Source organism: Lytechinus variegatus, chromosome 13 (genome assembly GCF_018143015.1).
Source record: "Lytechinus variegatus isolate NC3 chromosome 13, Lvar_3.0, whole genome shotgun sequence".
NCBI classification, from domain to species: domain Eukaryota; kingdom Metazoa; phylum Echinodermata; class Echinoidea; order Temnopleuroida; family Toxopneustidae; genus Lytechinus; species Lytechinus variegatus.
This window is the reverse complement of record NC_054752.1, coordinates 8,351,453-8,461,971: the sequence shown is the minus strand read 5'-3', so window position 1 is coordinate 8,461,971 and position 110,519 is coordinate 8,351,453. Positions and strand designations below refer to the sequence as shown.

Here is a 110,519-nt window from a genome sequence, read left to right as displayed (position 1 = left end):
TACTTCACCTGGGTCGAGTGCAGCACACTGGATGAATTTCTTGCTGAAGAGCATTACGCCATGGCTGGGATGTGAACCCATGACTCTCTGTTTTAATGTCCGGAGACTAATCCACTGGGTCACGATGCTCCACAATACTGGTCAAATAATGAAAATATAACAAGGAAGAGAAAGAATTAAAAGGATAAATAAAATATACTGACAATTAAGCCTGGTTTTACAGACTTTCTCATAAAATCAGTGCTTATTGCAACTACTGGCATTTCTCTTTGATATTAGATGGATAATGCACATAACCCACCTAAAACCATCTGTTTTCTAAAGAAAAAGCAGACAATTGAATTTGCATCATTGATAATGTTTGAATGATGGAATGATTTAAGATTTACTAGAAAATACAGATACTGACAATAGTAACAAAAAAGCAGAATGTCAACAACATCTACTGTATACTTCAGAATTGGAATTTTGACAATTTTTTTTTACAGAGCACCTTTCCTGGCAGCTCATTGTTAGTTTGGAGTGACTGGTCACCTTATATTATTGATTTGAATTACATTTGTTCATATCATCTCTGACCAGATTACCTTATCGAGCATCTTGTCTGGACACACTGGTTCCGTAACGGCCGTAGATGCCCTCACTATTCCAAGCTCCTCTGAATCGGGCATCACACAGAGAACGTTGATCATCAGTGCATCCACCGATTCCACTGTGAGGATATGGGAGAGGATAGGAAGGACAGAACGAGGAGGAGTAGATGGAGGAGCAGGAGAAGGAGACCCAGTGTTTGTGGAGAAGCAGTGTATCTCGTTCGGATCTGGGTTTGCGGTGGATGTCGCATTAACGGTCATCAGTTCAAACAATGGTGGGTTTGGATTACTGGTGGTTGACAGCTAAACGGAAGATGTGGAAAAGATGGAAATAATCAGTGTGACCTATCAAATTATTTACATCATGTTTAGAAAGAAAATCATATAAAATGAGCAGTTGCAAGGAATTGCTCTTAAAACCCTGTCGTATTCAAAACATAACATCAGAATTTATAGGGTCAAAAAGATCACCTCAAGATGTAAAAGATTTATGAAAGACCCCCCCCCCCCCTGATTGGTTTGTTAATTTGTAAAAGTCTAGTTTAACTATAGACCATGGTCTAAATGCAACTCTTCTACATTTATGGAAAGCCAAAAAATGTCCACATTTTGTTTACATTGTATGTTTCTTATGTTTGCTGTGGTCTTTCCTCATTGTTTAATGATAAAACAACTATCTTATTTATCGTTCCCAGGTAGGTATTTGATGGTGAAATGATCTGATAAAAAAATATTTCTACAGTAAGAGATTTGTGTCACAATTAGCTATCCATAGTCAAACTGCAACTTTAGACCAGTGGAGCGTTCCATCAATATTTTCTCTGACAGTTTTTCGGATCTGACATCTTTCCTTGATTTTGATTGGCTGAAAAACACTGTTACTATGCGAACTGTCAGATAGAACAAGACTGATTGGATGAAACGTCCGACAAGTCCTTTCATAAAACGCTTGCCTTGGGAGTGTTATATCAACATTTCCTCGGACAAGCTTTCGGATCTGTCATCTTTCCTTGATTTTGACTGGCTTAGAACTTGATGAGCACTTCAGGGGCAGGGAATGGTTTCTAAGTGGGGGGGGGTGACCATGCAAAAAATCATGATCATATGGTCATTTTTACGTTTTTGTTCAAGGTTTTGGAGAAACCGCTTCCATGGCCCCTGCACTTAGTATTGTAACTGTCGGATAAAATAGGACTTGTCGGACAAAGTATTCAACAAGTCCTTAGCCTAATTAAAAACCTGAGTTGAGAATGTGTGCCGATAGATTTAGAATTTCATACTTTCACAGTTCCATTGCTTGGTGTGGGCGGTGATGACTGCAAGGTTCACCTGTACACGGAGGTCAACAATATCTTTACCAGAGTACAGAGTCTTTCAGGCCATGAGGATTGGATCAGGGGATTGGAGTTCACACGTGATGGTAGGTAGTATTATAAGGGCCCCTGAATCCCCGTCCCCAACCCCCCCCCCCCCCCACAAAAAAAATAAAAATAAAAAAAATATGAATGAAAAAAAAATTAAAATTGAATGAAAGGGAAAGAAAGAGAGAACAAAAAATTTGATCATAGTACAATCAGATAACTTGTTTCTCCTGATTTGGAAACAGAAACAGCAATTACGTCGTTTATCAATAATCTGTATCTGGAATGAAATATGTTGTATGAAACTATTTAAAAAAAAAACCTTTTTCTATATAAAAAAAAAGTATTTATAATTTTTTTCTCTCCATAATGGAGATTTAACAACCTTTTAGGCTTCTTCTGTTTGTTTCTGTTGTTAAAATTAAGAAAATGGAACGCTTATTTGCAATCTTAGTTTTTGCTTTTACAAAACAGAAAGTTGAGCACCACTTCTGATTTTTTTCGATCTTATTTTTTTTCATTTTCGCTTTGACAAAAAAAATGAACACCCCTTCTGATTTGTTTTCCTGTATTTTTTTGTTTGTTTTTTTGACAAATCAGAAAATTGAAGACTGAACTCCAGGCCTCTACTTTAATTTTTTTTTAATGCCAACTAGCTGAGAGCAGCATTGATCATGGTGGGTCAAAAAGGAGAAATAAGGTAATAATAATAAATAATATACAGATTCATTGTAAAATGTACAAATTCAAAATGATATTCTTCTATTGTTCCTAGATGATGGTGATATTTTGCTGGCGTCCTGTGCCCAAGATTGTTTCATCAGGTTGTGGAGGATAGCAGCAAACCAAGAGCAAACTGCACAAGATGGAGAGATCCAACTCAAGAAGAACACCTTCATCATTTCCCATCAAGGTTAGTGTTCTACATTGCTGTGTTAACCAGTTACTTGCGTGTTAGAGGACACAGCCAACCCTCACCCCCTCTAAAAAAAACTCTATCTGTACTTTTCGCATTTACTACAGGGAAACTCTCTACAAGAGACAAATTCCTTTAAATGCAAGTCAAATCCCAGTGGAGAGCTGAGAGGCATTTGTCAAAAGTTGGTGGATTGGGACCGCATCAGGATCTTTTTGACTTTGGACAATGACATATTTCAAATTTCAATTGCTCGTCCGGTGCAAATCTTTGGATGATCTGCTGTCCCAGTCCGCCAACTTTCGACAAGAACTACTCAGCTCTCCATTGTGATTTTAATTGCATTTTCAGAGGGATGGATGCGTTGTAGAGTTTCCCCATAGTAAATATGAAAACTACCTAGTGTCTAATGTTAAGCACTATATTAGAACCTTTTTATGTAATGCAATCGTTTTGATAGTCTCGAATTTAGCCAGTTTTGTTGAAATAGGAGAAGCTTGTAGGAACAAAAATTTTGCTGTCATCATGTTGGCATTATGCATTTTTAGTTTGATAGGATATTGTCAATTTTTTTTACCTTGGTATTACAATGTACCGTATATGATTTAAACCAGTCATTCAATAAGAAGTCTTTATGATTTCATTTCATATTTATCATAAAATACACATAAAATTTGTATTAAAGTAATACCAAGAATATTGAGGAGCCAACAGTGGGGCCATTAGCCTCTTGAAGTCTGGGCTCGAAAACAAACAGACTTGAAGGACAAGTCCACCGCAACAAAAAATTGAGTTGAAAAAAAAGAGAAAAATCCAACAAGCATAAAACTGAAAATTTCATCAAAATCTGATGTAAAATAAGAAAGTTATGACATTTTGAAGTATTGCTTAATTTCACAAAACAGTTATATGCACATCCTGGCTGTTATGCAAGTGAGGAGACTATGAAGTTATCCACTCAATATTTCTTTTATATTTTATTGTATGAAATATTCTAATTTTCTCCTCATTGTCAATTGATACGATGATTAATTCCTCCCTGAACATGTGGAATTAGCATTGTTTAATATTATATGGTTCAGTCAAGTTGGTCCTTATTGTGAAAGCTATAAAAAATGAAATATTGTATAATTCAAACAATAAAAAACAAAAGAAATAGTGAGTGATGGACATCATTGACTGACTCACTTACATGTAGTTGTGCACTGTTTTGTGAAAAATAAGCAAAACTTTAAAATGTCATAACTTAGTATATCTGATTTTGATGAAATTTTCAGCACTATGCTAGTTTGCTTTTTCTCTATTTATTCAAGTCAGCATTTTTCTGGGGTGGATTTGACTTTAGGTGATAAGACCAATTTTCACACGTGAAAATGGTGCAAGAGAATGTAAAGTACAAACAGGTGCCGAAAAAACTTAGGACGGTAGCAGTGATACTTTGCTGTTTTGTAATTGGCCCATTGTGCAGGTTCAGAGCAGAGTTATGCTGTCAGCCTGGAATCAGTGTTAGCAGGTCACGAGCAGTGGATCTATGCAGTACATTGGCAGAAGCCAATCATATTAGGTAAGTTGAGCTATTAAAGAATTTCAGTTCAATTCAATCTTTATTGCATCCAGATTGCATATTTTGGTGGTTGGGTTATATACCAATGAAATAGAGGAGGCGCGATAGCTCAGTCGGTAGAGCGGGGGATTCGTATTCCGGTGACCCGGGTTCGATTCCCACTTGGTGCGCTAGTGCCCTTTGGTAAGGCATTAATCCTCAGTACCAGGTCCTTCGGAGGGGACCTTAAGCCGTCGGTCCTCTGGTTGCTTGCCTACAAGCATTCATGCTTTCTTAGCAATCAGGTAAACAATCACCACCAATCAATCAAAATAGTTAACAATTGTATACATTTCAGAGATTGATACTCATGATTTAAAATGACAAAACAGTGAAAAGGATTAATGAAATCATAAAGACTTCTTATTGGTTTAACTTTGGTTTGGTTGGATAGTCGTCAGAAATTGGTAGAAGATAGAAGAGTTAAGGAACTGTTGAAATTGCTGATAGAGAAGGCTGAGGTAGTAGAACACTGTTTCATTCTATAGGTCTGCTATATGTTATTCTTCAACTACACTGCCTCCTTCAATCCTGAAGATAATAGCAAGATTGTTGTACCAAAGACTGGCAGGTGCAATACACTGGGTGAACTCCCTTCTCTTTGTCGAAAAGTGTATAGGTTTTATACGTGCCTAGGTTGTGACTCTCATACACACAAATGTTAGCGTTTTTTCCGATGTATCAAGTGTTTTCCAACTGCATTCACACCTGCACTGAATGTAGTGGTGGTGCATGCTAACACACAACACTAGCATCAGGTTTTTGTGAGGCATGTTTCAGCATCAGCAAGACTCAAACCCTCATGTTCCTCCATGATCTAATCTGGGTTTTGAAACTTGAATGATTACTTTCGATATTACAGTCATGAATCTTATTTCTTTCATTCATACCATTAAAGACGGCAAACATCACCAACCACTATGCCTGCTATCTGCCTCAATGGATAAAACCATGATCGTCTGGAGGTTTGATGCTCAAAGTGCAATGTGGATGGATGAGGTAAGAACTTCTTAAAATGGTCTGTAACTACCATCAGCAAACCCTCTCTACTATTCTAAATTTAATGAAAGAGTCTGAATTTACAGCCAAGAGTATGTCATAGGTCTATCAATTTAAATATTAGAAACATGTTTCTTTTTTTCCAAAACCTAAGTGCATGTTCACTGGAAAAATATTTGGTTAATTCACCAAATAGCAAGATATTTTGCGAAGAAATTGCAATCTTCAGATAAGACCCTTGAAATAGCCTACTAATTGCATCTCTGTTACCAATAATATTGACATTGTTTGAGATAATTTCCTCGATCGTAAATGGTGTAATAATTTGAAACTCTTTTGGATGATCATGGGCCTAAGATCTCATTAAATATCTGTGACCAGGTACGTGTGGGAGAAGTAGGAGGCAATACCCTCGGGCTGTATGGCTGTCAGTTCAGCCCCGATGGTGAGTCTATCCTATCACATGGTTACCAAGGAGCTTTCCATCTCTGGACAAAGAGGGCGCCCAAGGAATCGGAGGATGAAAAGGTGAGAATCAGGGGATATTGTTTTAGTATATAGATGTATCATTATTGATATGTTTTAGGAGTGGTAGCAAAGGAGAGGTTTAAATGGATCGAAAATATACTATTATGGTATTCCAAACAAAGTCTGGTGCAAGAGACTAGCTTGTGTTTCTCTCATGATTTTGTGTTACTTTGTAATAAATATTCTAATGATAACATATTAAAGTGATTGGTTAACATTGGTTTGACTTTTAAAAAGTCTGAGCTAGAAGGTCACACTTGTCACCTGTGTCTGTGATATGTTACAAAAATGAAGCCCAGAAAAAATTGCGTTCGAAAATAATTATTTAGTGCTTCAAAAATGGAATTATAAAGTGACTGGAAACACCATCTTAATTTCATCCCATACACTTATATGTACTATTTAGGCGTCTATAAGACGCCTATTTACAAAATCGGGGTTTGCCTTGTAGATTTAGCATTTCATTCTCAATAATGGTTGTTTTCAGGGTTTATTACTTCTAATACATGCACTTGTACACATGTTTCATCTTGGTTTGAGAATTTTTAAATCGGCTGCTCACAAAGTTAAACAATACCTTTAACTGTTATTATATGGTAACACATACATATGTGTAGGCAATTTTTTAAACAACTATGCAGGATGCTTTATTTACACGTAATGAATTAACAAAAACTGGGTTGGTTTCAAAGATGAGTAACATTTCAGTTGGACAAAAGAAAAGGCCTCTCTGATATTTTAGCCCAATCTGAACTAATTTTTGTAAACTGAATATCACCCTTGTTCAAAATGTATAATTTGGTACCATCTAATACACACCAAGTGTATATACTACCAAGTGGAGCGTTGTGGCCCAGTGGATAAGTCTTCTGACTTGGAAACAGAGGGTCGTGGGTTCGAATCCCAACCATGGCGTTATTTCCTTCAACAAGAAATTTATCCCCATTGTGCTGCACTCGACCCAGGTGAGGTGAATGGTTACGCAGCAGGATTAATTCCTTGAATGCATGAGTGCTGAAAGGCAGCTCGAGCTAAAGCCGGGGTAATAATGATAATAATAACAATGCGCCTTGGAATAGAATATTTCTAGATAGATGGTGCTATATAAATGCCTATTATTATTTTTATTATTATTATATACAGCCATTCTATTTCACGAAGTAACTTTTTTCATAGAATCACCCTATACAAGTTAGTGATATTAGATTTATTAATGTCAGTTTTATGAGTTTGCAGTTGAATTCATCTTCAATGATCATTTTGAAGGTTCGGGGTCCAAGTTTGTGGAGTCCATCGGTGGTGGTCAGCGGTCACTTCTCAGGGGTCCAGGACCTGGCCTGGAATCCTGATGGTGATTTCCTGTTGAGTGTAGGCCTGGACCAGACCACCAGATTGCATGCAGTCTGGAGAAGAAACGGCAAGGAGGTTAGTGTTCTATGTTGTCTTGGTGGTGTTTCATAAATAAAGTTTATTTTCATAAAGGAGTTAAATACATCATGGCCTAGTGGTTACGACTACCGTCTTTCAGTCGGAGGGACGGAGGATCAAATCCCAACCATTGCATGTTTTCTGGGTAAAGATATTCTTATTTTTGATTTGTTCAAAAAATATATATTTTCATAAAGAAGTTAGATACATCATGGTTTAGTGGTTACGAAACCTGTCTTCTCGTCAGAGGGACGTAGGTTCAAATTCCAACTGTTTCATGTTTTCTTGTTGCAGATATTCTTATTTTTTTATTTGTTTGTATCATATGCCTATTTTTTATGAATATTTCCTTTGTCGCCCTCTCAAGTCATGGCATGAGATAGCTCGTCCACAGATTCATGGCTATGATATGCAGTGCTTAGCGATGATTGGACCTCACTCATTTGTGTCAGGAGCCGATGAAAAGGTAAGATGTCCAGGCCGAGTAAAATTTTTGTTTAGTAGTAATAGTAGTATTAGAAGTAGTAGTACACGTAGTAGTAGAATTAATAGTAGTAGTAGTAATAGTAGTAGTAATATTAGTAGTGGTAGTAGCAGTAGTAGTAGTAGTAGTAGTGGTTTGGTGGTGGTGGTGGTGGTGGTGGTGGTGGTGGTAGTAGTAGTAGTAGTAGTAGTAGTAGTAGTAGTAGTAGTAGTATAGTAGTAGTAGTAGTAGTAGTAGTAGTAGTAGTAGTAGTAGTAGTACTAGTAGTAGTACTAGTAGTAGTAGTAGTAGTAGTAGTAGTAGTAGTAGTAGTAGTAGTAGTAGTAGTAGTAGTAGTAGTAGTAGTAGTAGTAGTAGTAGTAAAGTAGTAGTAGTAGTAGTAGTAGTAGTAGTAGTAGTAGTAGTAGTAGTAGTAGTAGTAGTAGTAGTAGTAGTAGTAGTAGTAGTAGTAGTAGTAGTAGTAGTAGTAGTAGTAGTAGTAGTAGTAGTAGTAGTAGTAGTAGTAGTATAGTATAGTAGTAGTAGTAGTAGTAGTAGTAGTAGTAGTAGTAGTAGTAGTAGCAGTAGCAGTAGTAGTAGTAGTAGTAGAAGTAGGAGAGATGGTAATAGTAGTAGGAGTGGTGGTAGTAGAAGTAGTTGTTGTAGCCATGGTTTTAGTAGTAGAAGTTGTCGTAAAAGTAGTAGTAGAAGAAGCATCTCTCATATTAATGATTGTAGTACGTGTAGTAGTAGCAGTAGTCATAGTAGTGGTATGGGTAGTAGTTCAAATAATAACAGTCTTAATTTTTTTTATGAAACACACCCCTTCTCCACCCCCATTAACTAATAATGTATCTCATAATTTTTTTCTTTACTTCAATTTCTGTGGTTGAATGCATACAGGTCCTGCGGGTGTTTGAGGCTCCGACAAACTTTCTTGACAACTTGGCAAAGATATCTGGAGTTGACACGTCTTCAGCCAAGGCATTGCAGGTACTCTCATCAACTTCTGTCTTCGTGTGAACTACCCTTTTAATACTGATACCAGGGCCCAGTCTTACAAAGCATTGCGATTGATCCGATCAATCACAACTATGGAAAGCCAGCAAAGTCAACATAGAAAATGCATGTTTGTTCAAAAAATTTCTAGATATGAATGTATAACCATAAATTCATTGATTTCTTGACAATTTGGTGTGTTCTCCTTTCTTTACAAAGGACATTTTGCAAATTTCCTGTAGAAGAAATTCTGACACTGATGGAATTCCATAGAGTTATTTGATTGGATCGTCGTAACTCTTTGTAAGACAGGGCCCTGTAATCACATTTGATGGTGATATAGTACTTGCCAAAATGACAATAAGATTTATCAGAACTGCGCTGTTGTACATGTACTTTTCTTTTCAACTTTTCATCTTTATAGGGTTATACACGTATCACTTAGCCCAAGGGAGGGTCACCGATCTTTTGTAAAACGCCTTCATGAATGGGGCCTAACAAGTATTCAGTTTGGCTATGCCTTGGGCCACCATGAACTGATTCCCTCCAAATTTGGTGTCTTGCGGTATTTCATCACGCTCTTCCAAAATAAATCATATGGTAACAAAAGTGTTGAAATGCCCCCAAAAAAGAGAAATATCCGACGTCACACTTCGATACTCTATTTGATCAAATATATCTTGATTTTCTTTGCAGGAGGCAAAGAACTTGGCGGAAGGTGCAAGCGTACCAGCCCTTGGGCTTTCCAATAAGGCCGTCTATCAGGGCGAAGGAGGGTTGCCTAGCACTGACAGAGAGATTATTCACCCCAGCGAACAGTACACCGAGCTCTACTTTGCACCGGTTGCTTTACAGAGTAAGTAAGAGGAGGATGTTGTACCAATTATGTTGGATGCCTCTAGAAATTACAGAATTCAGTAGTGTGCTAGAGGTGTCTTAAAATTGGTCTGGGCTTCCTACGCAAGACTATCAGCACAGGGCGAAGGAGGGTTGCCTAGTGCTGACAGAGAGATCATTCACCCCAGTGAACGGTACACTGAGCTCTACTTTGCACTGGCCGGTTTAGAGAGCAAGCCAAGGTGATGAGACCAAAAAACTTTTATCGGTTGGGATGATCAAATGAAATAATATTTAAGCGTCTCCCAACCTGTACAATATTTTGGACAAGCTTTCATCCACTTCTCAAGGCGAGTGATCAGTAACATAGTCAACCAAGCGGGTGTTTAACCAGTCGAGGGTACTTATTTGTAGAATGAAACAGAAACAAATATCAAAGAAACAGATCAATCAATGTTTGAAGAGTGAATGTTGATCACTAATTTTTGTGGGGATCCATAGATGGCCTTATTGGATTGCCAAGTCTATGCCTGGTCAGGGTTCCCAGTTCAATGAATCAATAATTTCTGGCCAATGATGTATAATTTATGATATTGTAAACAATAGTATTGGTGTGTTTCAGTGGAGGCAATACTGAAATCATTCCTCTTGCCCCAATCCAACTCACCAGGGACAATGCAAAAGAATTATATGTCATCCTTGACCAATATATATTCACACATATCCATTCTATAAGTCTTAGTTGTAAAAAAAAGTTGCATGTGAATCAAGGTGTGGTCATTACTTGACAATGTTTTAACATTTATTTCTTTTGGGATGTTTTGTCACCATATAGTTTTCACAGCTGGTTGATTTGAATACCCATACCTATATGTTCGATATTGTACAGCCCTAACAGAAGTAAAACTATCATGAAATATCAGGTAATAACAATATCTGCTATGATATCTGTTACAGCGCCCCCAACAGAGGATCACCTCCTACAGAACACACTATGGCCAGAGACCCAGAAGCTCTATGGACATGGTAATGAAATCTTCAGTGTTGCTGCTCATCCGTCTGGGACGATCGTTGCTTCAGCATGCAAGGTAAGGACATCCTCTCGCAACGTTTTATCACTCACATGTCTGCAAGTGATCTTCGGCCTGTTCTAAAGCCATTATCCAGAAAGTGAGAAACGATATGCTTTCCAAACTTTTCATTAGTTATAAGTCTACAATCTGGGATGCATTGTACACAGGTCGCATTTGAAAGCCACGTTTCCCCAACCCCCAAGTTGATATGTACTAAAAATTTCTTCATTTGCTGGCTAATTTAATTTTTTTTTTAAATTGTACAGTCAACAGCTTCTTTCAACCAATTTAGAGAGAAAAATTCCTTCAACTTTTTTGCAGGCAGCCAAGCCAGAGCATGCAGCTATTATCTTGTGGGATACTTCGTCATGGCAACAGAGAGGTCAGTTGATGGCCCACTCCCTGACGGTCACTCAGCTGGCTTTCTCCCCCGATGGTCACTTCCTCCTCGGTGTGTCTAGGGACAGGACATGGTCTCTCTTCGAGGAGATTCAGAATGAAGGTTGGAAGAAAAAAAATACATTTTTTAAAGAATCTTATTCAGTCATTCTAGGCTTTATGAAAATATAGGGGGGACTTATTTATCTCAGGTTGGAACAGTATATGATATTGCTATTCCAAACTAGTCTGCATAACTCCCACTGTTCTATATTCCTTCAAGTTCAAATGATTAATTTCTGTAATCTTGGCCATGTTGTTCCAATTTCCTTCAGCTACTGCCCTCACTGGAATCTGATTTGGTGTCTGTGTCACTCCATTGCGAGAGTTTGCTGGTAGAGACAACTTGCTGTTTTGTGGGTGCCCAAGAATCTGCGACAGCTCTTGATAGTTTTCATGATAATTTTTCGTAAATGCAGTGAAAATTATCGTTTATCACATACATCTAAGCACCTACTGGCCAATCAATTTCTTATATCGGAATACTCATGAAATTTGATACAAGAGATATACTGTATATACACAATAAGTTAATCAATTCAATCCTCATGTTCAACTGTAGATCTTCCTTACCGGCTGATAGCACACACAGATAAGAAGACATCGGTCCATTCTCGTATCATCTGGTCATGCTCCTGGTCACACGATAGCCAATATTTTGCAACGTCTTCAAGAGATAAAAAGGTAAATTGGATCTATTTTTTTCCTTCAAATTGTCTCATATTTGTGGAGCGCACACTGCCCCTTGCACCGTATGTCCTATGCTCTGAACTCTGGTTGGAATAGTGTTGCAATTGGCTATCCATAGTTTAAACACAGGTTTAGACCAGAGTTAAACCTGACTACAGAATATGAGCCAGTCTCAATATTTTTTTTATTGTTCTTTGGGCCTGATGTTGCCGTCATAAAATGATGAAAAGTGGCCCATGACTGCCACACAAAAACAGTGATTAAATCAAAACTACAAGGTTTTACATCAAGCTAATTAGATATGAATTGACACTATTCTTAAATCTGTCCATGTTGGGAGCTAAAGGGAATGTGTTGGAGGGGAGTGAACTCCACAGCCGAGCTGTCCTTGGAATATATGAAGATTGATGAAGAGAATTTATGTGTCCATCAGCTCAGAATCATATCCAAAAAAAATCGAAATTCTACTTGTTACAAGCAATGCCACTTTTTATTTGTCAAGGTTTGATGAGATGTCAATAAAATTTACTCCCATTATGTAAGTTGGGGTAATTTTGGACTAGAAAGAACTTTTTATGAAATGCCTACCTCTGCCATTCTATTCCTTGTCACACATTATTACCCTGGCTAAAGCTCAAGTTGCTGCTTCCAGCGTTACATGCATTCAGTGAATTAATCCTGCAAGGTACATGTACCCATTCACGTCACAATTTCCAAATTTCTTGCAGAAGGAAAACACCCCATGGCCGGAATGCAAACACAGAATGCTCTGTTTGAAAGAACTACCAGACCATGGCGCACCTGTGAGAGAATGATCTGAGTCATTGACTAACATTTGAACTTTATATTTTATCATTAGGTGATTGTATGGGGTAAGAGGAAAGAGTCTGATGGTAGCAATGGACCTCTAGGGCAGTATGGTGCAATATCCAAGCCACTAGACATTGGTGATTCTGCAACAGCTGTAGACTTTGCCAGACAAACAACAACAAATGAAAGGTAGATGACTGAAACAAACACAACTTATCATCGTCAGTGAGCTGTTTAAACTTTTTTCACAGTAATCTTTAGCAAAATTTGTATTTTAAAATATATCAATGACAGAAATAATTCATTCAAGTTTATTGAATACTATTATATTGTCATTTTCTTTTCAATTTTTAAACAAAAATCATTGTTGAACAAGTTTTCCTCCAGGATTAAAGTTATTTATACTTGATGAATGAGATTGCTATTACATATTTGGTGCAGGTTTGACCTCGGGTTAACTGAAGCTTTGCTATTAGAATATACATGTACCAGCCTAGTTTTTATGCTTCAAATTTTTTGTTCTTTTTTTTAATAGATACATTCTGGCTGTTGGAGCCGAGTCGGGAGATATATCAATACACTCCTGGCACCCATCAGAGCCGACATCATGGTCATGTCTCATAACACTGCCTAGACAGTAAGTAGCAGGGGGTGATTACATGGGGGCTTAGGGAAGTTCAACCCTCAAAATGCTCAAGAAAGCCCTAAAAACTTGGAAAGAGCACTGGAAATTCTCCATTCATCACAATATTAAAGCTTATCCAATGATGCAGATTTAGGCAGGAGGTTGTAAATAGTAGCCCCGGAATAAAAAATTTTTAAAAATTATCTTGGGAGTAGAATATCAATCATTGTATATCTGCAATACAGTCTAACCTGCTGTAGCAACCATCTGTTCAAAAGGACCACCTCTCTATAAAGACCACAATCTTGATGATTTTCTATCTTGATATATTGTCTTACCAGAACTTCTCCACTAAGACCTCCTGCTCGTAAGCACCGTTTATCTTCTCTCCCTACAGTTTTGGATTTATGTATGTATGTATATGTATTTTTAAACAATGAGTTAAATACACAATGTGTTGTAAGCCACAATGAGATTCTCATTTTGGGGAAAACATTCACACTTAAAAAAAAATAAACAGGGAAATCTGGGCATTTTTGTTTAAATTGTCATTTGTCATTAGACAAGGCAAGCTGGATGCAGGTAGATTAATTCATTGCATAAGCGGACTTGTGTCCAAAAGACTGCAATGTCTTCACGGGTCGAGAAATATTGCAACGTTTTGCTCCGGTGTGAATCATGAGGAGGAAAGATGGCAATAGGCTTGCTAGTAAAATCATCACAGTCTTTCATGATATTCATGAGAATGGTCCTATTGTTTTGTGTATTGATATTTTGAAATACACGAGGATATTAAAGTGAAAAGATGCACCGTAGACTTTGATCAAGGTGCCTGAGGCCCATTTCATAAAGCTGTTTGTGACCCTTGGTTACCCTTTCTTGTGCTAAATGATATCCCTATGTCACTGATTTAGCGCCTAAGAACAGGTTTCAGTCATGCGTAAAGTTGTGCGTAACTTTACGAACAGCTTTATGAAACACCACCCTGATTGCATTGACCAGGGGGCCATTACCGAAAGAGTCGCAATCAAACGCGACTCCAGAAATCAACCGCAAGTTGATTTTTAACCAAGTATTTGCAACTTGCACTTAATTATTTCAAGTTTCAGTCAAGCGCAAGTCTTTGTGCAACAGGCCCCTGGTATGATACATTTTTATTGGTTTGATTTCAGGTCAAGTCACACCATGACGGTTAAACGATTGAGCTGGAGACCATCAAGCAGGCATCGGCAGGACGAGACCAGTCAGAACCGTTACAGCTGGCTAGCTGCAGTTCAGATGGCAGTGTGCGGATACACACATTTAATGGTCTGTCATGACGTTGTGCATCACCCTCAGATATGTATAAGGCCAAGTAAAAAAAGATAGTAGTTGATCGTCCGGGTTTTTGAGAGCGGTGATGAGGGAGGTCCTTGCTATTTGCTATCTTACTATTTTTTTTAAGAACACGGAGGCATTTTCTCGGTCTGATTTTTGACATCAGTGATGAGGGAGGTCCTTACTATTTACTATTTTTTTTGATATTTTTTATTCAAATGATTGTCAGGCCATGTCAAGCTCGAATTATGTGATGGATGTATGCTCAATAGTAATAATAAATGATTAGAAACATATATATACATATTATTATATATGTATAAATATCTACGATTGATTGGAAATCTATGGAAAATAAAATCTATTGATGTATTATTACTGACATGACTGATGTATACTGGTACTGTATTGTTGTCAAACAGAATGTTCATGTCAAGTGAATAATTTAAACATTTTAATTTATGTAAGGGTAAAAAAAAATGCATGGGGGGTCTTTTTTATTGTCATGGAGTCTTGTTCAATTTTCCAGAGCCAATCTCATTTTTAGCTCTGGGTATGGTTTCGCATCGCAGGTTCCGGGTGCTTGATCGTGTACATAATGTTTAATACTACTGCTCAATTTTTATTCATTTTTAAAATTGATATTGAATATTAAATCCCTCATTGAATATTCGATGCATTGCCTCCTGACATTAGAAATCTCGAAGGAAAATTCAATGCATTTCACAAATTCACATGTTACGCCAGCACAGTCAATCACATCATCCTAGCACACATGCAGTTCTCCCAACAGAGTCACAAGCACACAATCACCGTAACACACGTCGAAGTACAGGCGCAATCACTCACCAAAAAAACCCGCTGAAATACAAATTACGTCATTAGAATTGATTTATCTGCGCCATATTTCAAGAGCATGCGACGGATTAGTTCAGATTCAGTAAGCAGGGTCCCCGAAAATGCACTAAAAATGAAGAAATCCGCGATCTTTTCCGAGTTTGCAAACTTTATTTCCTCGCTAATTTATGATGGTATCTTCAAAATCCAATAAAAAAACAAATCAGAATTTTTTTCTTTCTTGCAATTACGGCGATATCGGACTTTGCAATTGTTTTTGAAGTTGCGAGAGAGATCCCAGAGTAATCTTGTGAATTTTTCATTATTCAGCAGCCATAAAAATAGTTAATAACAAGAAAATTGATGCTGCAATTAAAAAGGGAAGATGGCGAGGACGAGAAACAACACAATTTTTTTTTTTTTTTTTTTTTTTTTTTTTTTTTTTTTTTTTAGAAAATAGTAAATAGCAAAAATTTTCATGCGGCGGCCAAAAGTGATGCGCGCGAGGACGATCAACTACTTTCTTATTTTACTTGGCCTAAGGCACAGAACTGCGAATTGACAAAATCCTACGTGAGGCTCAACCTGTCGAGTACTGAAATTTGTAATTCCAGTCGGCCTTTTAGAGGATCCATGCAATCCCAGTAGGCAATTGGTTAAAAGTGATCATTTCACTTGCAGGTTTTACAAAATCTCATTTTGGTTCTTGGAAATGGGCTAAAATAAAGGCCTACAGTGTAAAGATACAAGTTTTGAAGTATCATATCTACAACTATTTTTAAACTTTGGAGATTTAAACCAAAGTTTGAAAATGAATGAGGCTACTTTTGTATAAATTATAGTTTTTCATCCTATAATGAGGTGTGTTTCAGGGTATTTGAGGACAAGTACGAGCACTTATACACTTGTTTCATCTTAGTTTGAGATTTTTTAAAAGTAGCCGCCTAAAAAGTGTAATGATCCCTTTAAGCGTTCTTTTGGCATCTTTAGGATCTTCACGGTAAGAGAGTACCGGTAGACTTTATTTTTCTTGGTAAATTGCCACTTGTCTACTTTCCGTTCACGTCCCATGTGAACAAATCCTAGTTCCTCTATGACCAGTTCATCTACTAACCATTTGGTCCAATTGCCGATGAGTCCATTTACCATTTGGTCTAATCTAGACATGTATTCGTAAATTAGATTGATACATGAATGTAAGTAGATTCACAATTTTTCTTCCATCAGCCCTCTACCAGACTTCCACCTTTCTAATAAAAGTTCTTTGTATCAAATGGATGTGTTTTCGAATCCCACCTCGGACCTAGTATCACTTGGCAAGACATCTATCCGCACTTTGCCACTTTCCTCGCAGGTGCAATGCAAACTTCAGTGTTTGTCGTGTCGGTGCAGGAGCGCCCTTAGCACCACTCTTTCAGGCATTGCATGCATGCAGAAACGCTCTTTGTAGCGTGCGTAAGGGTGTGTCTGCACCTTTGAGGTGCGCGGAAGTATGGTTCTAAGGTGACATGACGTGTTGTTGGTTTAGCAAATTCGAGTGTGCAAAATGCTCAATATTAAAATACTCCCCATGGAGTGGAGATTGTGCATGACAACATGTAGCAGAACAGAAACAGATGACCCGGAAGCTTTGTTCCGATGTGATCATTACTATATAAAGCGTAATAGTAGAGGGTATTCATCATCGAACGTAAAGGGCAGCAAGTCACAGCAGTGTTGCTATCAGGAAGGTGCACTCAATACGTGCATGCAATTGAAGCGCACAAACGATTTGGAAGGCATGCCAACGAAACCATGAAGCGACACAATATACTCATGGAGAAATAGCAAAAGAGAGGTAAACTAAAAAATTATGACAATACTAGATTCATCAATAATGTGGGGCTCATCCGGCATCTCGCAAAGAAATCCAACACAATTTTTAATTTGAGATGATTTATCATAACTTAATCATAAATACAATAGACAAATGACCTACCTTTTTAAAGCTTAGAATCTCCTCTTTCATCTGAAATTTCTTAGATTGTTTCTCATTCACACATGAGTGAGCAAAAACAATTCGAAGATAGAAAGCCAAAAACTCATTTGGGAGGGGGTAGCTGAATTTCAAAAAGACAATCACATGACTAAAAAGTTCAATATCTGCTCTTTAATTTGATACCTTAATCACAGAAAATGGTCAAGAAGTAAAAAAGTTATGATCCCTCGATACAATGCTTTCAATAATTTCATTAAATAAGTGTTTTCACTGGTTTTCCACAGAAGCTAACGCATGGTAACAAAAGACTTAATGCATGGCTGATCGTCAACAAAACGGAGTGTCGAGTGAGTTTGAACGCTAGCCTGTAAAACCTCTTCATTTTATTAAATTATTGAAATTCAAGCCTTATTTCAAATAACCAGAACCTTGTTATTTCTTGACCATTTTCTGTAATTGAGGTATCAAATTAAAGAGCAGATATTGAACTTTTTAAAAGTGTGGTTTTATTTTTAAAACCGAGATACAGCCCGCCAAGTGACTTTTTGGTGTCCCCTTTTCAATTTTTTTTTGCTGACTCATGCATGAATGAGAAATAATCTAGGTAACTTCAGATGAAAGAGGAGATTCTAAGCTTTAAAATGGTAGGTCATTTGTCGATTGTATTTGTGATTAAGTTATGATAAATCATCTCTAAATCTCGGTTTCGTTTTTTGTGGGAAGCACTGTATATTTATATATATTATATATATATATATATACAGAAAACATGACAAAATGCAGTGTAATCATACATGATAACACAATAATGTACTTACATGTATATGTAGACAAAAAGATAATAAGAGCAAAACAAATGTGAGCAATAGATTCGATTCAAAATGTAGTGAATAAGAAACCCATAAAATGTGTGTGCGTCAGAAGTTTAGCTGGAAGAAGAATGAGTAATACTTTCTAATGAAAGTTGAGCTGGTATACTTCCTGCAGAAGTATTGATTATGTATTGATTATGTATAGATATAATATTGAATATGTGAGATATGTCTTGTCATCACATAACATCCCCTTTTGTTAGAAAATGTGGCTTTCCCACATTTGTTTAGAAAAATATTTAAATAATGGTCCAACATAGTTAAACAATTAAAATTCATTAAAAAAAATAATGATATTGTGAAACTTTTTTAATTTACCTTCTGCCTCCTCTTTCTCAAACTCTCACACAATGCAGTATGAAGGGGATGTTATGTGTTAATTAGGTTCCCTAAATCTAATGAGGCAACTGGTCTGCCTTTAGTTAGATGTATCGGCCTATCAGTGCGGTTAGTCACTAGGATCTGAGTCCTACCTTTCTGAAGTGTTACAATCATTGTGTTAGGACAGTGTTTGCCAAGATAATTATTAGCATTAATAATAATAATAATAATAGCCAATTTTTATAAAGCGCTTTTCCCAGAATGGCCCAAAGCGCGTTACAGCATATTATTACCCCGGTCATTGGATTCATTTCAATCCCGCACGAAAAGTGCACAATTTCCACTCCCTGGGGAGCATTCCTTGCATTCATCGCAGCCTCATTATGGCGCTGGCAAAATCAAACATACAATATCTTTCGCATCCTCCCGGGTACCCATTTAGCACCTGGGTCGAGAGTGGCAAAGTGTGGATTAACGCCTTGCCAAAGGACGCTAGACCGCGGTGGGATTCGAACACACGACCCTCTGTTTACAAGGCGAGAGTCAGAACCACTACACCACGGCTCTTCCGTGATGGTAACTTCAGAATTTCTGACATAAGCAGGCGTCTTGCCTTGCAATGTGACATGTTTTGTCTCTCCTGGGTTTATGGTTACTTTGCTCACTGGAGCCAATGCTACTTTTCTTAGGTTTGATCTTAAACCTAATGTCTCGAAATGTTAAGGTACTATCTAGATCAGAAAGTGTATTTTGCCCTAAAATCAAATCAACACCTACTAGGTTTATCTACAATCAGTGCTGAAATCTCAAATTTATGTCCTTGTACAGTTACTCGAAACTTAACTAAAGATCTAGCAAGCAATAATTGTCCATTTCCAATCCTGAATCTAACAGGTTTAACTTTTGACGTTGGAAGAGTGGAAAGATATCTGCAAAACTTAACATAGTTTCCAGAAATGATAGTCTTGGAAGCACCACTATCAAAAAGGATAAATATATTCTTTCCACTGGGCAAATGTCCTTTAACAAAGTAATGTCCATTCATTTTCAAGTCTACTTCGTCTGTACCTATGCATTTAGAATCATTATTCATTGTCGGTCTAGATTTTCCAAAAGTATGGGAGGATGCGAAATGAGCGCTATTCCCATTCTCCCGTTCTAATAATCCTGTTGTCGGTTATTAGTGGTCCTACGTCTGTTTTGTCTTTCTTCCATGTCTCTTTGTCTAATTTGGCATGCTCGTCATACATGTCCGGGTCTGAGACAGTAGTCACAAATAGTCTGTCGTTTGCCATGGTTGGGACGTTGGGAGGGGCAGTCGTATTTGCGGTAGGAGCTACGTCCTGCGCTTGTGCTGCGTTCGCGACTGCCGCTTCGTCTGTTGTCTTTGTCGCATTGGATTTTTAGGGGATGAATTTCGTCCCGTAGTTGTGATAATTCGTCCTGTGTCGAAAAGCTCACTTCAGTCTGAGTAGCGTTGCAGTCATGATTAAGGTTGAGAAAACATTGCGCTTTCGCCGCAATTTCACCTCTGTCTCGGGAAGAGACATGATTATCGCTGATCGGCATTTAGGTGTGAGATAAGATAAAATCTTGTCTCTTACCTGTTTTTCCCCATAGCCGATGCGCGCTGCCGCTTGCCTAACGTGCTGCAAATACATCTCTGCGCTTTCGTCCGTCGTCATAGATAAGTCATTAAACTCTCTAACGTATGCATAGGTCGATTTCGTCCCGCTGAACCTTCCAATAAGGGAAGATTTCAGTCCTTGGTAGTCACTAAAAGTCTGGCCCTCAATCCAAAGACTGGCTTGGCCTTGCAGGCTTCTTTTAAATGTCCGAAGAATGTCAGTGAATTGGGAAGGGTCAGAAGATTTTCTTGGAACTTGATGCTTAGTATTTAAGTGGTTGTCTAACCGTTGTACAGAAGACCCACAATGGGGGCACTTTTTCATAACAGGTGTCTTTCGGGATATTGGATCATTGTAGACAAAAATAACACAAATTTTTCTCATAGATCTGGTCTGCGGATGCTCCCATAAGCCAGCTCCTAAACTTTAATTGGCTATTTTGTACTTGATCTTGTAATGGATATAAGCAAGAATGCGACCTACATTATAATCTCCGATATTATTATTCAAATTTACCACTGATTTATTATGCTAATTTGTAAAGTCTGAAATCGGCTGGTATTCTCTTAATAAAGCAATGATCTTGTATTTATTTATTTCATTGTGACCTCAGCAGCGGTAGATAGAGATACAGTTCATCTCGAGGATGGAAGCCACAAAACAAACACATAAATGATTGGATTGGTTGAGGAACCTCCACATATATGTACATGTACACACATACAAACCAGTCGCATCAGCACACACACAAACATGAGATACAAAAAATAAAAATAGTGTATACATACAGAAAACATGATAAAATCATACAATATCACACAATTATCCTCATATGTAGAGAAAAAGAATAAAAGCAAAACAAATGTGAGCAATAGAATCAATTCAAACCTCTTGGATTGATAGAAAAGTTTATAATGTTGAAACTTCTCGAAGGGAAGAAACACCTCTCTTCATAGAAATCCCCTCCTCATTCGTCTTCAAGGCAGCCATGATTCTTCCATCAACTGACCAGGCAGCCTCAACCTTTGGATGGTTAGAGAGATTCAAGAGGATCTGGTGATTGGCCTTCATCAAGTCCTGGATGGATATGCCTGATCCTTTGAGTCGACGTCTATCCTTATCAGGGCCGCCCTTTTACTGTAGAGGGTTAACTTCACCAGGATTGGGAGGTTTCTTTGTATCAGCTCTTGGCATCCCTGATCGATGGGAACGATCGATGTTAGCATCCTTTATGACGAGTTGGTCAGTATCTTCTCCTTTCTTCTCTGGGATTACGAATACACGGACAGAATTCCTCCAGCTGTATTGCTCGAGATCATTTGCACATATATTGAAAAGCTCCACCTCCTCTGTTAGCTTCATCAGGGTGGTAGAAAGGGACTGAACTTCTGCCTCCTTCCGATCCAGCTGATTCAGCAAATCCATCAACTCAGCTTCCTGCCTCTCTTATCCTCACTAGCCATGATCCGCTTGGTCAGAATCTTTTCAACACACTTCTCTAGGGCCGTGACAAATTCATCTTCGCAGAACAGCTTCTTGGAGATGGAAGACATGTTATTAGGGTCTTGATCAAGACTAACTTCTGAGAGCCCTTCAGTGCATGGACCTTGAACAGCCATGGAAGTGGGCTGATTCACCGAAGCGAAAACATCTACCACAAGGTGATGGAGGGCAAGGTATTGGGGAGCGAGGTCTCCTGATGGTTAGCTGCCCTGTTTCTCTTCAAAGTCCTGTTCCTAGGGAACTCGGTTTTTCCATCTGCCTTGAAATTTTATCCACATCCTTCTATATTTCCTTTGCGACTGCTCTAATTCCCTATTAGTTGCTCTATCTGGAAGCGAGAAGGAATTTTGATGCATGGGAGTACGCAAGTTACCTCGGCTCCTATTCACAGCCTGAAGGACCTAGGTTTGATGAAGGAAGAACCTCACAGATACCTACCTATGGTTCAAAAGGGATCAGTATATTCCAATCTGTACAGAATATATTCCCATAAGTAGTCAAAAAGCATAAATATGGTGTATAAAATAATGGTGGCAGAGAGACCTAAGAGACGTGTCAGTCCTGATTACATGGCATCGTACTTTTACAAAAGAATGCTGAGCTGAACTGCAGGTACCTCTCCTTCATCAATTTCTTTATGCCTAGATGACGAACCAGTGAGTGCACCGGCTGCTTTAAAGTCTTTATCTTCTGGACCGTTCAGCACCACAAACATCAAGTTAGATAGCATGTTGACCTTTAAAGAAGAATGCCAGTCTGACTCTCTTCATGCAACTGGAGCCCTTTTCACATGCAGCAGTAGAAATTGGAAGGACAAACAGGATCTCCACGATGTGTAGAAAGTTGGGTATCTTTGCCTTCAGTTCTTCATCCATCCCGATATCCTCCCATGCACTCTCCTGCCTTGCTCTTGGGAGACCTGATATGTACAGCTTATCCTCCTGCCATTCATACATGACATTCTCCAGCTGACACATATGCTGCAAGTTTGTAGCGAAGTACATACATGCGATGTCAACTGAGGTGTTCCCGTATGGCTACAATTTCTCCCTTGTTTGTGGCCACTGACTGGTGTCCAAGATGATTTGGCAGCAGATCCCTCATCTTGTCTCAAACTTTTTAAGCGCCTGGTGAGGTGGCGTTGGAGTTTGTTCACCACATCTGACCTTCATCTGACCTACTACATTATCTGTTATCTGCATGGTATACAACAGTAGAGTAAAGCTAATAATGTTCTCAAATGTTTTTTACCAAAAATAAAATAATGTGAAAGAAATTTGGTGATGCAGAATTGGTTACTGTATGATTCTCAACTGAAAATTAAATCAAATGTATTATTTTAAATGACTAAATGAAAATAACAACCTATTTATGTTAGATTCGTCCTCTTCCGTATCTGCCCTCTTCAGTTGATGCCCCCTGAATGCAGTCTGGTCATCAGATTCCCTCATCTCATCCAAGAATGGCTAGCGATTCTTTCCTGCCTCCCTTCCTAGATCTCTAAGCTGGATTGCGTCCACTCCACTAAAGATGAGTTGTAATGCATCTGCTCCATGGCACCAACCCCACACATTCCTTCTGCTTGGCCTTTGCAAGAAGTTTCTTTGTGATAGACTTCTTTACATCCCACACATCATATTGATGGTCGATATGCGGGTACCTCTCCTTCATCGATTTCTTTATGCCTAGATGGCGATGGCGATCTGTGGCCACAGTTCCAATGCTCAATCCTGCCCCCACCAGCCCATCTAATGCTCTTTGAAAATCCCAGCTTCTCCATGGCATGAGAACTTGTCGCCTAACTCATTTGTACAGGATTCACTGCAACTGTCTTTGTAGTATCGGACTCCATCGTACATAGCTGCAATATCTAGCATTGTAACCTGGGCTGTCGCATTACCCATCTCCACATACGGTGATAGGAGCACCACTACTGCTGACTTTATTTCTTGCTTCAACTAAGTTGCTGTTGAAGGCGGTGCTGATTGCTGCATTGAAGTACTGTTCTTGATTATCAAAAACGTGTATGCTATGCACAAACTCCTTGTTGAACAGAGAAGTTTTTTTTTAATCTGAAGCGGATGAAACACTAATTTTTTTATACCACTTTAGCAACTTCCGCATATCACCATATCTTCCGGTCAGGTAATCAGACTATTCAATGCCTCCCATATACAGATTTGTAGTCCAAGACGACTTTTGACTTGCAAATGTCCTCTCCATTTGCTTGGTCCTTCTTGCGGGTAAGTTGAAATTTGGCATTGTGCATTGTCAAAAACATCGTGACATCTCTTTGGCTTTCCACAGCATGCAGAGAAGTTCCTTGCTTCGCTTCCATAGTGAGTCACCCTTCTTCATCCTGTTGTTCTATTTCATGTCTTTTGGCATATCTTTTTTTTTTTTTTATATCTACCTGCTTCATTCTGACTGTTACACATGCATGGATTTACCTTCTGAACAGTGCAAAAAAAAAGACGGAGATGAGTACCAGTTGTCCATAAACACATGGCATCCTTTGTCAAGGAAACCTGCCATTGCGGTAGGTCCTGTGTACAGCTTGAATTGAATTAATAGAATAGGCATGTATATGGCACCATCTATCTAGAAATATTCTATTCTGAGGTGCACAAGATAAAGAAAGAATGAGAGAGCTTGGATGAGTGTCAAAGTGCCAAGAACTACCCGGTAATACTGTAAGAAAAGATAAGACCGCAGTTTAGATTTGAAAGTCCCAAGTGATGATACAATTCTTAAATTTAACGGCAAATAATTCCAAAGAGAAGCTGCTGCAGCAGAGAAATTTCGCTCACCATAGGCTACTCGTGTTTTGGGAGTCTTAGGAAGATGCTGGTGTGATGATCTCAGGCTACGAGCTGGTGTACAAAGCATGGCAAGGTCTTGTAAATACTTTGAATTGAATTGAATTGGTTTATTAGAAACAGCATTGAACAGGCAGCTTTGCAGGCTGGAAATGTTCAATTTACAAACAAATATCAAAAGAATTTATTTTGACACATGAGCCAGTTGTCATTGAACTGTTCTAAGGTGAAATGTCCACGACATAAATTAACTTTGCCCTAATCATTTTGGTTAAAGATGCTCCTAGTGATATTCTGATAATAAAACAATGGTAAGACACAGATCATTAATTAACCTATTTGAAATAATAATAACAATGATATAAGGTACCATGTGCGACTGATTAACAAGCAATTAATTTTTAAAAATTTCTGTGTTTGATATCAGATTATGTAATATTGTAGGTGTACTCCAGATGTGCTATGTGGAGTATCTCATTTTCTTAGAAATGTGTATGGCTCTTGTTCCCAAGATTTATGAAATTTACTTGTCAAATCAGAGACTCAGTCATTATACAGTTCACGGCAGTACGGCTTACTTGTTTTATCTAGACATCATCTTCGGTGCCATCGTCCATTACAATAGTGTGGAACGCCAAGTGTGTGCAATATGTTTGTTACGACAGCTGACATTTCCACAGACACGCAAGACTGGCAGTGAACATTGTTTCTTGTAGCATTTTCTGTATTTCTGAGATATATCCTTCACCACACTTAGTAATGGCTGCATATTTTGGCAGTACTTAAAAGTATGTTGTGAAACAACTCAAGATCTTCTGTATGGCATGCTTTTGTGATAAGGCAAGTGTCATTTGTCGAATTCTTGTCAAACAAGATGTCTTGGAGGGCTGTGTGAGCAGCAGAACATGCAGTCAACCTCTGAAATTTCTGTTGGGCATCAAGCTCCTTGTTAACCTATTTTTGGTAGATGCCTGCTAAGATCCAGGGGTGTATTTTGCCAATATGGTGTGTCATTGATCTCTACAAATACAATCAGCTCTTGATCCTCTTGACAGTTTGCTGCACACCACCAAAGGTGAGATGCGATGTACCTGCTCCATTGCACCAACTCTGCACACCCTGCGTTTGAAGACAAGAACTAAAACACACCTCTCCATCTGCAGATTACCTTGTACTAGCCAACAATGATATGAACCTCAGGTTCTTTTGTAGGCCCCTAAAATTGCATTTTTCACTTGCTCCGTAAGTTTGACATCAAAGTCAAACTAATGAATCTCGGCCCTGTGTTATGGAGTTAAATACAAAGCGCTCCTATATATAATGTTTGTTGTTCCCTTACAATGGTCATCCCAAAGCTCAACAAAAAATTTGTTTCTTGTTCATACTGGTTATCATAATGTGCATCTAATGCATCAGGCCCAATTGCAGTCACTAACAATGTTACTTTTACCTTAATTGTTTTCTTACTTAGATATAATACTATTTCATGATTTTCCAACATTTGTCATAATCTCACCCAAATAGCCCTCATATTACCTGTCATTTGCAATTGGAGAGGGATCGAACAATTCATCTCTCTTTTTTTCAATCCTACATGGGGGGGGGGGCTAGCGCCCCTTTAGCCCCCCTCTGATCTGCACCTGGTATATGTGTAATGTTGTCAAATTATCGTTGCAATAATTGCCAAATAAAATAAGAATAAATTATTTTGAAGACACTCTTTAAAAATTACTGAATGTGTATTTTAGAATGAGGATAGCAAGAGATTGATAAATTGTAATGTAATGGTGCAAGCGCTAAACATTTCTTTTACAGTACTAGTGTTGTATGTACACATGCATTGCAAAGTCTCTGTCACGTCATTGTCAGTGCAGCAGTATAAATTGGCTTTGACATCAAGAACAGAATACAAAGGCAGAAGATTGTACTCATACTGATGGATGGGCGTACTCAACAGTTGACTCTCTTTATCTTTCTCTCTAATAGTTTCAATAATAATTTATTTTTGAGAAAGTCACAACAGTCTGTATTTTGCATTTCATAAAATTCTCCTGGCCTCGACGCAGCTTTGACCCAATTGACTTCCATCCTCGAGGGCGAGGCCAAGGATGATTTTGTTTCTTTGAGGCCGACCTCGATACCCACAACACTGACAAACTCAAAACTACCCGAAATATTCCATTCACTCACACAGATCTACGCTACAAGGTAACCAAGTTACAAGCATAAAAACAACACAAGTTAATATATGGTGGGACTGAGTCAGAACTACGCACACTGGCCCATTTAACACCTCAAACTCACCCAACTCAAACTTAAAAGTTAACACATTTTTCCTGACGCTGATGCCTTTAGTTTCTACCAGAGCTTTTATAATCACCGTTTGTTTGCCATCCTCACACATCATGGTCCGACTAACAAGCATGCTACTAATAATTATAATCTGCTTTCAAATAGCGTTTAAAACATTGGAACCACATCTGAAAGCACCTTTCATATATATTACTACTCGGTCATCAGATCCTGTCATGCTTGAAACAGGTTTTTTTTTGCACTTTCTCCACTCCCCAGAGAGCATTCCAACATGAGTTCCAAGACTCAAATGCTAGGCATACTACATACATTTACATAGATTTCTGCATCCTACCAGGTACCCATTTAGAACCTCTGTGGAGGGTGGCATAGTGAATTGATGCCTTGCCAAAGGACGCTAGTCCATAGTGGGATTCAACCACAAAACCCTACACCTGGGCCTAGTCTTACAAAGAATTCTTATTGGTCTGATCAACCACAACTATGGAAGGCCAGCAACGCCAACATCTAAAATGTATGTTCAATATGTTTTTTAGATATGATGCATATGCATACATTCATTCATTGCCTTGGCAATTCATTGTTCTCCTCTTTGTTTTACAACGGACATCATGCACATTTCCTGTAGAAAAATTATGAAAATGATGGATTCCATACAGATGAGGTTGGGTGGATCAATCACAACCCTTTGTAAGATTGGACCCAGGGGGAGGGGGTGTTAAGCCAACTGCACACCTTACGATCAGTCTGCGACCCAATTTTGGAATAATACGTAGTATAATTTGATGCTAATATTTAGACATGGAATATCTTACTGTGTAATGTTCGAAATCATTGTACGAATACATATATTCAAATCTGTGACTATGCTATCATCCTTCTTAGAATAAAAGCAAATTTAATATTTAGTCGTAATGACATGATAGCAGTCGTAGGATTGGCTACGATTTGAAACTAAATTGGCCTCTACTCCAAAATAAACGCTTGCAATCTTTCAAAATGGTTACATCAGTATTCTTTCAATTAATTTCAACCTGCAATAAAATTATATGTTCCATTCATATTCTCAGAAAATTAGCAAATTGCGATTTGTTCCAAAATCGGATCGCAAGCAGTCGTACACAAAGATTTGAGTATGACTTAGAGTCCCACTTCAATGCCAATGCATATATGATACGTAACACACAATCTTATTGATTAATACGCAGTAGTGTGCATCCTCTAAGCATGATCTGACCAATGCGGTGATGCCTTTTACAACGCACGCAACTAGGCATTTAATTGTGACTCTAATGGGGCATTGCCAGAAACTTGCGATCAATTGCAAGTCTATGTTCTGTCCCTCAATCAATCATAAGTTGTGAAATTGATTGCAAAATGGCGATTGATTTTTAATCTGCTTCTTGGAACAAGCAGAGTAATCTGATTTGCTGCAGTTAAGATTGATCAATCAATTGCAAAATTGGAACAGAATATTTGCGATTGTTTGCAAATATTTTCTTTCAACACCCCTGAAGTCATACTTAAATCTCTATGAAACACCCCAGATCCATGATAGCTTATATTTGAACGCTGACTTCGTGCTGTGTCGGTCAATGTCAAATATGCTTTTCACACTACTTTTTTCCTTAAGCCCGGGAAAATGGTGAGGCTAAGGGGGGGCCTTAGCTCTACCAATTTCCTGGGGTTAAGCTTAGCCCACTTCGTTTTCACACTACACTAAGTGGGCTGGCACGGTAAATAGCACGGTACTATCTGGCCCTGCAAAATAGCAGGGTTAGCCGGCTTATTGTGGTGCTAAGAGATGCAGGGTGAAACAAAACCGGGCTAAGGAAAAGTGGGGTGAAGCAATAGCCAATCACAGAAGTCGAAATTGCTTGTTAATAACGCTCTGTATTGTAAAATCATCAATAATTATGAGCTGTGGGATAGTCCGGGGTGAAGGGGTAACCCCGGCTAAGCAGATAAGTATGGGGTTAAGAAAGACAGTGTGAATCGAAAAAAAAAGATAGTATGGGGTTAAGGATAGTCCGAGGTTAAGGATAGTATGGGGTTAAGGAAATGCAATGTGAAAAGCATAAAAGATACTCTTTCCAGTATGAAGAGATCACATTGATGCCTTTGATGGCCTTCCATAGTTGAGGGCCCTATACAGAAAGAGGATTTATGTTACTTTGAATACAACTCCAAAAATTAATCCCAAGTCCCAAATACATGTGGGCAATTCCATGCTAGAAAAATCAGCTATTTTCGCAACATTTTTCAACCTATTTTTCAAACAAATGAAGAACTTCAATTTGTTTTGTGGTTATAATAGTGTACTACTGGGTAGACATATGAAAAAATGACAACCAACAAAAATATGCTGTCCATGGGTGAGTTGGAGGTGAAAATGTTGCGTGTCGTACAGGACATTTCTGAGTTCCTTACGACACTCATATTTCGCCCTTAATTCAGCCATGATCAAATATTTTTTTGTTGGTAATCAGTTTTTCAGATGACTACCCACTATAACTTTAGTATTGACCAAAAATAATTTTCGTTGCTCAAGCAATCAGCTAAGAAACTAGTAATTGTTGACAAAATGTCCTGCACGACACGTATGGAATCGCCCATATTGTTGATTGGTTGAAAAACGTAGTATGTGTGATTTGGGGCATTGCATTTTATTTGCAACTCTTTCTGCAGGTATTCAAATTACTGTTTCTTGTAAAAATGCTCAATTTCAACTTTCTTATTCCCCCCTTCCGTTTAGTTCTGATTAAATGTCCAGTCTTCTGTTTAGTATTCAAAGCAACTCATATTTTCAGAAGAATTTGCCTTAAGAATTATCCAAATTTATGCTGTTTGGCCCCAAGTCTGCGCACCCAACAATTTGAGTTAAGATGTAACATGAATTTCTTCATTTTTCGCAAAATCTTTAAGTTAATAATATTCCTTACATTATTATGAGTAAGTGTACCAAATTTCTCATTGAAAAATGAAATAAAATATAGGATTTTCTTGAAAAAAACCTCGGGCAGTCATTTTCAGATTGAACAAAAAAAAAATGGTACCCCAACCCCATGTCTGCACACTCATTCACTTTACACATGATTCAGGATTTTCATGAGAAAGGCTGCATTTTGAGGCCATCACATGAAATGCCCTAAATTCATTAGTTTTCCACTATTTTGTGTCAGAATACCTGTCTATGTATTGCATGTGTAAAGTCTGTGTTCATTGCGTATCTTGTTTTACTAGAATCGCGCAGATACGAGTGCGTAAACTTGGGGAACTTGCCTAGTTACTTGCCATACATCTTTTACTAGAATCGCGCAGATACGCGTGTGCGCAGACTTGGGGGAACTTGCCATACATGTACCACTTTGTAGTGTGTCGAAAGTGGTAATCTTTCACATTTCAGCATATGTTGTCATTAGGAACGAGGTTGGTGTTTCATAAAGCTGTTTGAAAACGTTACACAGGGATATATCATGTACCACAAGAAAGGGTCACCAGTCTTCCGTCAAGTCATTCGTTTAAAAAAAAAAAGCTTTATGAAACATTCAACCTGTTCTGTTTTGCTTGCGATCCTGTTGATTTTGTGTCTTTAATTTAATGGATATGAACTGTTAACATTTCATGTATGTCTTGTTTTACATGATCATGATCAGCAACATCTCATTGACTTTTTTGTTTCATGCAATGTATATATTATGTAGATAAACAGTTGACAATAAAAAAAAAATCTGTACAAAACAATATTTGTGTCAATTTTCATTTATTAACAATAGTAATGAATCTGGTCCCAATTACAAAAATTTACAATTAAAGTAACTCTGTCATCATTGGCAATGTCTATATGGAACCCTTGCTTTTCATTGGCTGATGAATATTGTTACTATGGCAGCTACTTCTGGATGACAAAGATGTCGCAATAGTAAGTTTCGTTTCATTCAGCCCTGACTAGTTAAAGGGATGATCCGGGCTGAAAATATATCTAAATAGAGTAAATTCACAGAGCAAAATGCTGAAAATTTCATCAAGATCGGATAACAAAGAAGGAAGTTATTGAATTTTTAATTTTAGCAATATTTTGTGAAAACCGTTATATGCACATGTCAAGAATATCCATTAGGTGGGCTGGTGGTGTCATATCCCCACTTTTCTTTTTGTTATTACATGAAATCATAATTGTTTCATTTTTTCATACATTTGTAAATGATGTGTCTCCATTATGATGAAATAAGTTGCGGCAATAAATGCACTTTATTAGTTGTCAATCCAATTGTTTTAGTTCTTGGTATAAAAATTTTGGATAAACCTAATTTCATATAATACAATACAAAAGAACAAGTTGGGATATGACATCAGTCAACCTAATGAATATTCACGAAGACATGCCTCGAACTGTTTTACCGGAATAATGCTAATCTTTGAAATTCAATAACCTCGTTATTAGTTATCCAATTTTGATCAAATTTTCAGCATTTTGCTCTGTGAATTTTACTGTATTTATTCAGATATAAATATCTCCAGGCTGGACCATCCCTTTAAGAGTATACATTGTGTTGAAATATAAGTTTGTCATATCTTCAGAATGGTAAAAATCTTTTTTCAGACTCTGACCTACATCTTATTGTAACCAAGTTTTCAGAAACTCTTGGAATCAACAATAAGGCCCTATTTCATAAATGATTCATAATTGGTGACAGCGCTCTCAGCAGCCAATCATTATCCTGGGCTCCCCAACAAACAGATTTGTGATAAGTTGCGATTATGAAATAACCGCACTGATTGCTCCCTAATACGTGTGTCACATTGATATTGATTGGTCAGTTAATTCAGCGATTGATCGCTAATCTTTGTGTTAAGGAGCCCCGGGTACCACGACAATTAACATAATGGCAAAGTTACCATAATTGTAAGTCTTTGTAAAATGGCCCAAGGTAATATTTGATGTAAAAAGGATGCACACTTTCATTCAAAAATAGGTAAAAATTCACTCTTGAAAGATTGAAATCTCATTCCATCAGGACTGGTACCTCATCTCACTCTGGGAGGAGTGTGATTAGGGATCAGGACCCTGTCTTACAGAGTTACGATTGATCCGATCAATTGGATCTCTATGGAAATCCATCAGTGTCATAATTTTTTCTACAGGAAATTTGCAAAATGTCTTGAAAACAAAGGAGATTACACTGAATTTTTAAGAAATCAATGAATTTATGAATATACAACACATTTAGAAAACATTTTGAACAGACACGCATTTTAGATGTTGATGTTGCTGGCTTTCCATAGTTGCGATTGATCGGATCAATCACAACTCTTTTGAAGATGGGCCCCAGATTAGCTCCTTTGCATTCAGAGAGTAGAGGGCAAATTTCTATGCACATGTACATGTAGGCCAATACTTCAGTAACTATGTTTAGTGACGTCATCTGCGAAACAAGTCAGTTTCCTCTTCATTGTCGTCCTCACTATCTGTGTAGAAATTATCAAAATAGTACGTTGACCCTTCAGAAGGCGTCCTCTGTCCTCCCGTCACCTTATCACGTTGTGACGTGACCATTCTGCGTATGCCTTCGTCCACCGACGTTCTCCGTAGACCTGTGGTGGGCGGTACCGGGGGAGCCGGTGGTGGGCCTGGATTGGCTGAATGTTTTGGATTGGGCGGGGCTTGTTGCGGTGCCACGATGTGATTGGATGGAGTAGTGTAGCGGCTAAAGTTTTGGGAAGGTGGATGTTGCCCTCCATTTATTTGATCCATTTTCTGATAGTTAGGATTAGAAAATGAAAACAAAATAATTGGAAAGGGTGAAATGGAAATTAAAAATCATTTGAGTTTTTCTATTATGAGATCACTGTTTTGTTACTTTGTTGCATAGAAACAAGAAACTTTCATTTCATTACATTTCTACTTTGTTTACTTCTTTTTCAATTATAAATTGAAATTTTGTGTAAAAGAAACTAAGAGTGATTTTTTAATATTTTTTTTATTTTTTCTTTCTTTTTTTTTTGAGGGGGGGAAATTTCATAAACAGAAATCGATCATTAACAACAATGCAGTGAGAGAACATTTGCCCCCCCCACTGCCGTGACTCCATGTAAGTCGGCAAAAAAATGTTCATTATTTGAGGACTATTTTACTGATTCATACTTATTCATAATAATACTAAATAACCCACCACCAACCATCTTTTGGCCTAAAGGCCTACTCAAAAATTATTATCTTAAGGCGACCGCAAACCTTAAGATTGGTCTGCGACCCAATTTCAGAATAATATGTAGTAGAATTTGATGCTAATATTGAGACTTGGAATATCTTACTGTGCAATGTTCTAAATTATCATATGAATACCTATACTCAAATCTGTGACAAAGCTGTCATCCTTAAAATAAAAGCGAATTTAATATCTAGTCGTAATGACGTCATAGCAGTCGTACGATTGGCTACGATTTGAAACTAATTTGGCCTTAACTCCAATATAAAGGCTTGCAACCTTTCAAAATGGTTATATTAGTATTCTTTCAATTAATTTTAGCGTCAAATAAAATGCTTTGTTCCATTCACATTTTCAGAAAATTAGCAAAATGTGATTTGTTCCAAAATCGGAACGCGAACAGTCATAAGGTGTGTGGTGGCCTTTAGGCCTACCTCCTTTGCTTGTCCATGCAAAACAGCAAAATTACTTTGGGTCGATCTGGCAAACTTCTGTTTGGCATGCTTTCTCTCTGTCGCTCCCTTAACAAACTGTTTGCGGACACTTAGCTTTCCTGTTATGGTCCCAAACCATCTTTCATGAGAGAGAGAGAGAGAGAGAGACAGAGAGGGTGAATGAGATAGAAAAAGATAAATACAGAGAGAGCAAGAATGATAGACAGATAAAGCAAGATTAGTTTTGGTGGGGGCAGTTAAGGTGTTCTTTGTTTTATTTTTTTTTCTTAACAATGGAACCCTTTGACAAAATATCAAATGCTTTTCTGCTTGCTTCAAATCAAAGAAGAATGAAAATGTCATTTCTGTATAAATTTTACATTGATTTTGTATCAGTAACCTTAAGATGTGGACTTTTTTGGGATGTTGTTCGTGGATGCTGGAGTTTACAGAAGATGCGATAGCTCAGTCGGCAGAGCGGGGGTGTCGGTTTCTGTTGACCTGGGTTCGATTACCGTCGGTCATCTGGTTGCTTGCTTACAAGCATTCATGCTTTCCTAGCAATCAAGTTATAAGTCACTACCATATTAGTAATACAACATATTCAAAGTAATATTTACGGTTGTGTACTGCATATACATGTACATTCATTGTATCAAATAACTTGAATCTCTAATATGGTACCACAATTCATTTATAAATGATTTATAATGATTAATAAATAATTATTATTTTGATAATAAGAAGGATAGTTACCCGCAGCATTTCTTCTTCTTTTCTTTCTTTCTCTTTTCCTTCTCAGGATCTTTAATTGAGTGATCTTTCCAATCAATGTGCTGCATAATTAAATAATGAACAAATCATTTACTATATAGACAGATGGATAGAGAGATGAATTATAAAAGAATTTTTTTCAATTCAATTTTCAATTCAATTTATTTCCACATATTGAGTAAAAAACATGTAATAAACATTATAATCGAGTGCATACATAGATAATAACAAATACAAGGATAAATAGTAACAATATATACATAAAAAATAACATAGAAAATCAAAATGTGGAGGGGATTGACAAAGGCCATATTGATCTATCAAGGTCAATCCCCAGTGAAAGAAAAAAAAATGGAATACATAAATTACATAAGAAAAAATAGATACTTAACCTAAAAACCCCAGACAAAGCAAAAGAAAGTAAGACAAATAAAGGGGAGGGAGAGGCAAATATAAAACTATCTTATGGAGTAAATAGATAAAATTTATATTTCCGTTTGAAAGACAGGAGTGTGGGGGGAATGTTTGAGTTCATTCGATAAAGATTGATAATTGATATATATATATATATTTGAATAAAAATATGCAATGAAATTAGATTTTAACTGATATTCATTTAAATAGAAAATAAATATTCAAAAAAAGGTGTATGAAGCATGGTTGAAAACCCATCACATAAATGAGAAAAATAAAGAAATACATTCAAATATAACTTTCCTGTATATGAAATCAAGTTAGTGTAATTAACAAATAAATAAATGAGAGACGTTAGTTATCATAGTTATCATAAATATCTACGTAACTATATATGCCAATGGATAAAATCGGGGGCGGATCCAAGATTTTCCGAAAGGGGAGGCAAATTTTTCTGAGGAAAATTTTGACACGCAAAAAAAAAAATTCAACCACAAATTAAGGATATTTCTTACCCGAATAAATTTGAGAAGCAAAAAAAAGGGTCTTCAATTTCAATTTTAATGGCATTTTTACATTACAAATTTAAATTTTGCTTCTAAACAGGGGGCACGTGCCTACTGTGGCCCCCCCCCCCCTGGATCCGCCAGTGGATAAAATTAAAGGGAAGACAATTTACAGATCTTAATAGATAAAGAAGGACAAGGAGGAAATAGAAAAAGAAGGTAGGAAGGAAGAAGAGGAGAGGAGGAGAGAAAAATGATGAGGAGGAAGGGTGAGGAGGGGGAAGAAAAGAGAGGGAGGATTAGGAAATGGAGATGTGGGTTTTAAAAATGTGGGGAAGGAAGACAACGGCATTTTTGTGGGATAACTCAATTCTATTGGGAGAACAATTGAGGCCTACAGGTACAGTTTTCTACCTTTCTGATGTGAAAGATTCACTGGGTGCAAAAAGAACCTTCTAAAATGTATTAATTACCTGCAACGACACAAGAAGCACGACCAATAGGCCAGCCCCCAATCCTCCGACTATCAACCAGATAAAATTGGTTGGCACTCCCTTCCTCTTCATCTTCCCTTTTGGCTTGGTTTTCGATGCATCAGGCGTCGAACCGTTGGTGGGCTTCTTTTGAAGAGAGGTCTCCCAGTCATGCGGCGATAGTTCGGACAAGGTCTGAGAGGTTATATAAGGTACAGAATGATATAGGAGTTTCAATGTCACTATTTCATACACAAAAATAAATTGATAAAATGATCAATTTTATAAATTGCTAAAAAAAATTGACATAACAATCAATTAAAGTCAATGACAAAGAGAGGAGGCCGGGGGCGAGGGTTGACCAGGCATTTGCAAGGCCTGTTCATAAAGATTTATGATTATGGCAATATCCCCAATATTTTAACCACCATGCAAACAGTTTATTTTGTTTGGCTGCTAAGCCTTTTTTTACCATTTATGCAAAGTTACAATAATATGAAGTCATTTCTGAAACGGACCCGTGGTCCTCCTATTTATCTGCAAAAAAATCATTTAATTAAAAAAAGATAAAATAATGGCATTTTCTTACTATGTAAAATGATTAATCTAATTATCAAAAGGTGGCTGCTTTTAACTATAAATATCTCAAATTTCCAGATGTACTGTATACGATTATGTTTCTCAGATTTATTTAAAATTGGCCTTACAAATAGAAATCAATATGTTATTGTTAATAATCAAGCATCAGATACTAATATTACAACATGTGGAATACCACAAGGTTCAATTCTTGATCCCCTATTATTTCTTCATGAAAGCTGATCATTTGTACATTAATTCAAAATATTGTGCCTTACAATCCTAATAAACCAAAACTAACTTACCATATTGTGGTTTGTTCCATTAACGATGCTATTGGGGGAAAAGAATTTTAGAGAATAATAATATACCATTTTATAAAGTGTCACAAAAATGAAATATCCCTAAAAAACGAATTAATTAGTAATTAAGTGTTTTCAGAGATTTCTAGGAATCTTGTTTTAGATCAGAATGTCTTTTTATGATATTTTGGTATGTTTTTCTTATTTTTGGATATTCAGCATTTCTTGTCAGCATGATCTCTATAGTCACAGAAAATAAGAGTTTGATCATTATTTCATTTATATTTACTTACATTTTAGGGCATCTGCATAATAAGGGACTTATTTAGAAGAGATTTTTTAAAGGGGGAGTGAACTGTGTGTGGTCTCTCATTGACTGTGTGTTATAAATATATAGTCTTGAAATAGACGTTTTCAGATATTTACTACAGAGAATAAATTAACCTATGATTGTATTTGCATAGAGAAACTAAAATGTTCTGAGAGGAAAAATAATTGTTTTGCTACTTGGTATCATTATTGCGGTATAAATCTATCGAATAGTTAATTAGCATGTCATCATTCAAATGGGTCTATATTACTAGACTACACTATATGGGTCAGGAAACTGGCCAGGTATGAGTAGTTTAGGACTAGAGATGGCGATATTGGTTCGCATCTGCTATAAAAATACACAGTCATATCTGCAACTTAAAATCTGCAACTTAAAATCAACAAATTTCATAATCTGTCTTAAAAACTTACCCGTTCAGGAAATAATGCTTCTTTATGAAATCGGTCATCCTCTTCCTAAAAACATCTTGGAAAGATTTCCGTTTTTCGTCATCCTCGATCTGTCCGATTCTTTCTCGTGTAATCCAATCGTACTGGTATAGCGCCCTCTTTCCGTCGATAGAGTTTAGTGGGTATTGCTCGCCGTATCCGTCGGGAAAGACCAAAGACCCGTTGCCATTGACAACGGGAGCTTGCAGATCGTCGAGAGTGATTTCGTCAGTATGAGAAGCATGGTGGCGGAGGGCATCCAAGGTGATTTGATGGATATGTGACACTGTAACAAAAGACAAAGACAAATATTTAGCTCAGAAAAATAAACAACACAAAACAGACGCCAAGATTTTAGAGGATTCCATAACACTCGTTGCAACTTTTTTTTAAATTTCCTTATTGTTCACTAGTATACCGTTCTGAATACTTATGCATTTATGAATTTTTTGTGGGATGGTATTTGTTTCTGTGTCTTCTTAATGGTTGTCATGGTTGTGATCACACTGGGAAAAGGGGGAGGACCATTAAAAATATAGTATTTGTGAGGATTTACAACAACTACCATTGGAGGACGATGGTTTATAAGGACGGTATATTCGTAATTTTAAGGATTGTAATGACGGGAAGTTAATTATACACAGGCGCGGATCCAGGAGGGGGCCGAGCCGGCCCCGGCCCCCCCTCCTATTTTTTGACAACTTGCAGAAAAAAGTGTACTCTTTACCTTGATAGAAACTACGAAAAACAGAAAGAAAGGTATAAGAAAGAGGTATTTTACCCTTGATGGGTAATTTACAGCCTCGTAACGACCGGCCCGACCCCGAAAGGCTACCCCAAAAAAGGTGAGGGGAAGAATTGGAAAATAGACTTTATATAAAATTTTTCGCTCGCGCTTCGCGCTCGCATTGCCTGTGTAATGAATCCCATTCAAGAGGGTTAAATGACACTAATATAGAACCAATATATATATACACAATAGCCTATATCCAGTTCTGATATCAATTTGCACACAATTTTTAGCTCGCACATCAAGCTTTCATTATTTTGTTTGATTTACACAAATTGTTTGATTTGTGAGAAACCTATACTCTGGAAATTCTTACCAAAGTTTGTCAAAATGCTCCTTTATCATGTCAGTATGTCAAAAAATTAAGCTCATGCTTCGTGCTCGCATTTAATTGTTTGAGACACACAGCTTAAAACGCGCTTAGACTGTTCATTTTTTTCAGGTCGGAATATCAGAAATTTTGAACTCGCGTTTCGCACTCTCATTATTTAATTGGTGATACTTGTATCCTCTTCATTAATCACTAAAAACAGTCCTAATTGAGTCACTTTTCACGTTACTATATGATAAAATTTCGGCTCGCGCTTTGCGCTCGCATTGTTTAGTCGGATTACTTATCTTTGTTCATGATTATAAAAACTGCTCTGAATCTTCAGTTCTAAGGACATAACATATCAAAGATTTTTAGCTCGCGCTTCGCGCTCGCATTATATAGTAAGACCACATGAGATACCTTATATTGTTTATAGCAATAAATACTAACATATACTTAAAACTTCAGTCTTTAGTTAGGACTACCTCATGAAAAAAAAAAAAAGCCACAGATTGTAGCGGCCAATCAAAAAAATGTTGATCAAAATATTTTTCGGCCCCCGCTATTGGCGAAAGCTGGATCCGCCCCTGATACATGAGGCAAGAAAGTAAATACAAAATAGGAAATGATAAAGAAGAAAATAATATAGATTTCAATTTTGACAGCGACATTTCATTTTTTTCGTGGAGGGGGGTCGCCTTGAGTAATTCTTACAGCGATGTAGAAGTTGGAGATACCCCCACCCCGCCCCATCGGTATCCCGTTGTTATGGGTTGCATGAGTACAATTTTTTTTCTGTGGAAATGAATAAATAAGAACTCGGGGGAGAAATCAACAACATTAATAAAAAGAAAACAGATGTGACAGATTTTTTTTTACTTGGGGTGGCGAAAATTAGATTTTTTTTTGAAGAAAAGGTGCCCCTGATTACCGTCACAATGGGCCCTCCACTCATCGATACAATGTGCCATTACATGGTGTTCGTCCATGATATCAATGGTCTGTGCTTTTAAGGTTTCCATGGTTTCCAACCAATCACATTCACAATCCTTTATGATTCCATCTATAAATCTGCAAAAATAAACAAGAACAAATTAACGCAACATTGAAGTTTATAAATAGTCAAAAAAATAGTCAACAATGGTTTTGTATAAATGCCCTTCTGCAATGTGATAACTTTTGGGTGGTGGTTTTCTTTTCTCAAGGAAAAAAATTACCAACTCAGCATCCCCGCGCCCCCACCTTCACCCTATCATCACCATTTTTTAAATGGTATTTTATCCTTTGAAAACCCAAAATAAACGGTGCTGGTGGATTTCATTTCAGTTACCACTGGATAGTAAATAACATTAGAGCAACTTTTATGCAACTGAACCTATGGGAACGTGTTTTGCCCTCGCACCGCGATGTGACTATACAGTGCGTATAAAAAAAACGGGACAGATTTGAAGTCTATAAAATTTTTGTTTCAAATTATGGTGTCTATATTTTGGTGCTAATAGGTGCTCTAAGGTCTTATCTTTGAAATGCAATTAAAAAAAAATGAATTTTGTTCATGCTTGAGCGAACACGGGACGTTTTTGTTTGGGGTTCAAAAAGAGGCTTGCGCCAGAATTGCAGAATATGAGTAAATATGATGATCAGACTTTTTGCTAATCAGGAGAGTTCCTCTGGAGCTTTTCATTATTTGTGCCACAATTTTCGAATTATGCTGTCAAATCTTATTTACAAATTTATTTATTTACTTGAATTATTTTGGTTTTTTTTTTCATTTAAACTTCTCTTACCTTTTAATTTTCCTTCATAAGTAACTGAGAAAAGAAGATTTTTTGTCAACCCAAGCAAGAAGATTTGCATTATTAATTGGAAAAACTTGTGATTATTCAAATCCTTTTATTATATGGAACAAATTATGTTATGTACCTTTAAAAGACGTGAATCTATTTTTCAAGGGGTCATTGATTCTTAGACCACGTTAAATTGCTTGACAGGACACAGGAAGGGATTCATGTCTTTTAATGACAATCGTGAATTGAGACAATTTTGAACGAGCTAGATATGGCAGATCGGGTAAAATGTATTAAAAAATTGTGAGCGAGCGAAGTGAGCACGCAAATGTCCCACTTTTTTTATTATAATAACAAATTTTGTGATAGATTTTGACATAATATTCAGGAAATCATATCATATTTTAATTTCTATCTTTCCTATTTCCTGTCCACTTTTTTCTTGGTCATGATTTTTTTTAATTGAGGAGGGGGGGGGCATCCCGAGCCCCCGCCCATCCGTGTGGCACTGTTCAAAGGGGACAATAACCTTTGTGGCACACAATGAAAGGATTTGAAAAAAAAATCCACGGTCTCCCATACTTCGGTTGAAAATTGTTTTAGTTTGAAGAAGGAATATCCAAAGCTAACAGAGAGCATATTAAAAAGAAACAACAACAGAACAATTTAAGTAAATGAATAGATCTGAAAATGAATTTTGACCCCATGATTCGAAAATTATGGCAAAGATAATGAAAAGGATAAGAGGAAGTTTGCTAATTAGCAAGAAGTCCGATCATTATTTTTATAATGTTATGCCATTTGGGCGCAAGCCTCCTTTTTAACCCCAGACAAAAACATTCCGTGTTCACTCAAGCATAAACGAAACGAAATTTTTAAATAGCATTTGAAAGATAAGACCTTAGAGCACCTATTAACACCAAAATATAGACATCATAATTTGAAACAAAAATTTTATAGACTTTTCAAATCTGTCCCTTTTTTTTGATATGCACTGTATGTATATATACGCAATACAATTATGCTGGCAAAATTTTATTGGCACAGTGAGCTGACGCATCGTCTGAATCTTTGACGTACATGAGACGGAGGCTTGGTAAATGTTCCACGAGTGACATCATCTCGGCTGATTCCCTTGGTGTTGAGTGTGCGAGAGACCTGGCATAGATAAAAAAAACACAAAAATTAAATAAAAGCGACATTATAATATTCCATCATGCGATAAGCATAGGCGACAGACAGGGGGAAGGTGTTGACCCCCCCCCCTCCTCCTCCTCTCCTTAAGAATTTAAGTAGTGAAAAATTGGGGGAAAAGAAACGAAAAAGGGAATAACTAATTTGAATAAGAAAGAAAAGTATACAAAAGAGAGTCTGCATGCATATTGTGTAATTCCATATATCCCATGTGGCTCAAATAAAAAAAATAATGATAGGCCGCCCCCATTTTTCTTGAAATAACCTGGCACTGCACCCTCACGATAAGTTCACCATCGTGTAAACGATATGGAAATATCAAGTTATACCACTGAACTCACATAGGACAGATCTTGCAAATATAGTCATTAATATTGTGATTTGTCTCATATCTGTAAAGTCAGATTAGGTCCTGGAGCTATGACAGGCAATCTACACTGTGCTCCTAACACGAATACCAGCACCGGTTTTATGCTATCCTCCATTACTTAACCTATTGATAGGGAAGATAATCACAATGGAGAGATTCCCGATTTTAACATTTCCCAGGGGCCTCGGCCTTTGCCATTTTTATTCGATAAACGTCTCCAAAACCGTGAAGATGCCCATCAAATTATGATTTAAGTTAAGGCAAATTCAGCCCCCTTCAATTGTGGCACACAGCCCCCACTATCAAAAATCTATCTGCGGACCCTGTTTATACTTACAGTGTGTTTAACGACCGACAATGAACAAATGGTGCTCCATCCAGTGTAGTGAGTGGGTTATTGTGAAGATACCTGGAAAATTCGATGAAAACTTTAAATTTGTTCGTGAAAAGTTATGAATCTTGTTTTTACGTTTTGGTAAGCATTATATGTTTGATGTTCGTAACATAAGAGTGCAAAAATGATATCTGTTATCTGCCTCGTGGTCGTAAAAATCCCCTTGTGCCCAAAAAATATGTTGAATTATTTAATTAAATAAATACAAGTTAACAATTAGTTGAGGGGAACACGGATTCTATTTCAATGTTACATACAGGGATGTCTCCAAAAGGGGGCAGGGGCGCTTGCCCTGACAATGTAGTACCAAGCGATACAATAATACAAAGAACAAAATGTGAGAAGGGAAAATATACAAGGAAAATGGAAACCCCCCTCCCCCTGAAAAACATCCGAAGAGCGGACAGTGTCGTAAAACCAAATACTCCTAATATCTGTTCGTGACAAATTTATGCAACAATATTACATCCCCCCACTTCATATAAAAATATGTTGGCTCCGTCCTTGGTTTTATCAGCAAATACTTAAACTTTCTTTTATTTTAGCATGGTATAAAATACTTACAATTGTTCCAGATTAGGGGTGGTGATAAACGAATGTGCCTCGATCGATTTTATGTTATTGTGGGAGAGATCACTGGTTAAAGAAAAAGAAAACGTACATTTTTTTAAATAGTACTTGTGTTAGGTGGCAACATTCAGCAAATGTTGAAAAGTAATGCTGTTGAGGGATATGGTTATATACCATAAGATATAACTTTTTAAAATGCCTAAAACAAATAATTATGTCTATTAAGATTTATTTGAATAAAGAATCTTTTGAAATCATGTAAATATGAATACTTAAGTTGATATACAAATATTGTGGCATATTTTAAATTATTGTTAAGACTATTTTAATGAAATTCTTTTTTATTTGTTAAGCTGATCTCGATAAAAAAAATATCATCCTAAAATTAATGCTGGGACGGACTGAACATATTTTGTATTCATTTTTGTTATACATATATAAACTTTGTAAGATATAATGTTCGATATGATACGTACATGGTATGTAAATTTAACAAATGGGGTTCTGAAGCAAGCACACTTTCCTCGAATATCTCCAATCGGTTGTAAGATAAGTCTCTGTATCAAACAAAACAAAATAATAAAACAAGCACCACGTGATATTTATTTATTTATTTATAAGATATTTATTGCACCTCACCCACACCCCTTTAACCCCCCCCCCCCATAATTATCATCGTTGCCAAGAAAAACGAGATCATACGAGATCATTATTTAATTTTTTTGGGTCGGACACATTATATTGACAAATCCAAGTGTGTCTGTTTGTTTTTATTATTAAAGGTAAAACATGGTTAGAAGTACTCGCAAGCCCGTAATTTCGTCTCTCTTTTCTTAATCATACACCCCCACCATACACCACTTTTTCCATCCCCTCTTCCCTTTCTAGCCCCCCCCCCCCCCCACTCTCTCTAAACCACTTTATGTCGCTGTATACAACGAAACCATTTTCAATTAATCTTCTCGAGAAACATTAGAAATAAACAGGTCTACATATTTCAGTACATTTCATCTCAGAATTTTAGAAGAAAAAGAAAGGGTAAAATAGAAGATGAAAATGAGTTCAAATTTACATCAATTTTCATTTATTGTTTCTTACATAGTCTGTAACGCAGTAGCACCACCGAATGCGTGAGAGTCTAGCATAGATACTTGGTTGTGAGAGAGCCAACTGCGAAAAAACGTAGAAATAAAATAAAGTAAAATACTTATATATCATTTTTCATTTTCAATTGATTGAAAAAAAATCACATTATGGAATAAATATAGAATGATTGTTTTTGGCCATGGAGAAAAATTTCCTCACTCATTTTCTCTTTTCTTTGAAATAAAATACGATACGATAAATACAATGCAATCGATCTTCTTCTTTTTTCATTTTTCTCCTTCTTCATCTTCTCCTCCTTCTTCTTTTTCTTCTTCTTCATCATCATCATCATCATCTTCTTCTAAGTTTATATTCCTATGTTTATTATTGTTTTACTACTATTGTTATTGTTTACTTCTTCGTCCTTATTCATCTATTTTACTTACAGTGTTTTCAGATTGTGAAGGCCATGAAATGACGTCGTCTTTACATCACCAATGTTGTTGTATCTGAAATCTCTGTAAGATGGGAGGTTATTACCGTGGGATAAGAGAGGAGAATTAAAACAAATACAAACCGCATCGATTTATTTTATTGTTGACGTGTCGGCCAACGTCAATGAATAAATAACAATGACATCATTCATTCCACTAACACCTCTATCATCATCATCATAACCATAATCATTATCACCATCATCATCATTTTCATCATCATCAACATCATCACCAATATAACCATAACCATCATCCATAGCATCATCATTTTCATTGTAGGAATTATCATCATTAAATTTCGTCACAATTTGAATATTTCTATCATCACTTAATCTAATCATCGTCATTATAGTTATAATTGTGATCATTGATGATAATCATCAACATTATTACCACCAACACCACCACCATTGTCATCATAATCATCATTATCATCACCACCTCCACCACCATCATCATCATCATCATCACCACCACCACCATCATTATCATCTTTACCACCATCATCGCCATCATCATCACCATCATCGCCATCATCATCATCATCATCGATATGCCTTCGTGGTCATATTTCTCACATCACCAGCATCATCCATGCCACATCTCTAATACTTACGCCTCTTCGAACGCTGGAAAATGCTGCTCACGAAGAGGAGTTGGTATCTCTTCGAGCAGCTCCTGCTGTTCTTCTCCCAGGTGATGTGGATTGCAGATCAATCTGGTCCGTTCACAGATGCACGCTGACTGCAGGCAGTGATCGTGGTCCGAGGAGATAACGCATTGAACAAAGACTAAATACAAGATCCAGCTTGCAGCTTCGGAAAGTTTCATGTCGTCCTCATTTTCTCAGTCAAACACCTGATATTTCATTAAAAACAAGGCAATTTAATTAGCAATACGCCTTCATCAACCTACCTGTACCCCCACCCCTCTCTTAGCCGACCCTCCGCTCTCTCTCTTTCTATCTCTCTCTCGCTATGTGACTCTCACTACCCCTCCCCCTCACTCGTTCTGCCTCTTCCATTCTATCCAACTCCCCCTTTCTCTCACTCACTCTCCGCCCTTCTTCCCTTTTCCCCACCATTTTTCACTTTATCTCTCATTAAAAGGTTAACAGCCCCATATTTCACTCTCTAATTTCATTTCAAGAAACTCTACATAATCTTAATCAAAATTGACGTGTAACATTAAACTTCCGCTGCATCACCAATGTCATCACTCTCACCATAAACAATAGCATCACCACCACCATCATTATCATCATCATCACCATCATTATCATCATCATCATCATCACCATCTTCTTCTTCTTCTGTATCCTTCCTCCTCTGTATCGGAGATCCGCAGTTTGATACTGCATTAATGGTAGCGTTACATATTTTGACGTGAGAGTAAGGTAGACCGAGAGAGGTGAATCTTATGCAAGAAATTTAAGACAAGTTGGTTGAGTTCGTTTCTGGAGGAATCTACTAATTCGACGTCAGGTAGAAACAGGACAGAAGCGGTAAATTGTTGAGGTTCTTGACCATTATCATCACCACCACCATCATCATCGACAACATCACCTTCACTATCACTATCATGAGTATTATCACCATCACTAAAATCAACCTCCTCCTCCTCATCATAATCATCATTATTATCTTCCACACCCTGATCTTTACCATCATCATCATCACCATCATCTGTCTCCTTCACACCCTCCTCATTTATCATCAACTACATAAGATATGAAGTTACGCTCACTCACCCTAACCAAACTTGATTCATGAGGCATGCTACAAAATCCACGCTCACTTCTTCTCAAAGTTGAAAGCTGCCATCTTGAATATTTCTTTTCTTTTTGCCAAAGTCGCATGCGGCAACGTCTATTGTGCGGCATGCAATGAAGGTCAGTGCGCGTAGCTACTGGTCAGAAAATTTACGCGCGCAAAACTTAAGCGCGTAAGCATACCAGCCCCGCCGCGTCCGCCTCAACCGGGCCCAAAATCCCTCAGCTCGAGCTAGCTCCTCGAAATGTACCTGCGGAGACCCTTTCTCAATTTTCTTTTCAATCTTAGTTTTCTTATTATTTTCTCTATTTTTCGACCGTGAATGTCCAATAAATTATACTATCCTCTCTTTTTTTGGGACAAACAGTCCCCTCAGCTCGAGCTCCTCCATTTTTTTAGTATATAACTGTTTACAAAAAACGTAAAAAAAGACAGCTTATTTTTTTTCATTGGGGGGGGGGGGCGGATCACACCCCACCACGTCCCCCAGTTCACCTTCCAAACCGTTCCACACCCCCTGTACTAATCCCAATCCAAATTATATTGATTGGTGATCATTTTATTAAAATAAACATTGTTGTTATGATCTGTCCTGTCAAATCGACCATTGTGCTCACTAGCGTACCTAGGGGGGGGGGCTAGGGGCAGACTCCCCCCCCTGACGAGTCACAAGCCAAAAAAATGAAGCGGAAGAAAGGAAAGGAAAAAAAAGAAAAGAGGAAAAGGAAAGAGAGGAAAATGAAAGAAAAGGTTGAAGACCTTTTTTTTGGGGGGGGGGGGCTTGTCAATTTTTTTGCAGACGAAATATCCTACGAAAAATTTGCCCCCTTTTGGAAAATCCTGGGTACGCCGCTGATTGTGTTTGAATTGCAGCGTTTCATCAAAGAATTTAAACGAACCCCGAGATCAACAAAAATGAAAGATTTCGCCCCTTACAACAAATCAATCAAAGCGCTCAGGGAAAGCGTTCATGATTATTTATGCGGATTTAAGTGCCTCTGAATATCTAAACAGTTTATCTTCATCACCAATCTGGGGATAGACATCTCGGTCATATCATGATGATAAAAATCTGAAAGTTTGTCATTAAATCGAAATCTTTCCAGGGCGGTCTTCTCCCCCCCCCCCCCTTTTTTAACCTCGTACACAACTGCATGCATCGAACGAAGGAAACTGGGAGTCTCTGTCAACCCTCTGAACTTTCGACCAATCAGAAAGCGCTATTCTGAGCGGAACTCCAGTTGCAACCAATCAGAGGACCGCACTGGATCATTGATGAATGCAGACTGGTTGCAAATTGGTTGACTCTGTTACGATCATGGTGGTTTAGGCTGCAGTGAATAACCGAAAGAAAATAGGTAAATTTATTAATGTATTGTCATCAATATATTTTTGCTTAGTGCAAGGAATTTGTATTTGTTCGAGTATTCAGATTATTTGTACAAATTGGAATAGAGTAGGGTCCATGGGCCTACGTATTGGGGACGCTTTCACGCCGGAGTCGGCTCGGTGGTAGAGCGGCTGTCTCGTGAACAGAAGGTCGCCGCGGGTTCGATCCCCGGCTGAGTCATATACCCATTAAAAAATTTAGGGGGGGTCCGCCCCCCGCTTCCACCGCCTATGGTCATACCAAAGACCTTGCCTTGTTGCTACAGGTTCTCAGCATAGTACATCAGAAAAGGGTATCATCATAATGTTATGGTAGGGCAATTTCATAACTAACTTGGCTGGTGACACTATATTAATTTTGGTTCCGGACTTTATTTCGTCTAAAGGCCACCGCACACCTTACGACTGTTCGCGATCCGATTTTGGAACGAATCGCATTTTGCTCATTTTCTGAAAATGTGAATGGAACACATCATTTTATTTGAGGTTAAAATTAATTGAAAGAATACTAATATAACCATTTTGAAAGATCGCAAACCTTTATTTTGGAGTGAAGGCCATATTAGTTTCCAATCGTAGCCAATCGTACGACTGATATGACGTCATTACGACTAGATATTAAATTCGCTTTTATTCTAAGAACGATGATAGCATAGTCACAGATTTGAACATAATTCGTACGATGATTTCGAACATTACACAGTAGATATTCGAAGTCTCGATATTAGCTTCAAATTGGTGTGCGGTCGCCTATAATAGGGTTTGGATTGCGATATAAGGGTTTTATGTTAGGTTATAGGGTAGGGTAAAGTGTTGAATCAAGGGTTGAATTTGGTCATTCCATTAGTGTGTGGAATTTACATCGGAGCAATAATTGTCGCTGGAGCAAACGTCGTGGAATCAAATTGCCTACCCCGGGTAAATAAAACGTTATTTTTATTGTTATTAAAGTGAGTGATCGTTGAAAAGAAAAATGCAGTCAATGAAAGAAAGAACGTGCAGTTCATATATATATATTTCAACATGCACATATTGCTTTCATATAAAAAGAAGGCCTTACCCTACATAAAGCCCCCCCCCCAAAAAAAATAATAATAAAATAAATCAATAATAATAAGATATCTAAAAAAATGATAACAATTGATCGTCATGGTTGTGGCTTATCTTATTGTGTTTTAATGGAAATTTGTTTATTACTTTCATTGTGTATGTGCCGAATATGAGGATTTTCCTCAATTAATAAGCCCTATTTGATAAACAAAATCCTGCTGGCTTATTATTTTTGAGGAAAATATGAAATATCAATCCGGAAATTTGGGCTGGGTTCTGCGTCAACTCATGCATAGAATGTTCAATGGAAGATCTGTCTGGAATTTTGCATTTTAATTGCAGCGGCCGCGGAACGGTTTTCAAAGTGGAGGGGGGGGGGGGGCTGAGCCAAAAGTGTGGGGGCTGACCATACAAAAAAATCACAATCATATGGTAATTTTTATGTTTTTGTACAAGGTTTTTTAAAAAAGTAGGGGGCTGAAGCCCCCCCCCCCGCCACCCGCTTCCGCGGCCCTGAATTGATTACAAACCACGATTAAGCAAGCGATAAGGATTACCCCCAATATTATTGACCCCTCAATTGAGCTTCGCGTTCTAGCTAGATAATTAAACGAAACAAGAAAAATGGGTTCGTTAATCATGCAGTGATACCATCACTTATTCACTTTGCGTAATTCGTCCTTTCTGGATTAAAGGAACAAAAAAATGCGATTGCGTGGATCGCCTGACCGTGAAGTTTATCAATCGAATTTCATATCTATTCATTTATTCATAAGTCAAGACAAATATTTGGTTTGTCTTATTGATTTGAAAAGAAGAAAACAGGGGTATATGTTACCGGCTGGTTGCAGGTGTATTCTCTGCACGTGTATACAGGAATTTCTTGATATTTGCATAGAATTCATAATTGAGGGGAATTTCAAGAAACAGCAGCGATAGAGATGAAGCAGAAACAGGAAAGATTTTTGTTTTTAAGGATTTTTAGAAATTTTAATTATCACAACACATACATGCATCTATGATATGTGATATAAGGGGTTTATTAAATCAAAAACATGCTATAATTTTCTCAGAAAACTAAAATATAAATACTTTTGAACGTAGGTTATGTACATCATAAGGCACCTTATTCCATTCACAATATTACGAGAAAGAGAGAGAGAGAGAGAGAAAATCAGTCATTTTAAACCATTGTTGCTGCTTTTTTGTTTCTTTGTGCACTGTAAAAACTGTGGTGTTAAAACTAAAACCAATTGGTGTTAATAGAGGACCACACCCTGAGGTGTTAAAAGAACACCCTAGAGATTGAACATAACACCAAAGAGTGTAAATGTAACATCCATAGGTGTTGTAATAACACCTGTAGGTGTAAAACTAACACCACCAACTTAACACCGGTGTAAAATAACTGGTGGTGTGGTCCGCTATAGTGTACACCGGTTAACACCACAGTTTTTGCTGTGTTGGTTTAAAAAAAATCTTTTAAAGAAAGTACGCGTATACCCAATGGTAAAAAACACCCAGTCAAATCCATTTAATTCAACTCAATTTCATTCAAATTCAATTCGTTTCAATTCAATTTCGATTTATAAAACAACAATACGACGTTGTTGTCCACAGACGTATTGTGCAATGTTTACATTAAAACATGATTTACATTCAAAGATTGTATCATCTACATTATTTTGAAAGAGGAAAACAGTTGATTGAGACATGTACATCTGTATGTACTGAAGTGACATTGTATGGAAAGTACCAGCCTGCGATTGGACTAATTATGTAGTGGAGAAAAAACTCTTTTGAATTTTAATGTAGATAACAAAAGGGTCAGAAATATCATTCAGATTTGATTTGCATTATGAAGTTATAAGATAAAGATATCAAGTTCCAGAATTAACAATATCTACACATAGTACAGTTATTTACTTATGGCACTACTTACCGTGGTTAATGCCGTGAAAATGTGAACTTATATTTTCTTTACGATTCGATAACGACATCATATAGGCCCGTTACACAAAACTTTTTACTTGAGACAACTCAGGCTGTTTTTACCGGAGTTTTTGCCCTGTGTTAAAAGTCAATGACAGAAATCAGACTAACCTTAGTTTTCAGTTTTTACCAGAGTTTTCTCAGGTAAAGAGTTTTATGCAACAGACCCCATGCTGTGTTTAGTTTACGATTTGTGTTTTCATCCACTTTCCACTCACAAATATGAATTAAAAAGTTTTTATAATGGTGATACTGACAATATTAACTACGATGATCATGATATAATAGTAATCTCAGAATTGATATAGTTAGGCCTATATGGGAATTTCATCTTCTTTTGTAGAATTCATAACAAATGAATACACTGATGTATAAAAAGAAAAGAAAAGAAAATGTGTGTAACACGGGAGTAAACAAAAGGAAGCCATTGTACTGAAGTAAAACAGCATCCCTCCAGAAAAAACAAAGCGTCGTTCATCGAAGAGATGAACAATTTCAGAGCAATGAATATCATTAATAATAAATTAGACATTACGAAAGAGAACTACTTTAGCTTGATAGTGTGTGAGTGTGTGTGTGTGTGCGTGTGTATGGGGGGGGGTAATGGAGAGGCAAGGGAAAGATCCCTAAATGAGAGAGAGAGAGAGAGAGAGAGAGAGAAAGAAAGAAAGAAAGTAAGAAAGGTAGGAAGGAAGGAAGGAAGGAAAGAAGGGAGGGAGGGAGAAAGAAAGAAAGAAAGAAAGAAAGAAAGAGGAAGGGGGTGAGAGAAAGAAATCGAAAAAGAGGGAGACATAAAGGGGAATGGAATGGGGCGGGGAACAACCACGCATAAGGAGCATTATTTTGCGAACGTAAATCTCCCACGCATATTTATTTTCTGACGTCATCGCATAAACAAATAATTCATGATACATGGAGGTCTAGAAAAATATTCTTGTTCCTTGCAGTGTTAAAATACACTTATGCATGACTGACTATTAATGATATCATGGTTTAAATGAATGATGAAAAAATATGAAAATGACGATAATGGATTTCATAAAGGAGAAGAGTTTTGCAGGGGTAATCAGCTGTTAGACCGGTTGTACCCTTTCGTAGATTTGTATCCTATACTCATTTTGAAAATCTACTTTAAGTTTGTGATCAAAATTGGATTAAATCTCAAGACAATGTGATTAGACGTACCTTTCTGAATACTCGAGTGATAAATTATTGAAAATATGATTAAATATCCTTGTATCATTTACTAAGAGAGTGATTATTGAGGTATAAATGTATAGATTCAGATTGAGGGTCTGAATATAGACTATAAGCTGAAGCCATTCCCATCGCATCATCGTGATTCGGTATGGGGTTTGCAAGTTCTTTGTACATCATTGTATACGGGCAGTCGCGGAGCGGCGGACTGCTAGGATTTGTGAGGTTTCTAGTGCTCTTTTCGACAATCACTCATGTTTTAGGATAGTGAAAAGGACCATTTTAGTGGACCATAACATCAACATGGCGAAGAGGAGTTGAAGGAGACATGTTGTGGAATTTCCTTCGCCTGGCGTGGCTTTTAAGCGCCATATCCCCCTCTTTTTCCAGTCCATATGGGAACGTTGGTAAGTCGCTGCTCGAACAGGTTGTTGTCGAACGGTGGGGATGTTATAAAGGCTGCCGTGGCGTTGGCGGAGCAAATAGATGTGTTTCGTGAGATGGGGATGGTCGTGTGATGGAGATGTTTGTGCTGCTTAAGACTGTGTGTGGGAGGAGATCTATCTCCGATTTTCCTTCTCATTTTATTGGTGTGCCTGTTAATAGCCTCTAGAAGGAAAATTATCTATCTCATGTGGAGCGTTGCAGTAGCAGTGGTAGTCACAATTTGTAAAATCTGCAATTTAAGGGGACATTTTTGTCAAAAAAACTCTAGAGGCATAGATCAGTAGTGAGAGGGTCCAAGATGTTTTTCTTGAATATATTTCAGATAGAATGATATATGTTCTTATTTACTGAATGAAAGTCAGAAATGGCCATGTCAAATATGAAACTTCTCCAGCAAGCTGTATTTAATATCAATCAGTATTTCATACATAAAGTAAAGTTGCCTATTTTCTGAAGCAATTGAAATACATTCACAGACGGCCAAAAATTAAAATAGCAATGCCATCTGAACAATAAAAAATATTAAATGTTAAAGATTGATGCTATATGTTGACACCTCAACTATGTAAACTGTTGGCTGGCAAGTAGATTAAGGCCTAATTATGAATGATGTCGGGTGGCCCTTAATGATCTTCAAAATCCGGCTTCAAAACCTGTATGCATTCTTCTTCAGTATTAAATCTACATGTAGTAATGAATAGGAGCAGTATGCACTTTTGGAGGGATTTAGCAAAATTAAATCTGAGAGGTATTTGTACAACACTTTATAAAACTAAGCTATTTTGTGTTTCTTGTTCTTTCCTTTTTTTCATATTAGTCATTGGCATAAATACATATATGTATGTGTGTGATTGTAAGAATTCCCTTTGAATCTAAATGTCCATCAAAGGATCAAATCAATACCCAGTAGTTGCTTGGAAATAAAAATAGAAAATGATGTATTTTCATTGTTAGTAGGCCTATTAAGATGACTTTGGGAACTGACCTCCAAGAAGACAGTGGATGGTTTCTCAATATGCAACTGACATCAGAGCTGCCAAGTAGTACTGATTTTCCATATTAAGTACTGAAAATAGAGAAGAATAGTGATGGTTTCATGCAATGTTGTCATATATGGTATTCCTGTGAAAATACTAATTTCCTCACCAAACTACTGTTCAGGTTGGCAGCTCTGAACTGTGCTGTCATGCTAGTCTTGACTCTTGATATGAATACCCTGTCATATTACTTAATCCTTTCACCTATCTGATTGATATAGAAGGGGGACAGGTCACACAAAATACCCCACCCCCCCCCCCCGGCCCTAAGCACTACCCACTATTGCGAGTTGTGGACCAGCCGTCATATTTGGAATTGCAGAAAAAAAATCGAAATTAGGATATTTTTTAGCAATCAAATTTTCAGCATAGTATATTTTGAGGTTCTAACACCTGATTTTTTTAAATACTTTTTTTTAGTTTTGTCAGTTTTGTTTTTATTTCAAAACAAATCAGATACTTTTTTAAAACTTTGCCCATCAATGCTTTGCTTGATAATGTTCAGAATTAACATGGGATAATTTGTCACCCTTGCACACAATGTAATTGAAGATTTTGTTTTAGAGCCTCCTCTTTAGGTTGTGGTAAATGCCCCCAAAGTGGCTGTCATTCCAGTTCATTACTATGTTGTGCTTGTATTGTATCACCAATGAAAATGAAAATTATGAAAATCCATAATTTATTGTTCGAAATAGACATGAATGAAATACTCCGAAAATTTGCTTTGCCCAATTGATCGTGGGCCCGGCAGCCACCGTGCAGCGCCAGATCGACGATGCTCTATCCCTTTAATTGTTGAACGCCAAACAGGGTAGCAGCAACTTCCATCTTTTAACGTCTTTGGTCTGACGCGGCCGGGGTTTGAACCCCCAACCTCCCGGTTGTGAGACGGACGCTCTACCAACTGAGCCAACATACCGGTTTTAATTCAGCCTTTGGGCTGCTATTGAATTGAATTGCATTGCAATTGCATTGCATGATACATGTAATGTATGCCCTTACACCAGCAATCTGCTTTACAACTTAGGGACTATGGATAATGCATATAATAGGCCTATGCTTGACTCAGTGTTTACATGATCTACTAATTTACTGGAACATTTTATTTTGAATCATGCCATCTTTCACCTTTTGAGTATGTACATGACCAAAATATTCAAAGAGATATCCTCCTATTTTGTTCTTTTTATGAAATGAACTCAAAATCTCAGTCAAGATCTTTGTGCAATTTATGTACCGGTACTAACCCATGCTAAATAGGTTAGTGTTCAAATTGTGATTTTTTTTCAGGAAAATAAGAAAGGTACAGAGATAGCGGGGGGGGGGGGGGTGCTACAATATAGATTTAAAAATATATAATTTTCTACCAAGAATAAAGGGCAGAAAAAAAGAGTCACAGGCCACTTTACCTTGTAAACTTTGGAATATTGGATGTAGTAGGATCCATGATAATACCCAAGTCAAGTATAATTCACGTTATCGACCAGGCTTTAAAATGCAGATTTTGCATGGGAGAACATGTCACCTTTGAGCACAAATTATATCATTGAATCGTCAGACCTGTATGTGTAAATTATTCTCTATGCATGGGAAACAGATTTGGCAGGTTCATTGATTCTTTAGTGGGACCCTTTCAACACAAAGGTTAGGCTAATAAGCCGTATTGATTTGCTTAATAGATTGGATGAAGTATAAAAATATATCTGTACAACCTGTGCGTAACAAGGATATACTTGTACATGTGTGAAGTGTATTGATTCTGACAAATCGCATCACTATGTAGTGATTTCCTGAAGTGCCTTTTTGGATAATTAGCCATGTTTTGATTCATTTGGAAAAAAAATGATCGATGGATGGTAATGGTTATGATGTTGAGTTAAGTCTTCATTTGTTAATTAATATTGAAACAAAACCAGTTGACTAAATATTTGTTGAGATTATACTGTAGTAATAATAATGATCATCTGGTTATTTATAAGGTGTTGTATCTATAAAATCGCTTACACTACAGAAGTACAGAATAAAGATTTTCAATTAGCCCAGTTATCAGATTCAATCAGTCGTTTACCGAAATAGTTAATGACAACAAATTATTCATTTCAAATTTATGAATAATAATTGTTTCATATGTAGGATGCATGAAAGTAATTAATTATACAGAACCTGAACTGAGAAAGAGTAGATCTATACACACTGTACATATTATTTTTTCAATAATTTAGTGCATCACAAATCTCTATGCCTACATGCACATACACATGATGTACGTCGCTACAGAAAAGATAACTCAAATTTTTAAAGCATGATTTTCTGTGATAGATTTAATTCAAAGATTAATAGTACTTGCAAGTACATGTACATGTAATTGAAATGAAAATATATCTAAAATGTACAGTAGAGTGAATTTTGATAAGTGATCACAAAATGACCTTGTAAAAGAAAGGGAAATAAAATTAGCTCTCCTTCCACAAAGTAAATGGCACATAATTATGATATAATTCGTGCAGGGAAGTTCACCCTGAAGAAAACTTTATTGTAAAAATACAGAAAAAATGATAAAAAATATTGGTAAAGGATTGAGGAAAATCTGTTAAAGATTAAGAAAGTTATTAGAGTTGTGTGTTTGTGACGTCATAAACGAGCAGCATGTTACATGTATGTAATATAAAATGCATGAATTTCAAATTTTTTACATGGTTCCTGATGACTTAATTTTGTTTTCTATTCATGATCGGGGGTGAAATGATTTGTCTATTGATATACAAAAGGTACAGTGAAAACAATTTTCAATTTTCTGAGAAAATGACATTTCATTGATATTTTACCATTCGCTTTGTAGGAATGCAGCTCGCATATGACGTCACAAATCAAGTACAATGTAATTGAAATTCTGATAACTTTTTAATTCTTTGATGAATTTTTCTTAAACCTTCAGCAGTCTTTTTAAATTATTTTTTCTACTATTTTTACAGTAAACCCTTCGTCAGGGTGAACTGCCCCTTTAATACAGTGAAACCTGTCTATAGTGACCACCCAAGGGAAACACAAAATGTGCCCATTATAGACAGATGGCTGCTATAGACATGTTCTTATACACACACTCTGCCTGAATGGGAATCGGTTTTAGTGGTCACTATAGGCAGGTGGCCACTATAGACAGGTGGCCCATAACACAGGTTTGACTGAATTAAGGAAAAATTGTACATGTGTAGTGGTGCTCTAAAGTAAGTGAACCCCACCAGAAAATGAATATAAAGTGTTCATTTCTCTCTCTCTTCTGCCATGTTTTAGGTATTTAATTGTAAAGTCAGGTGATGAAAAAAATTACATTCAATAAAGTTTTTTCTCTGGCCAAATATTGTAGGGTTGTTCTTACATACATTCAGCATGAAGGAGTGCATTTTCGGTTTTTACTTTTTTATTTTAGCACAAGCGCATGTTCTGGACATGTAGGCCCTACTTGTATCCTTCTTTGTTTTGTGTGCCAGGCAAGTTTCCTCTTGCACACACATATACCCTTTTTACACAGGCTAAAATTTCCTTAACCCGTACTATAGGTGGGCTAAATGGCAATTTAGCCCCACCTATAGTACGGGGTTAAGCTTAGCCCACTTTCTTTTTACACAGCATTTTTGCAAAGTGGGCTAACCCCACCTATAGTACGGGATTATTTGGCCCTGCAAAAAAGCAGGGTTATCCCACCAATTGCGGTGCTAAGAGCAATAGTACGGGGTTAAGATCGCATGTGTAAAACGAAAGTGGGCTAAGCTTAACCCCGTACTATATAGGTGGGGCTAAATGGCAATTTGGCCCCACCTATAGTACGGGGTTAAGGAAATTGTAGCGTGTGTAAAAAGTGTACGAGTGAAGTACTTGTACTATGAATGATCGACAAAAACCACTAGTCCGGGGTTAGCGAGTTTCGTGTGTGAAAAGCAAGCATTCCTTATCCGGGGTTAGCAATAACAATTTGGCATGTGTGAAAAGGAAAAAAATAGTACGGGGTTAAGGATAGTACGGGGTTAGCAATAGTCCGGGGTTAAGAAAATCCTGTGTAAAAAGGGCATTACATGGGTCCATTTCAGACAATTTTTTTTATTGAAATCCACCATTTTGTCTGTACAGTGGGTATCTTTACAACTTAAAGGCTTTTTATTCAAAGATTTCTATATCGCCCTTGGCCCAAGTTTTTTTTGTTGGTGTTGGCTGGTATACTTTGAAGCTTGGTAGCTGTAGGGCTCATTCATATTAATGGACAGTTTCTATTGATCAGCTGTGTTCACTGCGGGGGATGTTCACACGTAATACCCTTGACTGACCATGCAACTGATGCAAGTACAACAAAGGTGATTAGGAGCCCATCATTTGGAGAGAGAAAGAGAGAGAGAGAGAGAGAGGGGAAAAGACTTAGGAGAAGAAGAAGAAGAAGAAGAGAAAGAAGAAAATACAAAGGGAGAGAGAAAGAAAAAGAGCAATGATAGAGTATGAAGAAGAGGGAAAATGGAGAAAGAAGGGGAGAATATGCATTAAAGTTTTTTATGGTCTATGGTATGAACTATGATCAGCAGTGTTCATTGGTGGGCATGTTCACACGGAACACACTTGGCTGACCATGCAAATGAAACAAAGGAGGTGGGTAGGTCATCAGTGAGAGAAGAAGAGAGTTAGAGATAATGGGGAGGGGGCGAGAAGAAGGAGAAAGAAGAGAGAGAGGAGGAGAATACTCTTTCTATCAGCTGCGTTCACTTATGGACCTACCACAACGTGATGTTCACTACAGGGGAATGGTCCACACATATCACCCTTGACCAACCATGCAACAACTATGAAAACAGGAGATACTCAGTAACCCATCATATGGACATGAAAAGAGAGAGAGAGAGAGGGGGGGGGGGGGGAGAAAGAACAAAGATGATGGAAGAAGGAGGACATGGAGGAAAATGATAATAACTAGGAGAGAGAGAGAGTGTGTGTATGTAGGATAAAGAAGAATAGAAGAAGAGGAAGAAATAGAAGAAACAGATGATAAAAGATGAACAGAACAGAAGGATCAAGATGAAGAAATGAAGGGAGAAGGAGTAGCAGGGGTAAGAAGACCCGATAGATGTGGAGGAATGAATGGATGTGGGGTACCAAAGAAGGGCCACCATGAAAAAGATTATTAGAGATGGAGGCATGGGTGGGGCAAAGAATTAATGAGTAGTCAGTTATGCGGCATATTTAACTACAATGTAAATGGACTTTTAGGCATCAATGACGTCAAGTACATGTATATGTTAATTTTGTTCACTTTGATGAATGTACATAAAATATTCAGAATAAAGAAGGAAAAGGCTGCTTGTCATACCCCTTGGGCTGTGAAACCATTACTCTTATTTGACAGTCTTGGGGTGCGTTTATGCGCCACTTTTTTACCCTAGAATCATGATCTGAATCATGATTCAAATCACGATTTTCCAGAATCACAATTGCATTCAGTCAAAAGTGAAAATAAAAGTCTTTCAAATCACAAACATGAAACACAGAAAAAGGAGCATTTGGAAAGACGTTTCTGTAGAATCACAAACGAAAAAGGTCGTATGAACGCAATCGTGATTTGAATCATGATTCTATGACCTCACTGTGTCTGGCGGTCTTTGGTTTGACTCTTGCCAAACTCAAGGTGCTCTATATAATCATTGTATGTACATAATTATATGCATGCATTTGTTGTCATGTTCAAGTTCTGTGTTGGTTATCGCATCGTCCACTACTTTTCATTTTTTGGGTCATGTCTTCATCTTCAAGTTCTAGTAAATGAATTAACTGGACAGACAATGAGCTCATTTGTTGTTGAGTAAACAGTATTAATATCAAATTTGATCTACACTGAAATTCACTTCCGAACACCATTTTGGATAAACCAACAAGATGAATAGAAGCATATGGAACCTATTATAGAAGTAAACAAAATGAGGTATAGACTGAATTCTGGAAGCACAAGATTTTTCGAGAGCCAAAACACGTGCGAAAAACTTCCTCTGTCAATCTGCGCACTAGTGATGTGCACTGGATTGGCCCGAATCTGAGTAGAAACAGCATTGGAATGAACGTCGTCTAAACGCTGATTCTGTGATATTGTGATTCATGTTTGTGTTTTGAATCATGATTCAAATTATGATTCTGGCTTGAGGTCGTGTAAACACAGCCTTGGATGGAGTTAAGGAACTTTCAACCTCCATTAAAGCATTTGAAATGTCACAACACATTGGCCATGTTGCCTCCTCCTTTCCATTCTGACTTCTGATGGCATTTGGAGGAAGAGAGAATGAAGCATCGAGAGTGGCGAAGAGAGTTATGGATGCGGTCCGGAACACCTGATGCTGATACATCATTAAGATGTCCTTCTATGTTAGCATCTTTGTCTCTTGTCATTGCGTTTCCTAAAGTTTAAAGCAGAATCAAAAGATCACCGATTAATGATGGGGACGTCCTCCCGTTGGCAATGTGAATGGCCAAACTGTGTGATGTTACACTTGTACAAACTCCCCAATGACATTTCTTTATATTTTACTTAAATTCTCACTTTTATCAAGTCTATCAATAGATCAGATGTTTTTTCCATGGGAGAATATGTAATAAAAGCATTCATGAAATATATCATGGACAAAGAGTTTTTTTTTAATACTATATATTTAGAATGAAAAAAAAACTAGATTGTTTTTTAGTGTACAAATACAAAGGGATAGTTGTACCTTTACTTCTGTGACGTCATGATTCTCTGTCACATTGTCAAAGGGAGGATCTCCAAATTATAATATTGAAATCAAATGCTTATGAATATCATGCTCATTGTTTCTCAATTTTTTTATCAAACTTTTGTTCTTTTTTTTAAATTTTCTGTTTTCATGCAAGTTACTTTCTTGGGTTTCATTCTCCTTTAAGCACATCTTTAATAACTGTCCCTTGGACATGTTTTTCCTTTTGAAATGTCAAACCACATGTTTGTCCTTTTACGTGAATCACTGTTGATAATGCTGCCATGCCTCTTTCTTTATCTAGAGCTTTCTTTCACTTTGTTTCTACCCTGTTTTTCTTCATTTATCATTTATCTCATTACCTCACTTTTTTCTTTTTAAATATAATAATGATAATAATAATAATAGGCATTTATATAGCGCCATCTATCTAGAAATATTCTATTCCGAGGCGCACACGAAAAGAAAGAATGAGAAAGTTTGGATGAGTGTCAAAGTGCCAATAACTAATACTGTTAGAAAAGATAAGATTTCAGTTTGGATTTGAAGGTCTCCAGTGATTGTATAATTCTTAAATTTAACGGCAAATTATTCCAGAGAGAAGGTGCTGAGGCAGAGAAAGCTCGTGCACCATATGTTACATGTGTCTTGGGAGTCTTAAGAAGTTGCTGGTGTGATGATCTGAGGCTTCTAGCTGGTGCATAAATATCATCTACATGTACAGTGTATGTCTGAGATTCTGTATTTCTTTATCTTGTCTGGTCTGATCAGATGCGAGTGTTTTTGACTCAGATTTTCTCGTGATATTCTGGTTTGTTTAAATTGGATTGTGCTTCGATTTTGTGATGTTCAGTGCATTTGTGTTCACAAGTCAAAATTCTGGGCTTGAATTTTTTTTTTATATGAAATGAAGCAAATTATAACTTCTTCCCAAATTCCATGGAATGTTCCAGTTTCCTGAATAGCTGAAAACTTGGAACTTTAATTTTTGCACATGCCACTGACCGAACATTACACTCTTTACTTGCAATTCTCTATCATCGTTTGCTCCAATTCATTTTCTTTTTAATGTTGGCAGATAATGACTCTGGTCTGCATCATACATGCCTGTGTGAGGATTACGGGAGAAATCATCAGTTGAGAGCAAGAAAGTCACAACTGATTTATCCCCCTCAGCCCTTTTGCTTCTCAACAGACAATCCATCTATTTCAATTTTTCTGCTTTTCAGATTGTCTTGGGCAATCACCATCGAGTCCATCGGCTCATTATCAATCTTTCATGTCATGTATTCATGAGTCCAAATCCATGCCTGCTTGTTTATTTTGCAATGTCTTTTGAAGTAATCTGGAATCCTGGAATATACACCTGAAGTACTAAATTGGTAAATCGCCGATTAAAATGGTAGTAGAGTGACTGCATACATCAAGAATATGTTTTAAAGGAAACCAAAACCCAAGAAGACAAGTAAGCTTGTTGGAAAAAGCAAAATGAGAGGAACAATTTAAAAAAAAGTTTCATCAAAATCGGTTATAAAATAAGCAAGTTATGGGAGTTTGAAAACTCTTGTTGTACTTTTTATGGGCATCCTCAAATTGGCAAATGTGCTTCAACATGGCTGATTTTGTGGACAACTCTCCATTTGTTTTGTACACACATTTTTAGATTATCCTCATTATATTTCAAATTGCATCTTGCCCTCCTTTGAGCACAACATAATGTCATGGGAAAATATAATCCACACCATATATGTCAAGGTCAGGAGGAGATAATGTGAAATATGTAAAATAAAGGGGAAAATCTGAAAATATGTGTACAAAACAAATGGAGAGTTGTCCACAAAATCAGCCATTTTGAAGCACGTTTGCCAATTTGAGGATCCACATAGTAAGTACAACAAGACTTTTTGATTGTCCATAACTTGCTTATTTCATAACCGATTTTGATGAAACTTTTTTTAAATTGTTCCTCTCATTTTTCTCTTTCCAATAAGATTGCATCTCTTCTTGGGTTTTGGTTTCCTTTAACACCTTTTGAGTTTTTATCTGGTATAATCAAATGTAATCATGCTTAATCCAACGATTATTGAGTTCAAACTGGCATTTTCATAATTATGCAAGGATTTCTTGAGATTTCTTTTCATGGCAGGGAAGGGGGGGGGGGGAGATGAGTAAACCCAGTAAGGCTGCTGTTCAAAGTTCAAAATATTAGAGATGGGACAAACCCCCTCCCCGATTGCCACCCATGTCCAAAAGTATATTCTAACCTTTTTGCATGTATATGGTCACTCCTCCCGACTTTAAAATTGTTATTTAACAATTAAGTAATTCTAAGAATAAGATGGACAAAGCAGTGAAGTCATAGGGATATAGGGATTAGAGTACCCCTTGATCACTCATTTGCTGGAATGATCTCCATTCTCAATTTCTCCCACCTATGCTACTTTCACATCTTCTTTAGATGTGCATTTTGGTTGTAAAATCTAATGGATCATTTCTGCTCTACTTTCTATTATTGTCATGAACCATTCTTATTTAAACATTACTTAAATATGATGTGATGGTGAATTTATTTTATTTTTGAACTTTTTTTCCTTCTATTTTTTAGCTTGTAAATTTGCAGAAGATATACACTGTGTTACTTTAGAACTATTATGTATGATGGGGGGACGTAAAGCTACACACTTTGTTTAGAAACGATTAAAAACTGTGCCAATTTTGATATTTGAACAAATCATCTTTCATAATTTGTGGCTAACATTCTAAAGATCATTAAACCAAGAAGCAAATATCACAAAACTCACTAATACGAAAATCCCGCCGTGTTTTCTGAACACCTCTTGATTTTGCTGCCCGACGTTGAAGGGGTCCTAAAGCTACATGTACGCACTTGATTTATCATGCAAAAAAATAGTATTTCGGTTGCCTCAATTTGTAGAATAATGTTCATATTATTATAGGATAATATGAAATTAAAGCGAAAATAACTCCAAAATTCCAAAGAGTTGTGGGTTTTCTCTGCATTTAGAGATTTACTGCAGTCTATGTAAAAAAAATTTAATAGGAAACGTTCTTTACTCTGCAGTCACAATTCCACACACCGAGTGCGCATTCGCATTTGCCATGAAAAACTGCATGTGTGCTGAGTGGTGACGGGTGCGTAGCTTTAGTACCCCCTACCAATACTATACATGTACTTTACACATAAATGTACACATTGTTGCTGGTGCAGCCAAATCTTTGCATAGATCTGATTAGAGTCAAATATTGTCTCGTAAAGGACAAATAAATCATTTTAAGCTTTACTTGAAAATCTTTTGTTCATCAAATTGGCAACCTTACTACATGTACATGCTTAATCACTGATAGACTTTCCTAACAAGAAATGCGTAACATCAGAACAATATCAAGAATTAAATTCCAAATTTTTGCTGGATAATACAGAGTTCAGACATTATTTGGCTCTGAAGCCTCAAAACATCAGATATAAACTAGTTATTTTATTTTATTATATTACTTTTAGCATACTCTACATGTCAGTATAAACATTATGCAGTCATGTTCAGCTGTGTCTGTCAGAGTTTTATTATTGAGAAGCCCTGGTAAATAATTGCTACTGACTTAAACTAGCGCTTGAATTATTGATAAGCTCAAATTTTCCCCCATGAGCCAGTTCACAAAATACCTCCGAAATCATGCATCGGTGAAAAGGTCAGGGCTGAATTTGAACAAGGGGTGTGAAACATTGATTCTTGAATGTAAACCCTTTGACTGGGGACTAAAAGATTTTACAGAAAAGTGAATAAAGAAAAGGTCAAAGCTATACCCCTTTCATAAACCAAATTACTATGAATTAGGCGGCTAATAGCAGCATAAGTCGTAAAATTGGAGGAGGACAAGAGTTATCCGCATTACTCTGATGCTGCTATTATCCGCATAATAGCGGCATCGGGATAAGATTTTGACTTTATGAACGCATTTCCAAATAATGCGGATAATTGCCATGGTGCGGTCACAAGGTCACCCTTTTCCAACACAACCGCATCGGAGTGGGCGTGTCCAGTTGTCATGGCGATTATCCGCCTTTTTCAGGACGGGCGCTCGTAAAAATAATGCTGCTTATTTTCGGAGTTTATGAACGCAATTTTTATTGAATTATCCGCATTACTCTTAGGCGGCTAATTGGAGGATAGGTTTATGAAAAGGGTATTAGACATATCTTTAGCTGGGAACGTGTGGGAAGATACATGTACATGTAACCTTCATCATCCACAAAATTTTGGCAATATTTCAACCACTTTATTTTTTGCCATATACAATCAGACTTTTAAAGAGATTGCATCATGATTTTTGTTTTCTAGAATATCAGTTTCTGCTTGTAGAATCAAGAAACCATTGGTAGAATACAGGGATGTCACTTTTCAGACTTTAGTATGAATTCAGACTTTTAACACATATTTTTGCCCATAAAAAATATATTTTTCATGTAGGAAATAGGACGTTTTAAATACATGTAATTTTCAGACTTTTTTAAGCAATTTTCAGTGGCATCCCTGAGAATGCAAGCTTCATTGGATTCATGCAGTTGAGTTTAGAACAGAATCTAAGGTCATCTCCCCCCCCCATCTGAATTTTATATGGGGAAAAATCTCTCAATTTCAACCTTTTTTTTGTTCTGTCAATGCGATATCTTATGAGAAATAAATTATTAAAAGCATACCCTTGTTAAAGTCATTGATAAAACTGAGCATCACGTAAGTGTGAAATTCACTCTTACATATTTAGTGGTATTTTCTGCTGGCATGCAATTATTTTTGCGGAACTTTCAAATATGGACATCCTGTGTGTTAATGAATACATAGAACTACCAGTATTTCTGAGGAAGAACCTTTATCTGCAGTTTTAGCCATTAGAGTGAAATGATTCATGTTGAAATCTCTGCTCAGATTTATGAAATCAATACCTTTTTATTTTGTACGTCATGTACTACAAATGCTGGTGTAATGATTAATAAGTTATTATGATTATGATATTATTATTGTTATTGTTATTATTAGTAGTACTTTTATTGTTGTTATTGTTATTATTAATGTTATCATTATCATCTTTATTATAAGAATATACTACAGAGGTGCTGAATCAGCACCAGCTTGACCTTTGGCTTAACACCAGAGAGGCATTTTAAAAACACCAGGCAGTGATTATTACACCAACATCTTAACAGGTTTTACAGGTGTCGTTTCAACACTTGTTTGTTATTTACCTATGGTGTTAGAGGCGTTTACATATGGTGTTAAGATTAACACCAAGAATTTTAAAGTGAGTCTTTGACAGCCGAGTCACTGACTCATTAATGGTCAGTTTGAATCCCTAACTGTCCACTTATCCACTATCACTGCCTGTTTTCGTAATGAGATGATCAGTGGGTCAACTGCTCATTAGTGCCAACATTAGCATAATTATACGCTTGATACTGTATATTTTCCTCTTTTACTAGTTACAACACATGCATACATGACATAATACATGGCATGTTGAATAGAGTATGCAGCTTTTTTGGCATCCCGCTCACATCTAGGATCTAGCTAGGATACAACCTATCTTCAAGAGTGGAAATAAATTTCATGCATGTAATTATAGGCCTATAGCTATCCTTCCCATATTGTCTAAAATAATTGAAAAGGCAGTTCACAAGAACCTTTTAGAACATTTGTCGGAAAATAGTCTACTAAATTCTAAACAGTTTGGGTTTCGACCCAAACATTCATGTGAGACTGCCCTCATCTGTATGGTCGATGAATTGACAAACAATGTTGATAAAGGGTATTTGAATGGCTTAGCACTGATTGATTTACGCAAAGCATTTGATATGGTTGATCACCAAATTCTTATTGGTAAATTGGCTAAATGCGGTTGTTCTGATAAATGTCTTACATGGTTTAAGTCATATCTTAATGAAAGAAAACAATATGTCAAAATCCAAAATACAAAGTCAAATGTCATGGATGTCAGCACAGGAGTTGCTCAAGGATCAATTCTTGGGCCCCTCCTCTTTACAATTATGATCAATGATCTTCCCAATTATATAAGTAAGGGAAATGTTTATATGTATGCGGATGACACGACGATCTCCGTCTTTGGAAACACTCCATCAGAAGTAGAATTCCAACTCAATAATGTAATGCATGAAGTAAATGAATGGGTTGATAGCAATAAACTGATTCTAAATCCAGATAAATCCAAAGTAATGATAATAGGTTCCAGACAAAAATTAAGTAGATTCCCAAACATAAAGTTACAGGTAATATTGAACGATAATCCAGTCGAATATGTCGAAGAATGCAGATGTTTGGGTGTTACAATTGACTCGCATCTTGATTTTAAAGCTCACATAGAAAACATTGCTCTAACTGTTAGACAAAAACTAGGTGTAATACGAAGATTGAAGATGTTCTTCTCTACTAAACAATTGTCTGATATATATTGGGGTTACATTATTCCTCACATACTTTATTGTTGTAATGTGTGGTCACAAAGAAGTATAGGAAATTTTAATATTTTGAATAAACTACACAAACGAGCTGGTTATATAGTCTCAAGAAAGTCTTGGGATACTCGATCATTAGTTGTTTTTAAAGAGCTGAGTTGGCCAACTCTCGATAAACTGTTCTGGAAGACAACATGCTGTCTAATGTATAAATGTATCAACAAATTAACGCCTGAGATTATGTCTAACAAATTCATATTTACTGATGAAATCTCATTACGAACAACTCGTAATTCTGAAAGGATGATGTTACGTTTACCCAAATGTAAAACTGAATTTTATAGGAAATCATTTATTTATTCAGGTAGTCAAATTTGGAATGATCTGCCGATTGTAATCAAACAAGCCCAAAGCTTAGCAATTTTCAATAGAGCTTTAAAAGATTTTCTCACGTGATGACACACTCAATATCCACGTTTTGTTTATACACCTAATGCCATGAACCCATGTTTTAATTGTATTATGTTTTAAGCTATAATTTATGCTATAATGTATACAATTTATTTGTGTGTCCAAGTGAAGAGGTGAGGGTGTGTATGGGTATGTGTACACTGTGTGGAATGGGGTGCTGGTTGGCGCTTGCAGTGCAAGTGTAGTGGCTGTGCTGCGGGTGCTCATTTTCTGGTTTAAATTAGAAAACCGGCACTCGTGGTGCAGTCGCTGTACAGCACTGTTTGTGCTAAATTAGCATTTTATTTTTTACAGTGTATACAAATATGTGTGAGTGTGTGTGTGTGTGTGGGGGGGGGGGGTGGGGGTGGAATGTGTGTACGAATGTCTTTGGCTGTAGGTGACCCGTGGGTATGTATTGAGGGTGTATGCATGAGTAGTTCAAATGTGTAGAGATAAGTATTGTAATCTGTAGCTGCATTGTTATTTGCTTTGTTTACGATCACCTTTCTAACTTTTAACTGTTAAATTTGACCTTATTCTTTAATTGTATAACATTTTGAGTTAGTTCTTAGTATACATAAGTTCGTATTTATAATTTTGTTATATCTGTATATATTATGTGTATCTACTATGTAATTAAAGGGCCCCAACGAAAACCAGTGTTTGTACTGATTGGGCCGCCCTTTTTAAATATGTGAAATAAATAAATAAATAAATAAATCTTCTATTCAAGAGGAGCAAGATGAAGTTTTGTTTATTGGCAGATTTGGGATCAAGAAAGAATTATTAGGCGGCGCTGCACCATTCCGAGTTTGCTCAATCTCGAGATTTTAGCCCGATCGGGCATCTTTGCGATTAATCTTGAGATTCAAGAAACCCCATCTCCACCATCGCAAGAAGAGCGATTCCTGCTCGAGCGAGGCATCAATGCATTATGGTCTGATGCCGTGAATAAATAATCCTTAGTGCGTCTGCACAGTTTACGAATTAGCGCGCTAATTCGTAAAATAGTGCACTATTTTGCAAATAATCCCAAATTGACTTTGGATTGCAATCTCGAGATTAATTCTACGATCTAGCGCGATAATTGCTTCTCCATTTCAAGTAATCTCAAGATTGTTCAGATCGGGATAATTTGCCGTATCAGAAATAGCGTGCTGATTTTAAAACTCGGGATGCAGCAGACGGCTTTTTTGATTCAAGTCAACATTTTTGCTCAGATTTGTGAACACAATGCCCTCTTTGTGTGATTATCTTTTACTGCAGTAGACCTATAATATCCTACTCTTTAAGATACTGTGTATGTAGTTTACATTGTCATTGTAAAGCCTACTGGTATCTTGTTATACGTGTATGACCAGTTGCAAATTACCTTTTTTTCATGTTGTTTGCACATTTCCACTTCCCCTCTCTTCTTCTGCTTCACTAACAAGTATTTCATCTAATTTTCTTCTTAAAACGATACAATTTAATTTATGACTCCTTTCTTACAAATCGAAAAAAAGCAGTCTAGAATTGTACTCCTATTGTACCTTATATAGGAAACAACTTTAAAAAAGTGTTAAGGGAGCATTAGGGGAGCATTTCATGAATGTCGGATATTTTTTCAGTGGTTTTCAGTGAAAACTGGCATGACGCGCTGTCAATGTTTTCAAATTCAAATTCGAATTATATTCCACATATGTTAAAAGTGCAAAGTACACTACAAAGGTAAACTAAATAGGAATATACAAACACAAAAAATAATGCATAAAATAATACAAATAAAGGAGTAGTAAAAAGCCACTGTTTTAGATTGTGTATGATGAACAAGAAATTGCATGAATGCGACTGTGGATCGATCTACATGTAAATGACTTGGAAAAACCATGTTCCACAGTAACCTTCTGGCTTGTTGTTGATACGATCCATATATTAAGGGATTATGAAGATCGGAGAATGCCGCGTAGCATTTTGATTTTGGGTTACTCAAAATCAGCCTTGCCATTGAGTACCGTAACTGGGGCATACGAGGATGTATGCCTTAATTTCTGAATCCATTTATCAATAATTTCCCCAAGGCCCCAGCATAGGATGGATAGATGAGTGGATGGTAGCCAATTGTTTTATTTCGAATGTATGATGTCTGATGGTGGGTTGTAATTGAATTGTGAGCAGATTTGGAATATCAGAGAGGGTTAGGATAGGGGGAGGAGGGGAGAAAGGGGTTTTAGAGGGGGGGGGGGGGTTGAGAGGGGAGGGAGAGACGAGAGAGAAAGTAGGCGGTGCTGTACCATCCCGAGTTTGCTCAATCTCGAGATTTTAGCCCGATCGGCCCTCTTCGCGATTTATCTCGATATTCAAGAAACCCCGTCTTCACCATCGCAAGAAAAGCAATTCCTGCTCGAGCAAGGCATCGATGTTTTATGGTCTGACGCCGTGAATAAATAATTTAAAAAGTTAAACCTGCCTTCAGAATACAGGCCCTCATGTACAAAGTCAACATCTTTGTAGATTTACAACATCTACATGTAATACTTCTACTAGTGCGTCTGCACCTACAAATTAGCGCAATAATTCATGAAATAGCGCGCTATTTTGCAAATAGTCCCTAGTTGACTTGGGATTGCAATCTCGAGATTAATACTACAAACTAGCGCGATAATTGCGTCTCCATTGCAAATAATCTCAAGATTGTTCAGCTTGGGATAATTTGCCGGATCAGAAATAGCGCGCTAATTTTAAAACTCGGCATGGTGCAGACGGCCCATGTGTGTTCCTTTTAAATGAAGGAGGAGAGAAGATATAGGCCTGGAGTCAGGTTCTGAAGTCAGGTTTAACTTTGGCCATGGTCTAATTCTGTGCTAAAATTATGGAAAGCCAAAAGAGTCAAAATTTTTATAGAGTTTTATGTTTTGTTTCTTATAATTTTTTTTTGCTCTTTCCTGATTCTTCAATGGTGACGACAATCATCTATTAATGCTTCCTAGACAATTATGAATGATTTGAGAGCCAAATTAGCTGAAATATGATATCTCTACTGTTAGTGTTTTATGTAACAATTGGCTATCCATACTTAAACCACAACTTTAAACCGGAGTTTAAGTTAAACCTGCCTTCAGAATACGGGCCATAGTGTACAAAGTAAGAGGGGAGATTCATGGAGGGGGATGGGAAGATGGAAGGAGGACTGCAGCGATGAGAAAAAAGGAGGAGAAGAAAGAAGTAGGTAGTAGTGAAAGTAGAAGTAGTGACTATACTACTACCACAACTACCATTGCTACTGTTGCTTCTACTACTACTACTACTACTACTACTACTACTACTACTACTACTACTACTACTACTACTACTACTACTACTACTACTACTACTACTACTACTACTTCTACTACTACTATTGCTGCTGATATTGCTTATATTTGCTGCTACTATAGAATTACTGATGCTGCTGCTGTTGCTACATATACAACATCTACATGTAATACTTCTATTACTACACTACTACTACTACTACTACTACTACTACTACTACTACTACTACTACTACTACTACTACTACTACTACTACGACTACTACCACGCTGCTAAGTACTACCTCCATTACTACAACTACCTCTACTACTACTACTACAACTACTACTACTACTACTACAACTACTACTACTACTACTACAACTACTGCTACTACTACTACTACTAATACTACTACTACTGCTACAGTTGTACTAAGTAATACTACTACTACTACTACCACTGCTACCACTTAATCTTGCTATTAAATTCAAAATGCAACTACATGTATGTGTTGAAATTACATTGTCTTGTGAAGATTAGGGTGACTATTGTCATAGGAAAACAGATGCCTTGTATTGAATTATTGAAATCGCCAATCATGTATGTAAATGCACTCACAGGTTCTTGTAGGGCTACTTTATAATTTTGTATAGTAATTCTATCCGTTTTCTATAAAAGATAGTCATGATTTGTGTTGTATGGAGAAAATTTTATCTTTTCCTCACTTAAAAAAATGGACAAAGGCTTGTATAATTTGTGAGTTTGTGTGATTTCCCCATTGCATGTTTACATAATACAACTACTTTGCGTTGCACTCCTGAATTTGCTACACGCAGCGTACAGCGGGTTCGATCTTCATTATGCATTAAAGGCAATCCGATGTGTGTGTGTGTCAGGATTCCAGCAGGACTACGCTGAGCATGCTTTAATGCATGAGATTTGAGCTAGGTGTTGTGTACATAAATGGCCATTTGTACAGGGCGCAAGTACATGAACACGGCTCTTCGTTAAAAACTGCTTGTGCCGTTGGTGGTCGGTTTGTTATGCCCGTGTGTAACTTGGTATATATAAACGAATAGGCTTGTGCAAGGCAGGATGCTGCTTGTGTGATAAGCCATTGATTAATATTTACCCCTCTATCTCTTCTCTTCCTTCCTCCGCTATCTTCTTATTATTTCTCTTTTCCTTTCTCTCTTTCTCTTGCTTTTATTTTCCTCTCTCTTTCTATCTCTCTCTCTATTATTACCACCTCCTTGTTTCTCCATCTCTCTCCCCCGGCCTCTTGGGCACTGAGTTTTTGTGAGGTCATTCCTGCATTGTCAGGTGAGGATCGCGTTTCCACGGCAACGGTATTGTCTAATTTCGACCCAAGTACGCACATAGGTTGTCTCAAGGCAGAAGTATCTCTCAAGGAATATTTGATGAGAAGATGGAGGAAAATAGAACACAATATATGGCTTGGGTGATGGGATATTGAATGCTACGTAAAATAAATTCTTCATTGGATTTTTTTTTTCAAAATATAGGATTATATTATGATTCTGAAGGCTAGTGAACTACTGTACATTTGTGTACAGTTTAAAAAGAAATGTAGATAAAGTTTATAAGGACAATGATGGCCGCTTTGATGATGATGATTGGGGTGGTAATGATGATGGCGATACTAATGAGGATGATGATGACAATGATGATGGTATTGGAGAGTATGATGATGATATTTGGATGACAATGGGAATAATTAAATGATGTTGGGGAATATAAAATTATTTTTGTTAGAATTCTAGTTTTCGAGCAACAGTAAAGATGGTCATTGCAGTATCAAAGGTTATATAATGATATAAAATAGATTTATGTGTATGATGCATATTCAAACCAGAAGTACAATACTTTGGTATACCATGAATATTCTTCTAAACAGGCATACAATTTTATATGACTAAGACAACAAAGAAGTCCTGAATAATGTAAAGAAAGAATTTGTATGGACTGCAATAAAATATGTTTAGTATACTATGAATATTCTTCTAAACAGGCATACAATTGAAATGATATTAGACTAGAAAGAAGGAACAAATATTGTTAGAAAGAATTTATATCAATGGACTGATTTGACATATTTATCTTAATGAAACTTGCCTAAAGAAGGTGTATTTTATCCATAATTTATTGATTGTATTTCATGATAATTTCCCCTTTGTCCCCTTTTTCTGCAGGTTGCCACTTCAGTGAAGTATGTAAAGAATCTGAAGATTGTATAGAAGGTGAGTAAAAAATAAAATCCCCATTTTGTAGAGAATGAAATAGATATTTATACCAGTATCAATGGATTAGGCCTACTGACCTGTTGGCATAAAGATATCGGGTGGAACATGTATTTTGAAAATAATACCCTTTTCATAAACCCATCCAATTAGCCGCCTAAGAGTAATGCAGATAATTCAATAAAAATTGCGTTCACAAACTTCGAAAATAATCCACATTATTTGTACGAGCGCCCGTCCTGAAAAAGGCGGATAATTGTCATGGCAACTGCACACGCCCCCTCTGATGGGGTTGCATTGGAAAAGGGTGACCTTGAGAGAGCATCATGGCAATTATCCGCATTACTTTGGGAATGCGTTCATAAACTCAAAATCTGGTCCCAATGCCGCTATTATGCAGATAATTGCAGCATCAAAATAATGCGGATAACTCTGGTCCTCCTCCGATTTTACGACCAAATTATGCTGCTATTAGCCGCATAATTGGGTTTATGAAAGGGGTATGAAACCTTGGTCTTACCCTATCCAAAATTATAATTTTAGACCTCAGTTCTATGAAATACCGGTTTTAGTGATACTTTTTCCATATACATTTCCACATATTTCCATTATGTACATTTCATGACAAAAAAATACCTTTCATGACTAAAACATTGTGTTTGATTTACTCTATTTATTTTCTTATTCTCATTTTATGATACCGTTGGTTTTTAAAAACTTTTCCAGCTGAATAACAATAATAATGTTTATTTTATGAATTACATGTAGTTGACAACTGGCACTCCATAAAAAAGCGTGATCTATGAAGTTATTACCAGGGTTAATTAAACATATAACAATAACGCAGTTCTTGTATAGCACATGTCACATTATGTCCTAAAGTCCCTATGCTCTTCCAAAGGACTTGAAAAATATTACCCTGGCTTTAGCCCCGCAGACTTAAAAAGCACAGTGGCATTTCAAGGAATAAATTCCTGCCAGGTACCCATTCATCTCACCTGGGTTGAGTGCAGCATAATGTGGATGAATTCCTTGCCGAAGGAAACTACGCCATGGCTAGGATTCGAACCCATGACCCTCTGTTTCAAAGTCAGAAGACTAATCCACTGGGCCACAACGCCTATCAGAACTATTGATTTTAATTTGGGGAAGCGTGTCATGGAGGGCTTGTCAGACATTTTATCTGACAAACTTGTTTCATCTGACAGCTACCATCATAACAATCAGACACCTGTGCTTCTGAGTCAATAAGAATGAAGGAAAGATTTGATAACTTGACAGATGGCATATATATGTTTATCTTGAAGACATCTTTCATGTTGGCCATCATCAGCAAAGAAAATGCTATGTATTTTTTGTTAGTTTCTTTTTATTCTACTGAAAAGAACAGTGTCCACAGTTTGTATCACAGTGTGTTCACACTATTTTAGTTCAGTGTCAAACACTATGTGAAATTTGAGCCTTTCAAAAGTGCGAATTACATATTCACATAGTCGACCATACGAACATGCTGTGAACGGACGCACTGTTGATGTGTCCACAGTGTGAAAATATCATCACACTGTTGAATTTAGGCATATGAACAGTGTGAATAATATTTTTACATAGTCAATTTTGTGAACACACTTTGATAACACCATATAACACACTGTGATGACTCTGATCACTCTGTGATCACACTGTAACACTGAACACACTGTGTATTACACTGTGAACACACTGTGATCACACTGTGTAACACTGAACACCTAGTGATCACACTTTGTAACAGTGAACACACTGTGTAACACTGTAACACTGAACACACTGTATTACACTGTGAACACACTATGATCACACTGTGTAACACTGAACACACAGTGATCACACTTTGTAACAGTGAACACACTGTGTAACACTGAACACACTGTGATCACACTGTAACACTGAACACACTGTGATCACACTATAACACTGAACACACTGATCACACTATAACACTGAACACACTGTGATCACACTGTTTAACACTGAACACACTGATCACACTGTGTAACACTGAACACACTGTGATCACACTGTGCAACACTGAACACACTGTGATCACACTTTGTTACACTGAACACACTGTGATCACACTGTATAACACTGAACACACTGTGATTACGCTGTGCAACACTGAACACACTGTAACACTGAACACACTGTGATCACCCTTTGTAACACTGAACACACTCTGATCACACTGTATAACACTGAACACACTGTGATTACACTGCGCAACACTGAACACACTGTAACACTGATCACACTGTGTAACACTGAACACACTGTGTGACACTGCGTTCTTTCCAGAAGGGTTGATTTAACAAATATACAATTTTCTGACATTTTTAGTGGACACCTTCTCTTGAGGTTCATAAAATCAGTTTTATCTGATATGTAAGGTTTTTTTATGATTGGATAATATTCTGACATTTTCAAATGACTCCTTACACAGGGTTTGTAAAATTCTTGCATCATAGGATTTACTATTTCCACTAAATTCCCATATTGAAAATAGTCAATTTTGTGAAGCTACATACATGGAGATCAGTATTTTCTACTCCTGTGTCTCTTTCCCATACATAAAAAATCCTAGTGCATGTTAGTTAGCCTCATTCATATCTTATTATCTGCACCAATTCCGCTATAATCTGTCACCTACAATTACTTGCCATCTCCAATTATTTGCCACCTACGGTAATCCGCCTCCCACGAAATATGCAAATCAGGTATTAAAGACACCCTCACCTGCAGCCGAGGCCTGACGTGTTTTGGCCGCCAAAAAATCGAAAGCTTGACCTTTTAGTTCGGTCGTAATCAATGACCGCCAAGCTTTAATTTGTACACACACACCGTTATTGGGCCCCATTATCGTATATTGGCAAAACGGAGCCGCACGGTAGTATATTGTTTATTGGTTGTTGGAATTAGATGTGGTGGAAAGGAAGGGTGGCTGGGAGAAAATTAGGCAATGAAGTCAATTCTATCCATATGAGTAGAAAATAATCCCTGAGGCCGTTACATGTAGGTGCTTTGGTAATGCATCTGCGGTCAATCCCGTTGGTTGAGACTGAAATTGAGGGTAGCCTGCCATAATAAAAATGCTGACGTGAATCACCAGTGTAATTTGGTGATTTTAGGGGGTTATTATTCGGTCGGCCTGTTTAGAGTGAATTACGAATGTGATGAGTATTAGTATCAAGGTTGTTTTTATATAAATATTTAATTTCAGATCTCTCTCTCGCTGTCTCTCTCTCAAGTACATTTCTCTGTCTCCAATTTTCCATCCATCTATCTATCTATCTATCTATCTATCTCTCTATCTCTCTCTCTCTCTCTCTCTCTCTCTCTCTCTCAGTACCCTGTAGTTACAGTACATTTATATCTACTTAAGATATTGAGGTGTAATTGAATTGCTTGTAAATACCATTGACATTTAAACTTGATTGTTACATTTTTACGTTATGCATGTACATGTATGTCTTATGGGATGTTTAAAAAAAAACTGCAATTGATCGCAAGTCAATTACAGGTCCCAAAATCAATCCAAAGTCATGCATTTCATTGCAAATTTTTAGAATTGATTGATGGTCTGCTTCGTGCAACAACAAATAGGAATTGATTTTCTTTAGTGAAAATTGATCTACTACTTGTAAATTTCCATCTGAAATTTGCTATTCTTGGAACACCCCCATAGACTTACGGTTGAAATTTATTTAAATATCAGTTTCATATCATTTATGTTAAAGGGTCCTGTCTTGTACATGCAGTGTACATAAGATTTTGGGTTGTTCATGTTCTTGTAATAATAATAATAATAATAATAATTGGCATTTATATAGCGCTTTATCAATCTACGACTGTTCAAAGCGCTTTACAATTATTATTACCCGGTCACTGGATTCATAGCATTCCAAGCAGCCTGTTAGGCGCAAACTTGCTAAACCAACCACAATGACGGTTGTTTCCTACCGGTACCCAATTAGCACCTGGGTGAGAGTGGCAAAGTGTGGATTGACGCCTTGCCAAAGGGCGCTAGGCCATGGTGGGATTCGAACACACGACCCTCTGATTACAAGGCGAGAGTCAGAACCGCTACACCACGGCGCTTCTTGTAACATGACAAAGATACAATTGATATTTTATGAATAACCTTCAATAAGATTAATACAATCAATTGTTCCATGAGTGTGCATGATGGCTCAGTGGTCAATTCATACCAAACATTTTAAACAACAGGACCTTCTGCCTTCTTGCTAGGTGCTCATCAATTTGATTGGTGAAGGGTGATAATAAGATGTTATTGTTAATATAATGCAGAGCCCTTTTTTGATCAATTCATTAATTGAAGTGGCTTCCTTTAGGTATTGAAATTAACAGCATTTTTTCATTATTTACATCGACTGTATGGCAGTGAGTCCAAACTTTGCGTGTGTCCATACTTCGCGGACGGTCATTATCTAGCCAATATCCTTAAAATCTGACATCATCAACGTGAAAAGCGACCTAAAATTACCCTTGGCTTTGGTGTAAGTTTCTTTACGATGAGTTCAGTATTCATGAAAATATTGACAAAAGATTGGCAAATTTGTCACCGTTAGCACCCATTTTGAAGAAATCTGATATTCTCAACAAGCATCATGATATCACCATTTGATTTTGCAAGCAGAAATCATCCAAAATTTGAGTTAAATGTGGTACTAACCGATTCTATAGCATTTTGCTATCAATCTGATAGAAATATTTCACTTTTTGAGCTTGAGTTTTTGTTTAAATCTCCACAAAAACTTTGGTCCGCGAAGTTAGGTCACACTTTTTCTGAAAAGTTTTCCAGCACAGCGCGCATTCGCTGATAGGAATAGAATTTTGAGATCGCGATACCAGCGAAACCCCGTTGACCTACTTTACATTTTCGTCTATGATGTTATAGTTTACTACGGTCTTGCCATCAATGTGGTAACTATTTCTCGAATTGGTTTTGTATAAATTATGAATATTTCGTGAAAAAATGTAAGCCTGATAAATATTTTTGAAAAGTGCACGAAGTTTGGACACCCCATATATATGTTTTATTTTCATGGTTTATTTCACATCTACTATAGATCTTGAGGTATGACATACGCAAATACAGGGTAAATTGCAGATTTGTCTATTGCCAACACATCCACCCATCACACGGTCTGCCTTATGCAGTCTAATGCCATTCCATCAATCAACATTTTGTCTAACATCCATTTTGTCCAATAACCATTTGGTCCAATGATAGCTTTGTCTAATCACCAGTTAGTCTGTGACCATTTCGTCTGAAACCAATTTTTTTCCCCGTTCATTTCACCCTATTAACACTTGGTACAATTAAACAGAATGGTATACGGACTTAGAGGCTATTGGACTAACTGGTTATTAAATCCAATGGTGAGTGGACAATCTGGCAGTTAGACCATGTGGATAGTGGACGAACTGATGGTAGACCAGGGGGCAGTTTCATGAAACTGTTTGTAAGTTAAGAACGACTGGTTATCCTTTCTTGTGGTAAATGATTTTCGCCATTAAATGTTCATTGGTGATTATAAAGCACATAAGAAAGGTTCACCAGTCGTTCTTGAAGTCCATCTTAACTTACGAACAGCTTCATGAAACACTCTCCAGATGATAATAGACAAGTTTGTAATTGAACAAATTGGCATTTGACCAATTCAAAATAAACCCAATAAAGCATAGAATTTATTGTATTTTTATGGTACATACCTCATTTACTCTCGTAGTTTATCTACTGAAGATCCGGGATCAATTTCATAACAAAAAAAGCTTATGGTTATGTAAACTTTGTTCTATTGTTATCTGTCATGGTTACAAGGCTCAGCAGCCAATCAAAATCAATTTTTCCATTTTAGTCATCAACACGATAAAGTAACCATAATCACAAGTTTATGAAATCGGCCCCTTTAAAATGATTGTACTTTGGAATTATTGTATTGAGGATGATACATACTTGAGGCATTTATATGTAATATCCGTGATATTGAATGATGTTTGCATTTTAGTCTGGAATTGCCAATTTCAATGTGAGCACTTCTTTGTGTATGCTTGGAGATTATAAGGAAAATACAAAGTGTAGAATTTTTTTTATTATAAATTGATGCAGAGTTTTTTTTTAGATACAAAAATAAAAATCCTTATTGGATTGACATCTGACTGTTATTGGTCACTATTCAACGGCACTTTAGATTTTCCTAAGATGTTTGAAATCTGGAGTGCAGCTCATTTCATCATACAAAGTAATTAGATCATTTGTTTGAAAAACCATAACTTTAATGTAATTGGTTATATTTTCTGTCTCTCTCTCTCTCTTTGCAGATAATTTATTTGGTACGTGTGTTAGTCCTGATTCAGTTTCCCTCCCTTTTTACGATGTAAGCCGAAACGGGTTCCGCGATCTCAAGATCGTTATTCGATTTCTCCTGGATAGAGGCTACCAGTGGAGAGATGATGCAGCACAGGTAATTGCTTTTGCATGCATTTTGTGTTTCTCAAGAGGATTTTTAAGGGATGCTCCGAGCTGAAAACATTTGTATCTCAATAAATAGAGTAAAATTCAAAGAGCGAAATGCTGAAAGTTTCATCACAATCGGATAGCAAATAGCAAAGTTATTGAATTTCAATGATTTGCATTATTCTGGGAAACAGTTCTAGGCATGTCTTCATGAATATTCATTAGGTGGGCTGATGAGGTCATATCCCCACTTGTCCTTTTGTATTTTATTATATGAATTTAGGTTTATTAAACATTTTGCTACCAATAACTAAAACAATTGGATTGACAACTGATTAAAGTGCATTAGTTATTTATTTCTGCAACTTATTTCAGAATAATGGAGACACATCATTTACATGCACATTTATGAAAAAATGATACAATTATGATTTTATGTAATAACATAAGAAAAAAGGAAAGAGGGGATATAAAAGGCAAGACCGCATTGATCAGATCATGATAAGAGGATGCGCACAACAGTGCGTTGATCAACGAGATAGCATGTTGCATACAACGTACATGTCTTCATTTAAGTATGACTCTTAGTGGGTGTTGCAAGAAAACATTTGCGATCAATCGCAAATATTCTGTTGCAAATTTACAATTGATTGATCACTTTGAACTATAGCAAATCAGATCACACTCCTTTTTTCATGAAGCAGATTAGCAATCAATCGCAAATTAGCAACTAATTTCACGCCATATGCTTGATTTTGGGAACAAAAATAGACTTGCAATTGATCACAAGTTTCTTGCAACACTTTATAAGTCATACTGAAATCTTTTTGAAACACCCCCAGACTAATCATTTATGACCAAAATTTGAAAAGTGTTAAATAGTTAACATGATCTACCAGATGAAGTTGTGAACAGTCGAACTGTCAACCTGTTCAAATCATGTTTGGAAAAAGGTGTGGAAAAGGTCCCTGAACGTGTACAATCCAGATGAAAATTTTCTATGTTCATGCTCTACCCATGCCACTCAACACCAAATAATTACCAACGTTCGGATGAAGAGGGGCAAATAAGTTGTGTATAACTTTATGCCTGTACTTCCAAGGTAAATTTGACAAAATGAGTTAGAATAAGTAGATGTAATAAGAGTAATAATAGGGATTGATTTATTAAGAACACAATAGAAAAGGCTCTCTCTATAGAGGCACTTTGCATTGTAAGACATAGGTAACACAAAGGTAAGCGATTGATTGCTAATCTGATTTTCATGATTGATTGTACACTGTATTCAATGCAATCAATCATAGAAAAATGTTCTACGATCATTGCTAAGCTTTGTGTTACGGGCCCCAGGAGAAGAGGGTTGGATTGTAATGGTTATTGCACCAAACTGATAGTATACAAAGTAGGTTAAGCAATGATGTTAGACGATCTGAGAGTTTAATAGATCAGTGATGTAATGAGATGAAAGATATCTAGATATGGCGTATCTTGCTAAATTTATAGAAAACTATGAGCGAATGAAGCGAGCAAGCAAAGATTTGGACATTTTTATTAAAAAAATCAAATTTTAAAAAATAGATTTTCACAATAAATTCAGAAAATTATATTGTATTAACATTTACATATATACAATTGAAATGGTTACAGCATCTTGGATTATGGCATTTTTAATGTCTTGAAGGAGTTTGTGCCACTGTCATTCTTCTTTTAAATCTCTATCTATCTCAACTTTTAGTTGAAACAAGGCTGTTAGCACTGCAGCTTGACATTTCCAAGTGAAGGCAGCTTCTTACAGTACATGTACATGTATGTAGCTCTAAAAAAGACACATTCATCAATAAATGACTAGAAATAGTGATGACGTTTGTGTCGGGAAGAGATTGATTATATAGTGTTGTTACGGTGCTTGTGGCTTTTAAGTGGGAGTTATTATTCTCTTCAAATCTAGATTACGTCATTTGGTAAAAAGTGCTAAAAGTTTGATGGCTGATCTATCATGCAAGTGATACATATTATTTTTGAAGGTAGAAGTGACCTTAATCAGGAAGAGGGTTCATGTGATAGGGAAACAAACAGAGCAAACTATGAAATATTATTTGGAGAAAGAGATACAAAGATGAATAGATAGAAAGATAGAAAAATAGATAGATAGGTAGGTAGATTGATAGATAGACAGATAGATGGATGGATGGATAGATAGTTAAGTAGGGATAGTTAAGTAGGTAGGTAGAGATAGATAGATAAATAGATAGGTAGATAGATAGATAGAAAGAAAGATAAGTAGGTACATAGGTAGATAGGTAGGTAGGTAGAGATAGATAGATAGGAAGATAGGTAGATAGATAGCGAGATAGATAGATAGAAAGAAGGGTTGATGAATGGATGGGTGGGTTGAAGGAAGGATGGATGGATAGATATATAGATATATATGTATTAATCATATAGAAAGGCAAAGGTGGATTTATCAATATAGAAATTGATTGATAGATATGGATAAATAAATAGATAAATAGATGGGCAAATGAATTGATAATGGATATATAGATAGAAAATGGAGCGATTTGTTGGTTCTAAAGACATATTGATCTTCAGAATGAAATTGTATGGAAAGAAAGGAAGGATAAAGTGGAAAGGAGATGCAAATATATAAAAAAAAATGAATTGGTTAAAAACAGTTTTTGAAAAAAAATATAGATTTGGTTCATTAGAGGCATGTGCCATTCAAGTGAAGATACAGTACACAAGTGAGCAAGAGGTCAATGAAAAGGTAGTGGAAATGAAGAATAGAAAAAAGAGGAAAATGAATAAAACAGAGGAGGAGAGAAAGAGAGATATTGTATAAAGAAGGTAAGATTTGTCCAGATATACTAAAATGAAAAGCAGATGAAAGAGTAGGAGGATTTGAAATTCTTGAAATGGAATGACCATCTCTATCTCTATAGAAATTGTTTGTTAAACATGCACACACAAAACATGTATGAATAATAATAACAATAATAATAGGCATTTATATAGCGCCATATATCTAGAAATATTCTATTCCGAGGCGCGTTGTTATTATTATTACCCCGGCTTTAGTTCGAGCTGCCTTTCAGCGCTCATGCATTCAAGGAATTAATCCTGCTGGGTACCCATTCACCTCACCTGGGTCGAGTGCAGCACATTGTGGATAAATTTCTTGCTGAAGGAAATTACGCCATGGCTGGGATTCGAACCCACGACCCTCTGTTTCAAAGTCAGAAGACTTATCCACTGGGACACAACGCTCCACAGAATAAAAGGTCTTTGTACAGGAGATGGAACAAATTTTAAAAAAAGATGAAGATAGGAAAGAGAAAGAGAGAGAGATATGAGATGGCCCACTGTAATATGATTCATGGAAAGGAATGAAAGAAAGCAGGATGATTTATTCTCGAAATGGAATGACCATCTCTACCTGTAAGGAACCATTCTGGCAAACACACACACACACGCAACAAATATATAAATAAGATGTCTGTGTACATGGGATGGAACGAATTAAAGAAAAGATGAAGATAGAAGAGAGAGAGAGAAATAGATAAGATGGCCAACTTTGATATGAATTGAAAAGAGATGGAATAAAGCAGGATGATTTATTCTAGAAATGGAATGACCATCTCTATCTGTGAGGAACCATTGGGGCAAACACACACAACACAACAAATATATGAAAAAGATGTCTGTGTACATGAGATGGAACAAATTAAAGAAAAGATGAAGATAGAATAGAAAGAGAGAAATAGATAAGATTGCCAACTTTGATATGAATGGAAAAGAGATGAAATAAAGCAGGATGATTTATTCTAGAAATGGAATGACCATCTCTATCTGTAAGGAACCATTTGGGCAAACACACACACACACAACAAATATATAAATAAGATGTCTGTGTACATGAGATGGAACAAATTAAAGAAAAGATGAAGATAGAAGAGAGATAGAGAGAGAGAGAAATAGATAAGATGGCCAACTTTGATATGAATGGAAAAGAGATGAAATAAAGCAGGATGAGTAGAAATTCTTGATATTAAATAAACATCTTCAACTCTTTGGAAATCATTTCGGGGGAAAACACAACACACACAATATGAATAAAAGGTCTAAAGGAAATGGAACAAATAGAATAAAAGATACATAGAGGAAAGAGAGAGAAAGAAAGAGGGAGAAAGAATGAAATAGATAATATTTGGTTTGGTTTCCACTGAATGAAAAACAGATCAAAGAATGAAGGAGGATTAGAAATTTTCAAAATGGAATGATCTTCCCCATATCTTTGGAAATCATTGAGGAAACCCACTACCCACAATAAATGTAATATGAATATAAGATTTGTGCTCAGGAGAGGAAACAAATTCAAGAAAAGACGAAGAAGGGAAAGAGACTGAAAGAGAATGAGATATATCAAGAGAGAAAGAGAAAAGATTTGGTTTAGTGTTTAAATGAATGAAAAACAGATGAAAGAACGGATGATGATTAGAAATTCTCAAATGGAATGACCATCTCCAACTCTCCGGAATTCATCAAAAAAAGGACACACAACGCATAAATAAAGCGTCTGTATAGGAGAGACACACGCACCACGATGTTATTGAGTAGCCGGTTGCTTATGAGCAATGACGTCGATACTCTGTGAATTACATCTCTGCGACCATCCAAGAGATTCATATTTCTGCTGCCTCGACTGTCTTTCAAACGTGTCCTGCATATTGCTTTCCTTCCATTTAAAAACAAACCAAAAAAAAAATCATGTCCTTCGCTTCAATCGCAGGAAGCCAGGGATATAATCATATTATTTTGCCAAAGTAAAAAGATATTGTAGTATTGTTGGGTTTTTTCCCTCAGAGGACCGTGTTCTTTAATCCGAGAGTTGGTGAATAAAAAAGGGTATATTTTTAGACCTGATCGTATCTTTTTTGCGATGTACTGCATGATGGAGTGAGGATGGGTACTCTTGGGCGATCAATGCCACTTACGTCAGAACAATTTTTTTCTGGAATCCAGGATGAATAGTGTTCTTAGAATATTTGACAAGCATTACCAAAGGCATTTGGTCCACGTCTATGAACATCTGTACATATTAACATTTGCGGCCTCATGCTTGCAGCATCTAATGTGCAGAAATATTGAAAGTGACATTTATTCTTGCATTTATTAGAAGGAACATCTTTATTTAGCCTGCGGCTAGATAGTTATGTCACTTTTAATAGCTTGCATAAATGATAATGGTATTCATCCATTTTATTACAACTCCATTTATGCATTAACAGCACATTCTGTTGTTAAACCAAAACTGGTTAGATTCAGGGTGAAAATATGGCTCAACACAGTAACAAAAGCAAAAGATTATGAAAGTAAAGAAGTGATTTTTTTAATTGTTTTAGTTTAATTAGTCTACCTCTATTTCATATTCTTTTTATAAAATCAATTCTTTAAGATGTGCTAAAGAAGTAGTTCAAAATTGAACATGAGTCTGATCATAGTTTCATTTGTCAAAACTTTGTACATATGATGCATAGATTCAAACTTTCATGCTATCCTATTGTATAAAAGTGTAGAATATAAGTACATGTAAATACAACATCGGGATAGCCAAAAGACGGACCAAAAGAATTTCAAATAGGCTAGTACATGTACGTCTCCTTGATTTTACAATATCAAGATGGATCAGGGGCAGAAATCTCTCCCAAAAGGTAGGGGGGACAAGGGGCTGGAAAAATTGACAAGCAAAAAAAAAGGTTATCAACCCAAAATATAAGATCATTTTGACAAGGAAAAAACTAAAAAAGGTTATCACCTCAAAATTAAGGTTGTCTCGTCCAAAATACATGTTTTATTTCGATTTTGAATGATGTACTTATTTTCATCACAACACAAAAGACCAAAAAAAGTAGGGAGACATTTGACATTGTGTCCCCCCTACTATTTTGAGTAGGGGGGGGGCACATCCCCTCTGGGATTTCCGACCATGAGATGGATTACAGCAATTGTATTGAGTGCAGTAAACAGCAGATTAATCCAAAATAAGTGCAAAGAGCACCCTTCTTTCTGTCATTGTTCTGATCAAACAAAATATGCAGTGTTTCATTCTTAAATTGTAATCTGCGGTAGATATGAATAGACTTTGAAAAAACTTCAGTTAATACATTTTGCTCCCTAAATGTGATAAAAATGCCGCACTTCAAGTGCCATTGTAGCAAGATGCATGATGAATACCACTCATATGCTGTTTTTTCTGATTTTTTTTATTATATAACATAAAAGTAAAAAAGATGCATATTAGTGATGATGATGATGTTTTAATTGAGCACTCGTAACAATGACTTCATGTAGATAAAAGAATTGAGATATCTGGGCCCCGTTGCATTAAATTTACCATTATGGTAACTAATTTGCCATCCAATGTTAACTAACCATGGCAACACATATCAACAGCCAATCAAAATCAAGGATTCCATGCAAGTTCCCTTTGCATGGCAAAGTTACCATAATGGTTACTTTTTTAACACAATGGGACCCGGATGCACCCAGCTTGCTAATTATCTGAATACTTTCACTTTCTTTTTAGATTGTGATGATGATGTCCATTTATGCTTACTGTTACAAAACATAATGTGTTATTGCCCTTGGATTTATTTGCCAAATTTGTGGAAACAGGGAATGAATTGTCTTACCACAGTTGGTAAACGCTTTTGTTCATATGAGAAAAAGTTCTCAACTATCACCTGTACAGTCATACATGTATATATACATGCATGTATGAAAAAAATCTATGTAAACTTTTATTGTGTAGTAGTATTTATGAAAAATGAAGCAATGTGGGGTGTGATACCCCCCCCGCATAAGTATTCCCTGGCATGAGATTTTTACATGTATAAGACTGCCTTGACTGTCCTTTTACAGAAATACCTGAGGTCCAATATTTGACCTTCTTTTCGCTCTTTTCGCCATGTCTTGATGTTTGAAAATTATTAAGGATTCATGCCCCGTAGAAAACGATGCCCCAATTCCTCCCCTGTGTAAAGAGCACTACTCGAATATCGCTATTGCGGAGCTAGAACCGAAAGCCCTATGGTCACTTTATTATTGCATCCCCACGCACTTGATTGTGTGTATGTGTGTGGTCAGTGGGTCGCTGTCGAATGAGGGAGGGGTTGTCAATATGAGTAAGAGGTACTTAGAGGGAGGGGTGAAGAAGGGGGGTAAAGGAGAGAGACGAATATGGGAGAGAGAGGCAATATGTGCAGAATGGGGAAATAGGAAGGCCAATGGTAGATGATATTGGTGATATGCATGTATGTATTTATCTGTAGTCATGGATTCTTGGGGGTGGGGCAGATTGGAATAGAGTGAGGGAGAGAGAAAGAGAGATGTAGAGAATATTTCAGAAGAAAGATTTCTATAGAAAGGATGACAGGTGGTGGGCAGAAAGTATGTAGAATGAGGGAAGAGAGATACTTTATCCGTGATATTTATTTTTTAATTATCTGTGTTATTGTTTGAATATTTTTGTGTCTTTATTACCTTGTGAATACATCGCAATTCGGCCTTAGCCGCGATGATGTCTGATTTTTATTAATAAACCATTTATCTATCTATCTTTCTATCTGTCTATCTGTCTGTCTGTCTATCTATCTAAAATATCCATTGAACAGAATAGCAAAATGGTAGAAAGAGGGAAAGATAGAAGGTTTGTGTAGGGGAGGGGGATAGAAGGAAGAGAAGGATGGAGAAGGGAGAGGATGGGGGAGGAGAAAGGTGAAGAGAAGAGAGAGACAAGAATTCCCTTTACTACAATTCACGAAGGGGGAAAGAAAATTGGAAGAAGATTAAAGAGACAAAGAGGATGACATCATGTATTCATGGTTTGGCTACTAGTTTGTTATTGATCATCCGATTTGTGTCAAGGAGAAATAAAATCAATGAAAAAGAGAGGCCAAGAGAGGGGGTTAGAAAACAAGAGAGCGTGGGAGAGCGAGGAGAGAGAGAGTGAGAAATAGAGATGGGGTGAGAGAAAGATCACTGCAACTATTCTTTCATTTGTAGCCCACCCATGTCCATGGCAGATGAGAGATTAGTCGAAGAGGATCCTTCACTTTCATCTCAGATCCTCATCTGAAGATGGAAGGGGGTCTAATGTTACACCTCTCAGGCCGACTGTGCCTCTAGAATGATCAAACCCGGCCCACTCAGCCTCGGAGGGGCAAGATCCAGCCACAAGAATTAACCCAGTTTAAGCTTCTCAGGAAAATATTTTGGAGTAAACAAAGCATAAAGAATATCGTGGGTATATGAGTTTGAATGTCTAGTGGACAAATGACGGATAAAAGTCGGCCCATTCAAAATGAATTGTCTCATGGAAAAAAAAATGAATACTCTCGGCCCAGTCAACTTCTAACTTTGAGGGGCATGATACAGCAAAAGATTTAACCCAGTTTGTATCTGACGAAAATAGTTTGGAATAAACAAATCATAAGAAAATATTGAGTATTGATTTTGTCTCATGGAAGAATGAATGATAAAACCCATCTAGCGCAAGCTCTCAGAGGCAAGATCCAGCATCAAGAATTTTACTCAGTTTAGACTTCTCAGGAAAATATTTTGGAATAACCAAAACATCAAGAACATTGAGAATGAATTTTATCTCATGGAATAATAAATTGTTATGAGACCGGTGCCAAACTTGGAATGTGAAAGGCGGAATTTAGCATCAAGAATTAACGCAAAACAATTCTGAGGAATTGTTTTGTAATGATATATTGATCATGTGCATGGTTTGCTCTTACCACTTACTAGTTCAAAATGATCAGATGAAAGGGTCATCTGAATGTAACTGTTTTTAAATTTAAAGCATATTTGACTATTTTGTTGTCACATTCAACTAAAATACCGTACAATTAATGACCATATTTGACTATTTTGTAGTCACATTCAACTAAAATACAGTCCAATTAATGACCATATATGACTATTTTGTAGTCATGTTTGACTAGAACACAGTATAATTTCTTACTAGATTATAGTAAAATGAATGACAATATTTGACTAAATATTGCATGTATGTCGGCACATTTGACTAGAACAGAGTATAATTTCCAACTAGAATATACATGTACAGTACAATGCAAGACCAGAAATATTTATGTCACACAGCTGACTATTGGTCAAGTCATTTTTTTCTAATTTGTTGTTAAGAATGTAATAATTATTTTCTTCAATGTGTAAAACTGTCATTTCACTCTGCGATCTCCCTGCCCTTTTGTCTACCTCCTCACAGAAAACACTGGAGAAGATCTTGGGCCAGTACCGCATGGAGTATGTGGACCCGGAGGTGGAGCTAGAGGTCAACTATGCGAGGGAGCGGGAGCTGGAGCTGGAGGCCCTGGAGAACATGGCTGCCCAGTATGGGAGTCTCTTCTTCAACAGGAAGACCAACGATAGACTGGAGAATGCAGAGGAAATGGTGAGTGGAGAAAAGGGGAGGAGTTTGGAAGTGGAATACTTGTTTATTGGGAGATATTCACCATGAAAAGATGGATGTTAAATATGAAAAAATGAAAAAAATTTGGGAGTTGTCAGATCTGACAACTTTCCTTGATTTTGATAGGCTGAGAAGCACTGTGGAGATAAAACTTGACTTTATTGGATAGAATGCAAGATGTTAACTTGAATTGGGTGTTACATTGTCACAAATTGGTGTCACTCCTTTTTTGAGGGGAATAATTAGCTTCTGCATCTTGTTAAATTTACGCTTTGAGAGAGTGTCGTCCAGTTTTCAACTTCAGGACCAAACTTAGAAATTATATCTTTAAATTTTCATTTTACTGTCATCTGTCATTTGTTGTATACCCCTTAACAAGACACTTTATCTACAATTCACATAAATTGAATACATTTAGAGGCGCGATGGTGGAGTGGTTGAAGGTGCTGATGATAGTTTGGGGTTCAATTCCCAGCCAAGGCTCTTATGTCTCTTTGCAAGGCATTTCATCGAAATCGTTCTTTCACATCTTTCAGATGATGACATAACAGGTTAGACGCAGATAAAAATAATCATATCTCATTGTTGTTTGTAAAAACTAAATTATACATGTACGCATAAATGCATGCTTAATTATTTGACCTTTCCCTGAAATTTGACCTTCATTTTTTTCTTCCAGAACCGAAACTATGGCGTCGATCCTGCTTATTACACCGAGGAAGAGAAGGTCACCTATCTTCCCCAAAACAAGGTAGCTAGGGGGACCAGCAGGGACGAGGTGGAGGATTTAATACAGCAGTACGTGCAAGCTATTGAAAATTCAAGCCCCAGGGAGACGGAGGAAGAGGCAAAGTGGATGTATCATGAGTATTACCAGAAATACCTAGATCTTCTTGAGCAGTATAGAGCCATTGAGAGGGCTGCACAAAACGAGTAAGCTGAAAAAAAACTTTTTTATTCAACAAGACATTTTGTGATATCAAGAAATATAATCATTATGTTTCAATTTGGCAGTTAAGAGTACAAAAGGTGATGAGATGATGATCCACAGTATTTATATTACGCCATAAATCTGTTAAAAACATTCGTAGGCGCAGGCTCATCTATTAAGCTCATCCAGTAAAAGGTGGCAGATATCAAAAGAATCCATTATTTGATTACTGATACCATGGTCACATTTGTTCTGCGGCTGTATGGCGAGTCAAAAACAGCCGTTTTAACATTTTTTGTCCAACTACATATAGGTGGTTTGAATAAAAATTAATAAAACGGCTGTTTTTGACTCGCCATACGGCCGCCGTAGAGCAAATGTGACCAAGGTATAAGAGACATTCAAGCAAGATGTTTTCAATGTTTACACTATCAAAGAAAGAAAGATTGTCAATGTCTGCTGCACATGTGTCCATGTTTTAAAGTTTAAACTTCAATTTTATGAATTATGTTCCCTTAGATATTTTGTGACATTCCATTCATTCCATACTCTACAAGCAATAGGCAAATATGCAGTTATTACTGAATTATATTTATTTTGAGATTTTGATTCTGTTTTCAGAGAATTTGTTATGAAAATACATGTACATGTATTACTATTACTGTAAGTACACATTCTTATTTATTTATCTATCTATCTATCTATTTCACATCTTTATACAGGGTAACCAATTCAGCTATACACAATAAAAACAACAAAGATAAAAAGCTGGTTTGCAATCGGGCCCTGTTAATCAAAATACATGTACATACAAATTATAAAGTACATAATATGCAAAATATACAAGAAATAAATCTTTAAAAATCCCAACCCTCTGTGCCATCATCAGATTCATCAGAAACACACAAACACACGGAAGCACCCAATCCCACACACCCATCACATGACATTAACAATGCAAGAGACGTATATTATTCATGAAACGCAACCCATTTTTTTCTTCATACTCGGGAAGTACTTGAAAAGAACGACAATCTATGTTTTAATTTTGATTGATTTATTTTTCCTGAAGGTTGGCAGGGGAAGAGGAATACGGGGACGAGAGTCCAGATTACTATGCAGAGGTTCGGGAAAAACTTGACTACTTAAAACAGTACTTAGAAGAGATATACCAAGGGGAGCTGGATAAGGAGGAAGAAGAGGAGGAGGCAGGGATGGAAGGGAATGATGAGGGGATGACCGATGGAGGGATGAGCCAAAGTTCGAGTAGCTGGTGGGAAGCTAGCAGTAGCAGCATCAGTGAAGGTGGATTGGAGGAAATCTTAGAAGAAGGTAAGGAGAGGGTTGTTTCCATGGTGATGGTATTGATGGGGAGGATGAGATGGATTGCAATATTAATAATATTTGTTCTATGATGATGATGATAATGATGGTGGTGGTGATGATGGTGTTGGAAGGTGATTATGATGACGATGATGATGGTGGTGGGAGATGATTATGATGATGGTGATGATAATGATGATTGTGGTGATGATGATGATGATGGTGGTGGTGATGATGATGATGATGATAATGATGGTGGTGATGATGATGACGATGATGATGACGGTGGTGGTGGTGATGATGGTGTTTGAAGATGATTATAATGATGATGATGACGATGATGATGGTGGTGGAAGATGATGATTGTGATGATATTGATGAGGATGATGATAATTATATTAATGATGATAATTATGATAATGATGATAATGGTGATGATGTTGATGATGATGATGATGATGATGATGGTGATGATGATGATGAGCATGATGACGATGATTTTTATGATGCTGATGACTTTGGTGAGAACTGATGAAGAGAAAGAGAAAGGTAAGGTTGATGATTCCCTTGTACTTTTCATTTTACTGTCCATTGTTTCTCTAACATTTCCAGTGTATTCCTACAGTGATTCCTACATCAATACTGTACATTGAAAACCTATTATAATAAGATGCATTCCCAATGTACAAACAAGAGTGCATTTATAAAAAGCCCTCTCTTGATCCATCTCCCCACCTCTATCAACTCCCTTGATCCCAAGATGTACTAATGGATTAACCAACTAACAAGATAATAATTGCCTATTGCTGATGAATAGTGCTCTCCTAGCAGACCTTCTCATCTACATCTTCTCCCAATCCTCCAGGGATTGACCGACTGGCTGTCCAACTCATCAACAACGAGCTCATCCCCCAGATGACCCCTCAGGAGCAGGAACAGTGGAGGCGACTCAACGAAGACGAGAAGGAGGGCATCATCCAGGAGGCTCTCCAGGCCATCGACTGGGTCGCCATGGAGATGGAGACGGAGGGTGCAGAGGAAGGGGAAGTCCAGAGGGAGATGGTGGCCGAGGCGATGGAGGCAGAAGAAGAAGAGGCAGAGAAGGAGGAGGCGGAGGAGGAGGAGGCGGCAGCGATTGAAGCAGCGATGAAGGATGGAGAATGGCTTAATGAAGGTAATTAGAAAGGAACAATGCAGGTGGTGGTGATGATGACTTTGTTGGCAGTGGTGGTAATGATGATAATGATAAAAATGAAGATTAACATGAATATATAATATTTAAAGTGATAAAAAAGGGAGGATGGTGAGGACTATGAAGAGGAAGAGGATGATGATGATGATGACAATGATGATGATGACAATGATGATGGTGATGATGATGATGATGACTATGATGATGACGATGATGATGACAATGATGATGATGACAATAATGATGGTGATGATGATGATGATGACAATGATGATGACGATGATGATGACAATGATGATGATGACAATAATGATGGTGATGATGATGATGATGACTATGATGATGATTATGATGATGACAATGATGATAATGATGATGATGATGGTGATGGTGATGATGATGATGATCATGATGACAATGATGATGATGATGATGGTGATGATCATGATGACAATGATGGTGATGATGATGATGATGATGATGATGACGGTGGTGATGATGATGATCATGATGACAATGATGATGACATTGATGGTAATGATGATGATGATGACATTGATGATGATAATGATGATGATAGTGATGACAATGACGATGATGACGATGACCATGATGGTGATGGAAATGATGATGATGATGATGGTCATTATGATGAAGATGATGAAGATGATGATAGTGATAATGATAAGAATCCTAATATTGTTATTGCTGACAATTTTGTCGATGGAGGATGATGATAATAATCATGATGGACAGCTGGTGGTGACAATGCTCTTTCTGATAAATGTGATTAAGATTGTGACGGTTATGATGATGACAACAACATTGACGATACGAAGTTGTGGTTGTTGCGGTTTGCTCTTGTTAATGTTTCTTATTGGTATTTCTGCATTACGATATTTGTCAGGATGGTTTCAGTGAAGTCCTTCAAATAAATTCTGTAATTTTCATCAAAACATGAATTTAAATATACTAAAGAATTTACAAGCGGAAGGGAAGACGTGCACAGAGTGAAAGAGAGAGAAATTGAGAGATAAGGGAGGGTGTAAGGGGGGGGGGGGGTAGTGGGGGGTAGACAGACTAAAACTGTCAGAAAAGCACAATTAATCCTCACCTTCTGTTTCAAATCTCAATCAACTCATGAAACACAATATTATGATTTATTTGTCTAGATTTGATCTGATGTGATTAATTACATGTATAAATTAATTTTCATGATATATATAGGTGTACATCTGCCATTTGAAGATTAATTATCTCTTTTATAATCTTGTCTTTAATTAACTCCTTATTCCTATGAACTCTCATATCAATTTATACCTAATTAAAAATCGTGATTGTGAGATAGAGTTATAATAAGCTTTTCAGGATAGAATTGCAGATTCAAGAGGTGTTTGATTAAAAAGGCTAAATTTTATCAGATATCAATTAGTTTTTAACAAAGACATTTTTCAAAGCAGACTTATTTTTTTATGAATATTTGATATCCAGTCATTCGTTTGAATAAGGTATTGGCTTGAATATCTTGTCAACAATTACTAACTCTTCAATCTTGGAAGGGCAGTTTAAAGTTTTTTGGCAAATTATCTGCCCATTCATATCCAACACTGCAGTTTTTTACATTTTTACAAATTATTTCCACGATATCTGGATTATGATGAATAAAAAAATATTTATTTTGTTCATTGAATGAAATTTTTTGTTAACTACAATGTACACTTGTGAAAGATGCAGTTAAAAAACACAAAAAACTTATGAATAATCGAGGTGATATTATCTGTTAAGCACGAGAGACAAGCCATTTAATTAAGAACAAAACACAATTTTATTTTTATCGTTTAATTTCGAAAAAATCAGGCTCTTTGTAATATACTGATTTTCTTCATAAAAAGTACATGTAAAGACCCTACTCCCAAAATGGAAATGAGACTGAAGAATACAATCTCTTTGTTTGTAATCGCAAGTCTTCAAAAATTAAGCATTTTTAACATTCTTTTGTGCATAAGAATCTTGTTACAAGCAAAACCACAGCGTACTGCTCGGGAAGAGTTAGGGGATACCGTACTAGCTCTCTCGCCTCATCCCTTGGAGATGCGTATCTCTGTGGGCGTACCCTGCATTCTCTTGCATAATAAGTTTGCCAAGCAGAGCGTACGACCACTTAACGATTCAATCCAAATGAAGAAGATGGCAGGTGTGTTGCCATGGCAACAAGCATAGATACAGGGGCTGGGGGATGCGTACTCTCAAACGTCTGTGCAAGGGTATCTCCTTCCGATGCATCCGAGGGAGTGCAGTGACTTGAGTGAGGTGAAAGCCTGTGTTAAAAGCTACTACGAACCAGCATCCCTAGTCTGCACGTGTTGGGTGGCACAGACCCAGGCTTTGCATTCAGACTCCTTAACTTGAGTCAAAAGTTTTCATAACAGCCCTGTATAACACCCTCTCAAGTCCTCAACTACTCAAATTTTGCCAGGTTCCAGGAATTCCTTGCTTATTTTGCTCATTTATCAGCATTTACCCTTTATTTCCAGAGCCAATTGGCAGATATTTTTTATTTATAGTATACAAACACTTGGGTGGTCATTTGATTGGATTCTGTTCGAACTAATGTTGAGATCGTTACCACAAATGGTCTTTAACAAATCTTTAACCTAGTAACTCTTAAAAATTGGTGTTTTAGTCTTGATATAGTTGATTTGTTTTGAAGTTGGTGTTCTTACTAAAGAAAACAACAGATTAAGAAGATTTTTCATCTTGGAAATAGTAGAGTATGTAAGGACACCATTTGTAAGATAAGCAAACTAGCTCTTGTGGGGTCTTATGTCATCTTCAATGCTAGGGCAGAGCTGTAATGGACAGATATGACTCTTATACACTTTTCATAAACCCATCCTCCAATTAGCCGCCTAAGGGTGTGTTTATGCTTCCATTGCGAGGACAGAATCAGCGATTTCAAACGTCGATTCAAAACGCCGATCGTAAACGTGGTTCTGGGAGTGCTGTTTATGCTTAACTTTTCAGAGCAAATCATGATCTTGTAAAGCGAGGTCAAATTGGGCGCGCCTTTTTTGGGGGGGGGGGGTTTCCGATTGTTGTTTTTACGTAGAGATAACAAGGAGCAATACGACTGTATTTGTCCGCGGATTTTCATCTCACCGGAAGCATGTACCAAATGACGTCATTTAAACACGTTTACGATCGTGGTTCTGTTTATACTTCCCCAGAAAGCCTGATTCTGGTCAAACGATGTTTACAAATGCACATTTTTGAAACAGCGTTTAACTGAAAGTAAGCATGGACGCAACAGTGTTTTGGACTAATCACGTTTGGAAACGCTGATTCTGGCTTGAAAAGTGGAAGCATAAACACCGCCTAAGAGTAATGCGGATAATTCAATAAATATTGCGTTCACAAACTCCGAAAATAATCTGCACTATTTTTACGAGCGCCCGTCCTGAAAAAGGTGGATAATCTTCATGACAACTGGACATGCCCCCTCCGATGCGGTGGTGTTGGAAAAGGGTGACCTTGTGACTGCACCATGGCAATTATCCGCATTATTTTGAAATGCGTTCATAAAGTCTAAATCTGGTCCTGATGCTGCTATTATGCAGATAATAGCAGCATCAAAATAATGCGGATAACTCTGGTCTTCCTCCGATTTTACGACCAAATTATGCTGCTATTAGCCGCATAATTGGGTTTATGAAAGGGGTATAAGATTGAGAAATCATGACATATTACGCGAAGGCTCTATCTTCTATCTTTTCCATTCTTTCACTCACCTATCCATTCGTCTACACCTCTTTCTCTCTTTTCCTCTTCTCCTCTCTCTCTCTCTACTCTTTCTCTATCTTCACCTTTCCCCTTCCCATCCATGTGGACTACTCTAAGCTAACTTGTCAGCTCATCTAGTCTTTTCGATGTAGTAGGTGGATGGTTTTTGTAAAGAAGTAAATTATATGCCAAAAATGTAATATCTCATTCACAAAACTTTGTATTGCACTCCCTTACATCTTATTCCTCCTTTACTTCTCTCTCCTCCTTTTCTTCTCCTTTTCCCCAGTTTTTCTCTTTCCTTCGCTCATCACACTTTTTCCTCCTGTCTCTCTTCATCAAGTTCATTCTTTCTATCTCCCCTCTATCCTTTCTCCATTTCAGTTGAAAGGGTGTGTGCTTGATCTATTTCAATTTTCTTTTCTGTAATCACCAAGGTATTATCGTTTTATGTAAAACTTGGTTTACTTCCAAAGTTGGTTTTATGAAGCTTAGGATCTGGTTTGCAACTATTGTTACCTTTAGAAGTTTATAGGAAACAAATTAGATTGTTTGCTTGTATTTTCTCTCAAGTTTGTTTATGACACTAAGGAACTATTTTTACCATTGTTACCTATCAAGTTCTAAATAGGTAACAAAACGTTTTGTTCATTCATTATGTAGGTGGGATAAAACCTAAGTATGCACTACTTCTGTATTTCTATAAACATTTTATGAAGCTTAGCAACTTAACTATTTTTACTCTTTACAGTCCTTAGAAAACGAAAACAAAATGTATTGTTTGATGATGGGGAAACAGTTTTTCCTCCATATAGATTTCATTGTGGACTACTCTGTAATTAAACATTTTTTTATGGTGATGCATCTAACTTATTCTATAGAAAAATGAAAGAGAATCAGATCAAGCTGCCCAGAGAGGAGATTACCTCATAATGGCGGAGAGGAAGCGGAAATTGATAGTAAAGTTTTTTAATGATATATCATCATCTTTGGGGACTGGATTTTGCAGAGTTAGGTAAAGTCCCATCTCCCGACTTCTTCTCGGGGCGTTGACCTGCCGTATACGACCAAGCGTGCTGTGCCCTCGTTTAGAGGATAACAACTTAGGTGCAGCCTGGCATGTCCTGTTCATTTGGGCTTAAGCCACTTGCGCGTATTGAATTACCAGCAAATTACGGATGGGGTTTAACCCCGGAGCTGGGATATTTTGGGGTTCGTGGAGGAGGATGAGGTGTGTGGTACGTTTTGTCATCCTCGCTTCCTTGATGGAAGAGTAGGTGTCTTTGATTGAAGATCATGAGAGATATATAGGTTTGATGGGATTCGACGGAATGGATTTGGGAAGTGAGGGAAGAAGGGAGAGGGGAGGGAGAGGAAAGGGAGAGATAGAGCGGGAGGGGAGAGAGGGAGGGGAGAGAGAGGGAGATGGAGGGGAGGGGAGCGGGAGAGGGAGGGGAGGGGGAGCGGAAGGAGGGAGGAGGAGAAATGGAGGGAAGTGTGTGGAAAATTTTGTCACCTTTTTCTTTTTTGATGGAAAAGTATGTATTATGATGAATGGAGTGATTTAGGGGGAATGAGTGAAGTGGAAAGGGTGGGAGGAGGAGGGCGGAAATAAAGGAGGGGGGGGGAGGAGGTATGTGGTGTCTGGAACATTGTGTCGTCTTTGCTGTCCGGATAGAAGGGTGTGGTCATCTTGATGAGGGTGTTATGAGGAATGAATCTGATGAGATTGAAGGAGCAAATTAGGGGAGTGAGTAAAGGTGGGGATATAGGAGGTGGAGGGAGGGGTTTAGGGAGGGTCATCATCGCCTCCTTGATGGAATAGTATAGGATCTGATGTCGTCATTAGTGATAGATCTTATGAGATTGAAGAAAAGGATTGTGGGAAGGTTGCGGAGGAAGGGGGAGAGGGTGGGGGGAAGAAAGGAGGAGAGAGGGTGACACGCCACTTGCTCCTGCGACAATTGCTCCGGGCTTTATTTCATCTGAGATGTAGGGTTAGGGTTGCAATAGGGTTTTATGTTAGCTTTAGGATAAGGTACCCAGGGTAGAGTGTGTGGAATTAACAGCGGAGCAATTGTTGCCGCAGCAAATGTCATGAAACAGGAAAGAGAGGGGGAATGAAAATGTGGAAGAAAAGAGAGAAAGAGTATTAATATCAGAGGGTAACATTATCAGCTACAAAAGAGGAATGGGACTGAAAGAGAAGGAGAAAAGAAAGAGGGTGTGTGTGTGTGTGTGTGTGTGAGAAAGAGAACAAGAAAAGGGGCTGAATGGATGAGAAGTATAAAGGAGAAAGAAAAAAAGTTTATTTAATAGTAGGGGGGAAAAGAGGATATTAAAGAGGTGGTTGGTGTATTAGTGAAAGAATAGAAGGCCTATTAATAGAAAGAAAAACAAATCTTGAGGATTTAATTATGAAAGATTATTAAAGAAGGTGGTAAATGATTTAGAATAGGCGCATGCGTGCGCTATTGACATAGCAAAGGAAGTACACAGGTACACATAACTTTGGAAGTATGAAAGCGATAAATTGCATATCCATATCACATGCCACGGTTGTTGTCATCATAAGATATGAAATTACTTTTTAAACATTTTCAAACATTATTTTCCGCCTCCCACATAAGGTCCATGCTGTAGTGCATTGAGCCAGGCATTCATGGTGGTTTAATTGTGCTCCAACAAAAAAAAGCCATTCAGCGACTGTCTCTCCCTACTGTGTGCTCACATCAGGAAATGCGCCTGACTGAGTGTGCTTGTTCTTTCCAACTAATTTCAATGACGTCAGAGCGAGAGTTTGGATACGAATGTGCCTCTTTCTCTTCGTAATTTCATCCCTCCCCCTCTTTCCTCTCGATCTCCCCTTCCTGTCGTCCGCCTGCCTATTGTGGCAATGATCCCAATAAAACCTTTGAATAACATGCATGTGCTGTTTTTAGCTAAATGAAATTGGTATGGAAACTTATGTAATGTGATGGCATGTGTCTGGTTGAATTACGTGCAGGATGAGCAATTAGAGGTGTTTGCTTATGATGCTGGAAATAGTCTCTCTTTTTGCTCTTAACTCTTAACATGTCACAGAAGTTGCAGCTCAATGGGTTATATGTTCATGATGCGATTCTGAATTGTGACTGTGGGGAATTAGGAGTTAATGCTGGCAATTCACCTGTTCGACTGCTTTATTAAGGGAGTGCGGCAGATGGGCTGGAATATAATAATAATAATATAATAATAATATAGGGTATTTATATTGCGCACACATCCACCTTTATTAGGTGCTCAAGGTGCTCCTACATTACCCGGCTAAGCTAGACGTTTATAGCGCACACAGCTTTTAAAGAAAATTATTTCCTATACCTGTACCCATTTACCTCACCTGGGTTGAGTGCAGCACGTTGTGGATCAGTTTCTTGCTGGAGGAAAGTACGCCATGGCTGGGATTTGAACCCATGACCCTCTGTTTCAAAGTCCGAAGACTAATCCACTGGGCCACAACGCTCCACTGGAGGAGTTTTTTTTTTAATAGATTACAGACAATTGTTTACAATGCTGAAAATAATCTCATGTTTTTATTTTTATTTTAAAAAAAGCCTTTTGAGCATTAACAAAAATTGAAATCAGTGATTGAATATCAGATATTTACAAAAATATCCTGAAATTTTCAACCCATTCCATGCTTGAGAAGCGGTTTCACGGAGCGTTGTGGCCCAGTGGTTTAGTCTTGGGACTTTGAAACAGAGGGTCGTGGGTTTGAATTCCTGCCATGGCGTAATTTCCTTCGGCAAGAAATTTATTCACATTGTGCAGCACTCAACCCTGGTGAGGTGAATGGGTACCTGGCAGGAATTCATTACCTGGAATGCCACCACGCTGTAAAAAGCTGCGAGGCTAAACCAGGGTAATAATATCCAATGAAGTGCATTGGGATGCATTAGGCAGTGATGTACGCTATATATGCATGTTGTTATTATTATCATTATTATTTTGTATGAACAAGACAAAAATATGCAGATATATATTTTTCATTGGGCACCCATTCAAAATAAAGTTTGATGTAAAATTGGTAAATTTCTCCATTTCTTGTATTAAATAAAATCTTGTAATGGTTACATGCACTTTGTGGATTCACCAAACTAAAGAGGGGCTTTAGTATATGGCTTCTTTGATCATTAACCAATATCATAATGATGCAACTTCAGAAAAAAAATTGTTTAATTCTTCCAACATTTGTAAACTCCCCCCAAAATAAACAGAGAATATGATCCTTACAATGCTGTAGGATAAATAGACCAATTCTTGACATTAAGGACTTAATTACAAGTAGGCAAGTTGCCATCACAATAAAGATAATTTTGGTTTTTCCAGCATTTCCCCCACTTTTCCCCATACTCTCAAGGAATTTGCTATTTATGGGTTTTACGTTAGATAATGATAATGTTAATCATATGGGTATGGTCTTAATGTGGTTAAGTTGATAGTTTCTTGAGTATTTGAAACCCTGGAAACCATTGAATTTTAATGAACATAGAAATACCAAGAACCTCATTAGATTCATGGAGAAAAGTACATGTAGGACAAAGTATTTTCCTTTGAATATATATTAAGATCCCAAGATATGCTTTTACACAAAAGTGACAATCTCTATTACCCAGTTTATATTCACCGATCCACTTCTCGCAATATGATTCAAGCAGAATGATTAATTAATTTACTTGAATTGACATGATTTCTTTTAAATTACAGCATGTGAAATTATAGCATGATTTTTTTTTCAAATCGACATACATTGGTCTAGTGTATTATTCCATAGTTTTCTTTCTACCAGCTTTTACAAATACTTATTTCTGACAATTATCTTCCAAATTCAGGTACTGTACATGCAAAGTAAAAATTATTTCAAACAATGCTGTTTACTCTGTGAACCTTACAGTGGTTGTTTAGATGGTTTAAACAAGTGTTTGAATATTAAAAACTATAAAAGTTTAATTCATAGGTCCCTTATTCTGAAGTCAGGTATAACTTATCAGACCACGATCTAACTCTGTGCTAAAATTATAGGGAGCCAAATATTCAAACATTCTTTTTCTATTGTATATTTACTATGTTTAATTTTTTTGATAATAATAATTACTTCTTATTAAGCGCTTTTTCAAAAGTTACAAAGCGCTTTCATAATGAAAAAAAATACATAAAAATACTTAATTTATCATTCCCAGACAATCATGAACAATTTGGATGTCATTTAAATCAATAGATGGGATGTGTACCGTTAGGGAATTGTTCCCAAATTGGCTCTGTATAGTTAAACCACAACTTTGAACCAGGGTTTGATTTAAACCTGAGTTCAGAATACGGGCCGTAATGTTTAACTCCCAATTATGCATGGTTGTTTATATTGTAAAACATATAAAATTGTTGACAGGGTTTCTACTGTGTGTGTGTATTATGGGGGATTTATTTTACTTTATATATAAAGTACGCTACACCATTTTACGTTTAGTACAAAGTGGGTAGGCTAATTCATGTTTAGAAGTGGTATTTCATTTTTAGCATGGTTCTAGTCTTAGCCATACGGGAATGGAGAAGCGTCACTTGAGATGGATTAATGCATCTGGAGAATCGGAAGCTGTCTGTGTTTTTTTTATGCCGGTCATCTCCTCCCTGACCCCGAAACATCCAATATGATTGAAGACTGTTTCTCCAAGCTTGGTTTCCCCTTTTAGGCAGTATGGCACTATAGTCTCAAGGCAAGCCTGATTTTTTGAAATACTTTGAATGGATAGTTCCTGTCTTGAACAGAGACTAACCCAGTATTCTTTGGTGAAGGAGAAGAAGAAGAGGTGCAGATCTCTCAAAAAGAAAAGAAAAACGAAACAAGTTCTCTCAGGCATCACAAGCCATCTTTCTGATCATCACAAATAATAATAATAATATAGGATTTGTATAGTGCACGTATACACCTTGCTAGGTGCTCAAAGCGCTCCTATATCATAATGAAAAAAAGCGTCATAAAATTAAAAACACATTTTTTTTATGATTGGGAACTCTAAGGTTTGGGGATACCTTACCCTGAATATTTCAATCCCAGCTTTTCTCAGTGAGTAATTGAAATCTGGTGGTGCAGTTGTATTAACACCAGCCACAACACTGTACTTAGTATGAGGTTGTTGCTGAATCATGGATGCTGAACCAATAGCCCAGTCATTTTAGCCCAAATTTTGACCAAACTTGGAACAAATTGCAACAGAATTTTTTCTATCACAATGCATTTCTGTGAGGTCTCTAGTACAACATACTAAAAGTCCCAAACTTTCCGAATAGGGGAAAGGGATCTAATTTGCATAAATCCAAGATGGCTGCCAAAATTAATTGATATGCCTTATCCTTAATATTTTTGTACAGATAATGGAAAAATCTTGAAATGAATACGCAATTCACTATGATTAAGATATCTTAAATCGATTGCAATCGCTTCCGGGACTGCCCGATTCACATTTTTCGAAAAATGTGAGAAATTATGTCGAAATTGCCATGTTTTCGGTCAAAAAATTGCATGTGCGTTGATATCTTTCTGTTTTATCATTAGCATCAACAACTAATACAAAATATCAGCATTCGACAAGAAAGGGGATATATCAACGAGAAAATTGATATGCTTCATAACAGTATTAATGTTTTAACTTGCTTAGATTAAGCGCAAATACATCCGAATGTATTATGCGATATTGCGACAAAGTGACACCAAAAACCAACCTCCGTGTCCCAGTCAATCTTTTATATCGACTACAACGCGATCGCTGGCATGCCTTTGAAGATAGTACAATATATTAAATCGTCTAGCCTCTCCTTTGTTGGTGTGACTAACACGCGTAAATACAATGACGTATAGCGATACAAAGGTGTATATTACTTAAATTGATGTGTGGACATAGGGCTTTTTCTGCATATTAAAGTAACTTTTATGTTAATGAAATCTCTTAGAAAAAGTTAGAGGATGCATTGCTCTGTATCCTGCATGCAATTACGTTCAAGAACACAACAGCATAGCCCCGCAATAGCTTGTCAAAGTTACCACCCTTATCCGTAGCTCAACTATTAAAAATATCGTGCTTTTTGGAGCCCCCAATGTGACAAAGCGGCGGTGTTTTGCTACAAAGAAAAACACTTTTATTGTCTTGAAATCACTTGGAGGCAAAAGAGCAGGCTTTTCTCTATCAGTTACATATAAAGAAGTGATGGCACAGCAAGTCCTACCCTTTCAGGGGTCTTCCGAAGTCACGAAACCCCTTTTCGTATTTTGCTCATTTCTTGGAAAATTCGCACAATTTTTAGCCCCATTGAGGCAAAAGGCGTTTCCCCTTTGCAGTAAACCGATTTAATTGTTGTGTAAGCACTTGGGGATGACAAAATAGATTTTCTTTTATCAGATAAGTCTGGCACAGCAATTAAATCTATCCCCTACCTTTTGCTAAAGTCAATCACCCCTTTTCCATATTTTGCCAATTTATGGAAAAATCTATAAATCCGGAGCCCTCATTGAGGCAAAAAGATGTTTCTGCTACAGTGTAAGCCACTTTTATTGTTTTAAAACCACTTGGAAACAAAAAAGTAGTCTTTCTTCTATGTGCTACGTATAAGGAAGTGCTGGCACATCAAAGCCTACATCCTTTAAGGGGCTGCTGAAATCACCCCACCTCTTTTGCGTATTTTGCCCATTTCTTGTAAAACTTTGGAGCCCCATTGAGGTAAAAGGCGTTTCCCCCTTTGCCGTAGACCACTTTTATTCTTTGGAACCACCTGGAGATAACAAAATTAGATTTTCCTCCATCAGCTACATACAAAGAAGTGCTGGCACAGCAAACCCAACCTCTCAGGGGTTTGCCAAACGGTGCCAGGGAAAAATGGCAGAGGTAATAATGGCAAAGGTAATAATGGCAAAGGTAAAAATGGCAGAGGTAATAATGGCAGAGGTAAAATTGGCAGAGGTAAAAATGGCAGAGGTAAAATTGGCAGAGGTAAAAATGGCAAAGGTAAAAATGGCAGAGGTAAAAATGGCAAAGGTAAAAATGGCAGAGGTAAAAATGGCAGAGGTAAAATTGGCAGAGGTAAAAATGGCAAAGGTAAAAATGGCAGAGGTAAAAATGGCAGAGGTAAAAATGGCAGAGGTAAAAATGGCAGAGGTAAAAATGGCAGAGGTAAAATTGACAGAGGTAAAAATGGCAGAGGTAAAGATGATAAAGATAGGCTACATTATGATTATCATCCATGACCGGACTCTTGTCGACAAAATGGGCTATAAAAACTGATTAAATATTATGTTGTTTTTCGTCATTTAAGATCTACACTCTGTCATTTATGACTAAACTCAAGCATTTTCTTGCCAAAATGATTTCAATTAATGACTGCATGATGAAAGGATCTTAAGCTCGTAAGCAGAACAACGCTTTACATACAAACCCAACGATTTTTAAAATGTAAACACCAATGTGTGCAGCCACTAACCCTCTGAAACGAACAAGTTCGGGTCTACGTCGAACTACTTTCATAATTTAAACTGGATGAAAAAAATAACTGAACATTCTGTAATAAAAATATTTTTTTTAATTTCCATATCATGATGGATCATGATGAATAGATCCGCCAGTGATGTCACTGGCGGATCCATGGGGCACAGCTGACCCGTGCCCCCCCCTTGAGAGGTACAATTAAAATCTTAGCAAATATGCTAACTCAAGTGTGCCCCCTTTTTAAAGCGAGACCCTTTTCTGCTTGCTATTTATTTTGTTTATGAGTTAGTAGGCGGAAAACTTTTTTGCATGTCATTTTTCAGGAAAATGTGCCCCCCCCCTGAAATCCTGGATCTGCCCCTGATTAATGTGATACGTTAAATGTAAATGATACAATTATTGTTCAGTCTTTATAGAGCAATACCTCAATGCAGCTAGTCCAAGTGGATGCCAGGTTCCCAAAGGGTTTGACGTCATATATGGGAAGCTGCCCCATGACATTTTATGCACTAAAAAATGGTTCATAATTGCTTTTAAAAATATTTCAGGAGCGTCAGTGAAATGATTTGTCTCTTGATATATACTGAAGATAAAAATTTTTTTGGATTTTTCTAGAAAATTACATTTCATTAACATTTTCTATACACCAAATATGGGAAAGCTGCTCGCAAATGACGTCACCATTGAAATATAAAAGTATAGCTTTTTAAATCTTTGATTGATTTCCTAAAACCCTCACCATTATCATTTTATCTTTTTCTGCTATTCTACAATGACTTTTAACCGAGGTTGAACTTCCCCTGTAATGAATTAAATACAATTGCGATCAAGAGTGTGCTTCAAATTTGAATACTAATACAGCGATTTGACATGAGAAGGCCGTCCATGAGAGTCCAGAAAAAATAAGATATTCTAGCGAAAAGATTATAAATTTGGTGCAGACGATCTATCTATGATTTTAAGAATGTCACCCTTTCCATTATTTTTATTTTCTTAGAACCTTTCTTAGTTAATCTATGTAGGGCTTACATGCGGGGGCTTTTTGATTTTTTTTTCATGGGGGTTGAAGACTCTTTTACCTATACCATTATGACCTCTGCCATTTTTACCTCTGCCATTATGACCTCTGCCATTTTTACCTCTGCCATTATTACCTCTGCCATTTTTACCTCTGCCATTATTACCTCTGCCATTTTTACCTCTGCCGTTATTACCTCTGCCATTTTTACCTCTGCCATTTTTACCTTTGCCATTTTTACCTCTGCCATTTTTACCTCTGCCATTTTTACACCAAGCCTTCATCACCCATCCCTTTTCCATATTTTGCCTATTTATGGAAAAATCTATCAATTCGGAGACGTCATTGATGCAAAAAAATTTGTATATACAGTATATGTATATATAGCAAACCACTTTCATTGTTTCGTAACCACTTGGAGATAAAATCCTTTATCAGCTACATATAAAGAAGTGCTGGCTCAGCAAAGCCTACCCCCTCAGAGGTTCCCTAAGTCTCCCCACCATTTTTGCCTATTTTCCCCTCCTTATTTTATTTATAATTAATGGGGAAAATCTGCCAATTTGGAGCCCCTATTGGGGCAAAACGTTGTTTCTGTTCTATAGCAAATTTCTTTCATTGTTTTGTACCACTTGGAGATAAAAAAGTAGATTTTCCTCTATCAACTACTGGTATTTTTCTGTACACCATGTGTGTAGTTTTTACAGTTATACAGATCATCCAGTCTCTTGAATTGCATCTCTGTGGAAAGTAGCTTTTGGTGTTGTGGTAACAGTCATGGTGTAATTCAACACCTGATGCCCTCTCAGAACACGTTCTGGTGCTTTTCTGTACGCCATAGTTTTAACTGTGATACAATTCAGCTGGTCTCGTAGATTCAATCTCTGTTTGCCCGCTTACTGCAGAATTTGCCTGTGAACCATGGAGATGGATGTCGCAGATCATTTCTCAAGATGGCTATAAAGATTGAGTGCTACTGCTTAACAGTCCGCATTTGTCTTGGTACATCTTCAAGGTAGTGTCATTTATTCTTCTCCTCTGAAGCTCTGTCATCTCCGACTTTACTCCCAGAAAGCAAGAAAACAGGTTCCAGAGGGAGTTTGTGGTAAATCCCGTAGGAACTTGGCAGGACAGCATTTTGCTGGTAAACGCCAAGCTGGTATATAACCAATTACCAATGAAACATTTTACGTCTAGGTTAATCAGTCACAGTGGCTGACGTTATAGACGACAGATATCACTCTCGGGCCTTTTTCTTCAAAGTGGAGACAATGGCAGAGTTGGGATTCGAACTCACAACCTTGCGATTATGAGTCCAATGCTCTAACCACTGGACCACACGACCCCTGACCCGTAGTGGTGCAACTTCCAAGGCTGGCACTTGACAACAAACATTGAAGGTTAAAGCTAGCTGTCTTCAAGTTTGGTAAATCTCCCTAAATGTGCCTATCCCTACGCCCTAAAACAGTTATGAAGTGGAGGATATCAAATGAAAAATGTGTTTTACAGGATAAACTTTGCCATTTTACATGAAAATTTAATTCAATCATTTGTCCGATCAAAATGAAATATCTGCATGTTTTTGTATAATTTCTATATAACCTATTCCAAGACATATTCTTTGTCTGTAGTTTTCGGATATTTACAATCACAGGGTGTGAACATTTCAATGATTCAAAAAGACAATGTGTCTTTTCTTGTAATCCGTTTCAAGAAATAGATCTATTGTCTTATTGCCAAGTTCAATGGTGGTCATAACCCTTCACTATATCTTTTACATTCAGTAGATATTCATCCACTTGTCAATCCCAATACATTTACAAATCAGGTATAAAGTTGGATTTTAAAAAAAATTTCAATACAGCTAATGACGTGATTACTGAGTGTATGTGTGCCCCAAAACGTGATTGATAGTGATCTGAGCTGATAGCGATTATGATAAATCACCATGGTAACGCCTACATCCTCTTCGATATCTTCCAGTCAGTTTTGTATGTTTTCAATAAAGTACTTAGTAAGGAAGACGCAAATTCACATGTTTTTCTCCTCTTTGGAATATCTATGGATAAGTGCAAAGCAGATTGCTGTTATGGCAGATATGAAAGTTGATTTCTCTCAGGCGTTGGAACAGAGATATATCTTGTCCATTATTACTTCGAAGCCAATACTCCTGGTATAGAGTATGGATGTTTTGATATTTCCCACACATATTTAGAAAGGTTATGAATTATTAAAGTCCTGTCATCATTAACAATAGCTGTGTGATGAACAACGACTTTATTGCCATGATGAAATTAAAAGAAATCATTATTTCAAATAAAACCAAAACTTCAAATATTTACCCAAGGATGGTGAATGAATGTGCCCTTGTATTACATACATTTAGATTTTGTATTGATTAATATAAAATAGTTATAATGTTCCAAATTACTTTAAAATTACATGATTTGAATTGGATATTGTGGATTGTAAATTTGTAATATTGATATGTTCTGAAATTCGTATCATGTCCCTGTATCCAAAAGATGTGATATTTAAGCTTTCCTCTTCACTGTAAAATTCAAATCTAAGTAAAATGAGATTTGAAGAAATGATGTGTATCCCTATTTTTTTCTTTTTGTTCTCTTTCATATTAATTTTTTTTTAAAGAAAAGAACACAAAATATGGAGGAATTGTGATGGAAAGGTTAAGAAGCATTGTTCAAAAATGGTAAAAGTCAAGACATATCAAATTTGCCTTATCTTCCATTCAGAGACTGCACGCTTAAGCGGAAAAAAAACCCCAATTGTAACATGATACCTTAATGGAAAAGCAACATAGTCTTGGATTACTCATATAACATGCCAGAAGCATTGACATTCAACCATTCTTTTTCGCTCAAAGACCGTTCCTTTTATTCATCTGTTATTCCAGAATACTGAATGTTCGATGCGAGTCCCAAAATAGCAAGGCCAAAATAGACCAATTTCCTGTCTCATTGGATGCTTTCAAGAAATGATCATCCACACATATTCATTTTGTACATTCAAGAGTCTTTTTTCCTTCTGTGGCAATGACATTGGATGTTAGCTTCAGACTCATGCACATCAATTTATGCAATGCTGTTAAATGAGCTCAGAGTAGTGGTTTAAACTGCTTTAACAAGTTTTAAAAATCTTAATCAAAGTTTCCTTTTTAATAATTGATTCTAATAAATTAGGCATGGTTGATTAAACTGTTAAATAACTACTACTGAAAGGTTCATATAGTAAACAATGTTTTATAAAATTTTAAACAGTGTTTTGACTGTGTGCTTTTTCCTTTCATGTTCTAAATGGATTATATTTGAGTGGCATTCATTTTTCTGAAGGTTCATTTATTCAAAGGGTTTATATAGCATCTAACTAATGTGGGTTCTTCTTTCCTGGCAATCCCTTTCTCATGTTCAGGCAATATATTCGTTTCATGTCTTGCTCATAAAAAATTCGGACCCGGTTCTGAATAGACTACTAATGTGCTGTTTCTTGTATTTCATCTTGGATAATTGTGACACGGATGTGTGATCATGCATGTAGATGTTCTTCTATTTTCCTTTCGGGAGTGCTCGATCTCTCATTTATCATATCTCAGGAGCATTTCATGGAGCGTCTTGTCTGCGATTTTCACTAGCAGACTGTGCTCTTAGCCAATCAGGAGCGAGGATTTCAGTTGATTGTGAACATCATGAGTGAAATTCATTGATTAATCATTTTGTGAAAGTTTCTTTCGTAAAAAAACGCTGATTAAGAGATATTTTCTGTTTTTAAGCAAAAAGGCTTACATTCCATAACCCTGTAGTGTTGTCTATTTCGTCTATTTCTCTTTTTCTTTTTCTCTCTTTCCCATGCCAATGATTGATAGATTTGCCTCAAATACATGTATGCGAGTTTTTATCGTAACCGTTTTCTGCGAAATGCTCAAATCACATGTATGCTGATTGATTAGGAGTATTTTTCAATTCTCCCCGGAGTGTCATAACAGCATAGCGTCAGTATCATTTACTATAACGAAGCACCCTTTTGACTCTTCATGTGGGGTATATACTGATTTATTAGACTTGAGTGCTCAGGCACAGGAATGGTAAATGAGACTGTTACAAATTAGTCATTGAAATCAATGACAATATTCCAGTCCATTTGCCAACCTAAATATCTTTCAAAGAAATCCATTTATCATTTTTTTATTGATTTTCTATTTTTTATGAATAAGATATGTGAATACATTTAAATGTGTGCATGACATTGATTTTTTTTATTTAGGCACTGTTTACTGTTTTAGTGCATCACAGTTGAATTCAGATTTTCAAGAGAACAGAAAATGGATAAACTTTAAAGAGAAATGAAACCTTTGGAGCAAGTAGGCTGGTGTGGACACAGAAAAATCAAAGAATAAGGTCAAATAAAATTGAGAAAAATCAGACAAACGATAAGAAAGTTATGAGCATTTGAATATTGTTATTACTAGTGCTATGGAGATCCTCCTGTTGGCAATGCAACAAAGACGTGCAATCTCACGTGTGAACAATTTTTCCTTTGATGGAAGTTGTCCACATGTGACATCGCACATCTTTGTTGAATTGCCAATGGGAGGATCTACATTACAATAATGAAGTTTTTTTATTATTTATTCAATTTTCTCAAATTTCGTTGATCTTTTTTTTTTATTTTTCTGTTTTTACACAATCTATCTTGTTCCAAAAGTTTCATCTTCCTTTAATAAGGAGACCAGGGGGTGTTTCACCAAGATTTAAGTATGATCTTAGAGTTGCACTTAAATACCGGGTTGCGTACGATATGAAAGGCTTGACCGCATTGGTCAGATCGTCTCAAGAGGACGCGCACTAATGCGTATCTATCAATAAGATCGCGCGTTGCATATCTTGTACGCGTCTGCATTTAAGTGCGACTTAAGTCATACTTAAATCTTTGTGAAACACCCCTCAGAAACAAGATGAAAAATTATTAGTTTTCCTTTGGTAATGTAAAGTAATTGTGCAGCACACCACGTGTTCCTGCATTTGAAAAGACAGCGTTTGATGGTACGCATTTTTGTGCAGAACTTTTACTTGTAAATAAACTGAAGTGATTTTATTTGTACCAGCTAAAAGAGCAAACAGGACATCACCTGAACGGTCCCTGGGAAATCCCACTTTGTAAATATGTACTGCTTTCACACTGATGTGTAATGGGAAGAAAATCCCTTTCACATTCATTGACTGTGAAGTTCACTA

General features: G+C 36.9%; 3 protein-coding genes across 3 annotated transcripts; 2 read left to right on the top strand and 1 right to left on the bottom strand.

Annotated features, from left to right (window-relative positions):
* Positions 1-558: 558 nt before the first annotated feature.
* On the top strand, positions 559-17,381 carry LOC121426624 (elongator complex protein 2-like; the record flags this gene model as incomplete). Its single annotated transcript, XM_041622982.1, is given in 18 exon segments — positions 559-868; positions 1,882-2,013; positions 2,730-2,867; positions 4,339-4,434; positions 5,372-5,472; positions 5,854-6,000; positions 7,267-7,425; positions 7,796-7,894; positions 8,795-8,884; positions 9,587-9,746; positions 10,685-10,815; positions 11,122-11,302; positions 11,801-11,922; positions 12,788-12,927; positions 13,274-13,375; positions 14,536-14,615; positions 14,618-14,712; positions 16,061-17,381. Coding segments are annotated over 17 exon segments (2,253 nt in total), but the record flags the coding sequence as incomplete, so codon positions are not given.
* Positions 17,382-32,288: 14,907 nt separating this feature from the next.
* On the bottom strand, positions 32,289-45,236 carry LOC121426621. The gene is made up of 13 exons (XM_041622979.1): positions 45,022-45,236; positions 44,355-44,426; positions 43,921-43,992; positions 43,299-43,379; positions 42,817-42,888; positions 42,196-42,267; positions 39,439-39,578; positions 37,387-37,690; positions 36,646-36,673; positions 35,762-35,956; positions 34,351-34,430; positions 33,595-33,733; positions 32,289-32,709 (listed from the first exon to the last, which is right to left on the bottom strand). The coding sequence occupies exons 1-13, from the start codon at positions 45,234-45,236 to the stop codon at positions 32,374-32,376; spliced, it is 1,806 nt and encodes a 601-aa protein (XP_041478913.1). The 3' UTR covers positions 32,289-32,373.
* A 6,746-nt stretch (positions 45,237-51,982) lies between these two features.
* On the top strand, positions 51,983-91,967 carry LOC121426089 (glutactin-like). The gene is made up of 7 exons (XM_041622242.1): positions 51,983-52,212; positions 72,453-72,500; positions 78,882-79,024; positions 88,313-88,498; positions 89,196-89,449; positions 90,520-90,779; positions 91,636-91,967. Exons 1-7 carry the CDS (start codon positions 52,134-52,136, stop codon positions 91,950-91,952), a joined length of 1,287 nt encoding a protein of 428 aa, XP_041478176.1. The 5' UTR covers positions 51,983-52,133; the 3' UTR covers positions 91,953-91,967.
* Positions 91,968-110,519: the final 18,552 nt, after the last annotated feature.

Bases quoted from the DNA above. Each gene is read 5' to 3' on its own strand.
- LOC121426621 (XM_041622979.1), bottom strand. From the start codon at position 45,236: ATGAAACTTTCCGAAGCTGCAAGCTGGATCTTGTATTTAGTCTTTGTT. The intron at 43,380-43,920 runs GTAAGAAACAAT...TGTTTGATACAG, and splicing joins GCTACTGCGTTACAGACTAT to AGACTTATCTTACAACCGAT. The intron at 33,734-34,350 runs GTAACTATCCTT...CTCTCATGAAAG, and splicing joins AAGAAGAAGAAATGCTGCGG to ATGGTTTGGGACCATAACAG.
- LOC121426089 (XM_041622242.1), top strand. From the start codon at position 52,134: ATGTTGTGGAATTTCCTTCGCCTGGCGTGGCTTTTAAGCGCCATATCC. The intron at 52,213-72,452 runs GTAAGTCGCTGC...CTTTTTCTGCAG, and splicing joins CAGTCCATATGGGAACGTTG to GTTGCCACTTCAGTGAAGTA. The intron at 89,450-90,519 runs GTAAGCTGAAAA...TTTTTCCTGAAG, and splicing joins GAGAGGGCTGCACAAAACGA to GTTGGCAGGGGAAGAGGAAT.